Consider the following 116,818-nt stretch of genomic DNA (forward strand, 5'->3'; position numbering starts at 1 on the left):
ACACCTTGATTTTGGTCTTCTGGCCTCCAGAACTGTGAGACAATACATTTCTGTTATTTTAAGCTACCAAGTTTGTGGTAGTTTGTTCTTGTGGCCCTAGGAAACGAATATAATGCCTTTAGCACAATATCTACTCTCTCTTAGCCCCAGGCTACAGAACTTGTCTGTTCAGAAACCCCTGTAGTAAAAATGTTTTGATCATATATCTCGATATGTGTATTAATTTACAACTATCAGTGCATACTACTGTACTAATTCGTTAGGTATGTTATAAAACATACCTAAATGTCTATGTTTGACATGAAAATGGATGAGACAGATGGGAGTGTAAAATGGTACAACTACTTTGGAACTGTTTGGCTGTTTCTAATAAAGTACAATATACACCGACCCCATGACCCAGCAATTCCATTCCTGGGTATTTACCCAAGAAAAATTAAGGCATGTGTCCCTACAAAGATTCGTACACAAATATTCATAGCACTTTATTAGTAACAGCCAAAACTAGAAGCAACCCAAATGTCCCTGAGCAAGCGAGTGGTTAAACAAATTGTAGTACATCCATACATCATACTTCTCAGCTATAAAAAAGGAATGCTTTTCTGGGGTAACAATTTTATTGAGTATAATTCACTACCATATAATTCACCCATTTAAAGTGTAAAATTCAATGATTTTTAATACAATTGCAGAGTTGTGAGATCCTTGCCACAATCAATTTTAGAATATTTTCATCATCCCCAAAAGAAACCCATATCCATTAGCTGTCACTTCCCACCCAAACTCCCACGCTCCCTAGCCCTGGGCAACCACTAATCTGCTTTCTGTCTCTACAGATTTGCCTATTCTGGACATTTCGTATAAATGACATCATACAGTCTTTGGTGACTGGCTTCTTTTATTTAACATAATGTTTTTAAGGTTCATTCATGTTGTAGTGCATATCTGAACTTCAGTCTTTTTTATGTCTGACTAATATTCTGTTGTGTGGATATATCACAGTTGGTTTATCCACTCATCAGTTAATAGACAGTTGGTTGTTTCCACTTTGGGGATTCTTTTGGTATTGTATAAGTTTGCTAGGGCTGCCATAACAAAATACCACAGACTGGATGGCTTAAGCAACAGAAATTTACTTTCTCACAATTCTGGAGGCTAGAAGTCCAAGATCATGGTGTTGGCAGGTTTGGTTTCTTCTGAGGCCTCTCTCCTTGACTTGCAGATGACTGCCTTCCTGACATGTGCTTCTCTCTGTGTGCACGCATCCCTGATGTCTCGTGTATCCAAATTTCCTCTTCTTAGAAATACCAGGCAGAGTGGATTAGAGTCCACCCTAAAGACCTCATTTTAGTTGAATTACCTCTTTGAAGACCCTATCTCCAAATATGATCACATTCTGAGGCTAAGACTTCAACATATGAATTTTGGGGGGATACAGTCCATAACAGGTGTTGTATTAAGAAAACACTGCCAGGGCTTCCCTGGTGGCGCAGTGGTTGAGAGTCTGCCTGCCAATGCATGGGACACGGGTTCGAGCCCTGGTCTGGGAGGATCCCACATGCCGCGGAGCGGCTGGGCCCGTGAGCCACAGCTACTGAGCCTGCGCGTCTGGAGCCTGTGCTCGCAACAAGAGAGGCCATGATGGTGAGAGGCCCGCGCACCGCGATGAAGAGTGGCCCCCGCTTGCCGCAACTGGGGAAAGCCTTCGCACAGAAACGAAGACCCAACACAGCCAAAAATAAATAAATGAATAAATTAAAAAAAAAAAAAAAGAAAACACTGCCAAATCCAAGGTCACAAAGATTCACATCTGTGTTATCTTATAAGAGTTTTATAATTTTAGCTATTGCATTTAGGTCTTTGATCCATTTTGAATTAATTTTTGCATATGGTATGAAGTAGGGCTTCAACTTCATTCTTTTGCATGTGGACACCTGATTGTCCCAGCACCATTTGTTGAAGAGACTATTCTTACTCCATTGAACTGTTTTGATATCCCTGTCAAAAATCAAATGATTGTAAAGTTGTAAGGGTTTATTTCTGGACATTCAATTCTATTCCATTGATTTATATGTCTATCCTTATGCCAGTACCACACTGTCTTTATAAGCTTTGAAAATAGGAAATATGAGTTCTTCAACTTTCTTATTACAGATGTTTTGCCACAACTACTGAGCCCTCATGCTGCAACTACTGAAGCCCATGCGCTAGAGCCTGTGCTCCGCAACAATAGAAGCCACCACAATGAGAAGCCTGAGCACCGCAACGAAGAGTAGCCCCTACTCACCGCAACTAGAAAAAGCCCGTGCGCAGCAACAAAGACCCAACGCAGCCAAAATAAATAAATAAATTCATTAATTAAAAAAAAAAAAAAAGACTCCACCTGACTGCCTTTGCATGAAGCAACCCACCTCAGATATACTCTGTTGCAATTTTTTTTTTTTTTTTGGCCATGCCGGCATGGCTTGCAGGATCTCAGTTCCCTGACCAGGGATTGAACCCAGGCCACAGCACTGAAAGCCCAGAATCCTAACCACTAGGCCACCAGGAAACTCCCTGTTGAATTTTAAAGACACTGTAAAGTGCCAGCTTGAGGAATGGGAGGGAGGGTTGGGAAGGCCACCACAAATGGCACAGAAAATTCTATTTTGGAACCATAAGGGAAATGCCAGTAGGGAAAATCTGAAACGTGTCCATGCTCTGGTGCAGAAGGGATGGGCGCCAATTTCCTGGCATGCCTGATCCTGCACATTGGAACAGACAAGAGAGGGGAGAGACCTTTCCAGTCCCTCCCCCAGAGTCTCTCCCAGTCAGCGTGCCACGCAGCTCCAAGGCTGGAGAGCCCTGTGTGTAGTTCTGATGCTTAGCATTTTGCTTCTAAGAAAGGGCTAAGAAGGGAGCCTAGTAACAAAGGTCCCTCAGAAAGCACCTGTCCTGTGGCAGTGGGCTGGGCCCAGAGGGAGCAGCTAGAGGTAAGTGCTCTTCCTCACCCCAGAATCTATTGCAGGGCTGCTCACTAAAACCATGATCAGAATTCCCAAAGAGAAGTGCTGTACAATATGTTTCTCTTACAGAAAACGTTACAGAAGAAAATGGAAAGAACATTTAGGTTTCTTACCTTACTTTGAGTGAGCGGGGGCTGAATTGGACTTTCAGTTGCTGTACCCTTCAAGACAGGACAAGATAAGGTGTTATAAAGGCATGCAACTTGCATTCACAGCATATTGGTGCTTATAATTAACAAACCACGCTCAGAAAGCAAAAGTAGTTACAATTAACATTGAAATACCTAAGCAAATTCTACAATGATAAATGATTCTCTGGATGAAATGCAGCAGAGCTCAGAAATCTTCGATTCACAGATCTATTCACATCAGCGTTTATTAGTTAGGTACTTACAAACGTGCCAGGCACTGTGCTAGGAGGCAGAGATTTAAAGACGGAAAAACCACCGTGGCTCTGACCTCAGGGAACCCACAGTCCTCTAGAGAAGATGCATGTGCTCATCAATAATGAAAGCACAGCTGGCTGAACTGCTAGAGAGGCGTGTAGGGGAGCTATGGGAACACAGGGGTCTGTCTCTGCTGGACCTCTGGCCCCGTCCCACCGTGTCCCCAAACTTGCAGGGTGAGATGCTTCCCAGATGAACGTGGAGGGAATGTGGGCAACAAGCAGTGACCAACTGGATGAGTTAGCGTCCTTGGTGAGTTAGCACCCCACCCTTCCATAACCTTTTTACAACCTCCCCTGCCTCACAGATTTGGAAAGCTGCTGCCAATCAAGAGACAGGCCCATGTGGATTTCTTCATGATGGCAGCTGAAGGGATAAGGAGGATATAGTAAATTATTTGGAAAAAACACCCACAACAGTTCACCTCTCTGTATCTATGCTCTCATGTTGTCTCCTCCCACAGTGACTCTGGGATTGGCTGTGTGACTCGCTTTGGCCAGTAGCACAACAGCAACAGGATGAAAGCGGAGGCTTGAAAAATTCCTTGTGCTGGGGCTTGCCCTCTCTTGCTGTTCTTGGGACTCTTACAAAACCACTCTCAGTGGGTGAGAAGGAGTGGAAACCAGAGTGACAGAGCACAAGAGGAAATCCCACTTTACAAGGAAGGAGACTGAGGTTTCTAGAAGGTTGCATAGCAGCTCACAGACATGCAACCAGTCCCTGTGAAAACCAGCGGTAAACCACGCATCCTCCCTGAAGGGCAGCCCCTATCTTTTCAGCACTTCTTGTCCTGCCTCGCATAGAATAGGTGCTCAATAAACGTATGCTGCTCATGAACTGAAAAGCCATGCCCTCTTCTAAGCGGGCCCCAAATCAAAGAAGCTCCATAGAAATCATGATCCTAGGGAAGCTAGGAAAGCAAGAAAAGGCATAAAATGACCAGGACAATCCAGGCAAATTTTCCATATGCCCAAGGCCCAAACAGTCTAGGCTTTATACTGATACCCCACGAGAGCAAACTTCCTGCTGAAAGGGCTCTCATGAAGCCTTGCAGATACGTACAGGCCTAGAATCAAGAGTAAGAAGACAGTGAAAAATACTGTCTGGGGCTTGGAATAGCCAGGGAGACAAGGAGAAAGAAACTGAATGGACCATATAATTTCTAGCCCTTCCTTAGATTAAGAGTGGGAATTCAATATTCAAAGCACAACATTTCTAAGCTTGGAACAACTTGAAATATAACTGTCCTAAGGAAGTTATGGTCTGAGCGGCAGGCCTCACCCTGAGCCTTGAGTATGACGTGGAGATAGAAAGAGTACAGGCTTGGAGTCAGAGAGACCAGAGTTTATGTCCTGGATCTGCCACTGACCAGCTGTGCAAAATTAGGCAAGTAATTTAACCTCTCTAAGCCTCAGTTTCCCCATCTGTAAAATGGGAACGATACCTACTTTGTTGGGCCTTTGTGAAAATTAAAGGAGACCATGTAAAGTGAAGTGGCTGGCACGGGGTACTGCTCCTGAAATGGCAGCAGCTGCAGAAAAGATCATGGATTTATACGGAGGCACAGGGCAACAACGCCAACTTACACCGGCCTGCTTGAGGGGTCAAACCAAGCTCCAACTCATAGGTTTTCAGCTTGTGTCTGAGACCCCAGAGCCTGTGTTCCTCTCTCTGGACCCCCAAGTACCATGGAGGACCAGCCCTAGACCCACAGATTGACCCTGAACTCCAAGTGCCAGTGCCCGAGCCTGCTGACTGCCACGTGGCGTCTCTGACACTGGCTGCTTTGTGCCACCTCTCCAAGGCTGGCCTGGTCTGCTTTAAAGGCTCGGTGGCATTCTGCCTGGGGCTGGCAAAGCCAAGCAGGGGCACAGGAAGGGGACAGTGGGGACCAGGAGATGTGGCAATGACATCCCAGACGAACCTCCTGGTGTGGAAGTGCTCCTCCTTCCCCAGAGCGGGCAAAACTTGTCTCTCTCTGGTTGTGGAGTAAAGGAGAAGAGAAGGAAGAGACATCGGAGGCCCGGGACCCACAGAGAGTCTCCCCACTATAACAAACAGGTGCCTTGGATTCTTGAGACTGAGCTTCCACTTGGGGGTTAGAAATGGGATCGAGTCCAATTCTCTCAATGCCCTGCAAGGTAGGAAGGATGTGTCTGGGCTACACTTTGCAAAGCCCTTCTCAGAGATGATGAAGGGGGCATTTTAAACCAGTCCTGCAGGACTGAGGGAAAGTCCCCCCACCCCACCCCACCTGCTGTGTGAGCAAGCTTCTCACCTGGAGGCCAAAGCGGCTCCCTCCGGAGCTAGCACTTCCTCCCCACTTTCAGATGCTATTTGGGAACTAATTTGACATCCAAGCACTGACCTGGGGAAAGTCTTCACAAAGCAAACAGGCTGGGCCACAGCAGTGATTGAGACCCTGCTGTGAGAGAGTTCTGTCCCCAGGGCGCTAGACTTGCGTTTGTCCCTTGGGCTTAAACAACACTGTGCCTCTATTTCCCTAACTTAAAAAGGGAGCAATTGTAGTTCTTGCCCACAGGGGCATTCTGCAGCACAGGTTAATTTAAAATGAGCCAGCCACTCAGAAAATAATTTGTCCTGTAAACGTTTTCCAGGGTGTGTTTCAACATCCAGAGGAGAAGCAAAGCTCTCTGTAAGAGGTAAGAATGGGCTTCAGCTTTTACATGGCAACGTAGAATCCAGCCAAGGAAGGTTTCTCTTAGAAAAATCCACACTCTTGTTTTCATCACACATTTGTGACTTTGCAGCATGACTGTCTAAGAAGCAATTAAGCGGAGGGGTTACATGAATGATCCTCTGGGCTCCCCTTGGTCAGGACCTTTCTGGCCCTGGTGAAAATTAAACTGCAAAGAGAATTAGAGGCAGGATCTGAGGGGCTCCTGACTTGTTCCATAACAGGTCCCTGCAGTGCTCTTGGTCTGGGGCTTCCCTCCTATAAAATGGACCCTAATGTAACACCTGCCAGAGGGAGTGGGCTGAGCGGGCAGGGGTGCCTGTGACCACGTGAAGTTAGAGAAAAGCTAGAGGAGATCTTACCCATCCTCGCTGGCAGGTCTGCCCCATGGTGGGGAGGACACCTGCTGTGCCTAGGTCCTTTCTTCTCTTCCGCTCTCAGCAGCAGGGGCTGTGATGCCTGGAGAAAAGCAAAGCCCAAAGGAGGCAGTGTCGGGGGTGCACCAGCCTCGCTCCTGTTCCTCAGCTGGGAGCTAAACACCAGATACCGAGGCCCAGGGGCAGAGTGCAGGCCCCTATTTCCAAAAGGGTCTGTAATCCCAAGTAAACTGTCATAAGGTTTCTGGCAGGATATCATCCCAGAAGAAATTCCCAGGAACCTAGTCTGCAGGTGGTGCCTCATCCCAACTACAGCCTCCTCTGCTTACACAGAGGTCTGGAATTGGGTGCTGTTCTGGGGAGGAAATCACGTAGGAATGGAAATTAGCCAAGACAACTTCCAAAGGCCAGCGTTTCAGAGGTGTGATCGTCATCACGGTGTCGCTCTTTTCCCCTGTCTAATTTAAACACGGTAGGGAGTATCTCTGGGTAAAAAAGTAATTTTCTGGGCTTCCCTGGTGGCTCAGTGGTTAAGAATCCACCTGCCAATGCAGGGGACAAGCGTTCGAGCCCTGGTCCGGGAAGATCCCAAATGCCGCAGAGCAACTAAGCCCGTGCGCCACAACTACTGAGCCTGCGCTCTACAGCCTGCAAGCCACAACTACTGAAGCCCGCACGCCTAGAGCCCATGCTCCACAACAAGCGAAGCCACCACAATGAGAAGCCCGCACACTGCAACAAAGAGTAGCCCCAGCTCGTTGCAACTACAGAAAGCCTGCGCACAGCCACGAAGACCCAACACAGCCAAAAATAAAATAAATAAAATAAATAAATTTTAGAAAAAAAGCAATGCACACTCATCACAAAAAAGCCAGAAAATATAGGCAAGTACTTTAAAATTTTAAATCACCTTTATTCCTGTAGCAACAAGCTCTATTAATATTTTGGTACATATCCCTTCCTTATATTTCCTGATGACTACATACCAATAACAACATGGTTCCAAAAATGGAACCATGCTATAATATACTTTTTTCTTCTTTTATTTTGGAAACAATACATTCACTCTAATATTCAAAAGGTGCAAAAAGCCATATAGTGAAAAGTCCTCCTTGAACCTTTGTTCCCAAGCCACCCAGTTGCCCTCGCTGGGCAATCAATGGTATGTTTGTGGTATATCTTTCCAGGCATATTTTGTGCCTATACAAGCAAATCTTAATATATACTGTCCCCCTCTTGTGTGTGATAGCATATTACACACACTGCCTACAATATACTTTTAAAAACTACTTTTTTCCAAGGAATAATATATTATGAAAATCTTTTCATGTCAAATTAATCAAGATCTCATCATTTTTTATTAGTTACACTGGGTAGAGATTTTATAATTCATATACAGAAAGGCTAATTCAAGAATCCTTATTCAATAAATGTCAAATAGCTTAACTCAAAATTCGTAGCAATTTTATTTTCTCTATATATCATGAACAGCTTACAATATTGTGTGATTTGCCTAACAATTAGTGTGCTGCAGCAAATCCAAAAGCCTCCCTACTATTTGAGGCTTTTTCAGTTCTCAGAGGGTAAGCCAAGAGTCCAAACTTCTAAACATTGGCGTAAGCTGGGCATCCAGCCACTGAATCCCAACGATTCAAAGTTTGTGAATTCTGCCAGAATTGGTCTTGGCAGGATACCTGGCACCATTGACACCCCAAAGCCTCCGTGGCCCAGCTCAGAGGCATAAACAAAATTTGTGAGGCTGCTTTGTTATTTGTTTACCTAAACAAAATCTGATTTTAAGTTCATACTTAATTCCTTCATCCCGAGAATTTCTGGATGAGAAAAGACACAGAACTTGGCTGTGGTATATCCTTCAGAGAACTTAGAAATATCAGTACTTGTCTGATATTTACTTGATAATCGCCACCCTCTCCCATCAGAGGATAAGTTGCCAGGGTGCAGGGACTTTGTGGGTCCCCAGTTCTAGGCACATAGTAGGTGTTGAACACAGCCTCGAGGTCACGCTGCTTGGTAGGGAGCCCTACTCAGCCACATAATAGCCTTGACTCTGGAAAAGTTACTTAGCCTATCTGAACCTCAGTTTCCTCAACTGTGAAATGGGGATAATAACTGTAATAACAGAGCCACATAGGAATGAGGTGTGTGTACATAAACAGAGCACTTAGAATAGTGCTTGGCATCTAGCACGTATTCAAAATATGTTAGTTAACCATCATTCTTGTTGGTTGATTAGCAAATGTACTGAAATTCAAAACAGTTGTTTGAAAGCAAAAGGGCTTTTACTGAGAGCATAAGTGGCTTATAATTGGAGGCACAGCCTGTTCAGAGGTGGTTTAGAGCAGTGACTCCACAGGGAGAGCACAAGGCAGTTTGTTGGGGTGAGGGAAGACACTATCAGAACTTTTATTTACAACTTTTTAAATCTCACTCTATAACTTTTTTAGGCTATTCTTTATAGTGTGTATATTCTTTTAGTACATTACTAAATGTATATAATTTTTTAAAAATTGAGCTATAATTCACATACCAAAAGATTCACATTTCAAAGTATGTATATAATTCGGTGTTTTCAGTGTATTCGTAAGGTTGTGCAAACATCACCACTATCTAATTCCAGGACATTTTCATCAACCCCAAAGGAAACCCTGTAGGGAATTCCCTGGCGGTCCAGTGGTTAGGACTCGTCTCTTCCACTGCAGTGGGCAAGGGTTCGATCCCTGGTCAGGGAACTAAGATCCCACAAGCTGAGTGGCATGGCCAAAAAAAAAAAAAAAAGAAAGAAATCCTGTACCCACCAGCAGTCCCTCCCCACTCACTCCTCACCCCCAGCCCCTGGCAACCACTAATCTACTTTCTTCTTTATATAGGGATTTGTCTATTCTGAACATTCCACATATATGGAATCATACATGTATATAATCTCAAAATAATTAAAACACATGCATTTGGGAATGTGTCTACAAAAATATTTTACTGATAGAGTGCATGACCAAAAAAGGTTTGGAGGGACCTGGCTGGGAGTGTAAAGCCTGCTTGGTTTTATCCCCAGCTCCTCTATTAGTTTGCTCCACCGACACTGACAGGAGGTAACAGGCTCCATCAACCCAATGCTAATGAAATTCCAGTCGCTGGCACAGTCCAAAGCAGAACATGATCTAAGCATAACAAAGATTTTGCTTTGTAAATTATGATTTAACTTTGTTTTTATAAAAAGATGTTCTCCTCCTAATTATGCTAGATAGGCTAACAGTAAAAATAGCAATGCAGCCTGGAACCTGGGCTCAGTCCTTGCTCTGCCACTTACTGAACTTCTCTAAGTTTCCTTGTCTGTAAAGCGGGGGTAATAATAGGTGAAAATTAATAACCCTTTTCTACTTTTTTTTCTTTTTGGCTGCACGGCACAGCTTGCAGGATCTCAGTTCTCTCACCAGGGACTGAATCCCGGCCACAGCAGTGAAAGCCCGGAATCCTAACCACTAGACCACCAGGGAACTCCCCCTTTTGCATTAGAATGTGGCCTTAGGTTAGTGCTTTAGCTCTGTTCCCCTGCTTACCTGGTAAGGGTAGTATGTCAAATATATTTCTGAGCAACATCTCCTAGGGTAAAGATGACCCCTAGTTGGTAGATTGCTTCTGGGTTGGAAGAACTATAAATACTAGATGGAATGCCATAGCTTTGGGCTTCCTGAGAGAGGTGACTCTTGTCTTGTCCCCTGCAGGGACTCTGGAAGATGTCCCTATGGAGCTGCTACAAGAGAATTTGGTTCCTGTGGGGCAGGAGGCTTTTAAGCAGAGAGGAATCCTGCACCTGCCCAGTGAGATCTTGTCTCCTCCTGTCTGTGGACTGCTACACGGACTCCCTCAGGAAAGAAGTGCTCCGCCTTGCCCTGACGGCAAGCTGTGGTTCCTGTCTTACAGCCTTGCACGCAGAATGGGGCCGAGTGTGGCCTGTGGCAATCATTAAATCTGGAGGTCTAGTAGAGTCTAGAACTCTCCTGACGGGCACTGCAGATTAAGTAATGCAGAGAGCCTGGCATAACAGTAAGTACTTAATAAGCGACAACTATCAGTACTAAATAAATGGTCATTATTATTATTAATGTTTTGTTTTATCTGCACTTACCAACTCACAGTGGGCCAGAGATCATTCTAACCCCAAGAAGCCCGGGTCGGGATATCAAGCTGCCAGATATAGCCCCATTATGAAGCATGAGAAAACACTTCTCTCTAATTCTCAAAAGAGAATTTATACAAATGTCCATTCACCAAGTATTTCTTTGTAGTAGATATTAGGAGCACTGTAGTGGAAAAGAGGGACATGGTCCCTGCCCTTGCAGAGCTTATAACAATTAAAGAGCAATTATAGTGCATTGTGACAGAAGAGTGGGGAACTATATTTTGAACGATATATATTTAGAAATCCAAGAAGACTTCTCAGAGTAAGAACACCAACCTCTGGCCCATGGCACAGAATCCTAGGTTGGATAAAGACTGGAGCCCTGGCACTCACCTTCTCCCCCCATCACTGTACACACTGTACACATGGTAGATTGTTGCAACCATGGATAGGTCTCTCTGTAGCCGGGCCCTTGGGTAGTTCCCGTCCACAAAGACCTGGGTTTGGCAAATGACTTGCTTTGGCCGACTGGCCAATAGCAACTGTGCCACAGGAAAAAACTTGAAAAGTGCCTACACATGAGGGACTTACTCTCTCTTGTTGCTCTTAGGAGCCCTGCCACTGCTGTCATGGGAAGAAGTCCCTGCTGGCCTACTGGATGATGAGAGGCTACAATGGGGCAGAAACAGTCATCCCAGGTGGGTATCTGAGGCCAGCCCCCAGCCAACCAGGGAGTTGACTGACATAAAGGAGCGAGCCCGACCAAGACCAGTCACATCTGCCTCAGATCTGCAGAACCACTGTGATACTGTGATTTACAATAAGAAATATATATTTGGTCTTCAACCCTGTTCCTGGCACATAGCTCCTAAAGCCCTTGTAATTTCCTAAGTGATAAAAAATTATGGGAGAATCTTTGGTTATAATATTTGGTCTTTTGTCCTCAAACAGCTCCAATTCCTGAAACAGCTCAAGCGATAAAGGGGAGTGTCTTGTTATTCATAACAAGCCTCTTTCAACCGCACCTGAGTTTATGTTAATGAGGATGGGGCTGGTTGCCAGGGGAACCAATCCTGTGATTTGAGGGTTGGAATTTCAGCCCCCTCTCCGCTCCACCCTCAGCCCACCTATGGGGAAAGGACAGGGGCTAGAGGACAAATTAATCAGCAACGGCCAGGGATTTAATCAATCATGCCTATGTATTGAAGCCTCCTTGAACACCCGAAAGGATGGGGTCCAGAAACTTCCAGGTTGATGAATATATGGAGGTGCTGGGAGGGAGGTGCACCCAGAGAGGGCATGGAAACTCCATGCCCCTTCCCACATACCTTGCCTTATGAATCTTTCCCGTTTGGCTGTTCCTGTGTTATATCCTTTTATAATAAACTGGTAGTCTAGTAAGTAAACTGTTTCCCTGAGTTCTGTGAGCTGCTCTAGCAAATTAATCAAACTTGAGGAGGGGGTTGTGGGAAACTCTGATCTACAGTCAACTGGTCAGAAGCACAGGTGACAACCTGGATTTGTGATTGGCATTGTAGTGGAGGTGGGGAGACAGTCTTGTGGGACTGAGCCTTTAACCTGTGGGGTCGGTAGAGGGTGTCAGAATTGAGTTAAATTAGAGGACATTCTATAATTCTGGTGTCACAGAATTGCTTGGTTTGGGAAAGAAACCCCATCCATTTGGTGACCAGAAGTGTTCAGTGTGAGTAGGGAGAAGGAGAGACACAGGTGAAACGTCTTCCTTTACAACCACCCAGCTGAGCCCAGCTCAAATTGCTGTAGCACAGAATCATGAGCTTATTGTTTTAAGCCACAAAGTATGGGGGTGGTTTTTTAACGCAGCAATAGGTGACTGAGCCCTCCAGGAGCAGGCTGTCATAGAAGAGTCCTAAGTTAAGAGTCAGAGAGCTGGCTCGCTCTAGTCCTGGGTCCACCACCTGTTACCTAAATGGTCTCAGGGAAAATGCTTCACCCCTCCAAGCCTCAGAGTGTCACCTGGTAGCAACTGCTCTCCTGTCTACCTCAGTGGGTCATTGTGAAGATCACATACAGCTACTTGGATCCCTCAAGGGAGCTATTAGCACGACCTGAATGGCAGCTGGCCGTAAAGAAACTTTGTTGCCCAATAATCACTGATAATGCCATAAGAAGAAAGAGCTGCTTTTGCACTTATACATTTTCTCACTTGATCCTGGTAACACCATTACAAGGGGGATAATATGATCCTAAGTTATAAATGAAGATGCTGACATTCAGAGGGGTGCTGTAACTTGCTCAAGGTCACACAGCAGGACATGGGGAAACAAGCATGGGTGCAGCTCTCACAGACCCCAGAGCCCTCTTCCCACTCCGCGAGCTGCCTCTCCTCCAGAGTCTACGTCATGTCATCCACCCCTCCTCGCGCCTCAACATCCTGAATGCTGGGGTGGGGTGAATCACACACTCCCCAGCTCCAGGCCCTATACAAGGAGAGCCTGCAGGAGCTGAGCTGCCCACTAGCATTCAAAGCTGCTCATCAACAAATTCCACATGCACACTTTCTGATACCAGGGCAGCTTCCCAAGTCTAGTTCAAACACTGCCCTGGATCACCAAAGCAACCTAACAGAGAATAAACTTACATCTTTCCCATTGGTATTTCTTTCTTAAAGACCCCATGGGTCTGTCGTATGACAGAGATTATGCTCTCATCCTCTTCTTCGCTGGCTTCCTATCTGCTGTTACCCAGGAGACAGGAGTGAGGGGGAAAAGAAACCCTAGGGACTGGCCCGGGGCACTCAGTTTGAAGGTCATTCAAAGTAGCGTTGTTTTTTGTCAAAAGACTGCTTGGCCCAGAGTTCATGTAGAAATTGGTGTCATTTCCACTGGCCCACCGCAGTGGTTCCTTCTGCATGCACACCCTCCTTCCTGCTGGGAGCCAGCATTCTTCTATCACTCAATTCCCCTGGGAGCCCATTGGTCCTCTCTCTGGGACTCACACAGATCTCCCTACAACTCCCTCCTCAGAATTTAAAGCATCTGTGTAAACTGAATATTGCCCTTCCCAAAAAAGCTGGCAAAGGCACCATCATAACACAATTTCAAAACAGATGCTTCACAACATTATAAATCAACTGTACTTCAATAAAAAAAAAAAAGCTTGGGCTTCCCTGGTGGCGCAGTGGTTGAGAATCTGCCTGCTAATGCAGGGGACACGGGTTCGAGCCCTGGTCTGGGAAGATCCCACATGCCACGGAGCAGCTGGGCCCGTGAGCCACAATTGCTGAGCCTGCGCGTCTGGAGCCTGTGCCCCGCAACGGGAGGGGCCGCGATGGAGAAAGGCCCGCGCACCGCGATGAAGAGCGGTCCCCGCACCGCGGTGAAGAGTGGCCCCCGCTTGCCGCAACTGGAGAAAGCCCTCGCACGAACCGAAGACCCAATACAGACAAAAATAAATAAATTAATTAATTAAAAAAAAAAAAAAAAAAAAAAAAAAAGCTTCATTTCTTGTGTCATTTAACTGAATTTAGGGATCCTGATATCCCAGCATTTTAATAACAGAAAAATCCACTATTCACTTGCATCTACCAATGGGTGTTGGTTTCCCGCTATGCTTTCTTTGAATCGTTTTTGGCTCTTTATCAGAGAGCAGGAACCTCCTAATCAATTGACTTCCCATCTTTTCCTTAAGCAACTCACTTGGAGGTAATTGTAACTAGCATTTATTGAGGGCATATTATTTGTCAGGCACTGCTACAGATGAGTCAAGACATTAATTCACTAGAACACATAAGTAATATTATCCCATTTTACAGATGAGGAAACTGAGGCTCAAAGAGGTCAAGTAACTTCCCAATTTCACACAGCAGGTAAGTAGCAGAGCTGAGATTGGAGATCCAGCTGGCTCCAGCTCCTGCACTCTCCACCCCTGTACTACACTCTTCTTCAACAGCAGAGCGTCAGCTCAGACACTGAGGTTAATAAGAAGGGCAAATGGTACTCAAGGGGGAGAGGCCTTTTACAGTCTATTAAGCTATGGTGAATACTACTACAGCATTTACCTTTAAAAAAAAAATCACACTGTAGATAACATTAGCCCAGTTATTTCAAACAGAAAGACCTAACTGAAGTGAGTTTGGGTCCAGCTAAAAATCACTGCATAACCTGGCAAAGTGTTTGTCCCTCTCTGGGCCTCTTCAGTCAAGTAAGTGGGTTTAAACTCCAGGATCTACCCTTTGAGATCATGAGACTTGAGTATCTCTTTATTCATCCTGTTTTACAGAGAAAGACAGGAAGCTGCCTAAGGCAAAGGTCAGGGAGGGTGTGGCTTGGGGAGGAGTGAGACCATCAGCGTTTGGCCGCCCACTCACTTGCCTTGGGATGACTTGAGACTCCTCTACTGGCTCTTCACTTGGTCTCACTTTCATTTTTCCAAAAGGACAACATATGCTGCCTTGCAACCCGAGTGTAGATTCTTGGCACAAAGCAGGTGTGTGTGGGTGTTTGGCTCTTTTCTTCCTTGGGAACAATGCTCTTGGGTAACAGTTCTTTGGTTGGTTAGTTGGAGTCCTGAGAACAGAAAGGGACAAAAGATGCATTTGTCACAGTATCAAGGGTCACCAAAGGACTGGAAGGGGTGAGGCCTGCTCCAGCATCCTGTGGAAGCAAGGGTGCGGGCCTTGTTTCCAATGAAGGGGATGTTACTGCAGCCTCGTGGTCAGGGGCTGGGGCCCTTGGTGTCCTTGACATTCAGAGGCTGCTTTATGGTTATAAAGTTCTTTGTCCCACTGGGCCCGCACAGAAGCTTTGGGTGGGGAGGACAAGAATGGTGACAATGGCGAAGAGGGTGGTGAAGATGGTGATGACAACGGCAACCTGTGTGCACTGAGCCCTCACGTGTGCCAGGCACTGTGCTAAAGACTTCCTGTGTATTGACTCCAGAAGCTTCCCAACAACGTCAGGAAGTAGAAGACTATTTCCTTATGCCCAGGGAAGCTGAAGCTTAGAGGGGTTGAGTCAGGTACTCATGGAAACGCAGCAGAAGCAGAGCCGGGTTTTGAACTCGGATCTCTCCCACCTTGGGGCTTTACTTTTTCATTTTACGGGTGCAGTAGCTGAGGCTTAGAGCCGGCAAGTAGCTCAGAATTAGTAAAACCAACTCAGATTTTTATTTTTATTTAATTATTTATTTATTTAAGTAAAGTATTTATAGTCTAAAGTATGTAGAAGGAAAACACCCTGTAAATAACAGAATTAAGCATGAGAAACACATATGTGAATATGTTTAACCCAAATTCAATACAGTATTCGTTAAACAAGTTCACAAAAATTGAACTGTAAGTTTTGAAACTTGTATAAGGTTCATTCCATTTCTTTCATTTTTTTTAATGTTTTTTTTTTTGTGGTAAAAGTTACATAATATAAGACATACTATTTTAATCCTATTTAACTGTACAGTTCAGTGGCACTTAGTACATTCGCACTGTTGTGCAACTCTCACCATCATCCATCTCTCGAATTTTTCACCTTCCTAAACTGAAACTCTGTCCCCTTTAAACACTAACTCCCCATTCCCCCTCCCTACCCCACACCCCCCGGCCCCTAGCATCTACCAATGTACTTTCTGACTCTATGAATTTGACTATTCTAGGTACCTCGTATAAGTGGGATCAAACACCAACTCAGGTTTTTAAATCTGGGGAGATATGAAGTGCCCAGATTGGTGGAAAAAATAGAGAAGGTGAACCTTGTGTGTTGGTGCCAGACTGAGCTGGGGTAGACCTGAGCCAAAAGTCCTAGTGACTGTCCCAGGTCACCTCCTTCCTTCCTCCTCGCATCACTAGGAGCTTCTTTCAGGACAAATACCCCTGTTCTTCCACCCTCTTCCACAGCCCTGGGGGTGATCTACCACTGTCCCTCCACCTCTTTCCCACTGTTCTTAAATCCTGCCCTCATGGAGCTTACAGTCTCTGGAGGAGAGGGAGCTTAATTAAGAAGTCACAAGAGGGGGACTTCCCTGGTGGCACAGTGGTTAAGAATCCGCCTGCCAATGCAGGGGACATGGGTTCAAGCCCTGGTCAGGGAACTAAGATCTCGCAAGCTGCACTATGTGGCCAAAAAAAAAAAAAAAAAAAGATTTAAAATGGCTTCCTCTGAGTGGAATATAGCCTTTAAAAATTGTGAATCACTACTGTGTACACTTTGTACACCTGTAACTTATATAATACTGTACATCAACTATACTTTAATAGTATAGTTGTAAATAATAAATAATAAAAAAAAATAAAAAAAAGAAGTCGGGACTTCCCTGGCAGTCCAGCGGTTAGGACTTGGTGCTGTCACTGCTGAGGGCCCAGGTTCAATCCCCTGGTCGGGGAACTAAGATCCCACAAGCTGTGAAGTGCAGCCAAAACATACATAAATAAAATAAAATTAAAAGAAGTCACATGAATTATAGTTACAAACTGTGAACCGGGCGTGGTCACATCTGGAGGAAGTAAGGGGAGGCACAACACCTGATCCCGGAAGTGCACGGACAGCTTCCCAAGGGAAGTGACTTCGGGTCTGGGATGCATCAGCCTCTGTCAGAGTTTCCTTTGAGGCCCCTGAGCCAGGGAGAAGTGAGCCTTGATAAAAGAACAGGAGAGAAGAACGAAGGAAGAGGATGTGCCCTAACACTTACTAATCCATCCCTCCAGATTTGGGCCTTACTGAGAGTGGGCTGGCTTGGGTCTCTAGGGCGGGGGTTCTCAAAGTCTGCTCCCTGGACCAGTGGTAGGGGCATTACCTGGGAACTTGTTAAAAATGCACATTCTCAGGCCCCGCTGCAGAACTATCGAATTGAAAACTTTGGGGATGGAGCCAACCATCGGTGTTTAACAAGCCCTCCTGGCCATTCTGCAACCTGCTGAAGTGCAGAGCCATGTTCCAGATGCCTACAGTCAAGTGGATTCACCCACTAGAAGTATGATAGGTCCTCATAGAGGAATTCATAGATGATGTTCTGAAAGTAGGCCTGATAGGGGTCTGCAGCTGTAGAGAGAAATGGGACAAGTGGCTTGATGGGGCTGAGGATGGGGGATAAAATACCAAAATTTTAGCAATTCAGAGATTCACTGCTCCAGGTATGAGACTCCAGGAGGTAAAAGCATAATCTTGGAGAACTGGAAAGAACCTGGCACCTCATATCCTATTCCTATCTCCATGCAAGACAAGATCTGGGTAGGTGATACCTCACCCTTTAAAGTAGCCTTTTCCGTTGTTGGCTGGTCACGTCTGAGGTGAAATCTGCCTCCTTCTGACTTTCTTTCATCAGCCTTAGTTCTGTGGATTCTTGCAAAAAAATCTTCTTTCCCATGACCTCCCAAGGATGATAATCATGCTTATCCAAGGTTCTTAGTGAAGACACAATCACTGACTGACCGAAATATAAGAGAAGACCCCAGACTTATGAATGCTTTTATTAAAGCAAGAGTGAACATGATAGAAACAACTTCAAGTACACGTGCCCTTCAGCTGGGCTGGTTGACAGGAGGGTGGCTTTGTGGACTGGCCCACATTCTGGAGAATGTTCAACAAAGGTTTACAGGGTCTGATTCCTAACTCTGGCCCAAGGCTCCCATGCTCCCTAACTCATTGACACCTCTAGCATGTGGTTTATTTCAAGTCGTGCATTCATGACTTGGCTGGTTAGGAAGAAGTTTTTGGACTATACATTTAAACTATCAATGCTTATGTAACTACTTTACAGCCAGGATCTACTCCGTTTCTGGAAGAAACAGGCCTCAGAGTATGTTTGTGTCATTCTGAGGTTCCTCATCACATCCAACCAATTGTATGTTCATTCACCCATTCATTTAACCACTCTGCACGTCCAATCCCAGCCCACCCTCCTCAGTCTACTTGCAGTTGGGCACTACACAATTTCTTCTCAAAATTGAGAAACCTAAGAAAACCCTAGGCAAGTTCTACTCCAAAGACTCTGCTAACAAAAGACCCAGAGAAAACAAATTGTGGCAGAGTGTGAAAGAGCAGCTTAAATTCTCTTTTGAACTTGCACTCTCATGCTCTCCCAACATCCTTTGCAACACAAGGAAGAGGGCAGAGAGATGATTAGCCCAGGGAGAGCCAGACTGAAGCCCAGGAAGAAATACAACACCTGACCTGCCGCTCAGCCTGGTCATCCCACCACCACTCAGCACCTCCCAGGCCTGGGAAGGCTCTCTGGACACCACCATCTGGAGATGATGTCAGTCCTTGAGTGATGATAAGAAATTTATCTTCAACCAAAATAAAGCATCAAAAGAAACTTACTATGAAATGGGGCTCTGACACTTCTTGCATAAAGATGGTCTTTGGAGAATCACATCAGAGAGAAAAGCTCCCTCTTCTGAGGCTGGAATCACAGATTCTCTATGCTCTTGATGATGTCGGACAAAAATGTGACCACATGCTCTTAAACTGGCTTTCCACTGAACGCCAGAGAGACAGCTCATTTGCCCACCACCTCGTAAAAACTGGAGGCAAATCTCTGTCTCATTTTTACCGAAAAAAAAGACTCCAACCTACCACAACAGTCCATTGAATTCAAGCCTCTACACAGAGGAAGCAAAAGACTTCCTAATCTCAAGCAAAAAAATGCCAGCTATGTGCTCCCACAGGGTTCCAGTGCCCTGGAGGCGCAGGGCACCAGGGCTATCACAAGAACCTCCCAGCTGATCCACATTCAATTCTCTTTTGTGCAAAACTCCAGACACTGTCTGACCATTCAGATCCAAGCTTCAATCCCAGGACAGTCCAGCCTGTGTTCCCCCCAGAAGCATTTGCTGGCCTCATCAGCTGACTCAGATATCTAGATAGACTAGAATCTGGGGCCCAGAGACTGACCAAGTAGCTCTAGCCCTCTTTGAGAGGAGAGACGGATTTCCAATTTCCCAGCAAGTGCTGCCTTCTATGTACCAGGCACAAGAGGCAAAGGGCATGAGTGAGTGGTGGGGAGTGGGAGGGCAGAGTAGAACTATGAAACCCTCAAAGAACTGATAGAACACAGATTAAGCATACACATACCTAAGAAAAATGAGCCAAGCAGCCACCATGGGAGCAGTAACTGCTTTATGCCGAGTGCTTTAGGTGTCAGAGGGAATGCCGGTTGGTTCCAAGAAGATGGATTTGACCTGGGACATTGGCTAACCTGTCAGTTTCTCTGGGAAATGTCAATCTCCTTTCCTCTGCCCCCTCAGATTTATTTTTGTGCCCAGCCCTGTCCCCTGTCCCTCCACAGTTCACTATGAAACATACTGCGTTTTTATCAGCACTGGGGTACCTGGTGATTATTATTTTATTTAGGCTTATAAAGAGCTATAAAAAAAAGACATAAATTGTAATTGTTATCCACGATGTATTGTTAAGCCAAAAAAGCTAGATACAGAGTAATGTGTAGAGTAGAATCCCATTTTTATTACCACTGCTATAAACAAAACAACCATATCCATGTGTATCAACTGTACCATGTGAAATGTCTATTTTTATAGGTGAAAAATAGTGAAGATTAGAGAAGAGTTATTTAAAATTTGCTCCTGCCTCTCCCTGCATATAACCTAAGACAATTGCTTCCTGCTCCTTCACTACGGGCAGGAATATCTCAGACTCCAGAACAGGGGTCCATGGAGTAAGACCAGCATATAAACCCTGCTTGGGTAAAGAGCTGGGAAAGCAGGTGAGGCTTAACTAGCCTCAGGCATTTCCAATTCTAATACATTGCCCTTTCGAGAGTTAAAACAAAAATTGTTAGACCTGCCGGAAGAATGTGACAAATCCACATTTTAAGAGGAAATTTAAATATATTTCTCTTTGTTGTTAGGTCAAGCAAACAAAAAAAATCAACAAAGATATAGAAGATTTGAACAACATAATTAACAAGTTTAATAAATATATATAACTCTTGGGCTTCCCTGGTGGAGCAGTGGTTGAGAATCCGCCTGCCAGTGCAGGCAACATGAGTTCAAGCCCTGGGTGGGGAGGATCCCACGTGCCACAGAGCAACTGAGCCCGTGCATCACAAGTACTGAGCCCACGATCTAGAGCCCGAGCTCTGCGGCAGGAGGGGCCACCGCAATGAGAAGACCGCATGCAGCAACGAAGACCCAACGCAACCAAAAATAAAAAATAAATAAATCAAATAAATTTATTAAAAAAAAAATATATATATATAACTCTTTATCAGAGAATATATATTCTTTTTAAGCACACATAAAATATATACAAAGCAATCCTTAATAGATTTCTGAATATAACATAAACCAGGGGTTAGCAAAATAGATTTCTGAATATAACATAAACCAGGGGTTAGCAAACTATGGCCTGCAGGCCAAATCCAGCCTGCCACCTGGTTTTGTAAATAAAGTTTTATTAGAACACAGCCACACCCATTCATTCACATATTGTCCATGGCTACTTTTGTGCTACAATGGCACAGACTATATGGCCCACAAAGCCTAAAATATTTATTATCTGGCCCTTTACAGAAAAAGTTTGCCAACCCCTGATACGGGCCATATTCTGTGATCAACACACAATTAAGTTAGAAGTTAATAACAAAATGATAAATTTTAAAACTTCATAGTTTTGGAAATTATGAAAGTACAAACTTAAAATCTCTTTTAAATAACTAATAAGTGAAACAAGAAATCATAACGGGAATTTAAAATATTTAGAATCAGTGGTTAGGATGTAGAAGGTAACAGCAGACCATTGTATTCACTGTAACAATTACAAAAAAAATGGATAAACTAACAAAATCATATCTCTTTTTAGAGACACTGAAAAGCTATGGATAGAAAGAAGTCTAATGGAACTAAATTCCAGAGCAGAAAGAACTCTTCCAAGGTGAGTGGAGATGAGTGACTGCTTTTGTCTCTGAGGGCATTTGCTGAGTCTGGGCACGGGCTGATAGAGATGGGACTTGTCAGAGCAGAGGCCAACCTGCTCTGACAGGTGCACAGACATGTGCACCTGTCACAAAACATGCACAGCTGGTTTTCCCCACCTGCCAGTATTCCTTCACAGAATATTTACTATGTGCTAGGCAGCAGAGGAGACTGCAGGCTAGAGTGGAAATTCAGAGAAAGATTTTTCTGATATGTTATAAGTTTGGGAAAGAGAAGTCTGCCTGGAGGAGACTTGCAGGTGCCATCTTTGCACTCTCCTGCCTAGCCCCAGATTTCTTTCTTTCTTTCCTTCCTTCCTTCCTTTTATCTTTTGTCTGCGCCATGCTGCATGTGAGATCTTAGCTCCCCGACCAGGGATCAAACCCGCATCCCTTCATTGGAAGCGCAGAGTCTTAAACACTGGACCGCCAGGAAAGTCCCTAGCCCCAGGTTTCTGGTGTCTCCTTGAAAGGAGCTTGTGTGCACGTCTGGTATCCTGGCCTTTGTGGCTGTGGCCCAGAGGTGACATCCCTTGACAGCTTGGCTCTGGTGGCCAGCAGCGCTTGTGTTCACAGGTCAACGGAACAACAGCAAACAAAGGAGCAGTTCTTAACTAGCTATCCCCCCTACCCCAGGGCTCAGCACAGAGGGAGCACATAGAAATGCCCATCTCCCAGTCTTCCCCTGAAAGAGGTAGAGTTGCATACTTTAAAAACTGCTGCCTGGGGGTCTGGCTTCCAATCAGCCTACATCTAGATGCTGACTGAGATCCTCCCCTTTGAGTCACTGACAGGTCATAGCACAACCTCAACTGCTGGGGGCCACTAAGAACAAAGAAGGCTGCCTGGACAATCACAAAGGCTTGAGAGACAACCAAGAACTAAGGCAGGGTTGAAGGATAAAGTTCATCTCCTACAGGAAGCCACTCTTTCAAGACTGGGTGAGGTGGCTGTTTTATCTAATGCATAGAAACCAACACAGAAAGTCAAAGAAAATGAAGAGACAGAGGAATATGTTCTGAAAGAAAGAACAAGATAAAAACCCCAGAAAAAGATCTTAATGAAATGGAGATAAGTTATTTACCTGATAAAGAGTTCTAATAATGGTCATAACGATGCTCATCAAGGTCAGGAGAACAATGCATGAACAAAGTGAGAGTTTCAACAAGGAGATAGAGAATATAAGAAAGTACCAAACAGAAGTCACAGAGCTGAATACAATAACTGAACTGAAAAATTCAATAGCAGGGTTCTACATCAGACTAGATGAAGCAAAGAAAGGATTAGCAAACTCAAAGACAGGGGGGTGGAATTCACCCAATCAGAGGAACAAAAGGAAAAAAGAAAGAAAAAGAATGATTTAATGACATATACAGAATATTCCATCCAAAAGCAGCAGTATACATATTCTTCTCAAGCACACAAGGAACATTCTCCAGAACAGATCATATATTAGGCCACAAAACAAGTCTTAACAAGTTTAAGAAGACTGAAATCATATCAAATATCTTGTCCATCCACAATGGTATGAAACTATAAATCAATTACAAGAAGAAAACTGGAAAATTCACAAATATGTGGAGATTAAACAACATGCTACCAAGCAACCAATGGGTCAAAGAAAAAATCAAAAGACAAATCAAAAAATATCTTGAGACAAATGAAAATGGAAATTCAATATACCAAAACTTATGGGGGGACTTCACTGGTGGCGCAGTGGTTAAGAATCTGCCTGTCAATGCAGGGGACACGGGTTCAAGCCTTGGTCCAGGAAGATCCCACATGCCGTGGAGCAACTAAGCCCGTGCACCACAACTACTGAGCCTGTACTCTAGAGCCTGCAAGCCACAACTACTGAGCCCACGTGCCACAACTACTGAAGCCCATGCACCTAGAGCCTATGCACTGCAATGAGAAGCCCGTGCATCATGACAAAGAGTAGCCCCCGCTCACTGCAACTAGAGAAGGCCCATGCTCAGCAATGAAGACACAATGCAGCCAAAATAAATAAATAAATTAATTAATTTTAAAAAAATCCAAAACTTATGGGATGCAGTAAAAGCAGTTTTAAGAGGGAAGTTTATAGCAAGAAATGCCTATATTAAGATACAAGAAAGATCTCAATTAAACAACCTAACCTTACACCTCAAGGAACTAGAAAAAGAAAAACAAATTAAGCCCAAAGCTTATAGAAGGAAGGAAATAACAAGGATTAGAGCAGAAATAAATGAAACTAGAAAGACAATAGAAAAGATCAATGAAACTAAGAGCTGTGTGTTGTTTTTTTTTGTTTTTTTTTTTTTTAAATTTTTTTTATTTATTTATTTATTTATGTATCCATTTATGGCTGTGTTGGGTCTTCGTTTCTGTGCGAGGGCTTTCTCTAGTTGTGGCAAGTGGGGGCCACTCTTCATCGCGGTGCGCGGGCCTCTCACTGTCACGGCCTCTCTTGTGGCGGAGCACAGGCTCCAGACGCGCAGGCTCAGTAATTGTGGCTCACGGACCTAGTTGCTCCGCGGCATGTGGGATCTTCCCAGACCAGGGCTCGAACCCGTGTCCCCTGCATTGGCAGGCAGATTCTCAACCACTGCGCCACCAGGGAAGCCCTGTTTTTTTTTTTTTTTAAAGAGATTGGAGTTTATTTATTTATTTATTTATTTATTTATTTATGGCTGTGTTGGGTCTTCGTTTCTGTGAGAGGGCCTTCTCTAGTTGCGGCAAGTGGGGGCCACTCTTCATCGCGGTGTGCGGGCCTCTCACTATCGCGGCCTCTCTTGTTGCGGAGCACAGGCTCCAGACGCGCAGGCTCAGTAGTTGTGGCTCATGGGCCTAGTTGCTCTGCGGCATGTGAGATCTTCCCAGACCAGGGCTCGAACCCGTGTCCCCTGCATTGGCAGGCAGATTCCCAACCACTGCACCACCAGGGAAGCCCCTGTGTGTTCTTTTTTTAAGATAAACAAAATAAACAAACCTTTAGCTAGACTCACCAAGAAAAAAAGAGAGAACTCAAGTAAATAAAATCAGGAATGAGAGAGATGTTTTAACTAATACCACAGAAATACACAGGATCATAAGATTCTACTATGAAAAACTATACGCCAACAAACTGGACAACCTAGAAGTAATAGATAAATTCCTAGAAACATAAAACTACCAGGACTAAATCATGAAGAAATATAAAATTTGAACAGACCAATAAACCCACATATACATGGTCAATTAATTTACAACAAAGGAGCAAGAGTATACAGTGGGGAAAGGACAGTCTCTTGAACAAATGCTGCTGGGAAAACTAGACAGCCACGTGCCAAAGAATGAAACTGGACCACTATCTTACACTATACACAAAAAATTCAAAATGGATTAAAGACTTGAATGTAAGTTCTGAAAGTATAAAACTCCTAGAAGAAACCAGGGTATAATTTCCTTGACACTGGTCTTGGCAATGATTTTTTGGATTTGACATCAAAAGCAAAGGCAACAAAAAGCAAAGATAAACAAGTGGGACTACATCAAACTAAAAAGCTCTGTATAGTAAAGGAAAAACCATCAACAAAATGAAAAAGCAACCTATAGGATGGAGAAAGTATTTGTAAATCATATATCTGATAAGGGGTTAATATCCAAATATATAAAGAACACATACTATTCAATAGAAAAACAAGTTTTTTTAAATGGGCAGAGGATCTGAATAGACATTTTTCCAAAGAAGACATACAAATCAACAACAGATACATGAAAAGGTGTTCAACATCAGTAATCAGGGAAATGCAAATTGAAACTACAAAACCATCTCACACCCATTAGAACGGTTATTATTAAAAAACAAAACAAAACAAAAAAACAAGAAATAACAAGTGTTGGAAGGGATATGGAGAAAAGGGAACCTTTGTGCATTGTTGATGGGAATGTAAATTGGTTCAGCTACTAGGGAAAACAGTATGGAGATTCCTCAAAAAATTAAAAATAGAAATGTCACATGATCTAGCAATTCCACTCCTGGGTAGTTATCTGAAGGATAACTACCATTGCACTATCTTGAAAAGATAATCTGCACTTTCATGTTCATTGCAGCATTATTTACACAGTCAAGACACAGAAATTATCTAAGTACCCATCAGTGGATAAATGGATAAAGAAATGTGGTATCTATGTGTAATGAAATATTATTCAGCCATAAAAAGAAGGAAACCCTGCCATTTGTGACAACATGGATGGACCTTGAGGGCATTATGCTAAGCTAAATAAATCAGCCAGAGAAAGACAAATACCATATGATCTCAATTATGTGTAGAATCTTAAAAATTCATAGATACAGAGAAAAGATTGGTGGTTACCAAAGGTGGGGCATAAAGGAATGGGCAAAATGGGTGAAGGTGGTCAAAAGGTACAAACTTCCAGTTATAAGATAAATAACTCCTGGGGATGTAATGTACACCATGACGACTATAGTTAAAAATACCATATTGTATATTTGAAAGTTACTAAGAGTAAATTTTTAAAGTTCTCATCACAAGAAAAATATTGTTAACTAAACTTATTGGGGTAATCATTTTGCAATATATACATCTATCAAGTCATGTTGTACACCTGAAACTAATACAGTACAATACTATATGTCAATTATATCTCAATAACAATTTTTTTTTTTAAACTTTGGGTTTATTTATTTATTTACTTATTTATTTATGGCTGTGTTGGGTCTTCGTTTCTGTGCGAGGGCTTTCTCTAGTTGTGGCAAGCGGGGGCCACTCTTCATCGCGGTGCGCGGGCCTCTCACCATCACGGCCTCTCTTGTTGCGGAGCACAGGCTCCAGACGCGCAGGCTCAGTAATTGTGGCTCACGGGCCTAGTCGCTCCGCGGCATGTGGGATCTTCCCAGACCAGGGCTCGAACCCGTGTCCCCTGCATTGGCAGGCAGACTCTCAACCACTGCGCCACCAGGGAAGCCCCTCAATAACAATTTTTAAAATACCAATTTGTTTTATGTTGTCATACAATATAAGACATTCTCTTTTATCACTACCCAGTAAAACTGGAAATCAATATAAAAAATAGCAAAAAACATTTTCTCTTAATCTATGCTAGTGATAATTCTCACAAAGCAGGAATGGTACCTTACATTTCATTGGGTCCTCAGTGCCTAGAACAGGGCTTAGCATTTGTTGAACTATCATTTATAGAGTGTCTACTGTGTATAAGGCTCGAGCGCCACTGGGTGAGATAGAAGAATGGAGTGATTAAAAGGAGAGCAATAATTCATTCACGTGCTTGTTTTAGCATTTATTCATTCATTCATTTAGAGAATTGTCCAATGGCTACTCAATGCCAGCCACTGTGGTAGGCTCTGGGGACAACAGGAAAAATGAGACCCAAGTCCTTATTCTCATGGAGTGCCCATTCCAGCTAAAGGAAGGAAGAGGAAACAAGATTTCTGAAGACAGACAAGTGGGAATGAGGTCATTTGTTCTGAAGAGTCAGAATCATGGGGAAAATCTAGTTCTTAAATCTATATTCATCAGCTCTTTCTAGCCAAAAGGTTACTGGCAGAGAGTCACCACAGGGGTAGAAAATGTAGATGATCACGAAGCCCTTCCTAAGAGGATGTCTGTGGGACTTGCACGAGGACAGTTTACCTGGTTGCATGGTTGCTGGTCTTGCCTAGTAAACTCTGAGGAGAAGTTAGCCCTCCATTGCCCCGGGTGTTTCACGGGCTGGCCTGTCCAAACACAGCAAAATGGATGTCTGCCCCCTCTGCAGTTCCGTTCTGGTTCAAGGATTCTATGATGCTATCAATTAGTCAGAATGTACAAGATTGCCTAGATACCTTGGGGCTTCTCTTTCCTGTAAGAGACCAAAACTGAAAAACAAGTAGGCCAGGTGACCTTGAACCTACCAAACATGTGCTGAAAGACCAGGTTGCAGGAGAATGTGGTGGTGCAACTCCCTGAATCTCTGGGCCAGATCATCCATCCAGGTAGGATGGCAAAGGGAGAGACCCCCCCAGCAGAACCAGGAGAGAGAGGGACTTGGAGCTGGGGGTGTCTTACCGAGGAATAGGAGAACTGGGGAAAGATAACAAGGACAACAAGGTTTGGGGTTGACTAAGACAAAATCTGTTAAGGTGAAACATTTCCCCAAGGAAGCATAACCTCAAAATACAAAAAGATAATTTTAACAAATCCACACCACATATCTGCAGAGAGGTATAACTCTAAAATACAAAATAGTTCATTTTGGTAAATCTAGAACCTGTCCACAACAGTATCTCCATACCTGTTTCATAAATGCACGAAAAAATATTTCCTAGGGAACCTCAGCCCCCTCATCTGTCCCTAGCCTCAGCTGGCCTCTCTTACCCTCCTCCAGCCTCCTCCATTCTGTCTGTCTGAACATCCTGCTTCAGCAAGTGGTGACAATTAGCACTAGGAATAAGTAAATAAATCAGAATAAATCAACCTGGATGATCTAGAATATCATTCTTTTCAGTTTGTCTCTCATGATAATGGTCTCCACTTTTTCTAAGAAAAGTTTCTTGGAACACTTTATTTCAATCATGCCGCCATCCGGTAAGTACTTAATAAGAATGGCAGAGCACTGAGTTCACTGGGGCAAAACAAAAACGTGTCTAACAAAGAGCTTACAATCTACTAGGCCAGATAAGAAATGCATACAGATAACTCTGTGACAAGGTAGAAAGTTATGGGTGGTTCAGATAAAGGGCGGAGAGGTGTGGGGTAGGTGATGAGATGAAGAGAAAGAGAGAGAGGATGTCCACTGGGAAAATGGTCAGGAACAGGCCAATTCCTCTTAGTTCTGGAGGGTAGAATGGAGACTGATGGGGCATGTGGGAGGGGCCGAGTTCCAGAGAGGCAGAGGTTAGGTTGGAGGGTGAAAGGACTTCTGGTCAACTCCATCTGTTCAAAAGCAAGAGCTGTAGGATCATGTGGTAAATGCCCAGTCACAGGAAGTATTCATTTAAATGAAATTCGGATAATCTGTCAAAGATATTATAGAAGATATTCCATATATTTTTCCCCTGTTGGTAAGAAGTTTGAACTAGAGAGATGCTGTCAGCAACTTCTGACTCTATGGGTCCCTCATTCCACCAACAGAGGATGAAGTTACCAAGCGAGCCTCCCAGATAAAGTATTAAAACCTCATGCAAAGATTCTTGGGAAATCAAATATTTTTATTCATTTACTGGATTTCATATACCTAACAGTCCTTAAAACAACTATCATCAGCAGTGACAAAAACCACATGTAAAATGATAACAGGTGCCCCAAACAGCACCCTCCCCATCACACATGTTTACTGAGAAACAAAATCCTACAGGGTGCTGATATAACTCACTTTAAGCATGAAAAGTTTCCTACAGGGCTCCCTGGCAATCAACGCTTCTTCATCCTGGGGCTGAATACTCCAAAGTTTTTGTTCTCTCTTCATGCTTGAAGTCAACGTGACAAGTTAATGACAAGTTAGATTAGATCTCCAGTTGATTAAGCCCCTATCCCTCTCAAATGTGCATCCACAAGTAGATGGCTCAATCTATTACAAGCAATGGCTGAAGCATCCCACTGGGGAATTCAGCCAGCCAGGCCACATGGGCAGATCGTGTATTTGTTTCCGAGCCCAGTAGCCACAGAACCCAAAGCCGTAGAGAACAGCTCAGGTCTCAACTGAAAGACTTGCTGAAAGGGGATCTCTTGGGCCCAATGCTTTGATTTTATAAGTTGGCCCATCTTTGGTCCAAACATGCCAAATAGAGATGTCATTTAATGCCCTTGAAAACCAGTAACAAAATGCTAAGAGTACCCAAGAACCTGGGGTTCTCTTCTGGCTATCCAGAAGGTGAAGTCAGCCAGAAGCTTGCCTGTTGGTCTCTGACCAACTCATCTGCCAGAGGAAAGGCTGGTCAGTATCCAAGGCACATGCGGCCCAACCCCAAGGGGTTCCTAGTTCTCCCTCCGTGCCTGCTGTAACCTCTTGGCCACAGCAGTGATCAGAGCTGCTCCCTTTCCACTCCCATCTTCTGACAACATGAATGTCACATCACATCGAGGAGCTAGTTCTTTCACAGTTTCCTGCAATATCCGAGAAAAGCTATAAAAAAGAAAAAGAGAAACATCATCAGCACTTAGTTGTAGCATGTATCAGTACTTCCTTCCTTTTTATGAGTAATATTCCATTGCATAGATGGAAAATATAGATTGCTTATCCATTCATCAGTTGACGGTGAGAATGTAAATTGGTGCAGCCATTATGGAAAACAGCATGGAGGTTTCTCAAAAAATTAAAAATACAACTACCATATGATCCACTAATTCCACTCCTGGGTATTCATCCAAAGAAAACAAAAACACTAATTAGAAAAGATACATGCATTCCTATGTTCACGGCAGCATTACTTACAATAGCCAAGATATGGAAGCAACCCAAGTGCCCATCAATACATGAATGGATAAAGAAGATATGGTATATATATATACAATGGACTATGACTCAGCCATAAAAAGAATGAAATCTTGCCATTTGCAAAAACATGGATGGACCTAGAGGGTATTATGCTAAGTGAAATAAGTCAGACAGAGAAAGGCAAATACTACATGATTTCATTTATATGTGAAATCTAAAAAACAAAACAAATGAACAAACAGAACAGAAACAGAGTTACAGTTACAGAGAACAAACTACTGGTGATTGTCACAAGGGATGGTACTAGCGGGTTGGGCAAAATAGATGAAGGGTTTTAAGAGGCACAAACTTCCAGTTATAAAATAAGTAAGTCGGGGGATATAATGTACTGCATAGAGAACATAGTCAATAATATTGCTATAACTTTATACAGTGACAGATGGTTACTAGACTTATTGTGGTGATCAATTTGTAATGTATATAAATGTCAAATAACTATGTTGTACACCTAAAACTAATATAATATTGTATGTCAACTATACTTCAATTAGAAAAAAAAGATTTGGGAAGTTGCTCTCTTTACAATGTTAAGTTTTCCAATCCACTAGCATGGGATATTTTTCCATTTATTTAGGTAGGTTTTCTTTATTTCAACAATGTTTTGTAGTTTTCAATGTACAAGCCTTACACTTCTTTTATTAAATTTATTACTAAGTATTTTATTCTTTTTGATGCTATTTTCTTAATTTCATTTTCAGATTATTCATTGTTAATGCATAGAAATGCAAATGATTTTTGTATACTGATCTTGCATCCTGAAACCTTGCTGAATTTGTTTCTCAGTTCCTTCCAATAGTTTTTTGTGGATTCCTTAGGATTTCTATGTACAAAATCATGCCATCTGCAATGATAGTTTTAGTTTTGCCTTTCCAATATAGATGTCTTTTATTTCTTTTTTTTTTGCCTAACTGCCTTGTGTAGACTCACTCTTGATTTTCTGCTTGAGGTCACATATTTTTGGTCTGGTTCCTATAAGCCTCTCCCTTGAATCAAAACTTGACTGAGAGACAAAACCACACAACCATCTGGAGGCAGTGCTAGAAGCAGTACAATGTTGAACAGCAGTGGCAAGAGTGGACATCCCTGTCTTGTTCCTAATTTTAAGGGAAAAGCATCCAGTGTCTCGCCAGTAAGTATGATGTCAGCTGTGGGTTTTTCATAGATGCTTTTATCAGATTAAAGAAGCTCCCTTATTCCTAGTTTGTTGAGTGCTCTTATCATGAAAGGTGCTAGATTTTATCAACTGCTTTGTCTGCACCTATTGAAATGATTATGTGGTTTCTGTCCCTTGGTCGGGTCTTGGTTCAAAGGAAGAGGCTTGTAGGAACCACACCAAAAATATGTGACCCCCAAGGGAAAACCAAGAAAAGATATCAGTCAGTTATTCTGGATAATTAGTCAGCATCATAGGAAGGACTAAGGATCAAGGATTGCAGTGATAATGTGTTTATGTATACATTTCAGCATGATTGGAAATTTTTTTTTTTTAAATGCAGATTCCCTCTCAGTAGGTCTGGGGAGGGGCCTGAGAGACTGCATTTCTTTTTTTTTTTTTGAAATTTATTTATTATTTATTTATTTATTTATTTTTGGCTGTGTTGGGTCTTTGCTTCTGCGCGAGGGCTTTCTCTAGTTGCGGCAAGCGGGGGCCCCTCTTCATCGCGGTGCGCGGGCCTCTCACTGTCGTGGCCTCTCTTGTTGCGGAGCACAGGCTCCAGACGCGCAGGCGCAGTAGTTGTGGCTCACGGGCCCAGTTGCTCCGCGGCATGTGGGATCTTCCCAGACCAGGGCGCGAACCCGTGTCCCCTGCATTGGCAGGCAGATTCTCAACCACTGCGCCACCAGGGAAGCCCCGGAAATTTTTATAAGCTTGCTAATACCTTTCTTCATCGCCAAAAAAAAATGTAAAACATTAAATAAAAATAAAAGCTTTCATCGCCGTCTTTTTGGTGTGCCACGTAGTCTACAGACACTATTTGACTTGATTCTCCTGACAACCTACGGGGTAGGTATGATTTTTGTCACCATTTCAGAGATAAAGAATTAGGGTCGGGGCTTCCCTGGTGGCGCAGTGGTTGAGAATCTGCCTGCTAATGCAGGGGACACGGGTTCGAGCCCTGGTCTGGGAAGATCCCACATGCCGCGGAGCAGCTGGGCCCGTGAGCCACAGCTGCTGAGCCTGCGCGTCTGGAGCCTGTGCCCCGCAACGGGAGGGGCCGCGATAGTGAAAGGCCCGCGCACCGCGATGAAGAGCGGTCCCCGCACCGCAATGAAGAGTGGCCCCCGCTTGCCGCAACTGGAGAAAGCCCTCGCACGAACCGAAGACCCAACACAGCCAAAAATAAATAAATAAATAAATAAAGTAGCTATAAAGGAAAAACATAACCAGTTTAAAAGAATTAGGGTCAAAGGGGGTAAGAAACTGGCCCTGGGCACCCCAGCTTCTAGGTGGTGGAGCCAGGATTCAAACTCACTCTTAATCCTTCTGCCTCCTGACTCTGAGCTCATCCTTGTCACATGCTCTATACTGTGCAAAACAGTCAGTTCTCATTGCTCCCTGTGCGGTCAGGTGAGACTGTGTTGATAATAATCACTTGTATTTACTGAGCACTGCGTAAAGCACTGTTCATGTAGGAACTCACTCAACCCTGATGCAGGCCTAGGAGGTAGAGATTATTACTGCCTGCCTGTTACAGATGAGGAGCCTGGGCTTCGGAGAGGGTGGTGAACACCCCACATCACAGCACTAGGAAGCAGAGCCCCCAGGGCCTGCACTCTGTCTGTCAGATTCACCAGGGTCCACACTCAGCCTCAGCGTCCCGACCCCTGCCTCTCTGGAGCACTCACTGCGGGTGCAGCTTGTACAGGGTGCCATCCACACCCACGGTGATCTTCAGGTGCTCAAACCCCTGGTCTTCCCTCCTTTTCTCCACGACGGCGGCCAGGCCGGCACCGTAGAGCTCGGCCGCCCGCTGGGACACAGCTCCGCACACCTCCTTCACCACGATGCTGTCCTCACACGTGCTGTCCAGGCCAAGCTGCTGCAGGATCCTCCTGACCTGGAGGAGGGCCAGCCGATCGCTGCAGGCAAGCAGAGCAGGATGTCAGGACCTATTCCTGGGGTCCTAGAACCTGCTCCGCAGGGCTCACGGGCCCCCATCCCTAGATGTTCAAGCGGGAGGGAGAAGAAAATGATCCAAGCCATGGTAAGATTGGAGCAGGATGCCTCAGAAGCTGAGATTCAAGAAGGTCTGCCACCCCCAGGAAGTCCCATCATCTTTAAAGAATAAAGTGTGAGCACATCATCTTTTCAGGATCAAAAGACGATCATTTTTTAGTTAGCCTAAGCTAACTCCTGTGTAACCATTTAGGAACCTCGGGGCCCAGACTGGCTGCTGGACCCTCAGCTGGGTGCTGTGGTCCTGATACAGCTGGACAGAGGGAGCAACCCCAGGAGGCAACCCTCTGCCCAGCCAGGCCCTTACTCTTTTTATTTTTAAATTTCAAATCTGCCGGAACCTGGTGTGACAGCGGCACATCCAACATAGGGTCTTTCAGATTGAGCAGGTGAAATTGATCACGAGTCACCTTTCAATTTGAGACAAGAACTTGGTTTCAAAGATGCCCCTGGTCCGGAGACGCTCTGAAATCTGCCCTCGGAAGAGGAGACCCTGCTTGGTCAAGTCAATCAGGATCTGCCGCACGATCTCCCCCAGGTACATCCCACTGGTCATTTTCTCGTATCTGTTTAGAGAAGAGGGATAAGGTTGGCGAGAGCAGGAAAATCAGTGCTGGTTGAGTGGTTCGCGAAAGGATCACAAGTCAGAGTGTGGAAGGCATGCCACTGGCATCCACCAGCTGCCTGGGTTGCAGTGGGTCAGAGTGGGCAGCAGGCCCAGAGAAGTGCATGCAGGAGACAGTATGATGTGGGAAGGCCAGGCTTTGGAGCCATATTGAGCAAGAACTAGGTCCCAGCTCTGCCACACATTAGCTGCATGACCTGAGCAAGCACTTTAAACCATCATCTATAAAACAGGGAGCAAAACCCTGACCCCACAAGACTGTTGGGAGGCAACTGTCTGGTGCACAGTAGACACTAAGCTAAAGCGAGTCCCTTTCCTGGCCCCAAAGCTAGTTCTCCTTGGCTTTGTATTTGAAGAAATCTGTTCCACTAGAGCTCCTGCTCCATGAGATAACACATTTAAACTGTATGCACACACCAAGGGTGGTCCAAAACGTTAGCTCCCTTCCCCCTTCCTATCAGGCCGTGAGCTCCAAGGTGGAAGGTGCAAGAGAAAAAGGAGCTTTGCAACCGACAGGCACTGATCAGGCACGCTGCCCAGGTAGGTGTGACAGTATTAATAACAATGATGCAGAGCTGGACTGCCCCTGCCTGCAGGGTCAAATGGAAATCTGAGTGTGCCTGAGACCTACGTGCTGGACTTGTGTTCTCTTAACTGCTCAGGACCTCATCAGTCTAAAGAACTGACACTTAGACAAATAATGGTGACAGCAGGTGAATTCAAATATGTTGCCCCCTTAAACTCTCACTCCAAAAATGTGAGTTTCCAGTGGATTCAGACACAAAACTTGGATGCCCCAACTTGGGATTTAGAGATAAGGCCCTTTGTTAAGGTCCCTTGTGTTTTGGTCCCTGGTTCAGCTGGGCTTACCACAATTCACCTGCCTCCCACCTACAAAGACTAGTGCCAAAGGAAGATGAGGGACCACCAGGGCTGGTCTTGGTCTTGTCAAGCCTCTTCCTATTGAGTTTTCTCAGTTTAACAGTCAGCGAGGCATCTGTGGCCCAGGCATCCCATTACATTTCCTATCTGCTCAACTTTTCCACTTGGATGTCGTCCATCAGGATAAATCTACACTTTCATCTTATTTTATATAGTAAGACACTGGGTTTAGTTGTGACAAAGACCACGTGGCCTGACAGTAAAACATTTACTATCTGGTCCTTTACAGAAAAAGTTTGCCAACCCCTGTCGTAATGGATGGGCTCAGGCTAATGATCAATCCACCACATGCTAGCTCTATCCCTGTCCACCCCTTTCTCTCCTATTCAAGAAGGCATATGAGAATGCAAGTGAAAATGTACTCTGTTTTGTGTTTTTTTAAACCATCATTATTTTCAGTATTTTTAGTATGGTTATCAATTGGAATACACCTCACAAAGTGACTGTGACCCATGCTGGAACACAACGTCATGGCTGAGAACCAGGACTCCCAACCGTCACCTGCAGCCACTTCCCCACCCCCAGAACAACAGAGATCACCAACCTGGCAGCTTGCTCTTGAAAGACTAAGGATGTTGACCTCTAAACTGGACCTACTAGACGCCCATCTTGAGAGGGCCCACTAAGTCACTGTGTCCCAGCTCTGTGACACCCAGTCCACAGTGAATGGACTTTTTGATGACCTCTGCCTCACTTCCAAAGCCACCACTAGACCTTATGGTACATTGTGGTAATTAGAAAAAGGCTCACCTTCTTTCTCTCTGTTGGAAACTTGTCATAACTTTATGCTTTTGTTCAAATAAGACATTTCACTAACATCTGATGGAGAGCTGTCATAAATATACAAACTATGGTATCTGTAACATGAAAATGGTGCCCCCTTAGATCTGCTGAAGTCGTATACTGCACAACCTGCATAAATGCACACATCTGCCCTCCTCACCTCTGTTTGCCAGGATTCAAGGACCCCTCATCCACCTCCTTGTCGTACTGGGTCCGGATGTCATCTAGGCAGCCATTATCTCCAAATCCTCCCCACTCTGTGTTTATGCACATCTTCCCTTCATCTCCTTCCACCAGTTCAATGTTCCTCATCTCCTCCATGTAGCACATGTTGCTGCCTGTTCCTAAAAGGTCAAGATGGGACTTTAGTCTTCAAAAGACACCACTACGTCTTAAAGAGCCAGCAGGGTACAGTAGATAGGAATTTAGGTTTGGAGTCAGGTACAACTGGCTGTGGACTTTAGCTTTACACTCATAGCTGGGTGACCCTAGACAAGTATCTCATCTTTCAGAGATCCAATTACTTCATCTGTAAAGGAAATAATACCTGCTTTATAGATTTGCTATAAAGAAAAAAAAATGAGACGATGTTCGTAAGTTTCCTCCACATAGAATTGGTACCTGTGATATCATTATCCTTCTCCTCCTCCTCCTCATTATTATTGATAAGCCACAGGCACACAAAGTAAGCTCCAAGTAGTCACAGAATTAGCAGTCACAGCTGGAAGGGACTATGAGGAATCATCTAGTCTTGGATAAGTAGACACTTGGCATCTGAAAGCCACCCTCTTCTCCTTTGTCCATGACCTGGTCTCAGAACTATTCTCAACACAACAGTCCAGGCAACTATTATCATCAATCAAACAAATCTTACCGCTTTGTCCTCCTAGATCTAGCCCAGCCCTTCCCACAGATGAGGAAACTCAAGTCCAGACAGAATAAGCAACCTTCCCAAGGTCACAAAGTAGGTAAGTGTTGGAATGAGATGAAACCTCTTAGTTGGCATTGAAGACATCTCAATATATCTCCATCTCCTGTTCTATGTACTACTTAAACTCAGGAAGCCCAGACAACCAGCTGGAACAACTTTCCCAGATTCTGTGATTACTTAACCTGTGCCTGTCACTTAGAATGCCCATCACCCTTGTCTCCACCTGTTCAAATACCACCTGTCCCCTCACCTCTTAGAGTATCCCCTGGAATCCACCCTTGCCCTTAATCACTGCCAGACTTTTCCAAAAGACCCTTAAAAGGCCTATATCATACCTCAGACTACTCCCTTCTTCTCTCCTAGGTTTCTTTCCAACTCTTCCCCATCCTGTGCATCCTGACAGCCAGAAGAGGTCAGAGAACAGAGGAGGTGCATGTTGGAGCCAGCATGAAAATCTAGCTCCCTCAGCCCCGTGCCAACCTGATCCAACTGTGGTCTCCTTCCTCCCAGGATAATCTGCCCCAAGGCCCTAATTTGAAAGTCCCCTCTTTCTATGTTATTCTCCTTCCTCAACAGAAAGGAAAACCTTGGCTTAGGACCCTTAGGGAAAAAGATGTTAAGTAAAGACTTGGGAATTAGGAGACCTGGAATCCCAATCTTAACTTTGTCTCTACTTTGGACAAAGCTAGCTTCAGAACCTCTACGTAATGGAACAATGGCCCCCTGCCCTTCACTATGTTAAAAGGGAACCTGGAAAAGATCAGATGGGAGTAGGCCAATGGGACATGCCTGATCACTTACCTGCAATCAGGCCAACCTCACAGTTACGATCTTCATAGCCACAGGTCATCATGGTCCCCACTGTGTCATTCACAACTGCGACTATGTCCAGGTCAAACTCCTGCAAAGGAAGCAGCTCTACTACAAGTAGGATGTGCAAGCCAAACAGGCTCAGGAGGGGTACATCAGCCTGATGTGGGCAGAGGCCAGAGTCACAGGGCTGGGTATAGGATGGCAGAGCAGAGGGGTCTCGGGGAAGGGGCAAGGTCAGGCATGAGCCTCAACACCATAACGTACATTTCTCCTCTTGATGGCTTCCCTGAGCATGTCCACCACATCTTCCCCTTCACAGTCAGTAGCCTTGAAGCCTTTGGTCCACTCAATGAGTGTTCCCTGAAAGAAAGGAGGGCAAATTCATTTGAGCAATAGTTTGCTGGGACCACTGCACAATCTCAGCATCAAATAGGTGCAAGGCACTAGAGCTGACTGGTAGTCAAATGCTGTTGACTGTGCTTCCATCTGTAGCCCTAACACTGGCCCCAGAGGTGCCACAGAGCGTGATGCTCAGACAAGGTCCACTGCTGAGGAATAACTGCAGCAATTCATGTTTATCAAGGGTCAACTCACGTTCCCTGGCCATGACTGCACAGAACAAAGGCCACTTCTAATTTACCCAATCAATCACATCTTTGTGACTAAAGATAAAGCTGCAAAATGTTCATCAAAGCATTGTTTCACAGGAAAAACTAGAGGCATCCTGTCATTCCAACAATATGGATCTATCATCTTGTACATCAATATAGGAAATGCTCTACACCCATAAAAACATAATGCTTTAAGAGACGTTAGATGTTAGAGAAAGATGTTCACCATACACTGTTAAGTGAACTCACATTAAACAAATACAGATGGTGAATTATTCTATTATTATTTTAAAACTCACACACACTCAAATCTGGAAAAAGGCCTGGAACAAGGCATACACCAGGTGGTTGACAGTGGTTCCCTCTGGGTACAAGATTACTGGTACCTTTTAGTCTCTCCTTTTTGTTTGCCTATATTTTCTAATTTTCCTAAAATTAGCATGTACAATTTTTGTAATACCGAGAAAAAGTATTTCTAAATTTTTTTTGAATTTTATTTTTTTAATACAGCAGGTTCTTATTAGTTACCTATTTTATACATATTAGTGTATATATGTCAATCCCAATGTCCCAATTCATCCCCCTCCACCACTCCCCCCCACCTTGGTGTCCATACGTTTGTTCTCTACATCCGTGACTCTATTTCTGCCTTGCAAACTAGTTCATTCTAGATTCCACATATATGCGTTAATGTACGATATTTGTTTTTCTCTTTCTACTTACTTCACTCTGTATGACAGTCTCCAGGTCTACCCACATCTCTGCAAATGACCCAATTTCATTCTTTTTTATGGCTGAGTAATATTCCATTGTATATATGTACCACACCTACGTCTCTCTTTTTGGAACTAGTGGTTACCAGAAGGGCAAGGGGTGAGGAGAGGGGCAAAATAGGTGAAAGGGATTAAGAGGTATAAACTACTAGGTATAAAATAAATTAGTTACAAGGATGTAATGTACAGCACAGAGAATATAGTCAATATTTTATAATAACCTTGTATGGAGTATAAGCTATAAAAATAGCTTATAGTATACGTTGTATACCTGAAACTAATATAATATTGTAAATCAAATATACTTCAATTTTTAAGTCTCTCTTTTTTCTCCCCAGTCATCAGTGGCTTTGCTCCCAGCTGTCCATTGGTCTCCCCTCCTTCTTAGCTGTGTCTTCATGAACCTGTCAGAACTGCTGGGAGAGAGGCCTGAAGGCCCAGTGTCCTGGGTCAGGAGGTGCAGCTGTGCCCTGGATCATTCAGAACCATGGACAGCTGCATACGGCTCCCCCTTCCCATGTGTATTAATTTTTTTTTTCAATATCTTTATTGGAGTATAATTGCTCTACAAGGGTGCATTAGCTTCTGCTGTATAACAAAGTGAATCAGTTATACATATATCCCCATATTTCCTCCCTCTTGCGTCTCCCTCTCATCCTCCCTATCCCACCCCTCTAGGTGGTCACAAACCACCCAGCTGATCTCCCTGTGCTATGCAGCTGCTTCCCACTAGCTATCTATTTTACATTTGGTACTGCATATATGTCCATGCCACTCTCTCACTTCGTCCCAGCTTACCCTTCCCCCTCCCCGTGTCCTCAAGTCCATTCTCTACATCTGCGTCTTTATTCCTGTCCTGCCCCTAGGTTCTTCAGAACCATTTTTTTTTTTTTAGATTCCATATATATGCGCTAGCATATGGTATTTGTTTTTCTCTGTCTGACTTACTTCACTCTGTATGACAGTCTCTAGGTCCATCCACCTCACTACAAATAACTCAATTTCGTTTCTTTTTATGGTTCAGTAATATTCCATTGTATATATGTGCCACATCTTCTTTATCCATTCATCTGTCAGTGGACACTTAGGTTGTTTCCATGTCCTGGCTATTGTAAATAGTGCTGCAATGAACATCGTGGTACATGACTCTTTTTGAATTATGGTTTTCTCAGGGTATATGCCCAGTAGTGGGATTGCTGGGTCATATGGTAGTTCTGTTTTTACTTTTTTAAGGAACCTCCATACTGTTCTCCATAGTGGCTCTATCAATTTACATTCCCACCAACAGTGCAAGAGGGTTCCCTTTTCTCCACACCCTCTCCGGCATTTATTGTTTGTAAATTTTTTGATGATGGCCATTGTGACTGGTGTGAGGTGATACTTCATTGTAGTTTTGATTTGCATTTCTCTAATGATCAGTGATGTTGAGCATCCTTTCATGTGTCTGTTGGCAATCTGTATATCTTCTTTGGAGAAATGTCTATTTAGGTCTTCTGCCCATTTTTGGATTGGGTTGTTTGTTTTTTTAATATTGAGCTGCATAAGCTGCTTATAAATTTTGGAGATTAATCCTTTGTCAGTTGCTTCATTTGCAAATATTTTCTCTCATTCTGAGGGTTGTCTTTTCGTCTTGTTTATGGTTTCCTTTGCTGTCTAAAAGCTTTTACCTTTCATTAGGTCCCATTTGTTTATTTTTGTTTTTATTTCCCTTTCTCTAGGAGGTGGGTCAAAAAGGATCTTGCTGTGATTTATGTCATAGAGTGTTCTGTCTATGTTTTCCTCTAAGAGTTTGATAGTGTCTGGCCTTACATTTAGGTCTTTAATCCATTTTGAGTTTATTTTTGTGTATGGTGTTAGGAAGTGTTCTAATTTCATTCTTTTACATATAGCTGTCCAGTTTTCCCAGAACCACTTATTGAAGAGGCTGTCTTTTCTCCACTGTATATGCTTGCCTCCTTTATCAAAGATAAGGTGACCATATGTGCGTGGGTTTATCTCTGGGCTTTCTATCCTGTTCCATTGATCTATATTTCTGTTTTTGTGCCAGTATCATACTGTCTTGATTACTGTAGCTCTGTAGTATAGTCTGAAGTCAGGGAGCCTGATTCCTCCAGCTTTGTTTTTCTTTCTCAAGATTGCTTTGGCTATTCGGGGACTTTTGTGTTTCCATACAAATTGTGAAATTTTTTGTTCTAGTTCTGTGAAAAATGCCATTGGTAGTTTGACAGGGAATGCACTGAATCTGTAGATTGCTTTAGGTAGTATAGTCATTTTCACAATGTTGATTCTTCCAATCCAAGAACATGGTATATCTCTCCATCTATTTGGATCATCTTTAATTTCTTTCATCAGTGTCTTATAGTTTTCTGCATACAGGTCTTTTGTCTCCCTAGGTACGTTTATTCCTAGGTATTTGATTCTTTTTGTTGCAGTGGTAAATGGGAGTGTTTCCTTAATTTCTCTTTCAGATTTTTCATCATTAGTGTAGAGGAATACTAGAGATTTCTGTGCGTTAATTTTGTATCCTGCTACTTTACCAAATTCATTGATTAGCTCTAGTAGTTTTCTGGTAGCATCTTTAGGATTCTCTATGTATAGTATCATGTCATCTGCAAACAGTGACAGTTTTACTTCTTCTTTTCCGATTTTGATTCTTTTTATTTCTTTTTCTTCTCTGATTGCTGCGGCTAAAACTTCCAAAACTATGTTGAATAATAGTGGTGACAGTGGGCAACCTTGTATTGTTCCTGATCTTAGTGGAAATGATTTCAGTTTTTCACCACTGAGAACAATGTTGGCTGTGGGTTTGTCATATATGGCCTTTATTATGTTGAGGTAAGATCCCTCTATGCCTACTTTCTGGAGGGTTTTTATCATAAATGGGTGTTGAACTTTGTCAAAAGTTTTTTCTGCCTCTATTGAGATGATCATGTGGCTTTTATCCTTCAATTTGTTAATATGGTGTATCACATTGATTGATTTGCATATATTGAAGAATCCTTGCATTCCTGGGATAAACCCCACTTGATCATGGTGTATGATCCTTTTAATGTGCTGTTGGATTCTGTTTGCTAGTATTTTGTTGAGGATTTTTGCATCTATGTTCATCAGTGATATTGGCCTATAGTTTTCTTTTTCTGTGACATCTTTGTCTGGCTTTGGTATCAGGGTGATGGTGGCCTCGTAGAACGAGTTTGGGAGTGTTCCTCCCTCTGCTATATTTTGTAAGAGTTTGAGAAGGACAGGTGTTAGCTCTTCTCTAAATGTTTGATAGAATCCGACTGTGAAGCCTTCTAGTCCTGGGCTTTTGTTTGTTGGAAGATTTTTAATCACAGTTTCAATTTCAGTGCTTGTGATTGGTCTGTTTATATTTTCTATTTCTTCCTGGTTCAGTCTCGGAAGGTTGTGCTTTTCTAAGAATTTGTCCATTTCTTCCAGGTTGTCCATTTTATTGGCATATAGTTGCTTGTAGTAATCTCTCATGATCCTTTGTATTTCTGCAGTGTCAGTTGTTACTTCTCCTTTTTCATTCCTAATTCTATTGATTTGAGTCTTCTCCCTTTTTTTCTTGATGAGTGTGGCTAATGGTTTATCAATTTTGTTTATCTTATTAAAGAACCAGCTTTTAGTTTTATTGATCTTTGCTATTGTTTCCTTCATTTCTTTTTCATTTATTTCTGATCTGATCTTTATGATTTCTTTCCTTCTGCTAACTTAGGGGTTTTTTTGTTCTTCTTTCTCTAATTGCTTTAGGTGTAAGCTTAGGTTGTTTATTTGAGATGTTTCTTGTTTCTTAACGCAGGATTGTATTGCTATAAACTTCGCTCTTAGAACTGCTTTTGCTGCATCCCATAGGTTTTGGGTCATCGTGTTTTGTCATTTGTTTCTAGATATTTTTTGATTTCCTCTTTGATTTCTTCAGTGATCTCTTGGTTATTAAGTAGTGTATTGTTTAGCCTCCATGTGTTTGTATTTTTTACAGATTTTTTCCTGTAATTGATATCTAGTCTTATAGCATTGTGGTCAGAAAAGATACTTGATTCGATTTCAATTTTTTTTTTTTTTCCACACGCACACACTGTATTTCGATTTCAATTTTTGTAAATTTACCAAGGCTTGATTTGTTACCCAAGATGTGATCTATCCTGGGGAATGTTCCATGTGCACTTGAGAAGAAAGTGTATTCTGTTGTTTTTAGATGGAATGTCTTATAAATATCAATTAAGTCCATCTTGTTTAATGTGTCATTTAAAGCTTGTGTTTCCTTATTTCTTTTCATTTTGGATGATCTGTCCATTGGTGAAAGTGGGGTGTTAAAGTCCCCTACTATGATTGTGTTACTGTCAATTTCCCCTTTTTTTTTTTTTTTATTTATGGCTGTGTTGGGTCTTCGTTTCTGTGCGAGGGCTTTCTCTAGTTGTGGCAAGCGGGGGCCACTCTTCATCGCGGTGCGCAGGCCTCTCACTATTGCGGCCTCTCTTGTTGTGGAGCACAGGTTCCAGATGCGCAGGCTCAGTAATTGTGGCTCACGGGCCCAGCCGCTCTGCGGCATGTGGGATCTTCCCAGACCAGGGCTCGAACCCGTGTCCTCTGCATTGGCAGGCGGATTCTCAACCACTGCGCCACCAGGGAAGCCCTCGATTTCCCCTTTTATGGCTGTTAGCATTTGCCTTATGTATTGAAGTGCTCCTATGTTGGGTGCATAAATATTTACAATTGTTATGTCTTCTTCTTGAATTGATCCCTTGTCTTTTGTAATAGTCTTTATTTTAAAGTCTATTTTTTCTGATATGAGTATTGCTACTCCAGCTTTCTTTTGATTTCCATTTGCATGGAATATCTTTTTCCATCCCCTCACTAGCAGTCTGTATGTGTCCCTAGGTCTGAAGTGGCTCTCTTGTAGACAGCATATATATGGGTCTTGTTTTTGTATCCATTCAGCGAGCCTGTGTCTTTTGGTTGGAGCATTTAATCCATTTACATTTAAGGTAATTATTGATATGTATGTTCTTATTCCCATTTTCTTAATTGTTTTAGGTTTGTTATTGTAGGTCTTTTCCTTCTCTTGTGTTTCCTGCCTAGAGAAGTTCCTTTAGCATTTGTTGTAAAGCTGGTTTCGTAGTGCTGAATTCTCTTAGCTTTTGCTTGTCTGTAAAGGTTTTAATTTCTCCGTCAAATCTGAATGAGATCCTTGCTGGGTAGAGTAATCTTGGTTGTAGGTTTTTCCCTTTCATCACTTTAAATATGTCCTGCCATACCCTTCTTGGCTTGCAGAGCTTCTGCTGAAAGATCAGCTATTAAACTTATGGGGATTCCTGTATTAATTTTTAATAGCAGCAGTAATACAGGAATGCATTACCTTTGTAAAACAAAGTGTTATTGATAAGGACAAAGTCCACTTTAATTCCCCATCCCCCCAAACTTGAGAGGTAACCTCTATTATCAGTTTGATATGAATCCTTTCAGAGCTTTTTCTCTTTGCTTACATGTATTTTCAAATAAATTCATACTGTGTGTGGACTACTGCAGTTTGTTTCTCTCACTCAATAATATATCTTTTAGACCATTCCAGGTCAGTTAATATGGAAAATATTCCTCAAATATAATTGCACAGAAAATTTTAAATAAAAAAAAAAACTGTATAACAAGTACTATTTTAATCGCCATTTTTCAAATGAGGAAGCCAAAGGTGCAGAGGTTAAATAATTTGCCCAAAGTCACAAAGCCAGTAAGTGGAGAAGCCAAGATTCGACCTGAGGCAATGTGGTTCCAGACCCATGCTCTTAACTACTGCACGCTCTTGCCTCCTAACTAGGTAGGTAATATCTGTGAAGCATTTAGAACAGTGTCTGGCACTGAGCAAACACCATGTATGTGTTTGTTAAATAAAAATCTAGTAATTCTGTATGATTGATATACCATAGTTTATTTAGTCATTCTCCATTGCCAGACATTTGGGTTATTTCTAATTTTTCATTATTAAAAAGTGATGCTGTAGTGAACATCCTTGTTCATTCCTTCTTAGGTACATTTTAAGAAATGGAATCTTGAGAAATGGATCTTATGGCTCTTAGCATTCTGGCATTTTTAATTTTGAGAGATCTAGCCATATTACCAGATAATTTTGCCTTTTGAACCCCTCTCTCCCTGTTCTCTGAATGACTGGGGGGCCGTGGGGGTAGGCCTGGTGAAGAGTGTTTTCATAGCATTCTCCGAGCCCTGCAGAGCTCTGTTTCAGTTCTGATTTTGCAGCTACCGATTGTTTAAGACTGCATGCCTCAATTTCCTCATATGATAAGTGAAATAGGGAATTCCCTGGTGGTGGTCCAGTGGTTAGGACTCAGCGCTCTCACTGCTGGGGCCCCCGACTTCGATCCCTGGTCAGAGCACTAAGATCCCACAAGCCGTGTGGCACAGCCAGAAATAAATAAATACATAAATAGGATAGAACATAGAGTATAATGCACAAAATAAGGGTAGGTACTATTCTTGGATTTTTTTATTTTGATTATATATATGTAAGTGTACTGTGCATTATAGCAAAAATGGTCCAAAAACACTGGGCTCCAGGTCCTGATCCCGAGGGTAGAGTGCAAAAACCTGGGCTCTCAGGCCAGTGTCCTGGAATAACTCCTCTACCACTGTTTATAGATGTGGTAACCTGGACAACTTAACCTCTTTGTGCCTCCGTTTTTCTTAGCTACAAAATGGTGATTAAAAATAGTGTGTGTACATACAATAAAATATCACTCAGCTTTAAAAAGGAAGGAAATTCTACGTGGATGACCCTTGAGAACATTATGCTAAGTGAAATAAGCCAGTCACAAAATAACAAATACTGTTATGATTCTACTTACACGAGGTACCTAGAATAGTCAAATTTATAGAGACAGAGAGTAAAGTAAAGGTTACCAGGGGCTGGGAGAGGGGCAAATGAGGAGCTATTGTTTAATGGGTATAGAGTTTCAGTTTGGGAAGATGAAAGAGTTCGGAAGATGGATAGTGGTGATAGTTTCATAACAATGTGAGTGTACTTAATGCCACAGTACACTTGTACTTTTTAAGTGTACCAGTGTACACTTAAAAACAGTCAAAAGTGGTAAATGTTATATCTATTTTACCACAATAAAAAATGGTAAAATAAACAAAGCAAAAATAGTGTGTACATCATGGGGACATTGACTGGATTAGACAAAATCTTAACAAGTCTTTGGTGTCATTCTTATTATTGTCATGAGCTCTCTGGCTGACTTGCTGTGCTGACCAGAGTTCTCTCTATAAATTGAGGAGTGGTGTTCTGCTTTTATGCCAGTCCTGTAAGCTTAGTTGACATAAGCCTATCAGAGAGCAAGGGAGAGTGCTCTGTTCTCCATAAGCTGGTGAATGGTGCTTTTATCGAAGAATTCCAAGAAAAATCTTGTGATGTACATTTTGAAATTATTATGAATAATTTATTAAAATCATTATCCATGATGTTCTTCAATGGCAACTAGGTAAGTGTCTATGTGATAAACTCCTGAAATTCTAATATCAGGAAAGATGCATTTCTTCTGATGCACTGGTATGCTTTTGTTCATCAGACAATAAAAACCCTACGACCTATTGCATTTCCCTGTTTACACAGGAAGACCCAGGTAATATTGTGGACTAAGAGTTATAACTGGCCTTAACTGGTCATTACCTCTTCTTATCTCTCGATAATATGATTTGACCTCTCTTTTAACAGTAGCCTTATCCATGTGTCCCTTTATTGTATACTACACTAAATTATTTTGTAAACTTCAATCAAAGAAATAATGAAAAGGGAACACAGTAAATAGGAAAAAATTAAATGGTCCAAATTCTCGATCATGTCTCCCCAGCTGCCCTGAACCTGAGACTCCGAAATAAAATGAACAGTGACTCAGAGCTGTCTCGAGATTCCCCGGGTGTAGGAGGGAATGGGCCCACCAGGCTGGGCCGTCTTACCTTGTCAATGCCCGCCTGCCTGCAGGGAAATGAGAATGTGAAGCCCAAAGGCAGCTGGGCTCCCTTGAGGCCCATGTAGTCCAGGAAGTCAGCGATGCACTGCACGATGTGGTCAAACAGCTGCAGGGAGAGAGCGGCAGTCATGCCAGGCCTGCACCGTACGGGGTGGCAGGCTGGCACCTCGGAGTGCGGAACCCCCTGCCCGGCATTTACCTCCTCGCCGGTGCCCTGCATGATCTCCAGGGGGATGGCGAAGATCTTGTTGTACATTCGCACCGACCTCCGTCCGCTTCTGATCTTCACCAGGAGGACCCGGAAGTTGGTTCCCCCCAGATCCAGGGCGAGGAACTTGCCTTTCTCTGTGGTGGAGAAAGTGGGGGCTGCATTCCACCAGCACGCACCGAGCAGGGTCTTGTGTGCAGGCATTGGGAGGAAGAGGTGATGCTGAAAGTGAGCAGAGCCAGAGCCTGCCCGCCTGGGGCTCATGGGCCACAGGGGAGTGGCGGTCACCAAGCACAGAGTCAGAGCACTGGGCAGGCACCCTGAGCCCATCTGAGGCCAGCCTGCTTTTCTTGCTGTCTGGTAAAGGCCACACATGATACTTACGCTCAGGGAGCCTCTGAGGGTGAATCCAGGCCAGGCTACCTGACTACAATGGACTCGGGAAGGTGCTTCCATCCTGTCTATATGGCCTAGAGGAACTGTTCATCCTGAGCATGAAATGATTCTTCTGTCCTGCTCTCCCCTTCCCTGGATTCTCACACCCCCCACCTGACTAATAAGAAACTATATCGAGTCTGACGCCCATCACCGTCCAGGGCCCCCCAGTGCAGTGCCTCTCGGTTCTCTGACATTGCAGAGCATGTCAGTCTGTTCTGTGTGATTCCTCACCTCTCTCCCTGCCTCATTCACTCTGTTCTAGCCACACTGGTCATTTTGCTGTTCCTTGAATCTGCCAAAGACCTCACTCTCAGCCAGTTCTCTTACCCCTGATGGTGGTCTATTTTTCTTCATAGCCCTGTCATTACACGGCATCACCTGGCGTTTATTTGTTTACTGTCTGCCAGCCCAACAGAACTTAGGCTCCATAAGGGTAGGGACTGTGTTTTCTTCACTGCTCTGTTACCGTGCCTACGACAGAGCCTGACAAGTAGCACGTGCTTAATGAAACTTTGAGGAATAAAGGCAAAAGGATAAAAGTGATGAAAGAATGAACAGTTGAATAGTGTCTTTTACTGCTGTTATTCTTTTCCCCCCAAGTAGACTCGAACGATACTGGCTCTGGAAAAGATCTTTGCTGTTGAGAGATTCCAAGTACAACTGTGTGACCTTGAGTATGTCACCTAACCTCTCTGAGTCTCAGTTTTGGCATCCATAAAATGGGAATCATTCTCTTTATATAACACACAGAGTAGTTGTGAGCACAAAATGAAATTAAATGTTCAAAAGCAAATTAAAGATATGAAGCATTTTACAAAGGTCATTAATATCTGGGTGAGACTCATGAGATTCAAAGAGGTGGAGTAACCTGTCTAAACAACTGACCTCACTGTTTTGTGGCTCCCGTCAGACGAGCACAGAGGACCAGGAGAAGGATCAAGTATCGGAAAAGTCAGGGGCAGAAAGTGAAGAGAGGGGAGAGGAAGAGAGCCAAGCCCCAGGAGAGAAGAGAGCTAGAGAAGAGGGTGGAAGACAAGCCAGACACTCCAAGTGTCCAGATGGTAGCCCCTGGGAACAGCATCTGGGTCTTCACACACATGGAACTTAACTTAGGTATTCTTCACTGCCAGTGCCGTGGATCAACCAAAGCAAATAGATTCAGCAGAGTACTAACCTTCTACCCCAACCCTCCTCCCTCCATTATAGACATGAACCCAAGGCTCTTGAAACAAAAGACCTAACTGGATTTAAGGAGTTTTGATATGAGCTCTGGGTGGCCCATCAGAGAAGGGAGCTGTGCACGGCCCACCTGTGCCATCTGGCATCCCGCAGACGTAGGTGGGCAGCATCTTGACCGTGGCCAGCGGGTGGGTGTCCCTCTTCAGCCCGTACTCGAGCTCAACCCGCATCTTGTCCCGAACGCCCACAAGTTGCTCTCGGGTCAGCCGGAACAAAGCCAGCACCTTGTCAATCTGCTTCCGCTGGGCCTGCACGCGGGAGGCCACTGCGGTCACCATGGCGGCCCCCTTGGTGCTGCCACTCTCTGACAGGAGGAAGCGGACGTCACAGTTCGGGACCAGTTTCCTCACCACCTTGTGCAGGCGTTTTGGGTATCTGGAGGTGGAGGGGGGATGGCAAAATATGTAAACATCATAAAGGCCTGGGCCCAGCCAATAGGAACAGATGCAGGTGTAGCAGAGGAACGGGTTCCTGGGGAGCCCTGCTGGGCCAAGGCTCACACCTTCAGTTGCTGGATAGAGGGGGAAGATGGGGGTGACTGGGGGTAGGGACCAGGGCAGCTGGGACAGTGGAAGGGACACTTGAAAGGCTCAAAGAAGTGGTTATTTTATCACTAATATTATAAGCAGTAGGGCATGTCCACACATAATGTATTAGCTGAACATCATCTCTGCCCAAAGGGGAAGGGTTCTTTCCCCAGCTCTTCCCAGGTGTACGCACCTGACTTCCAATAACGCCTCTGTTAGTCAGAGGGACTTTCGTGCTCCCTCCTTCTGGGAAATTCTCATTTCCCTGTGTCTTCCTACTGGTATCTTTCATGTGGACTTGGCAACCCCTGCCATCCTGAGTTTTCCCCATTTATAACTGGGTGTATCTTACTTTCCAATCTTACCACATAGCAAGTATTCAATAATAATGGATAGATAGATGAATAGATGGATAGACAGATGGATAAACACACGGCTTTGCTAGTCAGGCAATTGGTTTTAGCAGAATATTCCTTTAAGAATGATCCCCTAAAGCAACCCAGCCAGCTAGATGAATGTAATCTCTGAATTCACCCCTTCCCCTGTAATCTCAGAACCAGAGAAGACAGTTGGGTCCAGCAACCCAGAGAAGCAGCGTAGTTTAGAGACAAAACTGGACTCGGTTCCAAGCAGACAGACTGGACTCATTTGCAGGGGGTGTGGGCGGGCGGCCGGCACTCACTGGGGGTGGATCTTGTAGAGTGTGCCATCCATGCCCACCGTGGTCCGGAGCCGCGCCAGCTTCTTGTTCTCCCGCAGGCGTGTTAGGATGGCTGCCAGGGCCGCCGCACAGAGATTGGCTGAGCGGAAGGAAACGATGGTGCAGACGTGCTGGACCGCGACGCAGTCGGCCTCTGAAGGCTCCAGGCCCAGATCCGTCAGGATCTCTCTTGTATTAGCCAGGCCTTCTTTATACCTGGCCAGGGGACAGGAATGAGAGGACCACACTTCTCCATCCCGTGGGAGTCCCTCTCAGAGAGCCAGCATTCCCACCTCTCAGGGCTGTGAAAATAAACAGGCTGGCACATAGTCATATGATAACAATGACGATTTCAACAATGATCACGGCAGCCACCATTTATCGCACACTATGTGCCAGGTGCTTGTCTAAGGACTTGACATGTGTTAACTCAGCCCTCACAACAATCCTGGGGGGAAGTACTGTCATTATCCTATTGTACAGAAGAGGGATCTGAGGCACAGACAGGGTAGGTAACCTGTCCACAGGCACACAGCTGGTAAGTGCAAGGGGCAGGATTTGAACTCAGGCAGTTCGATTACAGAGCCCACCCTTTTAAGCATCCTGTGCTATACTGCCTTTTACAGAAACTCAGTCTCTGCCAAGCTCTGCATAAACACAGACTCTGGGAGTCAGATGTCACCCTGCTGAACTCAGAATCTAAGCTGACTGCAAAGCTCAGGGCAATGCCAGGGTTTCTAAGCCTGAGGAACAGGATCCTGGGTCGACGGGGGCCAGCCACCATCACCAGTCAGCTCCCCACTGCACACCTTTGTGTGAGCCCCCTAATCACCAAAGCCAAAGCCAAAGCCAGTCCCTGACAGCACCAGGTAGAGAAGGTTACTGCTATAGCAGGAATTCTTAACTTGGATTCCATGCTTGGGTTCTAACGGGTCCAAGGATGCCCTGATATTATAAGCAAAATGGTGTGCAAATGTGCATTTTGGGGGTAAAGGGTCCAGAACTTAAATCAGATTCTCAAAGGGGTCTGTGACCCTAAAAATGTTATGTCACCACTTCAGTGAGGAAAAAGGTAACAAAACATGAGGAGGGTGCAGACCTCCGACAGCAGAATCCCTGGCTGCTGAAACCAACAAGAAGCCACATGTGAGGCGTGCCAAGCATTGCTAATACACCTGAAGCTGTGCCCAGGTATGAAATTGTCCTGTGAAGAAGGAAGATCTGGTTCCTTCTGTGCACCACCACCATGAGCACACCACTCCTTGGTTGCCCACCCTAACCCTCTGCAGAGTCAAGGTGGAAGCGACCCTGCCAGCAGCTTACTTCTCCATGGCAGCCACGTGCCGTGTTTCAATCTTGCCCTTAATGTGGAGAGCGGAGGATTTCTCGCCGCCAAACAGGAGGCCTGCCTTGGCCATCTTCAGCAAGATGAGCCTGACGAGTTCACCTAGGTACAGGCCGCTGATCATCTTCTCAAACCTACAATTTGGTGAACAGATCAGTGGCAGCAATGCCTCTGGTTATGCAGCATCCTTTCCCAAAGCCCATGAGCCACAGCCCATGGTTTGGAGCATGAGTAGTGGAAGGGCCTCTTTACAGGTCAGGAGGCCTCAGTCCCTGTCCCAGCTTGGGGTGCCCTTGGGAGCCCACTCATTCTCTCTGAGCTACATTCTCCTCACCTATAAAAGTGGAGGACTAAACTAGAGGAAACCTAAGATTCTTTCCTGATCACAAAGTGCTTGATTCCAAAAATCTTTATCTCAAATCACCCTTGGCCATGGGGGTGCCATTGTCATATTAGGCAAAAGGAATCTCAACTTCCGAGACTTCAGGTACGTCCCCAGGATCACCAACCATAGCATGACAAATCCCAATTTCAAATGTTTCCAACTCCTACACATGTTTCTGCCCAAGAGAGAAACATGCTGTGTCTGTGAGATGGGCTTGGATAGCTCCAGAGAGGTTCTACAATAATATGGATGAAATATCCCCACCAGGCTACCTACACCTGGACTCTCAGTCTGCATACAACAAGCAATTACTTACTGTTTCCCAAGTAAACTATTAAATATAATTTTTATTCTGCAAACATAAGATACAAAATCAAGGACAACCTGCTTCCTAATCAACTTTATCTATTTCATATAAAGTCTTAGAACGTTGCAGAAACAAGACAATCAAAAGAAATCCAGGTTGGGTTTGGGGGAGTGGAATTTATTTTAAGTGAAATGGATAGGACGAGGATGATAAAGTCCCCAAAACGGCACCACTTCCTTGGGCTGTGGCTGCTCTGTGTCACCAGTGAAATGGGTGTGTGCTGAGGACCAGGTGCATCCAAAGCAGAAATGTGCTCCCCAGGTATGCACTTCTAGTGTTGAGTGGTTTCTAGGAGGTACTTAAAATATTTATTCACCAGGGCTTCTTGGGACAATGGTTGATTCCAGGGCTGGGGCTGGGAAAGTGCATGGTGAGCCTAGAGCACCTTACTGTGCCAGAAAATAAGGAAGTACTTAAAGAGTGATGGAATCATGTCAAAAGGACACAGGGACTAGCTTGAAGGAGCTTCCACTGGCTAAATCTGAAAAGAATTTGAATATCAAAAGAAATATAATAGGAAGGAATTATAACCCATTAAATTAAAAAAGAATCCATATTAGTATAAGTAGATAAATGGAGGAGATAGGAAAGCTCTTACTTATAGTAGAATAACAACTAATAACCTAGAGGGAATGATGGATCTAGAAATTCATCAATGGATGCTAAAACTAGAGAGTGAAAGTTTAATGAGAAACAGGGTATTTATATAGTCTCAAAGTATCTCTTCACCAGATACTTATTCATTATAGAGGGAATAATAATGACCTTACGGTGCAGAAACCTCTTTCATATCCCCTTAACCAAGTGATCTGAGTTAGCATCCCCAGTAACGGAACAAACAACATGTGCTTCCAGATCCGATGCCCACAGGAGGACACACACCACTTGTGTGATAGTCCTGCCAAAAATACATCGCCTGAATCTAATCATGAGGAAACGTCAGACAAATCCAAGTTGAGGGACATTCTGTGAAATAAATGGCTTGCATGCTTGAAGATCATGAAAACCAAACAGATATTGCAGAAGATTAAAGGAGGCTAAAGAGACACGGCAGCAACATGTAATGTGTGATCCTGGACCTGGACCAGGACAATTTTTTTTTTTTATAAAGGACATTAGTGGGGCTGCAGGTGAGTTTTGAATAAGACCTGTAAATTAGAGATTAGAACTGATTAAGTGTTAATTTCCTAATTTTGATAATTATACTTTAATTATATAAGAGAATGTAATTCTTTTCAGATAATACACTCTGAAGTATTTAGGGGTGAAGAGATATTATGTTTGCGATTTTAGTCTCAAATGTTCAGAAAAATAATTTTATATAGACATATGTGTATTTTATGTATATGTGTATTTTATGTGTCTGTGTATATACACATACACAGAGAGAGAATGTTACTATTAGGGAATTTGAGTGAAGGGGAATTTTATACTATTTTCACTACCTTTTTGTAAGTCTGAAATTATTTTTTAAAATTGTAAGCGTTTCTTCATTCAACACTTTTTTTTTTTTAACAAACACTTAATGAGCTGCAATAATATGTAAGACCCTATGTGTAGAAAGGAAAGGAAAATCACAGGTGTAGCCGCCTTCAGGGAGCTCAGCATACAGGCAGAGCTGAGGCAGACCCTGAACACATACTACAGGTGAGTGTGGGATGAGAGCAGAGAAAGGTTCGGCAAGACCTGAGACTGAGAGGGTCACACCAGGTGCTGCAATGATTAGGGCTCGGAGCAGGAGGGGGCGGGGCGGAAGGGGAACACAAATGAGGAGGGTGTGCTTCCTCAGGCTGCACTAGTTTGTTCTGTGGCCACTCATCCAAATGCGCCAAGAAGCCAGGACACCTAGTTCACAGCCGTATCCCCCCTACCTCCGGACTGAATTCGAATCAGGGATATGACCTACAGGAAATCACTCAATTTCCTTGGCTTCCACTTTCCTCATCTGTCCGGTGAAACTGAAATACAAGCCTTGACTCATAAACTCCCTGTGATGGATAACGAGTCACAGCTAAGAAGCCTCCCAGGTGTAAAGCGTACCTGAGTAAGTGGACATTTCCCGGTGCCGATGCCCAGATTACAGCGCAGGGTACTCACAGCTGCTTCCCGGGGTTGAGAGAGCCGAGGTCCAGCTCCCGGTCGAACTCGGTGCGGATGTCCTCCAGGGCCCCGTCGTCCCCGAAGGCCCCCCACTCGGTGTTGATGCACATCCTCCCCTCGTCACCTTCCACCAGCTCGATGTTGCTCATGTCCTCCATGTAGCACGCGTTGGTGCCGGTGCCTGGACGAGGAATCAGGGAGAAAACAGAGACGTGAGGGCTCCCAGCTGGACAAAGACAGAGGGGACTCTCAACTGCCCAAGAGTCCTCTGAACGCATCACAAAGTGCTTTTGATCCACTCCGGGGGCTGGTTCTCGCTGAGGGAAGCAGCTTTTGGCAAGCCGGGGAGTTCATGAGGAATAAAGCTGACATGTCAAGTCTACACTTGTCAGGGTGTTAATGGTTTGCTGTTATCAATGGAGTCAATTGTGAAGAAGTCCCTGATGAATATGTATGAAAGCTGACAGTATATTTACTAAGAGGAGGATGAGTTAACCAAACTTTGTAAATACATTTTTAAAAAAAATCACCGACCCAGAGTAATATTTTTAATCCTTTCCCTATGCTACTTAGCTTCTTCTCTATTTGATACTAAAAATATTCCTTACTCATAGCCTGCCACAAATTGTTCCTAGCATAAGCTACATCCTTATCTTTGACAGTGATTAGCTATCACATAAGAAAGCAACATGCCATTATTCAAACACAAACTCACTCCAAGGAAATACCTCAAACACTTGAGTAGTGGGGAGTGGCTGCAGATAAGCACAATCTGCAGCCAATAGGTTTGGGACCTATTGGGATAATGGAAATGTGCTAATTGGATTGTGGTGATGGTTACAAAACTCTATAAATTCACTAAAAATCATTGAATTATACAACTAAATGAGAGGATTTTATGCCTCAGTAAAGCTGTTTTTGTTTTTGTTTTTGGCCACATCGCGTGGCTTATGGGATCTTAGTTCCCCGACCAGAATCGAACCCAGGTCCCCAGCAGTGGAAACAGGGAGTCTTAACCACTGGACTGCCAGGAAATTCCCCAATAAAGCTGTTTAAAAATTGTTTTTTTTAAAGTATCTTCCCCTGGCTGATACTCTGGTGTCAGAATTTTAAAGCCAACGTGAGAAATAAGAGATGTAGAGAATCAGAGTGTAATAGAATATTTGGAAGAAGCTTTTCTCAGAAAAGCACAGACACTGTTTAGGCATGGCGCCCAATTGGCAGGTTACCAGACACAGTCGCTAAGACAGACACAGTGGGCAGTAGCAGATGCCATGACAGACAAGCGCCAGGCCCATCCAGAGGTGTGGGGCTCCAGAAACAGGAAGGCAGATCAAGCCCCTCCGCTGTAAAGACCCTGCCCTTTGGGAAAGTCAGGCTGAGGAGAGAGTTGGAAATTAAGAAAAAGCAATTCAGAAAACTTCCCCCAATAGTGGTAAAGGAAAAGGGAAGCTGAAGGGATGTTTGAGAACAGCCTATAAACCCGGTCCATTTGGCCTTACTGTCCCCTGCACAGCCTTCTCATGGACCCCTCCAGGAGAGTCCCTCCCAGCTCAGGTGTTGAGACCACCCACCAGACCCCCCCCACCCGCTGCGCTGCGGCCTCCCTGGTCCAGGCCCACATGCAGCAACGAAGGCCCAACGCAGCCAAAAAATAAATAAATTTATAATTAAAAAAAAAAAAAGCACACCCCACTTATCCATCCGCCACCCAAAGTCCTCCCGCGCCCTGCCTCCCCTGGGGCAAAAGCCAAAGGCCTTCCAGTGACTGTGCTCCGTGTCCTAGGCCACCTGCCCAGTCCTGTCCACTGTCTCACGTGAAAGGCCTTCTACCCTCAGCCTCACTCGCTTTGATTCGGCCATTTAGCGTTTCTCGAGCACCCCAGACTCATTCCCATCTCAGAGGCCACAGGGACTCTCTTCCTCACCAGCTCTGCTTTGCTCCCTCCTCCTCATCACTGAGGTCCCTGCTCAAATGTCACCTCTCAGCAAGGCCCGGCCTGACCACCCCACCACCCTCACTCTCAGTCACATCACCCTGCTTTATATTCCTTATCATACTAACCACCACCTGAAATTATATTACTTGTTTAGGCCTTTTCGGTCTCTCACCCACCTCTGCACTGAAAGCTTCATGAGTACAGGAACCTTTGGGACTCTCACCACTGAGAATCTGATGCAGAGCACAAGGCCTGGCACACAACAGGCACTCAGTAAACACTTGTTGAATGAAGGCGTATATTAATTTTCCATCTCCCTATGTTGCTTCTTCTAAGTAGAAAGTGCCAATAACCTTCCCACAGAATTTACTCAGAGTTCCCCGAAACGAAGCCCCAAACCAACCCCTTTCACCCTCCTCCCAAAAGCAAGTCAAATTGAGTTACCAATGATGACACCAACTTCACAGTAGGGATCATCATAGGCGCACGTCATCATGGTCCCCACGGTGTCATTGACCAAAGCCAGGATGTCCACATCTAAATCCTGCTGGAACACAAGTCCCAGAGGGCATCAGTGGGTGGGAGGGAGGTGTTATCCCTTTATGTTTCCCCACAGAGGAAGCAAAAGCAGTGAAGGTGCCTGGTTGAGACAATCTCTAGATCCTGCCTTCTGGGCCTGCCTGTAAGGAATAAGGCCCTTGTCAAGGTTCAGGGGAGAGAAAGAGCAGTTGGGAGCTGAAGAGTGAAACTCACGCTCCTGCTCTGTGGGTGAAAGCCTCTGAGCAATGAAAATACGAGGGACCGATCACCAGGACTCCAGCCCATGTTTGAGGGACCCTGAGAAAAGCATGTTTATCCTAGGACCAATAGCATTTCCAGGAGAAAACACCAAAGTCCTTGCCCATGGGGACATTTTAACCAGCCTCAGCCAAGTCCTCTCCGTGGGCACCACCATGGGTTTCCCGTTCTACCAAGTCAACGTGGGTTATTACACCATGGTTCCACAAGGTTTGGGGGAGCATTTTAAAGTGAAATGAAAACAATAAGAGAAAAGCAAAGGATACAAAAGAACATGAGAGCAACTTTAAAGAGAAAAAAGACTGGAAGGGTATACATCAATATATTCCTCATGCTGTCAGGGTAGCAAGTCATTTGGGTTTATTTGTGTACTTCTCAGCTCTGCAAGGAGCATGTCTTGCTTTTATAGTTCTTTAAATTATCATAAAATGTATTCAACAAACAGAGATACTCAATGAGTAGAGAGTGGAGAGTGGGATCGAGAGCCAGACAGGAAAGAAAGTGACCTTTTAAGCCTCAGAGAGGAAAGGTGGCGGTTGGAGCATCACACACAGCATCAGGTCTAACCAAGACCCCCAGGGGCTGTGGCAGCTGGGGAGGCCCCAGGGAAGTGCGGGTCACCCTTCAACAGTGATCGGAACACTCTCCACATGCCAAGGCCCACAGATGGGTTTATCCAAATCGGCAGCATCTGTGCTACAGTGAGACCTTCCCTAAGATCAAATCCGTCTCTGATTCTCCTTCGAGGGCAGGCATGTAGCAGACAACCCTCCCCCACATTCTCCCCTTACCCCCGCAAGAGAAAGGGGCTAGAACTGGTAGACCTCCCCACGCGGAGGTGGATTCCTTACCTTGTGTTTTCTCATAGCATTGGTCAGAGAGCTCACTACGTCTGTGCCCTGAACTCCCCGCGCCTTAAACTTCTTTGTCCATGAAAGCAGGACACCCTGGGGGAAGATTTCAGATCCAGACAAAATGAGGAAGGCACTCAGTTCTGAAAATGAGCTGCAGAAATTTCATGCTTAAAGTGTATTCCCCTGTGGCCTTCTCTTCTATAAGCTCAATCACACCAATCCTTTCAACATTTCTCCAGAGGCCTTTTCTAATAATTTCGACATGTTTATTACTCTCATCTGAGCAGTTTAAAACATAATACATAGGGGCAGAAAGAACAATGGCTGCAGAGTCAGAACACTTAGATTCATAAGACATTGTCCAAGTCATTTAACCTCTCTGAGCCTCAGTTTACTCATCTGTAAAATGGAAACATCACTTCCCTGCCTCTGTCACAGGACTGCTCTGATAGAAGTACCGGCACATGGTAGATGCACGATGTGTACAGAATGCCTGGTTTGCCAGGTCCACAAAGCAGAACTGACATGTTACCTTGTAAGACTCCCTCAGGGACTTCATTTCAACTTAGAAACATAGTTCTCAATTTGCATTATCAATTATCTGCTTATAATTGGTGTTTCTCAAGAGTTTCATGTCTAACATAGCAAATAATCACAGAATTTTTCAGACTGGAAGAGAACTTGGAGATTAAGAGACTTGCCCAAGGTCACATAGTCAAGAGGAGCTAAGCCCAAACTTACTAACTCCTTGACCATCCCCACCCCCTCAGTTTATGGATAAAGCAGCCAAGCTTTAGAGAGGAAGGAAGCTGTTCCAGGTGTCACAGTGAGTGAAGGACAGAACCCAACTGGAACACAGGTCTCTGACGCCCCCCTTCAGTGACCAGGTTTTTCCCTGCACCACAGCGCTGCCTAGTGGTAGCTCTAAATTCTGCCCTCATGGGCTATGGTAGCATCCCTGCCCCACCAGACAGAGGAGTGAGAGATCGTAGGGTGGTGTCCCCCCAAAAAGGATGCTAGGGACAATGTGGGACCTGTTGGGGGGAGTATATATGGGGCAGTGGGGAATAAATGCATGTGATATACTGTTAAGTGAAAAAAAAGCTGTACATACAACTACATATTTTAAAATTACACATACAGTATAACACCAGTATTTAATATAGATATGACTGGAAGGAAAACCCAACAATTCTAGTAGGGCGTATCTCTGAAGGCTGGGATTAGAGGAGATTTCTATTTTCTTCTTTAAACTTTTCAATTCCTACCCTCTTTCCTCTCTCTTCTTTTTCCTACCTTGAAAAAGTATTACCATTTTATCATCAGAAACACACACACACACACAAAGAAATTTCTCTTTGGCTAAGACTTTTCCGTTCCCTCACTTAAACAAACAAAACAACAGCAACAACAAAGTGACATCCTCCTTTAATTCCAATGCCCTGATCTTCTTTAATCATTTTTTAGTTTTACAAAGAATCCCCCTTAGCCATACCTCCTCATGAGAAGTCTTCCCCTTCCCACCTCCTTCTGCACTTACATGGCTCATCAGACTCCACCTTCTCCAAAGCCCTTATTTTCATGTCACAAATCTACATCTGCAGCAGAATCACGGTTAAACAGCTATGCCCACTCTCGGTTATTATTACTAACGCATTTCCTTGTGGCTGAAGCTTTTCTACTTTAGACTTCACTGAAAAGCAGCTTGGGAGGAAATTTTATAAAATGCAGGTAATTCAACTAGACTTTGAAGAGAAAAAGGTTTTCCCTTCCTCGATATAATCAAGCCACCCTTGCCTCATTTAAGTGTCGTCTGAAAACCCTCATTGGGATACAACACAAAATGGGTCGAAATGCTTTCAGGCACCTGCTGGCATTTTAAACAACATTCTAGACCTGTGTCGTTTTGGAAAGTCAGTGTGGTCAAGGAGTTTGTGAGCTTGGGCTGAGCCATTCTTGGCTGTGTGGCCTTGGGTAAGTCTCTTAACCTCTCTGAACTGCATTTTCTCAAATATAAAGTGGAAATAATTATATCTCCCTCATATGATTGCTTTGGGATTTAAATGAGGTTATACACATAAAGAGTTCATCATAGTGCAAGACACAGTGTCAAAATCTGAGATACACTCTATCATCATCACCATCATCATCATCATCATCACCTTCCTTCTTCTTGAGGTCTCTGTTCCTAAGCTCAAATAAGAGGTGTTTAACTATTTGGTGAATTGAGGCCTGATTCCTGACTCCTCCCACTTCTCCTACTGACTCGGGGGAACCCTGCTCTTCCAGTCTGCAAACACAAGCGAAGCTCCACCTGGCCTCTTCTAACATTCCCTGAAACCTTCTTCACACTATTTTTTTCCAATTCTTTCTCAAGAAAATAATTAAAAAGTAAACCTCAGCCCATCTCCCATATAGATAGATGATGGCAAATTTCCATTCAACGGAATCCAATAAATGACTGATTGCACCTTTCAATTGTCAGATAGTTATCAAATAGTTATTAAATATAAGACATTGTGCTAGAGACCCTGGGGATAGAGAGGAAGAACAATATAAAATAGTGCCTGCCCTCCAGAAACATCTGTGGAATTGGGGGACACGTACAAAAGAATGAAGAGACAAGTTGTATAGGGACAATTCTCAAAACCTTGCAGCTACCATTGATCCACCAGGCACAGTGCTCAGCGCATTACAGATGCTTCGTCTAAGCTTCACCTCCGCCCAGCAAGTAGATATTATCCTTGTTTTACAGATAAGAAAACAAGGGACCCAAGAAGTTAAGTAACTTGCCCAGGGGACACAACTTGTTCTGAACCAGGATTCAAAGCCAGGTCTGTGGAATGTGAAAACCCATTCCCTTTCCACTATCCCATTATCAATAAGCGGCTCAAGCCAACAGTATCAAACACATCCCAAGTCAAGGTGGTCCATGAATTGACTGTGAGCTGGGTGTCATGACCAGTCTGTGCAGCGGGAGCTCACAGACCACCACCCCAGGCAGGAGTGGCCTGGGGAGACCTGACTTGTGACAATAACCCCCTGGCCCCAGAAAGCTCATTGCCCTTTTATATGGCCCCCCGTTTATTGTCACAGATTCACATAAGATCAGCTTTGCCTTCTGCCTGTTTACAAATTGAAAATCTGAGGCACACAGAGATGGATTACCGGAGACTCCAGCTGGCTAGTGGCACAGCTGAGGCTATACATCCCAGGCGCTGGGTCTGCTCAGTAACACTGTCACTCCAATGACCCCACTTCAGTCCTCCTCCTAAGCGCTCACTGTAGAGGGAGACTCCCCAAGTCTTCCCCCTCTTATTCTAGTTAGCGGTGTCAATGCTTCTGAGAGTGGTCGCCAGACCAGCAGCATTCGTATCACCCGGTAACCTACTAGAAATACAAATCTAAGGCCCCACTGATTAAGAAACTCCTGCATGGGGCCCAGCAATCTGTGTTTAAGAAACCCTCCAGGGATTCCGACGCAACCGAGGTCTGAGAACCACTGAGCTTGGTGGTGAAAACCATGTCGTTCCCTGTGCTGTGCCCCTAGGAAGTGTAAAATCAAGGCGGCCATGTTAACATATTCCCTGCCTCACAATTCCACCTCACTGTTTAAAAAAAAGAAAAAACAAACAAGAAAACTCCTGCTGATCTCTCCTGTTCCCAGCCTGACCCCTGCACGTGCCATTCTCCAGCCCCAAACCCAAATCCTATCCAGCTCCTTCCCTCCCTTGCACCAGCCTTACCTCTTCTAATTTAGTCTGTTTGCAGGGAAAAGAAAAGGTTAGGCCGAGAGGTAATTTCTTCTGCATCAGCTCTTTGGTTTTCATGAAATCTGCCAGACAGTCAGCTACGTATTCAAACAGCTGCAGAGAAGAGAAAGCACAGGACACGGGGCTAAGGCACGGTCACCCAGGAACTTGATGCCAAGGCCTTCCCCCACCTTCACAGAGCCCCTGCCCTGCTACCTCTGTGCCATTCCCTCGGATAATTTCATTGGGTGTTGGGTAGAACTGACTCTCCATCTGGACATTGCGTTTCCCCTCTTCGGAGACTTGCACCTTCAAGACTCGAAACTTAGATCCTCCAAGATCCAGGGAAAGAAACTCCCCGTTTTCTATTAAAAAACAAAGTCAAAAAAGTTATCATTTATTGAGGGTCTGCTAAATAGCAAGCTCTGCATTCGAAGTTGGAACTGTAATAAATGTCATGAAGTCTCACAACCACCCCACAAGCCAGGTATCATTATGCCCACGCGCCAACACTCCAGAAGTGTGGCCGTTGATTTGTGCCCTCCAAGGGGCAAAGCTGGGGTGTGACCCAAGTCTGCCTGCCTCTGCAGCCTCAGCCCTGCCCACTGGGCCATCCCGTAGGGAATAAACGCGTTCATCTGGAGAGTGCAAACGTGAACTCCCTTCACGCAGGCGGTGTTAGAAATGGGCCTTGACGGTGGAGCTTATTCTAGCCCGCCACAACCCCGGCAACCGGGAGGAGAGAGCTGATACTCTGGGAAACGGGCATACGGCAGAAAAGGCAGGGGGAGTGAAGGGAGGAGAAAGCAGCCCCATACGAGCCTCAGTCTTATGGGCAGAGAGGAGACACTCCAGGAGGGAAAGGAGACGAGAACCAAATGCTGGTCCTTAAGGAGCCAAGGATGCTTAATATTTTGGGCCAGAGCCACTCCAAAAGGAGAAAATGTAACCTGACCGAGTCCAGTATAAGACAGATGCTATTAACAAAAAGGTGGAAATGACACATGTGTTGGGGTGAGGCAGCCCACCCTGATGACTTCAACTCGGATTCCAGCCAGAGTTCCTGCCTAGGACCCTGCCAGTATCTTCAGCATCAGCCACAGATATGGGATGGGAACTCATGTGTGCAAACCCTTGAACCAACAAGTCTTTGTATAGAATTATCTGTGCTGGAAAAGTGGCTGCATGTACCAGGCATGCTTCATGACATATGGCCAAGGCACGTGTAAGTGAAACTCCGTGACCACAAATATGGTCACCCAAGTGGCTTTTCTTTGGTACCATGTGACCCTAAACACAGCTGCATGAATCTAAGGAACCAGCTGGCCATTCAGATTCACTCCTTGTGAAATGTGAAATAAAACATAGAGGGAAATTGCTAGTAGGTGGTAAAAACTGAAGTGGAAGCATCCCAAACATCAGAGGTCAGCTGGGTAGCCAAGGTGGCCACATGTATGTAGGCTGAAACCGTGGAGGAAAATTCCTAAGTTCCAGTTCCCTTGAAGCCTGAGTGTACCACGGTTCCTGCCCTCGGATTCCCACAAGGTCCTGTGTGTCTCCCTTTTGGGTTTATGTGTCCTTGTACTACAAGCCTCCTTTCCTGACCTTCCTTGACTGGGTTTCTCTGTTCCTAGCGACCAAGGAACTAGTGGCAAGCCCTCCCAATGGCGTGGAGCACCGCTCTTCAAACTTTAATGTGCATGTAAATCGCCCAAGAATTTTGTTAACATGCAGACGATGATTCAGTGGAGGTGGGGCCTGAGATTTTACATTTCTAAACAAGCTGCTGCTGCAGGTCCGTGAAACAAGGTTTAGAGTCCTCATTTATAGACCCAGCCAGCTGGATATTTTGCTTTTGTGGAGATTTCTGGAAAGCAAGATTCTTATCTCCCTAGATCAGCCCTGCAAGGAACCTGATGGAGCCATTTATTCCGGGAGGGACTCCAAGGACCTAATCCTGTGCAACTTTATTAGCACTCATCATGTACCAAGCAAGAGATGCTTTCACAGGTGTTATCACAGGTGTTGCACAGGAGAGAGGGTAGATCACACGATCCATGTACGCATGAACATTTACTGAGCGCTGACTTTGTGGCAAGTGACATGCCAGGTACTAGGGATGTGAAGACGAAAGACTGTGGGCCCCCTGGGAAGCCCATCAGAAATACAGGCAAGTAAATAAACCATTTCCACACAGTAGGGCACATGCTCTGATTGTGGGAGGCACAGGGAGCAGTGTCTAGATCAGAGCAGGAGTCAACACCCCAGAGGAAGTGATACAGAGCTGAGTGATGAAGAAAGAGAGTGAGTCAGCCAGCCAGACAGAGGCGAGCAGGGGTCCAGGGAGAGGAGGCCATGAGCAAAGGAATGAGATTGCCTGGGGCGGGAAAGGTCTGCACTTTGGAGCAGGAGGGACGTGTGACAGAAATGAGACTGGCAGGCAGTCTCAGGTTAAATTAGGAAGGATTTGGAAAAGCCCCCCCACCTCCAAGAAATTTGGGATTTATCCAGAAGGAGAGGGGGAGCCACAGAAAGATTTTAAGAAAGATTTTAACCAAGACCTGATTGAGATGTTGGGAAAACGCCTCTGACACCAACCAGGATAGACTGGAGGATTTTAATAAAAACTGCACGGTGTGATCCCTTCTGTGACTCTGACACAGAGAAAGGACTCATTGGACCCCAGGGAAAGGAGGACCTGCCTAGAAGAAGAGGGCAACAGCGGCAGGGGGGCCATCAGGATCTTTACAGTGATTATTAAGATCATTATGACCTCTCATCATGGGGCTGTAAGGTACAGCTTGGTGACCATAGTTAATAATACTGTATTGCATATTGGAAAGTTGCTAAGAGAGATCTTAAAAGTTCTCATCACAAGAAAAAAAAATTTGTTAACTGTGTGTGTTGATGGATGTAACTCGACTTTCTGTTGCAATCTTTTCGTAATATATACAAATATTGATCAGTATGTTGTACACCTGAAACTAATGTTATATGTCAATTGTCACAGTTTTACAAAATAAATTTTAGAATACTAATTTTTAAAAAGAGAAATGATCTTTCAAGGAGGTGAGGTGTCCTTGAGAATCCACCAGCTGTAGACGATCCTCCAGTGACCTTTCAGGGGCTCCAGGCAGCCTTGGACACCAGGGGTTTCCTTCTCCTAAGCCAGGGCTTGTGCTCCGGCTCCTTCCCCACTCCCTAGTGCAGCATCTCCCAAAGGCGCGGGAGGACTGAACGTGTATATTCCTGGAGATTCACCATTTCCAGGGGGAGAGGCCTGAGAAGCCATATGTTTAGGAATCGTCCCAGGTGAGTCTTATGCTCAGGCAAGTGCGGGACCCCTGTCCTAATGCAGACTCCTGGGCCCATCAGCTGACAACATTGGGGCTCCTGGGCTCAACCTGCAAGGCTCACCCTCCGGGAGGCCTAAGAGGCTGCCTGGAGACAGAGGCCAAGAAGAGAGGCAGCTGGGATGGGGCCTAAAGAACCACTGTCACCTTCAAATCACAAGATGGGCACTTCCTGTCCCCCTTCCCTTGTGACTGGCAGAAGAGAAGGCACAAACGATAACCATGCTTTTAAGGCACTTGTAAGAACAGTCAACTGCTGCTCCCTGACTGACAGGCTGGGAGGTAACTAAGGCTCAATCAGGTTACCCCCTCTCTCAGGTAGGTTCAGATGAAAGGAGGGGAAACTAGGGAGTAGACAAACTCAAAAGGATTTCTCTGGAAATTGAATACATTTCTGAAATGGAGGCCCCAAGAGATTAGGATATAATTATGAAATCATACCACCAGCTCCCAGGAGCTCTGTAGGACTTGGGACATTTTGAATAGTTGAGAGCATTCCTTCCACATGACCTCATCTGATCCTAACGACCCTACAAGTTGGTGGGACAAACTGGCCATGTCCCTTTTACTAATGAGGACAGGAGTACAGTGGTTCTGGGACTTAACAAGGTCACCTGGCTCCACAGGGACTCTGGGCCCAGGGACCTCACTGCAGCAGGATCACTGGTGAGATTTATTGTGTGATGAGAGGCTCTAAGGAGACAGTGAAGAAAGGAGGTGGTGTCTCCTGGCCTGAGGAGGACGCAATTTCTAAAACTTGGTCGGTTTCACCTCCAAACCTTCCTGAAGCAGCCGGGGTTGGGAAGGCACACCTGGCCAGCAGCCTCACACCATCAAAGTCCACTTTCCCTTGCTTCTGGGGACACACCTCTACAAGAGGAACCAAAGCACCAAAAGCCAGGAGGACTCTGACCTGGGGCTCCCTCCCTCACACACCTCATGATTCAGGTGCTTCCTCGGAATGCCCCAGATGATCTGTCAAGGACACAGTCCCCACAGCATTCTCAAAGAGCAGTGTCAGAACTCAGGAGAGATTTCAAAGCAGGACTGTCTCCCTCCACAGCCTGTGTTCCTCCATGGTGGTACACCGCCCACTACACAACCGCCACCAGCAAGGGAACGGGTCTTTCCCATCACAGTTCCCAGTTCTCAAACGGCAGAGCCAAGCTACTTGGGCCCAGGCATTGTCCCAGAGGGGCCCAAAGCCCGCTAATCTGATCAAAGGTCCCTGCTCCTTCAAGGGCCCCAAAGCCCCTGCTGGAGCTTGGTTGCAGAACTGGGGCCCTGACATTGAGGAAGCCCCTTGGTCCTCACTGCGCTCATCTGACCTGAGGATAAGAGTTACACCATGGGGTTCTTATGGGGATTGTATGAGACAGTGAGTCCCTAGCACCGCATGACCATACCAGTTCCTTTCCCTCCTATGGCTTTACCCAGAGGCTGAGAGTGAAGGAGTTTGATGGAACCTCATAGATTCCCTCTAGAGGTGTCTAGGCTGTGGTAAGCAAAATAATGGCTCTCCCAAGATGTTTACATTGTAATCCCCAGATCCTATGGATACGTTAGGTTATGTAACAAAGGGGAATTAAGATTGCAGATAGAATCAGAATTGTTCATGAGTTGACCTTGAGGTTGGGAGATTATGCTGGATTATCTGAGTGGGCCTATGTAATCACAGGGTTTTTAAATGTGGAAGAGGGAGGCAGAAGGGTCAGAGTCAGAGATTTGAAAATGCTATACTGGGGCTTGAAGATGGAAAGGGGCATGAGCCAAGGAATGCAGGTGGCCTCTAGAAGCTGGAAAAGGCAAGGAAACAGGTTCTTCCCCAGAGCCTCCAGAAGGAATGCAGCTCTGCCAACACCGTGATTATAGCCCAGGGAGACCCACTGCAAACTTCTGACCTCCAGAGTTGTAAGAAAATTAATTTGTGTTGTTTAAAGCTGCTAAGTTTGTGCTAACTTATTACAGCAGCAGTAGAAAGCACATTTTACAGATAGAAAAATTAAGGCTAAACATTTTGCCAAAGGTCACTGAGATATGACAGAGCTGGGCCTAGAACCTAGGTTTCCTCAATTATTATTTAATATTTTTGCCACTATGTCATACTATCTTCCACTACTTCCTATCTATAGCCTAGAATCTAGATACCTAGGAGTGAAATGCCATTTACTATCCATTCTACAAATATTTCAGGCCTAGTACGCATCAAGCACTATGCAGCGCTCAGAGCGCTGTGGTGAAGAAGACACAGACCCTGCCCTCAGGGAGTGCTGGTCCAGTGGGGAGACATTCATACACAGCAGGGTGACAGGCGCTCTGATAGAACCTAATCCAGCATGGGGATGCTTCCAGATGAAGGCAGTAACCTCTACACTGAGATGGAAAAGCCAAGCTGGTGTTCATAAGGGGAAGAGTGTTGGGATTCTCCAACAGGAGAGGGAACAGAGTGTGTAGGGCTAAGGCAGGCAGGGAAGAAACAAGGTGCATTTGAACTTGGGCTCAAAACTTTTGGTACTGAGCATGACTGAAGCATAGAGAGTCGGAGGGTGGGGGGATGTGGAGAGAGGGCTGGAGAGGTAAGCCAGGGAACAGGAGCAAACTTCAGTTACCCATCAGCCAAGAGGGAACCAGGGGGATCAGGGTCCCTGGCAGCCCCCAGTCCCACTCACCTGAGCCATCTGGAATGGCCCTGACAAAGGTGGGCAGCATCTTCACCGACGCTGTGGGGTTGGTGTCCTTCCCCAGGCCCTTCTGCATCTCAGCCTGGAACCGAGCCACAACGTCCAAAAGGGTCTCATCGGAGAGCCGCATGTGATACAGGAACCTGTCCACCTGGAACAGATAGCAGAGTGATCAGGGTTGGCTGCCGGGGACACCTGCCCTCCATTCAAGGCTGTAAATTCCCACTCCAGGCATGAAGCTGCATTCCTGACTCGGGACAGCTTCTTGATGTGGATTCCCAAAGGTCCCTTGCCTGACCACTCATCAAGCTGGGGAGTTAGAACAGAAGGGAATGGAAAGCCAGGGAGGTGGGGACTTATTCCTCTGAAAAACAAGCTCTGAGGAAAAAATGATTCCCCCATTTTTCTGATGGGACAATGGAGGGGCAAAAATGAAGAAGGATTCAATTTCTAATTCCCGGTTCAAGGCCCTCACCATTGTCCTATTGCCTCTCCTCTGGAAAAGACTAGCTATAGCTTGAACCTCAAATTCCTAAACATGGAAGCTTTCTTTTGTGCAATGATAACAATATATATTCACGTTTCCCCTTGTTTATGGGCCGCTAGGAAGATCAGAGCTAAATTCAGTTTCCAAGTGCAACCTCTAAAGTCCAGTGCTTTTAAATTTCCATTTTGTTTTTAACTGAGGTTGTTTTAACTAAGATGAAGTTTAATTTTTAAAGCCAGATCATATTGCTATTGGAAATGAGTGCATGTCACTCAAGTAACCAGAAAATTGGGACAAAGGGCCGCTACCCCAGTGGAGGGAAGATGTAAAAATTACTATTGCTGGGCACAGTCCATTTGGAGGTAGTAAGTCACATCATATTACCTTCCTCCCCATGCTAACGCTAATCACTTGGTGGTGGCAGCCTAGATTCCCAGGGCTCGCTGGGATGGAGTGTCAGGAGGAGGGACAGTGGCATAGGTGCCCTGTATTGCCACCCTGCTTCATCTACTGAACAGCCTCTCTATTCATCCAGGTCACAAGGAGGCTTCATCTTGGCACATTCCTGCAGGAATTGCTCTCCCACACTTTTATCTAAGGCTAAGAACATTTGTTGCAGTATACAAAGTGCTTTCATGTATGTCACCTCATCTAACCTCCAAGACATCCATTTGAGGCAGTCAGGTAAGGCCAAATTATTGCTCCTAATTGAGAGATGGGGACTCCAAGGCTCAGAGCCATTAAGCAGCATTAGGAGGAGAGCCATCGGTAAGTGGCAGTCCTGGGACTATAATGCAGTCTCCATATTCCTTGCTCCATGGCCTGGTTTTGCTTCACAGCTTTGTGCAGGACCCACAAGCCCAACAGACAAGTTATACCAAAGTCCAGGGGCCACATGACCTTTATCATAAGACAGGTACCCAGTCATCAGCCAGGCCTAGAGGCCAGGCATCCCAGTTCAGTCCAGGGCCAGTATGGAGTGCTAAGCCAGTGAAGTGGTCCATGGCTCCAGGGGCTTGGGGGCCAGCGAGAGGCCAGAAAACCATCAGAGAGCCATTAACAAAAGAGGACAATTGGGCTTTCAGCATATTTGAGAAGATAGGATGGAACCAGGTCATGCTTCATTAAGGGCTTTCTGTTCACCCCGAGTCTGTTTATGACTAATTGGTTGGCACAGCAACACACAAGGAGAAAACCGACAGAAGGGACGTGACCCAAGTAATTGGGGCTTGGGGAAGGGTGAGATGTACTACACGGAACCTGAGCTTGCTTCTTTGTCACCCCAAGGTCCTTCAGACAGTGCCCCTGAACGTACTGCTCATTTCTGCTCAGCCCCAGAGTATGAAGACCTCCTCCAGGTAACCCCGTAGCATCATCCTTTGTATGTAAGTAGTGGTTTTGAGGCCCTTTGGGGGTAGTTTGCCAGCTGAAGTTTAACAGTCATTCAGGACTTTGGGTCACTACTCCTGCTCTTTCAGTAAGTTAAAGTTATGACAGACAAATGTCAACTTAGCGTCAGTTTTTTGTTTATTCTTTGTATCTTCCACAGCACCTGGTACAGTAGTTAGAAGGGAAGAATGAAACATACGTTGGGACAAAAAGGCTGTATTTTAAATCTAAACAGGTGATTTGAGGCCTGTATAAGCAGGCCCACACGTCGCAGGCACCAAGGAAGGGTACTTGAGTTCAGAAAACCAAGCCCACTCTAGGAGTGACTCACAAACCATGTGACACGGGATATCTTCTAAACAAAAGAGCCAACAAGCATCACATTTAACGTATGAAGAGCAAATTCAAAAATGCAAGCTCAGAGCTGCTGAATTACAGGATGTGGGAGCCGGAAGGGACTTTACAGATCACTTAGTCCAAAGATCCTGTATTATGAATCGAGAGTCATAAAATGGTTCAACTCTTGAACCCAGTGATGTCACTTCTGGGAATCTATCCTTAGGAAACAATCCTAAATATGGAGAACATTAAATACACACCAATGTTCATCATAGCAATATTTTATTTGTTAAAAATATGTTTATGAAAGTGGCTGAATGTCCAACAAGAGGGAAAAGGTTAAATTATGGCATATCCAACTTGACTGAATATTAGGAAGATAATTATGGAGAAATGTACTTAAGTGGTTACGTTATAACAGTAAGTGAACTATACAGATCCACAGTGGTTTACTCAATATAACTGTAAAAACATCCACTGTGAAAAAAGACAACAAGGGTTTCCACGTGGCAAATATGACAGTGTTTGTGAGAAGGGTGGGATTAAAGGTAACATTTCCACTTTTCGTAATGTTGACTTACTAAACTGTAAAAAGTACACAGGGAAAAACCTAACCAGTTCTTCTCTTATGAATGAACAATCTGCAGGTCAGTGACCAGACCCGGTCCAATGTTATCAATAGGTCAAATAATGTCACTACATCGAATTGGAAAAGATCTCCTCTCCTCTCCCCTCCCCTCCCCCCTTCCCTTCCCCTCCCCCTCCCCTCTCCTCCCCTCTTCCTTTCTTCCTTTCTTTTTCTTTCTCTTCCTTCCTTCCTTCCTTTCTCTTTCTCTTCCTTCTTTCCTTCCTTCTTTCTTCCCCTTCCTTCCTGTTTTGTTTTGGTTTACTTTTAATGTTGGTATAAGGAAATTTTAAAAAATTGTTCCAGGGTCTGAATAGTAATCCTCATAGGCAAGTAGCACCCAGGACCTTGACAACTCTAGAAGCAGGAAGCACAGAAACTATGGAGGGGACTGGCTACCTGACCGGGACGCAGAAAGAGCCCGTGCCTTTTGACCAGGTGTGCTGTCACCACGAGGAGGAGTGAATGAGTTGGTGTTCTCAGAACCTGTGACTCAATGCAGCAACTCATAAACCAGCCACCCTTGCTACCCTAGACACCTGCTGGCTCACTCATCAAGGTGGCTGCAAAGTGCTCCTGACTATCCCTGCTCAGCTCACTCTTAGCTATCTTGCCTTCCCCTGGGAGAGAGAGAGGGGTCAACCACAGGCCTTGACAAATGCTGACCCTCCTCCCAGAAGGACCTGGAACAGATCAGTGGAGGCTGCAATCCCGCCTCCTGGGCCTGCACCTGGGCTGGCGGACAAACACGTCTAGCCTGATTCTTGGGTGTAACTAAAGGTTAACCACCACAAAGGGGCCCAAGGAAACGCAACTAATTTGCTAGAACCAGAGGTATAAAGGTCCAAAGACTCCCCTTGAGGGCTGGAGAGACACCATGCAGGTTACATCTTTACTAAGAGGTCGTAACAGAAAATGAATTCTTAAGCAGTGCTGTACAGGACCTTTCCACCTCCTCAAGAAGCTAGTAGAGAGCTCCGTGAATCTAATCAATAAATGAAAATTAAGATAACTCTGACTGATTTACAATATTTTAAGATTTGCTATAACCTGCAACCCAACTCCCTAATGAACAGAATGTAGTGGGAGATTATCCCACCCAGCACAGGAAGGCTGCCAGGTACCATGCTTGCTTTCTTTCAGTTTGAAAAGCCAGGAGGCATCATGACACAATGGAAAGAATGCTGAAGGAGCATTCAGAGGTTTGGTTTAATCCTCACTCCACCTTAAATACCTGGGTAATCTTGGCTAAATCCACCTGCTGGGAGGACTTCTGTTATCTATAAATTGAGAGATGCTTGTGCCCAGAGCCCTGCCACTGGCAGCTGGTGTGGCTAGAGGGGCAGGCTGGGCTCATTCTAGGCTGCCAGGAGAGAACGCTGGTGGCTGGCTCCCATTTGAGCCTTGGCAACTTTTCACCAGCCGACCTTGGAATCAATTTTGTAGACAGGTTTCTTGGGCAAAGTGGCAAAATAATGCACATCATTAATAGCACACCACTGGCCAACAGCACGTGCCAACAATACATGTTTTGATTACTGTACGCAGAAAACTCACACCCCTCTTGGTATCCGTATTTATATCCTTTCAAGCATGTGAAGAATCATGTGAATTACTTTGAGTTCTCAGATTTTCTTTAAAAATGACTCTTCTTAAAAAAAAAAAAAAAAAAAAAAAAAATGACTCTCCTTTGTAGCCTTTCCCCCAAACATTCCTCACATCAAACACAATTGTCTTCAAGCTTTCTAAAGACTTTCTCCTCATCCCCTTCCCGTCTGGCATCTGCCAGGAAGTCCGAGTGAGATTGAAGGCTCAGGACAGTATGCAATGTGCAGCCCATGGGAGATTTACTTCCTCTTCCCCTTCCGTGAGTTTTTACTGCCTCTGTGCACCGTGTACCTTTTCTAATAAGCTCTCTTAAATCTCTTCACATGTAGGCACGGGATCGATTAACTCTGTCAGGGAAGCCTGAACCAGGTATCTCTCAGCTCTGTGAGTCCTTACCTTCTTGATCTGATCCTCCTTCAGCTTGGTGAAGTAAAATGCCATCAAGTGTACCGCAAACATTTTCCCCAAGTTTGGCTTCTCCTGAGGTGAGCAGATACTTCCGTGCGGCGTTCACTCCCACGTCTCTGGAGCGCTGCCCACTTCCAGTCCAGACTGGATCCCTCCGGGGAACTAGGTGCTACAGATTAAATACTTCCAGTCTGCTTAGTTCAATGATTAAACTTTGCCCCCTGTCTCTGGTCCCTCCCTCCAGCACACACTTGATTGTCTAATAGGAGGCTCAGGATGGTAGCTGAGGGTTGGTGGAGGGCAGGCACGGGATGGGTTGCTTGACTCTTTGAGAATCAGGTCCCACAAAATCTCGTTGCTAAGCAACACTCTCAAGCTAATGTCCCACCAAGCCCACTCAGCCGAGGAAAATCTGAGAAGCTGGGCGTTAAACAAAGCCAACTCTCAACCAGCTGAGCTGCTCTGCAAATGTCTAGTCTCAGGCTTTTCTCTTTAGTCCTTTTCTTCTCAGCACAGGAATATAACTCCTAACTCTCTGCTCCTCAAGAGCGCTATCTTAATTAAGACTAAGTATTGCCCTGGTCAGAGAGGTTTCAAGAATGTTGGGGCAAATTCCTTCATTTGTGACCAATCAAATCTCTTGGCTTACAGCCCTTGGTAATGGAAAAAAATCAATAACGGTTTATCTATTCACAATGGTAAGCCAGAAAACCTTGATATCCCAGCTAATGAACCAGAAAAAAATTATCCATGAGAAAGAATGAAGTCACCCGTACTCACTGGGAAGCTGCTGCTGGAGAGAAAAACTGAAGTCACAGACGGGAAATGTCTCAGACCACCAGGATATTTGGTTCACTCACTTATCTCCCTCCATCATACTTGATGTGAGAAGGACCCAGAAAGGGGTCAATGTATGGGTACAACAGACCTTGCACTCTTCCCGCAGTCATTGGTCAGCTGATGAAATCAACAACAACAATGCTGTTAACAACAGCAGCTAACATGGATGGAGCACTTACTATTTCCATTTTATAAATGAGAAAATTGAGGCCCAGAAAGGTTAGTTTGCTCAAAATCACAAAGCCTGTAAATAGTACAGTGAGGAATGAAACCCAGGAGTTTCATTTCAGTGCCCAGCTCTTAAACAATACATAATATTGCCTTTCTTCCTTTTCCATGCAATACTCAGTTAATAGCTACTACTAGCAGCAGCATTCTGTCGGGTTATCGTCAAGAATTCCAACCACAGGGACTTCCCTCATGGCGCAGTGGTTGAGAATCTGCCTGCCAATGCAGGGGACACGGGTTCGGGCCCTGGTGTGGGAAGATCCCACATGCCGCGGAGCAACTGGGCCCGTGAACCACAACTGCTGAGCCTGCGCGTCTGGAGCCTGTGCTCCGCAACAAGAGAGGCCGCGATAATGAGAGGCCCGCGCACCGCGATGAAGAGTGGCCCCCGCTTGCCGCAACTGGAGAAAACCCTCGCACAGAAACGAAGACCCAGCGCAGCCAAAAATAAATAAGTAAATAAATAAAAAATAAAAATAAAGGAATTCCTTTAAAAAAAAAAAAAAAAAAAAAAAAAAGAATTCCAACCACAGTTAACCCTTGAACGACACAGGTTTGAACTGCATGGGTCCACTTACATAAGGATTCTTTTCAATAGTAAATATACAGTACTACATGATGCAGGGTTGGTTGAATCCGCCTGTGTGATGTGGAATCACAGATACGGGGGGACCACTTGTACAAGGGGCCAGCTATTAATTATAAGTAAATTTTTGACTGTGTGGAAGGTTCAGCGTCCCTAACCTCTGAGTTGTTCAAGGGTCAATAGTACTTGGAAAACTAAACACAGAGATATCACTTCAACACGATCTTCCCAGTGGGGGAAAATGGCAAATGAAGAAATTCCTGACCATAACATCCCAAATACTAATCAAATGTTTACTAAAATTAGCAACTGATCTGATGTTAATGGAGGTCAGCTGGGCACCCCAGTGTTTCTCTGCTCCTATAGGCACCTGCTCTACAATACAAAGGGGAAAAAATGAGTTTTCCTGGTCAATTTAGCAGCCTTAGCTTTGTTTGCTTTGCAACTGCATAATCTCATTAATCAAGACAATTGCCAGACAATTGCCTGGCCAGAACCTTCAACAGCTGCCTCTTCAGAAGCCACTGATTCTCCAATCAGTGCTCTTTATCCATCCATCAGGTGGATAAGCCATTGGAAGTCTAGCCTAAGCCCAGGGTGTTTGATTAAAATTACTCAGATGCTTTTCTCAGACTGATATAAAACCGTCTCCCAGAATGAGAAACACTATCCTTTTCAGTGTGTTTACCCCTCAGACTATGAACTCTTCTAGCTCCTTTACTTTGTCGTTTCTACAAACAAGCAAAGGCTAATCTTTAGTTGTTGACACTATTCAATTCCCCATGTGGAACTGGTATTCTGAAACAAATGTGCTGTCCCTGAGTCTGCACTGGATGAGGATAACATCCTGGGCAGGTCACCTGCCTACAGGTGATAACAGTATTGTCTTAATTCCCTCATTTAAAAAGTAACCTCTGAGGTGCAGTACAGCACCAAGGTCACTGACTTATTCAACATAGGGATAAGGGGTTACAATGGCTCATGGACAAAAGGACACAAAGCTATAACCAAAGATCTCTGCAATCTAGTGGTTGCTTTTATGTGTCAGATAGGCAGCTTTGGGGATTTTAATTAGGCAAATGACACCAGAGGATTTTCAGCTATTACATCATTCCATTTTTTAATCTAAGCACATTAGCATCTACATTCCAGGTCTGAGCTAGCTGATTAAACCAAGAAGCTTAATGATTATAAAGATCACATGTATTTGAAGTCATCTAGCTCAGCCCCCTCACTTTAGAAAAACAAAATAATTAATTATTTTACCATTCCTCATCTGATTATTTCAGTTCAACCATTGGAATTTTTCACCCTTATTAAAGCTCTACGTAGCTATTCAGCGATATACAAGTCTTATAAGCACTTAGATTTTGCTTAAGAACACCATTTGAGGGTTAGCGCTAAGTGACATTTTAGTTAAAACGTATTACCTGTCTGGCCCAAACCTTCCATGTAAGAAGGAACTCTCTCACATCTATACATATTTCTGTTTCCACAGAGCTGGGCCCTTATGGGAAGACCTAAAGACAATATCTGCTTTCCTTTAAGTACTGAGCACAGTAGGAGGACAAGAAGTGCAACACAATTTACCTATTATTTAGTAAACACTTGTATTGATATAATGTTTACTAGGTGTTTTACAATATTAATTCCCAACACAACTATCATTCTCTCCATTTTACAGATAGAGAAACTGAGGCAAAGATCCCAAGTGGTATATGGTAGAATAGATATTTGAATGCAGGCAGCGTGGCTTCAGAGTCCATGCTTACCCACTGTGCTACACTGGCTCTCATTAACCTGGAAGCAAAGCACGGGGGAAATACAGGACCTAAGCTAGGGAAACTGGCCCAGTGGAAAGTGCACAGGCCCTGACTTCCCACTTTGGCTCTGCCCTGACTGAAGACAAAGGCTCCAAGTTCGTATCTGTAAAGGGTTCATAGCTCCCTTGTGGTCATTTGCAGAATAAAAGTAAATGAGATCACATAAGAGAAGCCATGCATCCCATAGTGGGCACACTAAAAGCATCTCTTTAATCTAAGCCTTCACCTAGCTCAGTACCCCTTCTTAAAATTGCTATTTCATCTCATCCCATTTAATCCCTTAGGATAAAAAAAAAATGCATGCAGCCCTTTCAGTACATTCAGTAAAACATAAAACATATATTACTTATATATGGAATCTGAAAAATAAATTAGTGAATATAACAAAAAAGAAACAGACTCGCAGATATAGAGAATAAACCAGTGGTTACCAGTGGGGAGAGGGAAGGGAGGAGGGGCAAGACAGGGGTGGGGGAGTAAAAGGTACAGACTACTATGTATGAAATAAATGAGCTACAAGGATATACTGTACAACACAGGGAATGTAGCCAATATTTTATAAAAACTACAAGTTGAATATAACCTTTAAAAATTGTGAATCACTAGGTTGTACACCTGAAATTTATATAATATTGTGCATCAACTATACCTCAATAATAAGCAAATAAATAAACTTGAATAAAATTTAAAAAAAACCATAACTGTAAACCATCAGAAGGTACCAGTTCCATTTATTGGAATTATAGAAACAATTAGGAATTTATAAATATTTTATTCCTGTTACTAAAGAAAATAGATCTTGAATTCTGTCCCCTATTTTTTTATTGATATGTCCAAAGTTAAGTTGTCCATAATATAAAACAGTCTGCCCTGCTGGTATTCCACATGCTGCAAAAGAATAAGAGAGTGTGTGAAAGAGCAAACTGCCATAAAAGAAAGTCAAAGTAGAAACTTTCAAACCCTGCCAGCAGTTACAGTTACTATGGTGTTGCCATGGGAGCAACCACAAATGAAGCAGAAATGTTAACTTCAGCAAGTTTCAAAAGAATACTACTGATAGTTTTTTATAGGTTTATTCCTGACCCAAGAGCAGTCAGGGAATGCTCATGAAGAAATGAGCATGTATGTTAACTACAGTTCAATAAAAATCAATTAATTAATTAATCTTTAATAATTTAAAAAATGTGTGCATATTATTATGTATGTAAATAATACCTAAATAAATTTGATTTTTAAAAAAGGGGGGAAAAAAAGAAAGAAATTAACCGCAATTATTTTTTATCACAACTGTACATTAAGAGCTGTATTTGCAAAATACGTAAGTGCGGCATAAACCCACAAGGACAAGAGAGCTTAACATAATTTTGGAAGACAGAAAGCTGACAGAGAAGTAACAGCTTAGCAGAGGAAACACTGACACCTCAGTGCCTGCAGAGAGTGACTGCACCAAGAAACGAGCAATGACATCTGTAACTCTAGAAATGCTCAGGAATCGAAGGCCTTGATACTTCAGAAAAGCAAGAGGCTGAAAAAAAAAGAGATTGGCTAAAAGTGAATATAAAAAAGCAATTAGGCCCCAGGTGTGCCCTCTGCCTAGAGCAATGAGTGACCACTCCACCCCCACCCCTAGAGGAGAACAGGTGTTTATTCTTTGGAGAGAGTGAACCCAACAGCCCCTGGACTTGGGACCATCAGGCACCCAAGTGGTAGTGAAGCACAAGACAGAAAACAGGGCCATCAAATGAAACCCTCAAATTCAACAGTGAGACCCCAAACCACTTTTTTCTGTCCAATTTTCACCAGCAAACATCTATCTGTATACACCCCTTTCTTCCCTCATTGGGAGGAGTTGGGGGATCCAGTTTTTCCTCTGGTAAAACTATATGGCCTCAGATAAGGAAAAGGCAAAACAATAGGGACAGTAAACAGATCAGTGGTTGCCAGGGGTTTGGAAAGGAGGGCTGAGTAAGTGAAGCACCGAGAAGTTTTTAGGGCAGTGAAACTATTCTGTATGATGCTGTAACAGTGAATATATGACAATACATTTGTCAAAACCCATACAACTTTATAGCACAAAGAATGAATTTAATGTATGTGAATTTAAGAAAATATTCAGGATATCATGGATGCAATGGGAATGACAATATAACAGTATTACAAATGTATGAAATAGCCTCACTGAAGGGGATGGGAAGAAAAGATGCTGACCTGAGTAACTCTGGAAATGAGTGAGTACTCTGGGTGATAAAGCTGTTTTTCCCAAGAGCATGGCTTAATAATTCTGAAATCACTGTAAGTGTACAGTCATCTCTCAGTATCTGTGGGGGATTGGTTCCTGGAACCCCTGCAGATACCCAAATCCGCATATGCTCAAGTCCCTTATGTAAAAAAGTGTAGTACAATGAATATAGTTGGCCCTGTGTATGCGCAGCTTTCAAGTCTGCAGATACAGAGGGCCGAATGTATACTGGAATTAGACAATCAAGTAAATGGAGGGTGGATGGCGGGAGGTAGTTTTCTCACTGCTAGAGTGGGAGACCACAGACAAGCGAGTAGAGAAGGCTAGAATGATCCAGGTTCTGGATTAGAGTTGAGGCCATCAGTATAAACTCATGATTAGCTTAATGTAAATACAGATGGATAGATATATTGTATATATACACACACATACGATATATATATATACATAAATACTTGTAGATATGTATATGTACATAAGTTGGTATACTCATATATATTTCCTTGCTCTGTGAGCTGAGAGACCCTGGAAGCAATGATACCCAGCAGCAACAAGAATACCTAGCACTCAGATCTTGGTTTCTAGTGTCATTCACCAACCACCCCCCCCCCCCCCCGGCAAAAAAAAAAAGAACCAGGGCTCCTTGGAGAAATGTCTGATTCTAGAACTAGGCAGAGTATATACAAGATGAGTCTTGGGCATCTTGTAGTGCCAAAAAAAATAAGAATGCTAGAAAAACAAAACACAGTAACAACAACAAAAACAAATGATGAGGATATATCAAAGGGACACAAGACCAACTGAAAGAGCTTGCAATAACCAAAGCTAGAACAATTTGAGCAACAAGATGAAGTATTATTGGATTATAACCCAAAGTATAAAATAAATACCCATCAAGCCATACTAATATAAATAAATTGAATGAATAAATAAATATGGGAGAAAAGACAAATTTCCCACGCAGAATAACTCCAAATAATTTATGTAGATACCTCCCCCCACCTCCAAGGAGGTGGAGCACACACCCCTCACTCCTGAAATGTGGGCTGTGCACAGTGACTTCTTTCCAAAGCATACGGCATGGAAAGGCGGTGGGGAGGGGCTGGGGAGAGTACTTTACAGTGGAGAAACCTGATAAACACTACCTCAGCCAGATGATCAAGGTTAACATCAACAGGGAGGTCATGTTGATAGTATGTACCTTTGACATGGTGTGATAAGAATAGCACTTTACCTGTGGTCTTCCTCTCAAAAACCCGTAACTCCAGTCTAATCCTAAGAAAAACATCAGACAAATCCCAATTGAGGGACATTCTGTAGAATACATGACTAGTCCTCCTCAAAGCTGTCAAAGCCATCAAAAGCAAGGAAAGCCTGAGAAACTGTCACAGTCAAAAAGAGTCCAAGGAGACGTGACAACTAAATGTAATGAAGTATCCTGGATAGGACTCTGGAACAGAAAAAGGACATTAGGTTAAAAACTAAGGAAGTCTAAATGATCTGTGGACTTTAGTTAATAATAATGTATCAGTCTTGGTTCATTAATTATAACAAATGTATCACACTAATGTAAGATGTTAACAATAGGGGGAACTGGGTGTGGGGTATATGAGAACTCTTTTGTATTATCTTTGCAAACATAAAACTACTCTAAAATTTTTTTAAGTTTATGTTCAAAAAACCCTACAGATGCTGATATTTGGGGCATACACTAAAAAAGTCAGCTTATACCCCATTTAGCCAAAGCAATCATGAGAAAGAAAAACAAAGCTGGAGGCATTACAATACCTGCTTTCAAGCAGTATTACAAAGCAAACAATCACAACAGTATGGTAGGGGTTTCCCTGATGGCACAGTGGTTAAGAATCTGCCTGCCAATGCAAGGCACATGGGTTCGAGCCCTGGTCCAGGAAGATCCCACATGCTGCAGAGCAACTAAGCCCATGTGCCACAACTAGTGAGCCTGTGCTCTAGAGACCGCAAGCCACAACTACTGAGCCCGCGTGCCACAACTACTGAAGCCCACGTGCCTAGAGCCCGTGCTCCGCGACAAGAGAAGCCACCGCAACGAGAAGTCCACGCACCACAACGAAGAGTAGCCCCCACTCGCCACAACTAGAGAAAGCCCACGCACAGCAACGAAGACCCATTGCAGCCAAAAATAAATAAATAAAATAAATTTATTTTAAAAAACCCAACAGTATGGTACTGGCATAAAAACAGGCACATAGCAGTGGAACAGAATAGAGAGTCCAAACATAAACCCCCATATATATAGTCAGCTAATTTTTGACAAGGGTGCCAAGAATACACAATGGGGAAAGGACAGTTTCTTCAATAAATGGTGCTAGGAAAACTAGATATCCACATGCAAAAGAATGAAACTTACCCTACACCATTCACAAAAATTAACTCAAAATCAATCAAAGATTCAAATGTAAGACCTGAAGCCATAAAACTCCCAGAAGAAAACATAGGGGAAAAGATCCTTGACACTGGTCCAGGCAGTGATTTCCTAGATAAGTCACCAAAACGCAGGAAACAAAAACTAAAATAAACAAGTGGGACGACATTAAACTAAAGAGCTTCTGCATAGCAAAGGAAACCATCAATAAATTGAATAGACAATCTACAGAACGGGAGAATTCACAAACCATATATCTGATAAAGGTCTAATATCTAAAATATATGAAGAACTCATACAACTCAACAGCAAAAAAAGAAAATAATCCAATTAAAAATGGGCAAAGGACCTGAATAGACATTTGTCCAAAGAAGACATATAAATGGCCAACAAATATATGAAAAGATGGTCAATATCACTAATCATCAGGGATATGCAAATCAAAACCACAGTGAGATTTCACTTCACACCTGTTAGGATGGCTTTTATCAAGAAGACAAGAGATAACAACATGGGTGAGGATATGGAGAAAAGGAGACCCTTGTGCACAGTTGGTGGGATTGTAAATTGAGATGACCATTACGGAAAACAATATGGCAGTTCCTCAAAAAATTAAAAATTGAAGTACCATATGATCCAACAATCCCACTCCTGGGTATACATCCGAAGGAATTGAAATCAGTATCTCAAAGCAATATCTGCATACCCATGTTTACTGCATCTTTATTCACAATAGCCAAGATATGGAAACAACCTAAGTGTCTGTCAACAGCTGAATGGATAAAGAAGATGTGGTGTATATATATATATACAATGGAATATTATTTAGCCATGAGAAAGAAGGAAATCCTGCCATTTAGAACAACATAGATGGACTTTAAAGGCATTATGCTAAGTGAGGTAAGTCAGAGAAGGACAAATACTGTATGATCTCACTTATATGTGGAATCTAAGAAAACTGAACTTGTAAAAACAGAGAGTAGAATGCGGTTACCAAGGGCTGGGGATGGGGGAATTGGGGCGATACTAAAGGTACAAACTTGTAACTAGTAAATAAATAAGTCCTGGAGATCTAAGGTACAATATAGTGATTATAGTCAATAATACTGTATTATCAACTTTAAAGTTACTAAGAGACTAAATCTTACCGACTGTTAACATAGAAAGAAATGACAAATACGTGACATGATAAAGGTATTAGCTAATGCTCCTGAAGTAATCATATTACAATATATAAACACACTGCATACCTTAAAATTACACTGTTATATGTCAATTATTTCTCAATTAAAAAAAAAGCCAGCTTATGATCCAATCAACCTACATCAAAACCCAAAAGCCTTACCCATGTAAACAGAGCTTCCTATTAGCTTAATTCCTCACTTTTTTTTTTTTTTTGACCACACTGCAAGGCATGTGGGATCTTAGTTCCCCAACCAGGGATTGAACCCGTGCCCCCTGCAGTGGAAGCATGGAGTCTTAACCACTGGACCACCAGGGAAGTCCCATAATTCCTTACTTTTAAATATGAACATAGCCTAAGACTACTAGACACTAAAGAAAAGTTTCCAATGATGGTAAAAGCAAAAACCAAACAAGAAAAAAAAAATATGTAGGAAACAGAAAAAAACTTAAAACAAAAACTATAATATCCTTAGGGAAATAAGATATTGATTGTATCCATGAGACAAGAACAAGAGGATAACTAAAAACAAGGGTGGGAGCAGGGGGGAGGGAGAGGAACTATATGACACTTAAAAAAAAAATTCAGTACTTTTTTCCTAGCAAGAGTTTTAAGCTCAAAAAGAGAAATTTAACTTTGAGCCATAACTGATAAAAAACTTATATGAATCTATAGGGAACGTCCTAATAAAACTTCTGGGAATAATTTAAAGGTGTATTCTCTAACACATTTTCCAATATTTTTTGATTGTATTAAACATTCATATTCTCTGGTTACATTTTACAGCACTCTTAATTAGCTTTGAGTGGTTTAAATTCTACTAATAAGATAATGGCCTCTGAGAAATACATACAGTTGTACTAGGATTGTCTGTAAATGAATAAGGATAATACACACAGGCACACATTGTAAACTTTGCTGTAACAATACAATATGATGTATTAAGTTGGTAAGGGAAGAAGAGCATTAGCTGAGGAAAATAAGAGAAGCTAAAAAGTTTTAAGATCAAGGCAAGATTTATAGTTAAAAGAATATGTGAAAATATATGAGTTCTAATATTACTAAAAATTAAATAAGAGGAGTCAGAATTGATAATTCAGCTGGAAATCATCTATGTGAATGTGCACATATAATTGAGTAAAAAGTCACAGTACATGGACCAGGTGGTGACGAAATTAAATCACTGTGCAGAACTTAGGAGACTAAAACATGGGAGGTTTTTCTTCTATCATCTCAAGGTAGACTCTTCTAGTGGCTGAAAGCCTCCAAGAAAAGGCCAGCGCTGAAAGTATCTACTTTCTGAGAACTCAGGACTGCCAGCTGTTAGAATGTCAATATTCTCAAAGGAACCCTCCTACACTGTTGGTAGGAATGTAAATTGGTACAGCCACTATGGAGAACAGTATGGAGGTTCCTTAAAAAACTATAAACAGAATTACCATATGATCCAGGGATCCCACTCCAGGGCATATATCTGGAGAAAACTATAATTTGAAAAGATACATGCACCCCAATGTTCATTGTAGCACTGTTTACAACAGTCAAAACATGGAAGCAACCTAAGTGTCCACTGACAGATGAATGGATGAAGAAGATGTGGTAAATACATACAATGGAATATTACTCAACCATAAAAAAGAATGAAATAATGCCATTTGCAGCAACATGGATTGACCTAGAGATTATCATACTAAGTGAAGTAAGCCAGAGAAAGACAAATCATATGATATCGCTTATATGTAGAATCTAAAAAAAAATGTTACAAATGCACTTAAGTACAAAACAGAAATAGACCCATAGACATAGAAAACAAACTTATGGTTACCAAAGGGGAAAGGAGGGGGGGAGGGATAAATTAGGAGTTTGGGATTAACATATACACACTACTATATACAAAATAGATAACCAACAAGGACCTACTGTATAGCATAAGGAACTATACTCGATATTTTAGAATAACCTATAAGGGAAATGAATCTGAAAAAGAATATACACAGGCACACACACATATATATACATAACTGAATCACTTTGCTGTACACCTGAAACTAACACAACATTGTAAATCAACTATACTTCAATTAAAAAAAAAAAAGAATGCCAACATTCTCATAATAAGCAACAAAAGTCTTACCTTCTTTCTCCCACTTTGCCATACTCCCCTTTATTCTTCTGAATTCTGTAACTCTCTTTCTTTTCAAATGTGTATTTGAATCTCTTCTCAGATGTAGACATTACACGGTTTGTTACTCCTCTTATTTTCAAAATGAAAAAAGGAACTATCAAATAATGAGCTCCAAGAAATGAAAACTAACATAGAGAAAATTAAATTTTCAATAGGTTAGAAGATAAAGTTGGAGAAATTGCCTAGAAAGTAGCAGAAAAGTCATGAGTATAATTTTAAAATACTGATTTAACAACCACAAAAAGGAATAATAGCTATATCAAAAGAGAAGTGGAGAAAAGGAATGATTTAAGAAAGGAGTGATTTTTTTTTTTATGAAAGGAGTGATTTAAGAAAGCTAAATCCTCACCTACTATAACAGGAAATCAGTAGCTAATGCTTTAAAATGATGACTCAAGAGACAATAGATGTATATTATGCAGAGTCAATGACGGAAATATTAGAAGAAATAGATAATAGAGTTGAAAATGCTTGTTTCTGGTTTTTAAAGCTATGTATATATTCCTTTGACAAAAATTAATTTTTAAAACACGGCTTACACTTACTTGGCTTATGTATATAGTTAGAGGTAAGTTAATGTGCAGAAGTGTGGCTTAGGGGAAAGTTCTTATTTCCAAGTGAGCTTTGTTTTGAATTTATATTCTATACTACTTTTAAATACATGTGGTCAACAACTATTTATCAGTTTTTAAAGAATAACAATGAGTGATAAACATGCTAAGAAAATGAAAATGCAGCTGTTAAGAGGAAAGAATAAGTCAATTTGTGAACATTACAAATTACTTAAGGAACTTTAAAAAATATATATGATCTCGACCTAATTACAAGCACTTGAAAAAAAACGATCTCCCAGCAGGGAATTATCAATTTCACTGTACTTTACAGGTGTGTCAAATAGCAGTTCAAAGTAGTCACTGACGGGAATAGAGACACCGACCTACCAGAGAATGGACTTGAGGACACGGGGAGGGGGAAGGGTAAGCTGGGACGAAGTGAGAGAGTGGCATGGACATATATACACTACCAAATGTAAAATAGATAGCTAGTGGGAAGCAGCCGCATAGCACAGGGAGATCAGTTCGGTGCTTTGTGACCACCTAGAGGGGTGGGATAGGGAGGGTGGGTGGGAAGGAGGGAGATGCAAGAGGGAAGAGATATGGGGATATTGGTATATGTATAACTGATTCACTTTGTTATAAAGCAGAAACTAACACACCGTTCTAAAGCAATTATACTCCAATAAAGATGTTAAAAAAACAACAACAACAAAGTAGTCACTGAGGTTACAAGCCTTTCCCAAGCCTCTATAAGCACCAAGGGCTTTTCAAAGGCCTGGACTGGTTAAGGAGCACATGATATTGAATCTCTGGGCAGATTCTAAGAGCATAGCTTTAAAGGACTTCAAAAATGCCTCCTCAACCCAAATTTGCCAAAAGTAGCTTCTTAAATTCAGTCTTCAAAACCCAATCCTATTTCAAAAGCTTTTTTCCCCTTCTCCGGCATCTTTCTGCCCATTAAGACAACTACTGTTTATCATCTCTGTTGGAATTGTCCTACTATGTTGAGTGACAGACTTTTAGATAACAGTGCTCAGAAGCATGTTTATAAACATTGTTATCTCTGTTCAAGTTTATGTATTTTACAACCTTTGAAAATAGAGGAGGGAAACAGCCTAATTCATTTATCCATTTGCTTCTCTTATCAAACCACAACTTTTCATTATATCCTCATAGGTTTGTTTTCAATTGGACACACAAAGAATGACCGCATCATAATTACAGACTCCCAGGTCTGAGGTGTAAGAATTTTTGGTGATTTGTGATGACAGTTTTGTTTGTGATTCACAATAAGTCATTTTTCAAAAGACCCAATTCCATTTTGTATACTCACACTCATCCATAAACAATGTACAAAGCATTACAAGTCATTGGTTATTATTGTTAACCACTTATGTACTAACCACATTTTACTAAATTACCCAGATCTGTACTGATGGAACTGAGGTCGGCATCTAAGCCTCAGTCCATACCCAATGCTGATTTTCAGCTGAATCCACAATAGTCCAAGGAGGGTTTTCAGGCAAGTATTTCAAAACCTGTTAGAAAACTGCAAGAAAAAAAAGAAGTTTTGGAAAGATTGAAAACATGACCTTAGTGAAATGTATACCTTGAACTTAGCTTGCCCCATAAGCCCACAAAGAAAGATAAGTGACATGTCAAACTTGCAGCAGAGAAGGAAGACCTGATTTCACAGTGACAATTTTAAACACACTGCAGAGAGTTATTCAGGGCCACTCCAATTATATTTTCCCTTTTTGTTTCACCTGATTTTATCTTTCTTTTAATCTCTTCTTCTGCCTAACCACAGAGCTCTCCCTCCCCCACAAAGACGGGGAAGGTGAAAAGTAAACTATCACTAGTATTTATAAACACTCTGTAGCTCAATGTTCAAGCAGCCCTTCTCTGACAGCACCCCACCCCCACTCCTCTTATCTGAGGCTTCACTAACATTTAACTTGCAAGTGTCTTGCCTAAGTGTCTTCTCTGACTTACCAATTCTAGCTTCCAAACTGGAGAAAGTGAGAGAACTAATAACCCTCTAAGGGCTTCCCCTGGTGGCACAGTGGTTAAGAATCCGCCTGCCAATGCAGGGGACATGGGTTCGAGCCCTGGTCCAGGAAGGTCCCACATGCCGCGGAGCAACTAAGCCCGTGTGCCACAACTACTGAAGCCCGTGCTCCGCAACAAAAGAAGCCACTGCAGTGAGAAGCCCGCGCACCGCAACGAAGAGCAGCCCCCTTTCGCCGCCAACTAGAGAAAGCCTGTGAGCAGCAATGAAGACCCGATGCAGCCAAAAATAAAATAAATTTATGAAAAAAAATAATAACCCTTGTAAGTGACGTATCTCATCACGTAAATACGAGACCAAACCCATTATCCAGTTCAGTTCATGGGTATTTCTTGAGACCATCTGGGCAAGAATAGACTATGTCTGCCATGACGTAAGTCACAGCGAAAAGCAAGTCCTAGAAGTTAAAGTTGCTCAAACACAAAATATCAAAAGAAATATGCCCTTCCAGGCATTTCACTAGTGATTATCCACAAGTAAGGGAGATATACAGTCAGTGCTGCCTGTTCAGCCTTTATTTTTATGAAGGCAAAGGTTAGAAGAATAAAGACTGCTATCAATTAAATATCATCTGAACTCTGAACTACTGAAGAAAAAGTCAGAGAGATGACTAACTGTAAACTTGGCTATTCCTTGACCCAACTGCAACCAAATCAGTTTAATCCCTAGTCTGAAGTCAGCCTCGATTTAGCAGTTGCTCAAGAAATTAGTTTAGTTCTTCGAATGACCTAAGAGCTCAATTCACAGCCCAGAATGAACCCAAAACTTCAGGTTCATTTATAAAACACTTCCTGTATACCAAGTCCTGTGCTATATGGCATCTCATCACATTTAACCTCCCAAACAACTCTAAGTAGGTGTTATTGTCCATCTTTTTCAGATGTGGAGACCAAGCCATAGAGAGGGTAAGATTACTGAACTAACTGGTAGTGATGAGAGAAGCTAAACCAAGATCTATCCAATTCCAAAGACTATGTCCTTAAGCTCCTTTTAGCTATATCTCTAACCAAGGTTTAAAACTTTATTGGACAAGTAAAGGCCACTATGCATCAGACTGGCCTTTGGACACGGGAAGACCACTCACTCTATGTAAAATAGCCCACCAACCACTACCACTCTCTTCCCTCATTCTACTTCTTTCTAGCATTTATCTCTGAAATCACATTTATTAATTTCACATTCATTTGCGCTTCTACTATATTCCAGGCACCATAGATATGGCAGTGAATTACAGAGACAACAATATTTGCCCTCACAGAGCTGACATTATTTATTTATCTTATTCCTGTCTGTCACCATACCAAAATATAATCTCCACAAGGGCAGGAACATTATCTGTCTCATTTACTGCATATTTCCAGCACCTAGAACAGCCTCGGATACATGGGTACAACAGACAGCAATCTCTGTCAAAGAATTCTACCTGTGACATCCTCAGTAAAGGTATAGGAAACTGGTCAAAACAATTCACCAAACTGATTTTATTCCCATGCAGAGTTCCTTATAGTGCATTGTCTTAGTGCTATACTACCAATGGCCATTAAATAAATCTTTAAATAAATCCTCTAAGACACAAAACAAACAGCAGTTTAGTTATCCTTAACAGTTAATTTTTCTTAGCAAAAAAAAAAAAAAAAAAAAAAAAGACCAGTAAAAGACAGCCACAGTACCATACCAGGCAGTAAATGCATATGAAGAAAAAAAGGATTTTAAAATAGATTTTTATTTGCAAAAATAAAAATAAAACTAATCTGAATCGGGTTCCTTCTTCTTTCTTCTTGTCCCTTTTGAGGAAGTCCCAGATTCTGTTCTTCCTTTGCCATGCTCAGTTTGTTGTGTCATCCACTCTTTTTCTAGCTGTTTCAGCATGTCTGCAGTGAGGAGGCCTTGCTGCACCAATCTGGAAGCAAGGGATTTCTCTCCTGCACCAGGGCCAAGTGGTCCAGCAGCTTTACTCCCTAAAGCTTTGGTGCCGTGATTCCTTCTAGTTTGGCTCTTTACTGTTCCTGACAAACGGGACTGGCTTTCTGCTGATGAGTTCTGCAAATTCAGCAGTTTATGTGCCTCTGAAATTTTAATCAGTTTGGTGATGTTATGTACACCATCTTGGATAATGCCATCTAATTGTTTCTGGAGATCTCGAACAAGGCTGGCATCTGGAAACATATCTATAAACCGGTAGCTGGAAAAAAAGACATATTACATTATAGGAACAGCTCTTACCGCAGTCGCTGGACTAATCTCAATGAAGTAACTACATCTTGACACTGACTCATTCCAAATATTCTGTTTTTGCAAAACTGTGTCCAGTGCCTTTGCTCAACCTTTATTTCGGCCAACACACCTAAGGAAGATGTTGTTATGAGAGTCGGTCATTGCTCATATCTTAAATGATTCCAATATGCTCCCCTAGTGGGACATGCCCCTCCTTTGATAACCACTGATCTACAGCAGTACCTCTCAAATCACGATGTATACATGAGTAACCTCAGGATCCTGTTACAATGCAGAATTTGATTAAGCCTTGGGTGGGTCTGATAGTCTCTATTTTTAACAAGCTCCCAGTTGATAACAAGGCTTTTGGTCCAGGGATCACCACTTGCGTAACAAGGATCTAGGGGACTTTCTCACCTACCTATCTTAACTAGAATCATAAGAACTCCTTAAGTCATTTTTGGAATAGGTATAAACCAGGCTCAACTGCCTTAATGGACAATAAACATAAAATAGAGCACCCTGCAAATATGTCCCTAATTTGAAAGTGCAAAAGACCATCATGAAACCTTTGATTCGCCCTATTACTTAAAAAATGAGAGCACATACAGGAAAAAAATTGATACCTTAGCCACAGGTAAAGATCCAAGACATCATGGACAGCTTCAAGATCCATGAGGTCTTTAATATTCTTAGGTGGAAGTAACGGCCATTTAATATATCGTCGTAACCATGAGAAGGTCAGGGGCTCATTCCTGCTATACTGCCTGGCAAACTGAGAGAAACATAAGAAACGAATTTGGTAAAACAATCAGAATTCACTTCAGTCTGTGACCAGAAAAAAAACCAAACAAACAGCACAACAAAATGTTAACTGTGGCTATATCTCAATAGGCAGGCTGGTTTCTCTCCTTCTTTATACTTTTCTGTATTTTAGAGAACATTTAATATCTTATAAAGGTATTTTTTTTTTAAAAAAAGGATGATTTCCTTCTTTTTTCCAAAACCAGGGCAACAATATGTACATGAACTAGCTTTCCAGGGACTGTCTATTAACTTTTATGAACAATTAATGTTCTAAGTTCCAGGCAGACAGTACCCGAAGACTCTCATTCCTTCATGCAATAGTCCTATAGCTTCAAATATGAGCTTGTATTTTTTAATATCCTCCCTTATTATAAAGAAACTCTTTGAGGTGGCTTTGTGCAAGGTTGGTCATGAGTCAATCAAACTAGTAAAGTGACTGCCTCTTTACTAGTTATATAGTTTTGGCCAAGTCACCACTGTGCTTCAGCTTCCTCATTACCATAACACCACCATACCTCCTTCTTGAACCACAAGACACTCTTGGAGGATATGCCGCCTCCCAGACAATGCTAGGCATTATTATGCATCACAATATACTATAGGAGACAGAAATAAAACCATGCAAGAACTATCAAGCAGAAGTTTAAAATCTTTAGCTTCAAGGATAAGGTGACTTCAAATGGTTCATTTCCTAATTAGGGAAAATTATCTCTAAATACTTAACCTAAGCAAGGTCAATACTTTAGAGAGGCAGGGCAGTTTTCAAATAATTGTGGTTAAATAATGTTACAATTTTATTAATTTCAGTCTGGTGCATTCTGCTAGGTTTAATGAATGCCAAGTAGGACAGCCATGAAGAATGTAAATGTGACCACACTAACTTACTAATAAGCAGGACATGCCAAAAAGTTATCTTATAAAGGCAGTGGCTTTAATATTTTTGGCCACAAACAACTAATGGAAGCCCAATATGTAAAAGAGCTAAGCATGGAGCTGCTCAGAGACGGGGAGGGAGAGAGGCCCATGCAGGAGCCATGGAACACGTTTCAAAACAACTTCCTAAGGGCCATCAGAGACCATCAGTGGGATTGAGCTCCTTTATACTTCAGTAATAATGGAGATCAAGAAAAAAGAAATATCTCTAGATTTCACATTTTAATCTGTAAACACAACACGTAACAACTATTGACCTGTACTGTTCCAGACTCCTTACTCCTTAGTAATATGCTTCCGCTTTATTAGGGTAGCTGCTTGAAGAATGGTGTAAATGGGGTCAGGGCCATGGGCTCCAGCTCCATCCAGGCCAGTTTTTTAAGTTTAAGGCTTTGTTCCATAAACTTCAACCTTATGCTAGTTAGCTCTCTCACAAATGCCAGCTCTAAGAAACATAGAGCTGGTAATAGCTGGACACAGTAAATAGCTGGACACGGAACACCTCTGAGACACATTAAGGAAAAAAGAAAAAGGCAAGCTACAGACTAATTCATTGTAACATTTATGGGAAAGCACACCCACCCAACAAAAACTAGAATTTCTACTCATACAGGTATGTAGGCGAATGTAACGGAAAAGGTCTGCAAGGATACACAAAGCTGATAATAGTAGTTATGCCAGAGGACTGAGACTGAAGGTGGTAGCCCAATTTAACCTTCTCTAATGTTTTAATTTTGCTCACACAAAAAAAGTACTTATGTATTATTTATGTAACTTTAAAGTAATTTAAAACATAAGCTTATAAATAGATTTGATAAGAACAGAGCTAGTATGCAGAAAGCTAACAGCTATTAAGAAGATGGCAGTGAAACTACAACGATGAATCAGGAAAAGATTCGAAGAGGAGACCTTTGGGTTTAGTGGGGAGGGTGCTCCAAGCAGAAGCAAGAGGGAGAGCAAGGGCCCAGAGATGTGAGAGGACACGGCAGGAGATTGGAAGTTCAGCTTCTACTGCCTTTGCCTAGTCCCCCTGTTTGGGTGAATCTTGTGCTCATAAGTTAGAGATTTGTATCCCTACCCAAATGAGTTAAAAGAAAAGAGGCTGGAATCTTGGCACCAAATTCACACAAGACAGCCATCCCTGGCCCAATGCCTGATAGTTAAGAAAACTGAATACTATTGCCACTACTGACCCCAAAGCCATCTCCCTTCCAAAACATATTACCCAACACCAATAAGGAAAAAGTATATCATCAGGCAAAGACTCCTTTCCTCGAAAAAACTGTTTAATTATTTGTTTTATCTTCTTCAAAAAGGCTACCATATAAGCCCAAATACAAAGCAAGACTTCTCCTTCCCCCAAAATATTATCTGTAAGGAAAAAGAGCCATTTTTATTTAAGTTCGTACACAGTATCTCATATTAAAGGGTATTCTCTTATTTCTTTATTTTGAATAACAAACTATTGTTTGGGGAAAATGCATCAACCTGAAACAACTCAAAATATCACAAAGATAAAGGCTTACCTGTAACAATGAAGAACAGACAAAAGGCTGCTTCTTGTTGATAGGGGCTGTGCAGAAAACATACCTCACTCGTAGACTTAATGGAATATGCTGGATCAACTCTGCAGAAAATTTAAAATCATCCATATTGCAGACAAAATACTGCCCATCAACTTGTGAAAAGTCTACAAAAATATCCTGGGGGGGAAAAATATATTAAATTACTGGACTACCTAGCTGGGCATGAATAAAGTACTCAAGTCTATAAATGACAATCGCTTTAATCCATTAACAGACTTCCAGAAAGGCCTGCTTAATTCACTGCCTCCTCAAGCTAACAGACTTCCCCCATAGCCTGCTAGATCAATTCTGCAGAAAATTTAAAATCATCCATATTGCAGACAAAATACTGCCCATCAACTTGTGAAAAGTCTACAAAAATATCCTGGGGGAAAAAAATATATTAAATTACTGGACTACCTAGCTAGGCATGAATAAAGTACTCAAGTCTATAAATGACAATCACTTGAATCCATTAACAGACTTCCAGAAAGGCCTGCTTAATTCACTGCCTCCTGAAGCTAACAGACTTCCCCCATAGCCTTCCCGACCTGAAATACTCAGAAAATTCCTCAGGACAAAAGTCCCAAAAGATTTTGAGAGAAAGTTTCCGCTTTCAAGATAAACTTCATAAACAGCAACTTCACAAAAACAGACTATCCATTCATGTCCACAAGGTCAACCAGTAACTGTCTGACATACTGACCTTTTTAGAAAAGCGATATAAGAGTTTCTACTTACAATGAGGTTAGAAAGCGTTGTGTCAGGGAGATGGTAGGCAAACATTTCAATCTGTTCAGCAGTTGGATGAAGACCAGCTGCCTTTAGTAAAGAAAAAACAACCATAAGCTTATTTTTTTTTTTTAAGGATAAGTTTTCTTAAGTTATTTCAAGATAAGTCCTATATTCAGGTTAAGCTATTACCAAATGAGTTAAGGGACAAGAATTTGAGTAAAACAGAGAAAAGCATCATACTTTGCCATTTATTACCAACTGGGAAAGCTGAGGAGACGATTTAGTAAAACTAACCAAGTATACCCATTGAGTAATTAATCTTTTGCTTATATTTTAGTTATATTTCTGAAATCTATGATGACCTGACAGAGTACCACAAATAGTTTCCGGGGTCCCAATTCTCTCCACTGAACAAAAACGAAAAAGGAAAACCCAATCACTTTAACCAGGGCAATAAAACTGACATACATACATAAAAGAGAAAATGTCTAAATTGGAGGTCAGCTATCTCTTTACCTGTATATTTACAATGTTAAGAACTGCCCACAATAAGTATAAGCAAGAAAATAAGAGAGAAAAGGAATGGGAAAAAGAAAGAGGAAAGGAGGAGAGATGAGTCATGGGAGGGAGGAAGACGATGAACACAAGAAAGGAGCTACACAGGAGGGAGATGGGGGAGATTCATTATCAGCTGCACTCTTTTTTATTTATTTATTTATTTATTTATTTATTTATTTTTGGCTGGGTTGGATCTTTGTTGCTGCCCGCGGGCTTTCTCTAGTTGTGGCGAGCGGGGGCTACTCTTTGTTGCGGTGCGCAGGCTTCTACTCATTGCAGTGGCTTCTCTTGTTGCGGAGCACAGGCTCTAGGCGTGCAGGCTTTAGTAGTTGTGGCTCGTGGGCTCAGTAGTTGTGGCTCGCAGGCTCTAGAGTGCAGGCTCAGTAGTTGTGGCGCATGGGCTTAGTTGCTCCGCGGCATGTGGGATCTTCCTGGACCAGGGCTTGAACCCGTGTCCCCTGCATTGGCAGGCGGATTCTTAACCACTGCGCCACCAGGGAAGCCCTCAGCTGCACTCTTAACAAAAGCTACAGAAATGATTTCAACCACAGCTTTCCTCCAGGAACTTTTCCTTGCATTCTCTCATTTATATACCCTTTTACGTGGGGTCACTAAAATCAGATGAGCCTTAATTAGTGAATTTTCCAGGCAAGCTTTAATTTGTTAACAGTTTGTTTAAAACATGTACACTTCTGCCTCATTAACTACACTAAGCAAAATTTAACCCTGTCCTTACTGGTTCGAAGTTGTATAGCTTAATGCTATTTTTGCCCCCCACACACATTTCTTCTACTTCCAAGCTTCTCACAATTTTCAGTCTGCTGACATAGCTGTGTGCCCACCTGAAGCAACCGTGGCCCTATCCCCACCCACTGCTAGATTATAGGAAGAACTAAAGGAAAATCAGGTTTACTAAACTTGTTATATTATGGCTACATTTGTAAAATCTGAATCTTTCACTTGCATACCATTCTCTAACCAAGGGGTCTCTATTAGGCCTCTCAAAAGCAATAAAGCAGGGTTTTCTCTTCTTTATTTTTTTATTTATTTACTTTTTAAATTTTTGGCTGCGTTGGTTCCTTGTTGCTGTGCACGAGCTTTCTCTAGTTGCAGCGAGCGGGGGCTACTCTTTGCTGTGGTGCGCGGGCTTCTCATTGTGGTGGCTTCTCTTGCTGCGGAGCATGGGCTCTAGGCGCGTAGGCTTTGGTAGTTGCGGCACGCAGGCTCAATAGTTGTGGCTCGCGGGCTCTAGAGCGCAGGCTCAGTAATTGTGGTGCACGGGCTTAGTTGCTCCGCAGCATGTGGGATCTTCCCGGACCAAGGCTCGAACCCGTGTCCCCTGAATTGGCAGGCAGATTCTTAACCACTGCACCACCAGGGAAGCCCAAAGCAGGGTTTTCTTGACATGATTTTCATGGCACAAAATTTTCTTTTGCTTATTTGTTTTCAGGTGTCTGAGGCAAAAGTCTGGAAAGTAAGTGAAGGAAGGAATGACTGTCCTCCACAGAGAAGTAGCAATTACTATGTTACACCTTACCTTTATAGGCTCCACAGGCCTATTCAAAATTTCCTTTAATAAACTGAGGTCTTCTCGATTCATTGTTGTAACCTCTCCTTCTTTAAATTTTGAACTGAATCTACCAGCTCTGCCAGCAATCTGCAAGGCTTGAGAGGTGGTGATTGGTTCTATTTCTTTCTCTCCCTTTTCACTGATACTGGGCTTCATAAGGGAGTAAAAAATAATTCTTCTTATGCTCCTGGAACAGAAATACAAATGATCTCACAGACTGCTGTCTGAAAAACCGTCCATCATTTGATTCATTACAGAAATGCTCACTCTAATTCTAGTTTAGGCCTACTTGCAATATTGCCCACTGTTTACAAAGTAAAGTAAAAGGGTTTGTTGGTAATTCTTTTTCTTCCCTTTAGATAGCATTTTTTAACAACTGTGTACACTTACTAAAAATCATCATCAAATTATACATTTAAAATGGGTGAACCGTATAATATGTAAATTATACCTCAGTAAGGCTCTAGAAAATAACTTTTTTACAAATAAACCACATAAAGCCTTCTTAGGCTACTTTTAAACATTGACTGCTGTTAACGGCTTTGAATAGTTCTTTCATGCATAAAGGTACAGTTGCATTCATTCCCCGGAGAGGAATATTCAGGCTTAATATTGCTAACCCCTAAAAATAGTGGCTGGCCCTGCACGCCCAACAGGCACACACCCTTGTTGACTGAGACACTGAAAATAAAGTGAGGTAATGCAATAGGTTAGCAGTGGTAGGAAGCAGCACTCAAAAGTCCAAGTGTTATGTGATATTTTCATTTTATTCCCTCAACAGGTGTGAGCAAGATAAATCTCAGATCTATACTATAATATCCATTCTCCTAAACCAAAGTGTCTGGTCATTCTAATGCCAATTATAAGTTTTCTAATTTCCATCTAACCCACTGAATATCCATGATTATTAAAAACAGATTACTTACAAATTAAGTCCCATGCCAACTGCATCTGTAGCAACCAGGATTTTGCATGGATCATCAGGATCATTAAACTTTCTTGCCTGAGCAAGTTTGGTCCCTAAAATAGAAACAGTTTATGTTAAATCAGTATTCTCAATCTTTTACTACATCACACTAAATATATCTTGGAAACCCTTACCTCCTACTCTCCATTTTTATGGATAAAACTCTTATTGTTTCAAACGTATTTCTTTACATTCTCAAGGAGCCACTTATCCTTTATTTCTATTCCACTAAGTATACCCACAGAGAGCAACACAATCCTCTTATTATTTCTGAGGACACTTATCAATAGATTTCTGGTAATATTTTAAGAATATTACCAAGTTCATATTTTAATGACATTTCTGTAAGAAAATCATCAGCTCAACATTTAAAAATACAGTCTAATAATAGCAAGTAACAAGAGCTATAATTAAAATACTTCTATCACCACAAAGGTGACTAGAGAAATATTTATTTTATATGACCTATAACAAATTACACACCAAGCAACTTAATTCATATCTTTTACTGTGTTTTCTAGACATATCTCAACATAAATGGCAAAAACAAGAGATTTCATATCTTGTCATGATGAAAGCCAATAATTACCAGGTGGGAGACTGCCATATATAACAGCTGATTCCAATCCCCGAATTTCAATCTGTCGACTCACAGAATAAATATCATTCTTGCTAAAACAGACAATGCAGTCCCCAGGCCGAAGGTTGTCTAAAGATTCTAATGCGTGATCCAGCACAAAAATGGGGGTAAGCCTCTTATAGGTTCGAACCTACAATAAACGATATGATATTGTAAAATAACATACCTAACTCAGCTTCTTCTAATATTGTGAAAAACTCACAATCAAGAGTAGCTAGAGGGCTTCCCTGGTGGCGCAGTGGTTGAGAGTCTGCCTGCCGATGCAGGGCACACGGGTTCGAGCCCTGGTCTGGGAGGATCCCACATGCCGCGGAGCAACTGGGCCCGTGAGCCACAACTGCTGAGCCTGCGCGTCTGGAGCCTGACCGGCAACAAGAGAGGCCGCGATGGTGAGAGGCCCGCGCACCGCGATGAAGAGTGGCCCCCGCTTGCCACAACTAGAGAAAGCCCTCGCACAGAAACGAAGACCCAACACAGCCAAAAATAAATAAATAAAATAAATAATAATTAAAACAAAAAAAACACAAAAAAACCCCAAAACATAACATTGTAAAGCAACTATACTTCAATAAATATTAAAAAAAAAAAAAAAAAAAAGAGTAGCTAGAAACTGGTAAGTTCCAACTTTTTCAAGAGAAAATACAGAAAAACATCTATTTTGATATTATAAATGTTACCATCCATTCTCACTGGTATTACTAAATTAACAAAATGTTACAGAGGATTTCATTAATTTTCAAAGCACTTCCATATATATTTGATTTTTATGGCAACGTGCTAATTTCAGAAGGGTTATTAACTATTATTTCCCTTTTATGAAAGAATAAAATAGAGTTTAATAAAAGATCAGGTCTGATGAGGATTTTTCCAGTTCTAGCCTTCTGTGATTTGCCTAAAAACACAAAGTGAATAACAGCAAAGCCAAGACTAGAACCCAGAATTTCTTCCACTATATTCCACTATCTCTCCCTGAAAGCTGAGCACAAAACTAAAGTAATGGACCAATTTAAAAATATTTCTTCATTTTATTACAGAAGTCTGGAAAAGAAAACAAAAAGTAGGATTAAATGGAAATGAGTTGCTTCCTACTCTAGGAATTTGAAAAAGGGTATAAACTATCTCTACCAATCAGATATATATCAAAGTCCCCAATATCTGACATCTGAGACTTTGAAAATCACAAACTTTTGCTGGAGACTCCAACTTCCAACATTCCTGATTTATTTAATTCTAAAGAGTTCTGTTTAAACTCCAAAAGGTTTTGTCAAAAAAGATAAGGAATCTCCTTATACTTTTGGAGACTTAGGGTGTGACAGCCACGCAGTCAGAACTTTAGTTCATGAGGGTCAACCAACTATGTATGATCTAGTCAACTATGAGGAAATGAAGCTAATCTTTCAAGTTCTGATTTTGCCACCATCTGGGGCCTATGAAGCCACTGCCTGGGTACTCTGGGCTATTTGCTATGCCACCTTGAGAACAAAGTGTATAATCTAGTACCTCCACATCTTCCCCAGTTGTGTACATAAGCTCGGTAACCAGGTCAATAGCAGCAGATTCTCCACACAAATGGATTTCTTCAGCACAGAGTCCTGTTAAATGCAAAATTGGCATTTTTAAAAATTTTAAAGATATAAAATTAAATATGCAATACTTTACATACCAAAAATACTTTAAGTTTGCTTACCTTATTGCTTTACAACTTTACCAAGTGTTTTCATATTATCTCTATGATTCTAACCTCAAAACAAAACCTTCTAGTAGGCAAAAATTATCACCACTTTTATAAATCTTGGGGTTTTTAAATTGCTTTGGCCAAGGTTTTGAGTCTACTAGAGGATGAAGCCAGCCTGAACTAGAACCTGCATTTTGATGGTTAATACTGAACATTAGTCCTATACTTTTCTTTTTCAAATTAGGCTCCATGGAATCACTGAGGTGCCTCAGAGGCTGGGGGGCTGGTGGGTAGAAGAAACTCCAAGCTCCTTACCCCTGAGCATATCCACTTTCATCTATTTTATATTACAGGCTTTAGTGTATAGTCTTTGCTTACACAAAGAGTTCCTATGCTTTAAAATTTGAAAACACTTGCCCTACAACATGCTGATCAAAAATTCACTCCAATATCAAGCAGGAGAAATGTTCATTCATGTCTATGGACCTCACTCACTTGCAGGAGCCTATCCTAAAGAAGTAATAAAATGAATAAAAAGTTACGCCTACAAAGATTTTTACTGCATCATTAATCATAGGGAAAAATGTTCGACTCTTTGGGACAAATTACAACTGGTATCCCACATCCACAGGTTTCGCATCTGCAGATTCAACCAACCGCGGATTGAACGTATTCAATCCGCGTCTGGTTGAATTCATGGATGCAGAAGCCATCCAACTGTAAGGGATTTGAGCATCTGCAGATTTTGGTATCTGTGGGGGTCCAGGAACCAACATCCCACAAATACCAAAGGACGACTGTGTAGTACAGTTCTTCAATGGAGAACATGCAACATTAATATGTGGTATGAAAAAAAAGTCTATGAAACAACAGAACTGAAAAAAAAAGCAAGATAAAAATTATATATTCACAAAACACCATATACATGAGAAAAAAGACTGTCATGAAACACCAAAATGTTAATAGTGGTTGTGTAAATATGGCAAGATTTGAACACTTTAATTAAGTGATTATGCTAATTTTATCATAGAAAAAATGGACTTCCCATTATTAGAACAATATTTAGAAAATTAAAGCTCACACTTAGCTGACGTTTTTGTTTGATTTGTGTCAAAAGAGAATCTAGCTGCTCTATTTGGCAATGTCAAGCAGATAAATGCAGATAAATCCCAGTGCAGATGTCACAAAGCACAGGTTTTATAGCAATAAGACCACCAACCTAGTAGTGCTCTGGTCCAGGCCCATCCTCTGGCTGGATCTTTAATCATTTGAATTTCATCAATCACGGCCACTTCATCTTGAAATAAAAAGTTATCATGAGCAAGACAATCTACTTCAATAGTATTATAAACAAATCACAATACCAAAATTCAAGCTTTCAATACCACCATAATCATCATCATTACTTATTAGGTGCTTCGTTTCTGGCAGGCTTGTTCTAAGTGCTTTACAACTCATTTAATCCTCACAACAAATCCATTAGGTAAGTATCATTATTACTTACATTTCCTTTTTTAAAATTTTTAATCTCATCTTTTTTTTTTTTTTTTTTTTTTTTTAAAGATTTATTTTTTTTTATTGATTAATTGATTGATTGATTGCTATGTTGGGTCTTCGTTTCTGTGCTAGGGCTTTCTCCAGTTGCGGCAAGTGGGGGCCACTCTTCATCGCGGTGCGCGGGCCTTTCACTATCGCGGCCCCTCCCGTTGCGGGGCACAGGCTCCAGACGCGCAGGCTCAGTAATTGTGGCTCACGGGCCCAGCCGCTCTGCGGCATGTGGGATCTTCCCAGACCAGGGCTCGAACCCGTGTCCCCTGCATTATTGGCAGGCAGATTCTCAACCACTGCGCCACCAGGGAAGCCCTTTTTTTTTTTTTTAATTAAAAAAAAATTGTCTTTGGCCACGCCGTGCAGCTTGCGGGATCCTAGTTCCCCAACCAGGGATTGAACCCACGCCGTCGTCGGCAGTGAAAGCGAGGACTCCTAACCACTGGACCACCAGGAAATTCCCCTACATTTACATTTTACAGAAGAATAAACTGAGACCCAGAGAAGTTAAGTCACTGGCCCTAGTGTAAGATTTAAAACCGTGAAATTCAAACCCAGACCATCTCTACTGCACTGCCTCCCAAACTGAACAGGTTCAATTGTCCTATTTTCTGCAATCTCAGAGGCAGCCTGGAGAATCTGCCTAATAAGAACACATCCACACAGCAGTTGAAGTAGCTCCTGGGACCAAGGAGTAGATAACCCTGCAGTAAAATGAAGCGCCTCAGGAATCCAGACGGGTGTCAGGAGGAGAACCGGAGAAGAACGTGTAATTCCCTGAGCTCCAGCTCTGCTCCTTCTTAGGGGTTTTAAAGCTTATTATTATGGTAAAATAAATAGTGGCTCATTTTATTTTCTAATGCCAAAATGCTTCCAACCATATTATTTTATTCTTTTTAAGTCATATAAATTATATTTTAGTTTGCTTCCCAAAATACCAAGGATTTGCAAGGAGCATATTTTAAAAAAAGGAAAGATTTAATATGCCCACAATGACATTTAACAAACAAAAGAAAGCTAATTTTATACTGAAAAACCATCAGATTAAAAATTACTAGCATATCTGAGCGTATACAAACAAGATTAGAAAAGAGGGGGCAGAAGAAGGAATTTTGATTTATATGTGCTATTTTAATTTTTACAATGTATTACTTTTAGAATAAATGGATTTTTTTGAAAACTATCCATTTACTCAGAAAGTTAAGATTATTAAAATGAAAAAAGCAAGCTACCAAATAGTACATAATATATAATCCCTATTTTATTTAATATACACACCCACGATGCACACGTAAGTATATGCATACACAATACAAACACAATCTAGAAAATATACACCACAGGGTTAACACTTGTTGATTCTGGATGGGTGGAATTGGGAAATATTTTTTTTCCTTCTCTTTGCATTTATTTTTATGTTTTCTATAATGAAGAAATGATTGCCTACATAATAAGGAAAAAAGTTAATTTTCATTTAAAATACTTTCAAAACTACAGTACTTAAATAGAAGTTCTCTGTGGTACTATATGTAATAGTGAAAAACTTTAAACAACCTAAATATTCTTTAATAGAGGAATGAATAATTTTAGTCATAATATGGAATACTACATAACAATTTAAATGAATAAATGTGATATATATTCATGATACATATATATGTAAACAAGACTAGATCTAAAAACGTGTAAAATAAAAAGCAAGTTGTGGAGTAATAATGCAATATGATAATCATGTAAATGTTTTAAAACACACAATCCACAGTATTGATAGGCAATACATAACAGTGATACCAAAAAAAAAAAAAAAAGGGAAAGGTATATACCAAATATTTGATAGCAATTGGATCAAAAGAGGGGAGAGGAATTGAACTGGGGAGTGATACAAAGGAAAATTCATACTTATTGACATTTCAGTTCTTTTAAGAGAAAAAGGGAAAGAAATTCAAAAGCAAACATAAGAGAATGTTTGGCATTTTTAAGTAGTGGTAAGTCCTGGGTATTTGCTGTACTACTCTTTTCTTTGTCTCAATTTAAAATTTTTTTCACAATAAAAAACACATTCCACATGTTCATCCGAATTTTAAAATAAAAAAATACTAAACCATACAGTTTTTAAAATGGTATATACATACAAGGAGTTGTAACACTGCACATCTCAACAGTACAAGCAACGTGGGCAGCCTGTTTCCCATCTGGCTCTACTGTCACACGTTCTTCACCTGTTACCAAGTCACATAGCACACCCTAAGATGACAAAAAGAAAACTGGAATTATTTCCACCTTGAAAACAATAGCAAAAAGAAGTTTTGGATGTTTAATAGAGTATTCTCTCCATTACGTCAAATTTATTTGTCTAATAGTTGAAACAAAATATTCCCAATCCTGTAAAAAAAATTTTAATAAGAAAATAAAAGCCACTCTCTTATACAACCTAAGTAAACTTGGAAACATCTCAAATCAGCTAAATTCTCAGGTAACAAAAGCATGAGAAATTGCAGCAGTTTCACTTTTTACCTTTGTACTATTTCAATAGTTTCTGTACCATTTTAGTTTATTAAAATGAAATTGTTTCTATGTTCAAGAAGAATATTATAAATAAAATTTAAGAATATAAAGACCTCCTAATATACTTCTTTGAGAAGGACCAACATCAATGCTATGGTGTATCTGAGTTACCAACCACCCCGGTCCACTCAGGACTGAGGGGTTCCCCAGGATGAAGAACATCTGGTGCTAAATCAGGGAGAGTCCAGGCAAACTGGAACAGCTGGTCTCCACAGTGGCCTGAAACTAATGAGGAAACATCAGACATATCCAAACTGAGGGACAATTTACAACACAACTGACCTGTAGTTTTTCAAAATGTAAAGGTTATGAAAGACAAAGAAAGACTGAGGAATTGTCCCAGATTAATGGAAACTAGAGACATGACAATAAAACACAGGGGGAGACCCTGAACAGAATGCTGGGATCAGGGCGAGGGTGGGGTGGGTGCAGACGGGGAAATGGAGTGGTGGCAGTGTTATAGTACAATTGGCAAAATTTGAATATGGACTGTGGATTAAATAATGGTATTCTATCGATATTAAATGTCCTACTTTAAATGAATATCCTGAGGCTATGTAGAAGAAAGTCTTTGTTCTGTGGAAATACTTTAAGTATTTATGAATAAGGAGGCATTATGTATGCAAATTACACAAATTATACAGAACATAATAAAAGAGAATGCAAATCACCTACCAAAACGGGTTAATCTTTCATTATAAAGTCATAATAAAATAATGAACTAAAATGTGGCCCCTTTACTGAAATGATGCCTCAGACCACAGGGTATTCAGTCCTTTTCTCAGTCTTTATCGTTAGTTCTAGTTGACAGCATCAAAGGTCTAATCTTAAAAAAAGGTAAATTGAATACAACAGAGTAGGTGGGTAACTCTGAGGAGACAAAGAAGGGGTTCAGAGGGCATTTCCTCTATATCAATATTTTCTTTTTCTTTTTTTTTGGCTGTGCCACATGGCTTACAGGATCTTAGTTCCCTGACCAGGGATTGAACCCGGGCCCTCCGCAGTGAAAGCACCGAGTCCTAACCATTGGACCGCCAGGGAATTCCCCAATAATATTTTATTTCTTAAAAAAAGTTTAAAAAAAAAAAAGTATGGCAAAATATTAGAATCTGATGGGAGCCGGGTAGTGGACTCAGGTTATCTAAATGTTATTCCCTGCATTTCTCTGTATATGTGAAATATTCTGTAATATTGTATTTCACTCATTCTAATACACACATTTTTTCACATTTTAGTATCTCTGAAACCAGGATACCTCTTAACAATGGATGGCATGTCAGAATTCAGTCAGCAGCATCATCTTCTTTCTCAGTTTTACGTAAAGTAACAGTACATCTTACACTTGATGGCTTGTTAGATGCAATGCAATATGGCACTTTTTGTTAACAGTAAATTACTACATCCCCCTCTACCCCCTTCACTCTACTCTCCCCCAAATTAACAAGAAAAAGAGAGAATATTTGGTAATATACTAACAGCAGCATTACTCTTTTCGAAGATCTCATGTGCCAGTAATTTTAAAGGGCCACAATATACTCCAGATTTTGCTGACAAGTATTTCTGGATTGCATGATAAGTCTTTCCACTGTTTGTGGGACCTGAATGGAATATTATCTTCCGCTGTAAGGCTCTGGCTTCTGGGTACCTAAAACATGAGTAGGTAAACAGCTTAATTCCATTAACCTCAAAATCCTGGCAAAGGTATTAAATGAAAAAAATTCCAAGGAAACATCCTCTTAACATTCATAAAATAGCATCTTTGAAAAATTAAATGATGAGTTTCATATCCACACTAAAATGACTGCTTTCCAAGAATAGCATTTACTAACTAGGGGACAAAAAAATCCAAATGCAAATTAATTTATTGGATATTCTTGCCACTGTACAAATCCCCTTCCCCAAGAGTTACCTAAAATAAGTTTAAACTGCTAACAGCTCCAGAGATTTGTCCACTTTATTTCCACAGCTCTACATATGCCCTATAAATAAATATTCCTAGGCTTCTGAATTTCAGCATTTATTGTATACAATAAAATGACTGAGTCTTCTGCTTCTGGCCATGAGCACTTGCCCTCTCACCATAAACAAGTACAAAACTGGACAAAATATATACAGCAGCTGCCTGGGGACACGGACAGGAGGCAGTGCAGGACTACAAGCCCCAAAAGAAAGGAACACCTGAGATGAGCCCTGCTGTGCCCCGGTAGGGCACAGGGAGGTGGAACCCAAGCAAGGTAAAATAGTCCCACTGAGCTGAGCAGTAGAGATCAAGTTCAAAGCTGCTGAAGCAGCTGGAATTTGAAGGCCAGAGTGTGAAAGAGAAAAAAGGGCGCAGTAGAGGGGGTGCCTTGAAGCCTGTGTGGGAGTTCCTTGGGTCCTTGGCCAAGGGCTGGGCTGAGCATGTGCAGGGCCTAACAGAGGACAGCTTGCTAAGAGTCTGAGTGGAAAGTCTCAAAGAGGTGGCAAAGTGCTAGGAGATGCTGGAGTTCCAGCCACAGTGGTGGTGGGGAGAGCTCATTAATAGCGTATTCAGCCGAGACACCAGAAAGGCCACACCTGAATTGTAAGGATGACACCCTAAAGGGCTACTCTAGATCTGCCCTAATAAAACCTTAAACCAAACCTGATTAGGATTCAAGGGGAGATACCAGTTAACTGCCTGCCAAAACTGCCCACTTTTCTAGAGAAAACAAAACAATCTAGACAACTTATGATTTATCATCCAGCATACAATAAAAATCTATAATGATCACTAATTTCCCAAGATTAGAAACTGAAAATTTCAAATCCACAAATAAAGAAACTAACCAGTTAGGCGGTATTCTTAGGTCACTGATTTTACGTAGATCATCCTTACATTCCAACACAGGAAATATCTGTTTTGCATGTCTCAAGAAAAATGGAAATAAATCATCCACGTGAGCTGGAAAATAAAACATTGTATTAATATGTGCAATCTAAGTGTTACCCATAACTGAACTGAATGAGAACTTTACTCTTAGTGAGCTAAATTAAGGGGACATCGCCAGAATAAACAGAAAAACCCTAAAACAAGGAACTCCATCCTTTCCTGAGATCCTGCTTTGTCTTACATTTTCCTCCTTCCTTCACTTATATTTTCCAGGAAAACAGAAAATTGGCTTTCAACAACCATGTTCCACTTCTTCTATGCAAACAGGTAAAGATCAGCATTGATGAAAGTTAAGTTAAAAACAAAGAACCTGGGGGAATTCCCTGGCAGTCCAGTGGTTAGGACTTGGCACCTCATTGCGAGGGGGCCCGGGTTCGATCCCTGGTTGGGGAACTAGGATCCGCAAGTGGCATGGTACGGCCAAAACAAACAAACAACAAAAAACAAAGAACCTGGGAATATACATTAGAGAGAAGGCCTGTGGTTACTGAAGAGAAATACAGGTGCAAGTATTTTTTAAACTACAGAGACCACTAAGAGACAAAACGTGAAAGTGAATTGACTCCTCAGCAAGAAGTTTCCACACCTTAGTGGCTCTGATGAGGGTGGGGCTGTGTCCAATTCTGCTTTGTGTCCAGGTTCTACCTCAGTGCCTGGCCCAGGGCAAAAGTCTAATAGTCAAATACATAAAAATATAACCAAAGCCAAACTGCCTATGGGAACAAAATAATGATGTTCCTACATTTTTTTCTTTTATAGCAAGAGCTTTGTCCTAATATGAGGGAGAAACAAGCCAGTGGCAGAAACAGATGGAATCTGTTATGTATTAATTCTGTCTTGTGTGAGAGTTTATTTCACTGTAGCCTATATTACTACATAGTGAAGAGCAGATAATGACAGATCAAGACCCCAGTCTTCCTCCAGCCTAAGACATACGGGTGATTTAATAACCAGTTCAGGGACCCACTATAAAAGCAAAAGGACCTAGAAGGCCTCCTATGAAAGCACTGAATTATTTACAGAGGATATTAACAGGGCTTATTCTAAAGCAAATAAGCCCTAACTAGAGAAATAAACATAGGAAGAAACAGAAAGTATGCTCAACAGGATTTTAAAAAGTCTCTAAACACTTGCCTGCACTGAAGCAAATATCATTCAAAATAATGTGAATGTCCACATCCAGGGAATGAGACTGCATGATATAATTTCTAAAGCTTATGAAAGCTTGGTGGAAGAGACGAGCTGTGGGAAACACAAAATCAAAATAGGTAGGATTTAGTTTTCATTTAATTTCTCATTTTAAAAAATACATATACACATCACACCTAACTCCTCAAAGTGTCTTTTTCTTTTCTTGTAGTACAGCTGGCTTGTTATGATCTGGGCTAAAACTGATATTCTAGTAGAGCATGAAGGAAAGCTGAACACACAGCTCCCTTGCCGTGTGTCTGGCTCCCCAGGTGCATCCTGCCGAGCTCCTGCCTGGAGAGAAGCAAAAGTCAGGGACATTCTCTAGATTACAACTGTGTATTAATACGTATGTCCAGGCCACACTAGGTCCCACACAATAATGACAAAGCTGTAATCTAAGCAGTAATGTCTCTAATGGAAATCTTATTAGCCTTACCATCGAGTCCATAATCAGCACTCAGTTTCTGAATTTCTTTTCTCTTGTAAAACTTATCTAAGATCTTCTTTACTTCATCTGGAAGAAAGATATAAAAATTTAACATATGTTTAACATTTGTTTTCCAGATAGAGAAATGCCCAAAGAGCAAAAGAAACCTGAAGTCGTAACACTCAAGGCAGCAGTCTACTGAGTGTTGCAAGAACTTGAAGGTTTTAGTTGATCACAAACTCTTTGTAGTTTAATAGTGTCTAGAAAAAGTATAAGGTCAAACAATGCAATATTCCTGTAATACTGCAGAAGACTAAGCAAGGTGCTACAGGATTAGCATCACCCCTAGCCTCCATCAGACCACTTTTAGATAACCATGTTCTGTTTTGTTTACTTACAACCATTCTGAACATCAAATAGTGAGCAGCTAAAGGTATCTAGAAAGATAACCAATACTGTGAGGGCCAGATCATTATGCTTTCATGTGAATGACTAAAGGAGCCAGGGATGATCTTTAGCTTGAAGATGATTTTAGGGAGAACAGATTATACATATTTTGTTCTAGATGGCATAACTAAAGTCAGTGGGAAGTGAAGGAAACAGATTTCAGTGTAATTTATACAAGAACTTCCTAATAATTAGAACAGGGAAAAGGGGTTGCCTCACAAAAGTGCCAGCTCCTTGTCACTGAAAGTACTCAAGCAAGGCTTAGATGACTGTATTTCAAGGGTGACAGCAGATAAATTACTGTGCTATAGTGGAGGTTGAATTAGATACCTGCTGAAATAACATGAGTCCCTAATTTTACAGGTGAAAATACTTTAATCAAGCTGAGATTGTATTAACAGTGCACACGTTAAAACACTACTGCATTATTCTGTAGAGATAAACATTTTACTAATCCAGCCATACACTCTACATTTCTGGGAGGCAGGCTAAAACTGATACAGTCTTTGCTCATGAAACACAGAAAGGCCAGGTGGCCTGCATTTTCATCCAACCACAACACACACACAACACTCACTGAAGAAATTAAGCCTGAATAAAGCATCTCACTATCAAAACTTTGCTTTACAGAATGAGGGAATTTCAAAGTCGCTGGTTTAGCCATTAGGTTTGCCCACAACTAAATGTAAGATGCATACAAATACATCTACTATCACAGGCAGCTATCCTGATATTTCTGGGTCTCTGTTACTTTGTACCCAGTGGTTGCAACAGTTTCTTTACAATAGGGGAAAAATCAGTGACAAAAAAGGCACACGCAATTGCTCGGGGAAATTCTGCTGACCTATAAACTCAATACAAACTGAAGACATCACATTTATTAGAATTAATCCAGTTTCTGTAACTAATACTCCAGTGTTATGCAAGAATTATGATACTTCACTCAATTTAAAATGCTTCAGTAATATGAAGTTTCTCATGCTAAGTGAAAGAAACTAGTCAGGAAGGCCCACGTACTGTATACTATTTATATGAAAGGTCCAAACAGAAAGAGAATGTGGATTAGTGGTTGCCACGGGCTGGGCAGAGGGGACCGGGGGCTAGGGGAATGGGGAGTCACTGTTTCTGGGTATGGGATTTCTTTTGGGGGTGATGAAAATGTTCTAAAATTAGATTATGGTGATAGTTTCACAACCCTGCAAATACACCATTTAATTACACTTTAAATGGATAAACTTTATGATATGTAAATCATATTGTACAGCTGTTTTAAAAAATGAATACTACCCACATACTAAAAGTGAAGTTTCTCTGTATCAATACTTTCTTTTATCTAAAATTTAAAAGATAACTGCAAAAACATTAACACAATGGAAATAGCACTGAAGAAAACTTAATCTACAACAGAAGTATATGGAAACATAGTTTTGTTTTTCATAAAAATTAAGCTTTAACTGTCTCATTGTTCTTTTTAAAAATTATTTATTTATTTATTTATGGCTGCATTGGGTCTTCATTGCTGCGCACGGGCTTTCTCTAGTTGTGGCTAGCGGGGGCTACTATTCGTTGCGGTGCGCAGGCTTCTCACTGTGGTGGCTTCTCTTGTTGCAGAGCATGGGCTCTAGGTGCGCAGGCTTCAGGAGTTGTGGCACACGGGCTCAGCAGTTGTAGCTCGCGGGCTCTAGAGCACAGGCTCAGTAGTCATGGCACACGGGCTTAGCTGCTCCGCAGCATGTGGGATCTTTCCAGACCAGGGCTCGAACCCGTGTCCCCTGCATTGGCAGGCAGGTTCTTAACCACTGCACCACCAGGAAAGTCCCTGTCTCATTGTTCTTAACAGAATGACCTGATTTGGGGATCACAGTTATTTCTCATTGAAATTAACGGTGATTAAAGGAGACTCTAGATTTCAGCCACAGTAGAAATGACTCAGTACTACAACTTTTAACCAGTTAATAGCTTTCTTCCAGCTTCCTACAATGGGAGTTTGGGATTTAATAACAGGTTCTCTTCTAAAACGTAAATGTACCTCACATGAGTCTTTACACAGAAATGATCCACTTTACTCACTCCACGTACATCTCGATGAAGAACAAAGTAGCTACTACTAATGGTTGGGACTGCTTAAACCTTATGATTTACCCATTTTGTTAAAATGTTTTAATTCGCTTGTTCCACTGTACTTATCAGTAATTAACTAGAAGCCCATTTCTTTTTTTTTTTTTTTTAATTTTTATTTATTTATTTATTTATTTATTTATTTATTTATTTATTTATGGCTGTGTTGGGTCTTCGTTTCTGTGCGAGGGCTTTCTCTAGTTGTGGCAAGTGGGGACCACTCTTCATCGCGGTGCGCGGGCCTCTCACTATCGCAGGCTCTCCTGTTGCGGAGCACAGGCTGCAGACGCGCAGGCTCAGTAGTTGTGGCTCACGGGCCCAGCCGCTCCGCGGCATGTGGGATCTTCCCAGACCAGGGCTCGAACCCGTGTCCCCTGCATTGGCAGGCAGATTCTCAACCACTGCGCCACCAGGGAAGCCCTAGAAGCCCATTTCTTAATACATCAAAGTTCTATGATCACTTGAGGGTTGGAGAAGCAGGTGGAAAGGTACAAAACTCAACCTCTTCAAAACAGAATTGGAGGGCTTCCCTGGTGGCGCAGTGGTTGAGAATCTGCCCGCCAATGCGGGGGACACGGGTTCGAGCCCTGGTCCGGGAAGATCCCACATGCCGCGGAGCAACTAGGCCCGCGAGCCACAATTACTGAGCCTGCGCGTCCGGAGCCTGTGCTCCGCAACAAGAGAGGCCGCGGTGGTGAGAGGCCCGCGCACCGCGATGAAGAGTGGCACCCGGTCTCCGCAACTGGAGAAAGCCCTCGCACAGAAACGAAGACCCAACACAGCCATAAATAAATAAATAAATAAATAATTTAAAAAAAAAAAAAACAGAATTGGAAACGCCAAAGTCACAGTGGAAACACAGGTGGAGAGAAGTGATCAGAATATATCAGAACATCTCTAGGATCCAAAAAGGAAAGGGAGAATCAATCCTGAAGAGACTGTACCAAAGACCACCTAGTAGTGGCATTTAGTTTCCACCCCTTTAATATTACAACTAGTATTACCACTCTTGTTGAATATGAAGAAGTACTGAAATACTGTTCTAGTAGTGGCTGAACTCATGATGAACCTTTTGTATCATCACAAAGGGAATTATAAAAACTAGTACTAGATTTACTGAAACTGCCCCTATTGCAGCAGACAGCTGCATTAGGCCAAATGCCTCCGACCCTTCTGCATCTCTCTCAGGTGATGGCTGTGAGAGAGGACTATTCCCTACACCCTCAAATGTATCTGTACCTGATACACTTACATCAAATTACAATGACTTCGTTAGGCTTCTGTTCTTTCTTAAGGTTCCCCTTGTAATCAACAGCATGATTCTCATCCAGGAAGCTAGCTGTGCTCTGGTCAGAAAAGTGTCGCCTAATACCCTATGCAGAAACTGTCTCCATAATCTTGACCCCCTTAGCATTACACCGTAATTCTGTACTTCATGAATGATTTGCCAGAACATACCAATCCAGGTGTTTTGACAAACAAGCTTCCCCCAAAACTCTGACTCCAGTTCACTTCACTAATATGGAGCTGAGTGGCTTCAACCCTACGAATCCAAGTTCCAATCTGCATCTACCCATCTACCACTACTAGCATCTATGAGGAAACTACCACAACCTGTCTCAATTAATCTGATACCTTCCCTAGGAGTCACAACTGCTAATAAAATTCACCATGAATATTATTTGTTGTTGTCACATCCTGTAAACATACCAGTGATCAATCAAAAATTAGAAAGAGATCATGTGAGGTGCATCAATCACCCATGGTCAGCCAGGGCTCACCTAGCTTACCTCAGTGCCTGGGTGCTACCTTCCTCCTTCACTGTTCCACTTGAGATCACCCAAAACTTCCAGCTTAGTCAGCTGTCCAAGAAAGGGGAGGGCCACTCTGCCATCAAAGGTAGCTGCACTTCATTGTTAGAACTTCCAAACACTTAAAAATTCGTAACAGTGCCCAAAAGATTTCAAAACACTAATCTGGTGGGACCAGCTGATCATGAGTAAAAATACATCCAAGGAATTTTACACCAGCTATTTTACACCCTAAAGAAAGAGAGGCTTAGAACCTTTATTTATACGATAACCCAAAAATACGTATTTTGTTAAATCCTCACATCAACCTATGCTATATAGTTGGGATAGATTATTTGGGCTCCTAGGGGAATAGTTTCCCCAGTTTCCACACATCACAGATTCTACTGCAGGGTAAGTCCATTCTTCAAATAGCAAATGTTTACAAGTGATACTAGTTTACATTTGTTCACCCCTTTACACTTTTCAAAGTGCTTTGCCCAACACGTTATCATGACTTTCACAATCCAGAGATGTAAGCAAAGAAAATATTATTCTCATTTTACCATTTGGGAAATGGAGAAAAGGTAAGTAAACTGTAAATCGGGCCAGTCACTTAAGTGCTGTAATGACTATCACAAATATGCACCATCTTTCTACTTGTAGTCAATCGTGTTCACATGGCTAAATGTGTTACAATCAACCAGAAAAAAATACATACATACATATAATATAGATACATATACTTATATACATATATGTATGTGTTACAATCAACCAGGAAAAAATACATACATACATATAATATAGATACATATACTTATATACATATATGTATGTGTTACAATCAACCAGAAAAAAATACATACATACATATAATATATATACATATACTTATATACATATATGTATGTGTTACAATCAACCAGAAGAAATGTATATATTATATATATGTTTACATAATATATAAATATTATGTATGTGCTACTGTGTGACTAGATAAATATCTGTCAGTGGTAAAGACTGTCTACTTCATAAGAGTTACTGTAAAGATTAAATGGGTCACTTGCTTAAAACAGTACCTATCTCTAGCAAACACTGAGTATTAGCCATTGTTATTCTTAGAAAAAGAAAAAGAAAATGGAATTACAGAGGTATTCTAGGCAGAGAGAGTATCATGTGTAAAAGCCCTGGAGCACAGTGCACATTTCATCAGTTTGACTGAAACAAAGAGAGTGGCGCGCAACAATGCTTCTCCAACAGGTACCCACGCCAGATCAGGCAGGGATTGAAGACCCTTTTAAACTGGGAACAATGGAAAAACATTAAACAATGTTTTTCAGGGGAGCAATAGGATTAGATCTTGCCACTTGCTGATGCTAAGCGATTCCTTTCCCTCTGGAGCCCCGGATGACCAGGGAACCTACCACCTTTGGTGAGCACACCCTGATCATGTTCTACCTTGTAGTACAGTTGGTCATCCATAGGTCCTTCCTCCCCACGAGACTGTAAGTTTCTGGAGCAGAAGAGATCTGGATGTGAGTCTGGTTCCTCTTGGCAACCACCATACAGCCTAACACAGTGTCTGGTTTGCGTAGGTACCCAGTCAATGACAAAAACTCCTGAAAGAAATCTTCCTCTGGCTTTTCAATGCCTCACTCCCTTGTCCCTTCTCGGAGCAATAGTTCTGGGTAGCGGGGGAGGAGAAAGAGTACGCTAGAAATCAGTCGTCCACCTAACGACTCAAAAAAGGTGAATCGTCCCATCACAAGAGGGCTTAAACCATTCACAGGACAACAGTGAAAGAGAGAAAGCCATTTCTGGGGCAGCACATCAAAGGATTAATCAGACACAGTCCCAAGCCGTGAGGGGCTCACACGCCAATAAGGGAGGCAGACACTGACAGGCACGATGACAACGCTCGAGGGGACCTCGGGTCTCCAGGGGAAGGGCGGGGGGGGGCCGGGGGTAAGCTTCTTCGCGGGCCCTGCAACACCACCCGCGCCGCCCTCGCCAGCTCCTGCACTCACTCTTGTCCAGAGGGCGGGTTAGCTCGGCCCCGACATCGCCGTCCGCGCTGCGGCCCTGCGGTTTCACAGTCAGCGGCACGAACAAGGACGTGTTCGGAGCTTTGGAGCCTCCTGAGGCAGAAGAAGAGGCGCAGGCAACGGCAGGAACGTGCCCCAGAGTCCCAGGAAAGGGCCCAGTGTGGGCGCGAAGGGCAGAGCAGACGGCTGCCCGGGGGCCAGGCTGGCGCCCCGGGGGAAGCCGAGCCCACAGCAGGGCACACCGGGGGAAGGACATTGAGACCGCAGGCTCGAGAAGAGGCCGGCTGGAGCAGCCTGCGGACACGGCGGCGGACAGTGACGCACAGCGCCAGTGCCTGCATCCCGCAAAGACCCAGAGCAGCGGAGCTGCCCAGGAAGACGCCCGATCAATAAGGAAAAAGGAGTGCCGGAAGATTGCTCGTAAAGGAGAGGAAAAGCTTAGAAGCGAAAATCACAAAAGATAAGTGCTTGTAAATCCTTGTCCTCTCTCTCTCTTTTATTGGAGATCGGAGCCAGCTTTCTTTAAAAAAATAATCTGGCACCTTTGGGGATGTCACAGATGAGATGCGGGGCCTGCGAGGTGTGTCACATGACGCAAGCTGGCCCTGCGGGTAAGTGTTCGGAAGCACGTGGGCAGTGCGGCCAAGCCGTGTGGGTGCGACTGGTGGAGGCGCAACTCTCTAGGTTGTGGCGCCAGCGTGGCTTGCGGACTCGAAACTTGGAAGAGCATTTCCCAAAAGTTCCTTAGACTATTAACTTTCGTTTCCTGATAGAAGGCGTTAGAGAACATAACTTGATCTGCCCTTCAGGACCGTTGTTAAGGAATTTTGTTCTACAAGTTCTTAGGTAAACTCCTTGTATGACGTGTGTAGGTACTTATACTTTAATATGATTAGTTTGTATACATCATCCTAGCAGCTGATATGTCACAGCCGCGTAGCAAAAATATGTTCCCTGTACTCGGGGCAAAGTTTAATTTCTTTTGCATTAGTTGGATACTGTTTCATTTGAGGTTGCAACATCTTAAATTCAAGATATGCCGTTGGATTTTCCATATCTCTTATTATACTTAAAACATTAAGGTCTTGCAACTTGAAGGAGCACGGCATATGATTTGTAATATTGTATGTCAAATAAGATTTCAGTAACAATTTGCTATTGTGCCTTTGATTCACCGAATACTTTTTAAACATCAGGGATTCAAGTAGACGGCCGTTTGCCCTCAAGAGTTTTTGATCTGGTTTTGGTCATACGAACGGTTAACGTTAAGTAATGAAAATGTTTATTATTCTTAGGCTAATGAGAGTTCAAAGAACTATTCATGCCAGAACTACAGGCCAGTTGTTATGTCATCGTTTCTCACCTACATACCTCTGAATACATTGGGTGCCTAGTACAACTGCTATCAAAGCACTAAAACTGTATCATAATTGTGTTTCTAGAGTAGTAGTACTCAAACTTCAGGGTGCATCAGAATCATCTGGAAAGTTTGTTAAAGTTGTTGGGGCCCTACTCCTGGAGTTTCTGATTCATAGGGTCAAGCATGGGGCCCAAGAGTACGAATTTATAACATGTTTCCAGGTGATGTTGACCCTGCTGGTCTGCGGAACCACACTTTGAGAACCACTGCTCTGGGTTATAGTTCCTTCAGGGTGGGGCAATAAAATAGCACTAAGGAAATACTCAGGAAAATGCTGAATGAATGCATAAATAGAGAAATAAATGGGAGACAGGGAAAGGAAGTGGGAGAAGTAAAGATATCCTTGGCAGTAGGGAATAAACTAAGTTCTCTCTTCTTTGCCTTTGCTATTAACAAAACCTGGTTTATAAGTTTTCTCAAAAGCACATTCTAGTAGATTTCTCCCCCTCACATCTTGCTTACAAATTCTGTAATTTGACATTTCTAGAGTATTTTTCTAATGTAAGGTTATCATGATCTGGATAACAAATTGTTTATCCCTTAGAATCATGGAGTAATAGAGCAGGAAAGGGGTCTTAGAGATTATCTGGTCCAGTTTCCCCAGACCTAGGGAGGGAGCAACTATCAAATGCATTTGTAGAACTTGTAGATAGTGTCCACATGGTCCTGCTTTGCTGTCTTGCTTTCTCTCCCCAGCCTGATAAGACTCCTAGAGAGCCTAGTCTATTTTCTTTATTCTAATACTAAGTTGCATAACAGTTCTTATCCGTAATTTTATTACATTTAGACACATTTTTTTTTCTAAAGGAGGACACCTTTAATTTTATAAGCACTAGGAAAATAAGCTTCATCCATTTATTCAGATATTGAATGTATTATGTGATAAGCACAAAGTATACCAAAACAAAACAGGCTGAGCCCTCAAGAGGCTTATTAAGTCCATACAATTAAAAAGTCTTCTAGAAGTGTGGTAAACAGTCCTGGAGGTGTGCACAGCATGCCTTGGCAGCACAACAAAGGGACATCTCTTTGACTTAGAGATGGAGATGGTGTCAGACAAGAGTGGCCTGGAGAGTCTTACAAGGATTTAAGTGAAGTACCGGCACAAGGGCAAGCATTCTCCAAGGAGTCTGGCGTAACTGGAGCTGAAGGTGTTTTGTAATAGGGAATTTAAGCTTTTCCTGGAATCGAGTCACTGAAAGATTTTAAATAGGGGAGAGACATAAGAATTATGCTCATAGAAGATCCCAAGCCTAAAAAGGGATCTGTCATATTTAAGAGTGCACATTTTCCTCACTATATCTTTGATTTGAAACTGTAAAATGTGTTACATTTCAATCCAGGCTAGTATAAACCCCCTGGAGAGTGCCTGTATATGTGTTCAGCAGATTTAGCTGAATATAAAAGGAACAGTTTAAGACTTTACTGACTCACATGGTAATTAGAATTGAGTATTCCAACTACTTGATCCACATTGAAGGGGTCCAGAATATGCCACTGGGGCATAAAATTTTTAGAAGGCATTGGAGTTCCTGAAATCCTCTGTCTGCCTAATAGCAGAGCCTCCCAAAAAAACTCCATTGCCATAAATCCCCTCACAGAGAGGAACCAGGGAAGATAAACTCATCACCAGAGACAGCGAGAAATCGATACCTAAACAGACTTTCGTTACAGAACTATCATATATCTACCATCTATTTTCCTAAGGATCGTTTTATCTTTCCTAAAAATCATTTGCTTTCCCATTAGTGCTCTTTCTCCCCACAACTTCCTCTAAGTCATTTATAAGTGTACTTCACCCCCTTTCCCCTAGCAAGATGATATATAAGCCCCAAATTCTAACCACCCCGTTAAGTCACACTTTTGTGAACGTCCTCTAACTCGATTAGAACTGTCTTTTCTTTTGCTAATCTGTCAGTTTAATTAGTAGGCTCTCAAACACAAAAGTGGGTAAAGTTTTTCCTCCCTAACAATTCGAAACAATGAAATAGTTATTTCTCTCTTCACCAGCGAGAGAAATAACTAATTAAATGGTTTGAACAGTGGTTCTCAATCCTGGGTAGTTTTTATTTTTTAAATAAATTTATTTTTGGCTGCTTTGGATCTTCGTTGCTGTGCACGGGCCTTCTCTAGTTGCAGCGAGCGGGGGCCCCTCCTTGTTGCGGTACGGGGCTTCTCATTTCTCATTTCAGTGGCTTCTCTTGTTGCGGAGCACAGGCTCTAGGCACTCGGTTTTCAGTAGTCGTGGCACGTGGGCTTAGTTGCTCTGCAGCACGTGGGATCTTCCCAGACCAGGGCTCGAACCTGTGTCCCCTGCATTGGCAGGCGGATTCTTAACTATTGCGCCA

The 116,818-nt window shown here is 42.6% G+C and overlaps 2 protein-coding genes across 8 annotated transcripts; both read right to left on the bottom strand.

Annotated features, from left to right (window-relative positions):
• Positions 1-28,748: 28,748 nt before the first annotated feature.
• Positions 28,749-88,626, bottom strand: HKDC1 (hexokinase domain containing 1). Of its 4 annotated transcripts, none has more exons than XM_057531353.1 (21): positions 88,565-88,626; positions 83,663-85,819; positions 73,006-73,182; positions 72,214-72,394; positions 67,358-67,520; positions 61,552-61,700; positions 61,330-61,449; positions 57,581-57,676; positions 56,376-56,478; positions 53,989-54,172; positions 51,118-51,273; positions 49,777-50,010; positions 48,638-48,942; positions 46,882-47,027; positions 46,669-46,788; positions 37,581-37,676; positions 37,305-37,404; positions 35,733-35,916; positions 33,633-33,788; positions 32,892-33,125; positions 28,749-29,672 (listed from the first exon to the last, which is right to left on the bottom strand). In XM_057531353.1, the coding sequence occupies exons 4-21, from the start codon at positions 72,274-72,276 to the stop codon at positions 29,525-29,527; spliced, it is 2,757 nt and encodes a 918-aa protein (XP_057387336.1). In that variant the 5' UTR covers positions 72,277-72,394; positions 73,006-73,182; positions 83,663-85,819; positions 88,565-88,626; the 3' UTR covers positions 28,749-29,524. The 4 variants fall into 4 exon arrangements, with proteins under 4 accessions (XP_057387336.1, XP_057387337.1, XP_007167831.2 ...); XM_057531354.1 differs by lacking the exon at positions 88,565-88,626 and having other exon boundaries at positions 83,663-83,780; positions 85,674-87,911; XM_007167769.2 differs by lacking the exon at positions 88,565-88,626 and having other exon boundaries at positions 56,376-56,475; positions 83,663-87,911.
• On the bottom strand, positions 88,046-113,383 carry SUPV3L1 (Suv3 like RNA helicase). 4 transcript variants are annotated; one of them, XM_007167770.3, is made up of 15 exons: positions 113,033-113,382; positions 106,657-106,734; positions 106,164-106,271; positions 104,927-105,041; positions 103,595-103,763; positions 101,686-101,797; positions 99,225-99,302; positions 97,831-97,922; positions 96,280-96,460; positions 95,650-95,743; positions 94,691-94,910; positions 92,602-92,682; positions 91,822-91,998; positions 89,182-89,330; positions 88,046-88,523 (listed from the first exon to the last, which is right to left on the bottom strand). In XM_007167770.3, exons 1-15 carry the CDS (start codon positions 113,304-113,306, stop codon positions 88,088-88,090), a joined length of 2,364 nt encoding a protein of 787 aa, XP_007167832.2. In that variant the 5' UTR covers positions 113,307-113,382; the 3' UTR covers positions 88,046-88,087. The 4 variants fall into 4 exon arrangements, with proteins under 4 accessions (XP_007167832.2, XP_057387338.1, XP_057387339.1 ...); XM_057531355.1 differs by lacking the exon at positions 113,033-113,382 and adding an exon at positions 112,464-112,837; XM_057531356.1 differs by lacking the exon at positions 88,046-88,523 and adding an exon at positions 88,596-88,685 and having other exon boundaries at positions 113,033-113,383.
• Between the last annotated feature and the right edge of the window lie 3,435 nt (positions 113,384-116,818).

The sequence above is a fragment of the Balaenoptera acutorostrata genome, chromosome 16, assembly GCF_949987535.1.
Source record: "Balaenoptera acutorostrata chromosome 16, mBalAcu1.1, whole genome shotgun sequence".
NCBI lineage: Eukaryota > Metazoa > Chordata > Mammalia > Artiodactyla > Balaenopteridae > Balaenoptera > Balaenoptera acutorostrata.

Bases quoted from the DNA above. Each gene is read 5' to 3' on its own strand.
- SUPV3L1 (XM_007167770.3), bottom strand. From the start codon at position 113,306: ATGTCCTTCCCCCGGTGTGCCCTGCTGTGGGCTCGGCTTCCCCCGGGG. The intron at 101,798-103,594 runs GTTAGTATATTA...TTGTCATCTTAG, and splicing joins TCGAAAAGAGTAATGCTGCT to GGTGTGCTATGTGACTTGGT. The intron at 94,911-95,649 runs GTAAGTAATCTG...TTTCTGTTCCAG, and splicing joins GTTGGCATGGGACTTAATTT to GAGCATAAGAAGAATTATTT.
- HKDC1 (XM_057531353.1), bottom strand. From the start codon at position 72,276: ATGTTTGCGGTACACTTGATGGCATTTTACTTCACCAAGCTGAAGGAG. The intron at 61,450-61,551 runs GTAGCAGGGCAG...TCTTCTCTGCAG, and splicing joins TCCGAGGGAATGGCACAGAG to CTGTTTGAATACGTAGCTGA. The intron at 56,479-57,580 runs GTAAGGAATCCA...CTTGTGTTCCAG, and splicing joins ATGCTATGAGAAAACACAAG to CAGGATTTAGATGTGGACAT.